This window comes from Rhinolophus sinicus, chromosome 15, assembly GCF_057876585.1.
Source record: "Rhinolophus sinicus isolate RSI-liver-muscle chromosome 15, RSI-T2T, whole genome shotgun sequence".
Classification (NCBI taxonomy): domain Eukaryota; kingdom Metazoa; phylum Chordata; class Mammalia; order Chiroptera; family Rhinolophidae; genus Rhinolophus; species Rhinolophus sinicus.
Genome location: NC_142515.1, coordinates 15,430,336 through 15,574,514, shown reverse-complemented (window position 1 = coordinate 15,574,514; position 144,179 = coordinate 15,430,336).

Genomic DNA, 144,179 nt, shown 5'->3' with positions numbered 1-144,179 from the left:
TGGTGGACACTGAGCAAATGGCAGACATACTTACTCAGACCCACGCACAAATATATGTCCTAGTATGACAAACACAGGTTTGATTTTCAAATATACTGACCGTGAATGCTGAATGGTCATGGGAAAGCATATGCAAACCTGTGGAAGTTGCTTCCTAAGGTGTCGGGCATGTCCAAGACCACTTCGCTCCTGGCTGTCTTTAGGAGACTTTGGAATGCTCCATTAATGCCAAGTACACCGAGACTATGCCATTTGGAAAGTACACATGTAGCAATTTCACTTTCAAATTTTCTTAAACAAGATGGGGAAACAGTTTTTCTGACCAAGAAGAATGTATCTCAAGAGACTTCACATATGTTGATGAAATCCCAAGTCTAGACTTACAGAGCAAGCAATACAGCAGAATTAGCCTGAATTAGCAAAATGAGTCAGAAATAGAGAGAATCTGGTCATTCTGTCAACCATAAGTACAAATAATCCTTCATATAAATACAAATAACCAAGCCAATTCTGAATTAATCATATACCCATATCTGGAAGAGTAGGCCGGATACTCCTTTTATTTTATGATATTGATTCTCAAGATATACAGCAGGACTTCGAACTCTGAGGGAGTAAGAATTATTTTCCCCATACTTGAATCCTCCACAAAGACTAGCTCTAGTGCCAACCAACTATTTAATTAAATAAATGAAGACTAACACATTCTTACATGTTTTCATAGGAAATGAGTTTCCTCTGGTCCTGGGCAGAAGTGCCGGGCTGTCCAGGGATCCTTGGGACAGTGATGTTCAAACCTGATTATAATTAAAAACCCAGAGGGAGCATTTTAAAATTACATCTATCCCTGCCCCTGATCCTAACTTTGTGTTTCTAAAGTGGGGAGCAAAAACATTCTTCCCAGACAATTCTGATACTCAGACTTGGGACTCACTGTCTCAATCCGAATCCTGAAAATCTTCCGTCCCAGGGGTAGGACAGCTAAATGGCCCCTTCAACAGAGAAAGGAGTAGATTTCAAATACTCAGAAGCACCAATAAATCACTAGTCCCCATGCCAAGAGCATGGGTATGAGTTCTTAGACTTCATTAACCATCGTAGGCTTATCTGGTGAACATGTTCAAAGCAATAAAGCATGATGTCCGTTGAGTCACTGGTAAGGCAGATTTTTCTCTGGTGATTTCCATTGCCAAACTCATAAATGGAAAGTGAGACTCATTGAGGTAATTAGAAACCAGACTGGCAGTTGAGATGTTTCTTTCTCAAATTTGCTTAACCAGGAAAGAAAGTTACCAGTAGGGAAGGACAAGGAAGTCGGGAGCTTCTGACATCACGTCCCTACTGAGTAGCAGAGCAGGGGCATGAAAGGCTGTGTGGATCTGCATGTGTGTCTTATCTCACACATTAAGAGGCAATTTGGGTAGAGAAGCAGCTCATGAACATCTCAAGCTCTGATGCTTGTGTTGGGGTGGACACATGGTTGCACTTTCCTCACCTTTACCTAAGGCAGATTCCAGCAGCCCTCCCCAAATTCAGGATGCTTCAGCCAATTGGAAAGAATTCAAATACAGGAGGAAAGAGAGTCAACATCTACTAGAGAATTGCTTACTCAGTGGATGAGCTTGGTTCAAAACTATAGATGGATCAGGTAATCCCATTCACTCTCATTTCTAAAGACCTCTTGGAAAATGACAGCTTAGAAATACAGCCATGGAGAGTTGTCTGGTTGTTAACAATGATGCTTGTTGGGATATCCAATCCAAATGAAATTGGAAGGAGGCAGCGATGCAGGCAGAATGGCAAGGGTACTCAGTGAGAGTCAGCTGACCTGGATTAGAATTAGACTTCATGGATTTTAATTCCTGCTCTGCCCTTGGCTGGCAGGATGAGCCCCGACAAGTGTGTTAACTTTCTGAGTCTTTTCCATCTGAAAAAGGATGGAGTATCTAACTCGTAGCTGTTGTGGAAGTTAAATGAGGTAATTATTATGAAGTATACAGCTAAGTGCTTCCCACCTCTCAGCTCAGATATATGCTCACCGTCTGCTGGGAGCACACCTAAATTGCAAGTCTGTGTTTTGGATACGTAAATAAATGACACTTCTAAAAACTGAGTTACCACTTCACAGGGTAAAAAGATTGCAGTTCTATGCTCCACTCATTCTTTAAAGGCTGAAACGAGGAGCAACGCAGAAAGAGCTGGCTTCATTGAGATCGGCTGACCAACTTTTTTTGGCCCGAGTTTGGTCATTCATTCTCTAGGATCTGTGCCACATAGTTTTGTGAAGTCAGTCATCTGTGGTCCCATAAATCGATATCTAATTTGCATCAAATGTGTCAACAAGTTAATGAAAAGACAGCAAGACTGGTGCTTTTGGCACTTGAAGTCTTTCTGGCAGCTAATTTACAAGCTAAACTGAATCGTCAGCACCCAATTAAATTCCTCCTGCATCATGGCACAAAATGCTTTTTTATTTTCCTGATGAAGGATAAGTGGGGGAGGAAGGAAGAGCCATCACATTCTTAGCCACGTATTTCCTTGAATTAGAATATGTTTAACTCTTGAATTCATCTACTTTCCCAAGTCTAGTGAAGTACGGAAATGTTACAATTATGTTTCCTGGACGTCTACATATTTACCTCCTTTGCTATCATCTCTGTTACTCATTAAACTCCCACTGACTCTATCAAGGTTAAAAAATTTATCTGTGCAGATCCCAATATCCGCTGCAGTCCCCAAGCACCCATGAGCCTGCAGCTTTTGTACTGAACCTCATCCAGAGAGGGGGTTTATCATTCTGGATGGGACCTGCCAATGAAATATTAAAGTCTCTGCAGTCTCAACAGCCTCCACCAGAAATCAACTGTTCTGTCTAGCTGGGACAAAAGGGATAGCTCTTCCTTCTGGAAGGAGATTGCCAAGTAATAAGCCGTACCACCCAGCTGCAGCTTCCAAAATCCTCCTGCTGGCACCACTGGTTGCCTGTCTCCAACCTGCCTGCTATCCCCATTTACCAGCTAGACAATAAAGATGAGTTGGGAGCACCCCCGCCTGTACCTGATCCAATCTCATTTCTGTCTGGATCCTCATTCTTGGCCACAGCCCTTGTTTACAACTTCAGTCTTGCCTTTAGCCTTTAGCCGTGATGTTCAGATGAGCGTCCTCCAGATCTATGCAAAGCCCTTCCCTTAAAGACATGGTTCAGCATTGTACTTCCAACTTTCCCAGTTTGGTCTACCTGCAGGAGGCTTTCGGTTTACATATAGCTGAATCAGACTCTGAGACAAGGATTTGGATATGAGATAATCTCAGAATGCCCTGTGAGGGAAGGGAGGAAGGGTGCATTCATGAATAAGTTACTGTTGCGGACAAATTGTACTCAGCCCCACTAGGCATTGCCCAACAGATGGCATGGAGACGACTTAGCGCTGTCTCAGGGATGAGTGAAGAAGCTAAGGAACTCAGCCACAAACTTCCATCTCTCTTCACTGGTTGAGGGTCCCTTCTGTAGCGTGACTGCCCAGCAGACTACATTCCACACTCAGAGAAAAGCTTCTGACAGGAAGCTCAAGAGACCATGGAGTATCTGTTCACTTCCCAGTAGGCTGAGGGGATACAACCAGGCACCAACAGTTTGCAATAAGGACACTATCCCAGATCAAAATGAGCACAACCTTATCGGTCACCAACTGAAGGGGTCAAAGACCGACTGGAGATAATGTCATAGTGATTTTCATTTTTTTCCAAGAACCCCTCAGACAAGATTAACATAGGTGATATGGTGAACATATGGAACCAAGTGAATGGGCCATGAAGCCACAGTTTTGGGTTGAAGTTTGTCTGCTGTGAGGACAGAAAGTAATGGTTTGAGGACTCCTGTTAAATGCTGAGCAGTGCACAGAACTTGCCTGCATTGTTTATTGTGCATATGTTTACCATAGTATAGGGAATAGGTTATTGTGCTTAACTCTCACAGTGATATTGTGGCTTTTTTTTTTTTTTTTTTTTTTGCATAGACATTTGTATTCTCGTTTTATGGAAGAAACTGCTGACAGTTGGAAAAATTAAGTAATTTAACAAAAGTCACACTGTAAGCCATGAAACAAAGGCTCAGTTTCTCCAAAGTCCTCTTCTTTTTATCTGGCCACATGCTTCTCACTCCCCCTAAGGTAAGATTGGCCTACTGGGGAGGTAGAACAGACAGTCTCCTGTCTGTAGACATTTTAGGGACTCTTATAAGAACACCACCCCCACCACCACACATGCTAAATATCTTCATTTCTGGACTATACCTGATGCCTAAAATTCCACGGTCATCAGTTCACTCTTTTGGGGTAAGCATAACAGGACCACATAACTCTCTCAGGAAGTATAGCAAGTAAATCCTTTAGACTCTCTAATCATCTGGGGCAAGGACCTCATGAACCATTATTTTTCTCTAGTACCTAGCACAGATCTTGGTAGGTTAAAATGTCCTTTGTATTTATCTGTTGAATAAATGAGTAAATCTCAGTGTAAATAAATTTAGGAAATAAATGTATGAAGGCTATAAAGGCTAAATATAAAAATAGAAAATAGTAAACAATTCAGGTAAAGAACTTAGAATTTCCTCCATTTTTCATAAATCCTATTAACCCAGAAACTGGTATATAAACTTCCCTTTTGATTTCTTGATCAGCGTAGTGACACAGGCTGCCTGCTACTTTCCCAAATTCTTCCTGCTTATGTTTACCTTTTAAGGCATTAATAGGGTCCTAGATTCCCCGTCTAGACTCAATACTCAGAAGGGATCCTCCTTATCTGTTTCATATTCCACTATACACTGACTTCCTACTTCGTATTTGTCCAAACACAGAATGGAATGACATGTCCAAGTGGGATATTCAAAATTGAGTTGCTGATCTTCACTCTAAAGAACATTTGAATGGTCAGAAAATGTTAGGAGTTGCTGTTTGCCCCAGAGATCAGAAAGAATATATAACTCTCAAGCAAGATAGACATCAACTCCTACTCTTTGACTCCACATTGCAGAAAATGGGTTTCTGTGGTCTCTCTAAACCTGGGTCAAAATATTCTCCTTCAGTACAAACTTGAAGGTTTCTATAGAGTCTTTGGGGGGATATTATGGGACTAGTATAGTGATAATAAAGTGTCCCAAGTCCTGTTAAAGGAAAATTATTCATGGCCCTTGTTAAACAGAAAGGCAGGCATTATTCAAGACTATCTCAATGGGTAGAGGGACTACTGCAGTGGGGTTTTGCAGGAGGGAAGAGGTTGGGCTTAACTGTCTGAATAACAATAAGGAAAAGTGCAAATTTATAGCGAAGGAGTAGAGTGCTGTGGGAGAGAGTCAGAGGATAAAAAATCACTAAGAGAAAACATCAGGGATAAGCGAGGATTCTGGCTAAACCAAACTAGTAGGACTCTAGCTGAAGGCAGGCCAGGGTGATCAGACATCACCAAGTGAATGGTAGGGGATGAGAAATTTCGTCAGATATCAAGAGTGATAAGATAGTGAGGGTGCGGGATTCTGACTAAGCTGACTTAGCAGGATTCTTGCTAAAACTGGGTTCTTGAGGACATGCCCAAGAATGGGGCCTAGTTGACAAAGAGCTCAGAAGAACCTGACTAGAGTCCGGTCAAGGAAAGAATCTTTGTTATTCCTACCGACCAGACTTGTCTTTGTCTCTTCTAGATTACCCAAAAAGCCTTAGGACCCCACAACTGCTAGGAGGCAAATTCAAACTATGAGAAAAGCATCAGGTTATTTTATTCTATCCCCAAAGTTTCTATTACTCCTTCTAATTCTCAATTACAGCATTACAAACAGTACAGTCAAATAATATTACAACTTGAGAAACTGAACCAACAAATGGCAAAGTAGGGATTTAAATCTGGCAATTGATACTCTGAATTAGTGCTTTTATACTATACCAACTGACAGGAGTGTTAAAGGGTAATTATTTTTAAAAAAGGTAAAATCGTGACTGACATACATATATAAATACAAAAGAACACATGGAAATATTTAAGCCTGGTTAATAATGAGAGAACCAGTAAGATGTTATAACTAATACAAAGGAGAAGGTAAAGAATACATATATAGGTATTCAGGAATGACCAAGTAAATTTTTTAATAGATGCAACAGACCTCTTCCACAGGAATGAAATCAAATGCATCTTCACTAGACAAAATCTACTTGCATTTCTATGATCAGTATCATTTGAATCACCACCGGTCTCCCTAGGTTAACTTCTGTCTCTACAGAATGGCAAAATAATCAAAGACAATAAAAGGCACAGGCCCCTGCATAAGCAGATAACCCTGGAAGGATCCTCAGAGAAAATCTAGGTCCCATCAAAAGGATTGCAAGGTATTTTTGGCCCATTTCAAAGTCTTTCACAATTGTTCCTGTTAGCAGCATCACGTGGGATGAGATGCCTCTGAAGGGCTCAGCTAAAAGAACAATCTCTCTAGAAGCCCTTACAGTCTCTTTCCTAATCATTCTAGTTCATACCCTGTCTTAAAATGAGAACCAGGATCCCATCCCAGGGTCCAGTTCAGGGGACTCTGCCAAAGTAGGAAAGAGATGCTGTGGAGACATCTAGCAACCACGGCAAACTCAAGCTGCAGCAATTTTTAACAGAGGAAACCCACAGTGCTCAGCTTCCCCACTCTCAAAGAGCTATTGACAAGGGCTAATCACTCAGATAGAAAGGACACAAACAACCTCAGCAGGCAGCCTGACTTGCTGGTGACCCTCTCACAGAAGCCGTACTCAAAGAGTGAAAATTAACTTAGAATGATTTTGAATGACAGTCAAGAATTCTGTACTTTTTCTCTTCCCTATACACTTAGATGTGTATATCAAAACTCGATGTGTATTACACACTCCGAGTAGTCCTGGGTGAAGCAGGCATGGCAGGAGTACAGAAGGAGGAACAGGAATGTTTGGGATCTGGCTACATACCTGACAACACGGAGCAAAAGAACTCACTGTTCATCCAAGAATAAAGCTGTAGAAGCACATTTTAGAGGATATGCAAAAAAAATAAAGGAAACAACACAGCATCAGAGAAGACTCAAGGCAGGGAGGAGTAGACACCAGACCTGGGCATTGAAGAACAGGTAAGAGTTAACCAGGTCAAGGAAGGCGGGGAAACAAACAGCACTCGCCTAGGGACAGAGTAGGCAGCTGCAAATAACTTTGAGTTATATGTAGTATGTCAACTCCAGTGAATCTCCCTGGGCCCTGAAGTCATGGTTCAGAAAAACTAGCCCAATTCTCCTTTCTCCCCAATTCTTTCTGTGGACAATCCAGAATGTTGCCCACTGCAGAGGCTGCTGTAACTAAACGTATCAAACTGGATCAGCAAGAGGATTCATGGTGTGCCACCAGCACAGATGCAGGACAGACAGAAAAGGATCCTGGAAAACAACCCATCCTAAATCAGAAAGAGTCAGAGGGTTTCCAGGTCACTGGCACAGAGTCAGAGAGTGCGACTAGTGTGAATATGGGATGAGGCAATACGTACAATCCTTGGTCCAGAACCTCGCACTTAGTTAGTCTTCAGTAATTGCTAACTGCGAGGCTGTCTACCTCACTGCCTCTCTGAGTGCCTCTGGGAAACGTACCCTATCTTATTCAGTATCTATTGGGGGCAATCATAGTATTTGATGTCAATCATTTACTTGGTAGATTTTATTATCTGCACTGCACCATCAAAACGAAAAGAAAAAGAAAAACTTGCATTAGTAAGATGAAATCATTCACTTAAAAACTTATTTTCATCCATCCAGGTCACTAGTTAACAGAATTAATTTCCATATTCTAAAGCCACTACCAGATGCTTTTAAAAACAACAGCTCTATGAGTCTCCCAAGGCCACATAAAGGACTTTTATGAGGCTATTGGCTTTCAGTAAATAATCACGTTAGTGATACATACTAAATATAATTGTCAACACTCAGTGGGGCCATTTAACCGTGATGACACGTGAGCAGGGAAAAGCAGAAAGAATGACAGGCTCCCACAAGAGAAACTGGAAGTTATGAAAATGGGAAAGGCTTTGTCTGTTCATTAAACATGACCAATGGAGTGGTCCACGTGGAGGCAGAGGAGCCCGGTGGTTGAAACGACAGGCTTTGGAACCCACCTCAGACCTCAGATCTTAACCTCTGTGAGACTGTTTCCTTTACAATGGCATGAGGATCACGTGTTAAACACCTCTAAAGATAATTGTGAGAATTTACTTAAGTGAGGACATACATAGAAAGCGCTTGGCACACGATCAACAAATTGTAACTATTTTCATCACGCTCCTCATCCATACAGTATCTGTCAGACGCAGAGACTCTTCGCTGTGGCCCTTCACTGAGATGTTCTTTCTTCTTCCGAAGAATCAGTGTAGTCAGGAGTCTCTCAGTGAAAGCTATGCTCTCGGGCAGATAATCGAGGACTCTAAGTGCAAGCTAAAAGGATTTTTCTCTGAACTCACACAGTTATTTTATTTTAGGTCTGCTTCCATGAGGATTGTGAAAATTAGATTTGCGGCAGGGGGGCTCAGGCATGAGCAAGGAAGCAGAGAGTTCCCTCCAAAAATGTGTTCCCCACACTTATTTCTTAGCACACTATTTGGAGTAAAGTTTGGAAATTTCCACTATGCCACCTGGAATATGTTTTGCCACAAGGGAACAAAAATAAAGCACAGCTTATGTGAGATGATGGTGTATAATCTGTTTATTTCTTTTTATCAAACAGGCTCCAGAGGTGAGTATAACAAAAGACAGCAATCTTTAAAACCAAATTTCAGACACCCCCTTCCAGGATATGTACTGATCTGTACAGATACACACACCTCCACACACACCTGCAGATTACGGCAGCCGTACTTGACATTACACCCAGGAATGAGAGTGTTTGGCTTCTTTAAAGTGATGATGCAGATGAGCTAGCAAAAGGATGTTTGGGAGCAAACAAAAAAGATGAGGTGATTCTCACCCCATCTATATTTCAAAGTAAAACCTCAGGCAAAATGAATCAGCTCTTCAAAGATGTTTTCCATCAAAGAGCATTCTGAGACTCCATGACAGGTTTCACTGTGGAATCCCAAATAGATCAATTAATTACCTTACCAGAAATTTATAGTCAGCTTTCTTCCAATAATTGAGGGTTTACGCCACTGGTAATAAACTTTGAAAATCAGCTTTCTAGTATCGGGCATTCTCAGGCTGAAAATGCCCTTAGAATTTACCTGTCTAGTCCTCCCATTTTACAGATGAGGGACCAAACTCTTATCAGTCAGGATATAAGTGACAGAAATCCCCAGGTCAGACTGGCTTAAAGCCACATGGAAATTTTTATTCAAATAACTAAATAAATCCAGGGGTAGTACAAGCTTTCAACATAGGTAAATCAAAGGGTGTCAGCATCCTCAGCTGGCATATATCTGTCTCAATACTCCATTCCATTTGTCTCTGTATTGCCTTAGTTTTAGATAGACCCTCTATGAAAAAAAATAAAATAAAATGGCTGGCATGACCTCTACCTTACACCTAGAAAGGCTAGAACTTCAATAGGAAGAGAGCTGTCTTCCCCAGAATGCCATTAAAAACCCTAGGGGCTCACTTTGAGCCAAATATCTATGTTCTCATGTACTTGGAGTGGAAGGAACATGCCGGTGTCCAGACCTGACCACAGATCGCCTGCATCATCCAGACTGACTTTGACCCACTAGGGCCCATTATTAAGAGGAACCACAAAATGACCTGGTGTTGAGGCAACAGATTCATATCAGGTTACCTGAACAGTGTATAACTACACATTGTCAACTGAAAAAATACATAATGACAAAAGCTACTTTGAATCCAGCAACACCTTTAACATAATTATTCATCACAAAGACATCTACACACATTTGCAAAATAGCCTTTCAAGTATGTGCCAGACATCCTACTTAGTCTGCAGACAATTCTTGCCCACATGGATTCACAGATCCTTTGTAATAACTATTAAACACCTCGCTGCGTTCACTGCTCAGAGCATCATTGAAAATTGCTGTTCTATTCCTAGCCTTGCCAGAAAAGAAAGCAATGTCTTTGGCAAAACTCAAGTCATAATCACTTTCAAGAGACTCCTCCAAGGAGACAGAACTTGAGTGCTGAGGAAAGAGCATGATTGCAGCACTGAGAGAGGAGAACGCTACCTTCCATTTGGTGGGAACAGCAGGAGAACTGCCTGGGTGGAGTGGAGATGTGGGCTGGAAGACAGTGGTGGGCCAGACTTTGGAGAGCCAGGAAATCAGCTTCTGGCTTCCATTTCCGGTTATCTACCGATTGTATATCTTGATTCAGCGCTCAGTGTAGTGGTGGTTAGAGATTCTTAAATTGGCAGGTATTAGAATAAATAGTCTTGAATTACCAAGAAAATCTTTGACTCTGTTAGGAAAAATTCTCCTGATCTGTAGAGTTTGTAGAATTACAATGAATTAATTTCAGGGTACTAGCCTTAGACTGAAGATAAGCCATTTCACCTCCTCTGACTATCCACTATTTGATGAGCAGGGAAATGGAGGCTCTGAGTGGGAAATGCTGCTCAGAGCAGCAGAAGCTCATACATACTAGTCCTTCTCTTATTCTGCTGAGAACCACTTCCCAGTACTGTATAATTAAGTTAACAATAATTGGTTATTTCATTAGGTGCTCAAATAGTCAAAACTATCACTGACCTCAAGGGGCCTACAAGATGTTGGCATCGTGACTCTTAATAAGACATATGATCACCATAGGTTCTGCTTCTTTTTATCTTGGATATTTGAATGGTCTACCACTGGGCCGTGCACTAGGCTGTTGGTCACGAGCAAAGATAGGGAAAATAAAGTGAAGTCAACCCAAAGATGATGAAGCCAGAGACCATGCTAGGTCCATTCTCGTTCACTTTCTCATTTAACCCTCCCAAACACACTGCATGCTAGATGGTATTGCCTTCTTCTGAACAGAATGAGGCTCAAAAAAGCTAAGCCACTTACTTATTATAAGACACAGTTTGTGTGGCCTGGTTGAGAGCTACATCAAGGTCTGGCTCCAAAGTCCATGTGCTTTCCAATACATTATGCAACTCTGACCAATCAGGACAGAGGTAACAGGCATGACAAAATGGTTTTGTCAGTTATTACTCTATGGCTATTAAAGTGAAAAATACCTGGGACCTGGAATAATCAGAGACCCTTTCTCTGCCCACCTCTCACGTCTTTGACTTATTCCCCCAATTGTAGATAAGCAATCATCAACCCATTTCCACCGGTCGATTTTATTTTGACTTCACCCGTTGAACCCCTATCATATGCTGGCCACTTACTGTACTTAATCACATTTAATTCCCATAAAAACAAAATGAAGTGGGTACAATTTGTCCTTGTTTAACATATGAGACATCCAAGGAATAAAGAAATCCAGTAACTTGCCCAAGGTCACACAACAAGTGACAAAGGTAGAATTCCCACCCAAGTCTGGCTTCTGACTCAAGCTCTCTCCTGAGTGGCAGACACAATGCCATGCCAAGCACTTGATGGCACCCTAACAACCAGCCATTTTTGTCCAAAACCACTTGTCACAGAGCTTTTCAATTAGGCTATGAAGGGCCACTGCCAGCTGAGCATTCAGAAGCCTCCTCATTCAATTATGAGCTTTCCCAAAGGATCAGAAGCTCCAACAGGGTTCCTTCCAGCTCAAGGAACCAGCTGCCAAGCAGCAGTTGGGTGTTCCCTACAAGGCTGAGTGGTGCTGAATTTGCCAGGTGTCATTAAACTGTCAAATTCTTTCCTGGAGCCCCAGCAGACTGACAAACTAATTGTCAGGTATTGAAATCAACAAGTTTCAAAGGGTTTCACAATGAACCTGCTCCCTCTGCCTCTTTTGCAGCACTATTACTCTTCCAGCTCCCCTCACTCTGCTTATACTACTCAAAGTTTTCCAGTGCTACTCACCTTCAAGACCATGGAACCCACACCCATTTTAGCATGGCCACTGCAAAGCATAATCAGGGAGGCAAATCACCTGCAACAGACACGTGCATTGTGCATTCCCAAGACCAAGGCAGTTTTTATTATCTCCTGAGTTATTTGCCATAGAATTATGAACACCATTATTGCCAGAGCACAGAGCAGAAAACAAAAATTAAACTGTAACATACATTCCCAAATATCTACATTCCCTTATTTGAGGCTGAAAGGCCTGGAATGGACACACTCTTCCCCAATTAATTTAAAAAAAAAAACACAAAAAAACCTTAACACTGACAGATACATTTATAACACAAAAAACTGCATTTATTTGAATTATCTAAGTTATAAACCAACCCTGTGAGAAAGAGGAGGTAGTGTTTTTAGCTCAAGGTAATATGAGCAGTGATTATCAGAACGTGAAATAGAAAATTATTTTCTGACTCCTCTGTCAGTCCTCTTTCCTTTGGGAAACACTGCTTTCAATTATTCTCCAGAGAGAGTGGAGGGTGACCGAAGGAAGCTCAGAGAGGGTGCAGGGTGACCATTTGGAGCTCAGGAATTGAAGGGAAGAAGAAATATCTCCAGAGAGAATTCTGACCTCCTAGATCTAGACTCCCTGGCCAATTATGTAACTTTAACAAACGTTTACAGATTATCTATCATGGGCCATGGCAGTCCCAGAGCTAGAAACACAGTTTAACAAAACTGTCTTTGGAAGCCACAAACCAGTTGTTCAACAAAGATCTACAGAAATACTTTCTATTAGAGAAGGATGTGCAATTACTATGGTAAATCAAAGGAGAGATAAGGGGGAAGAAGAAAGTCATCCCAGATAAAGGAAAAGTATGTTCAAAAAGCATGTACATTTGGGGAACTCTACCTTATGTTGTGTGGCTGGAATAAAGCTAGAAATATAGGTGGGTAGAACAAGATCCTGAGGGGTCTTGCATATCATGATAAAGGATTTGCTCATAATTTTGAAGACATGGTCAACAAATGAAGAAATTTTAACCACTGAAGAAGTCTGAAATTATTTAACTCACATTTTTGAAAAGTCCCTCTGTTGACAGTGGGCAGAATGGATTGGGCAACATAAAGGTGGAGAAGCCAGTTAGAAAGTTATTAAAACCATTCAGATTTTTTTTTACTGGTGTGAAACTACAGTATCCACAGGGGGAGACAGAAAGGCAAGGACTGAGTTGAGAGCTGTTTACAAGACTGAATGAAGAGGAATTCATGACAGATCAAAATGTAGGGGGTTGAAAAGACAAAAGGTCAGTGATGATTCTGATTTCTGTGATTAGAAAGAGCAGGATGGAGAGGAAGATGAAAAATGAACTTGTAAATGTGTCTAGTTTGTGAGTCATCCGCTGGAGCTGTTCAAAAGACCTTTGGATAGAGAGGTCTGGACTTCTCGAGGGAGGTGGGGGGATAGAGCTAAGTTCTGCAGCTGCTCCAGAGCCTCACACTCTTAAACCCACAATTTCTTCTTATACCTCCAAAGCTTCCAAAGTCCCAGAATCTCTTGTTTCCTCCTGTGCCTTTAGCCTGTGAACTAGCTGTAGAGGCAGAACTCCCAACAGAGAGAGAGGAAGAGAAAGGAGCTGAATAAGCAAAGACGATGTGCCCTCAAAGGCAGCAGGGACAAGTTCAGCAAAGGCTGGGAAATGCGCATTTTAATAAAGTCTCTCCCTGCTACATACAGCACTTCAAAGTTTCCTAGACACACTCATGTTTGTAGTGGTATATGTTCCTCATACCACTATTTCGATGAGATTGGTGGAACTGATCGCAATATCTCTGGAAACAGTCACGGAGATACCCAATCTTCTATCTCAGTCACACTAGAGCCAAACTACCTTCAGCAAGGTCTCCCCCTCCAGCCCACAAGTGCCACCCCAGCCACCTCACTCCTCCCAAACACCGCATGGCTCAGCCTGAACAGATGCTCCCTAACTGTGCTGTAGCTGATGAGAATGAATGTGAGAGTGACAATCCGTTTATGAAATCCAGCATTTTAAGTGCATTCCATTATAGGGAAAGAAAAATAGTTTTCCCTCTACCCTTTGAGTTCTTAGCCAAGACCCCTATAATTAGAGACAAATTATGAAGAGAAAAACAAACAGACATTTATTAATATGTAACGCGTATCTTTCATGTACACATGAGAGATACCCAGGGAAAAATTAGTGACTCAAAGAAGTAGCTTACAATTCAGACTTAAATATCATCCTAAGAGGGAGAGTATAGCGGGGATATCGACCTCTTAGGGGAGAGTAAATGATTTTAGGAAAGATGAGTCAGCCTTTAAAAGAACACTTGGGCTATATGGTAGTTTGTGACAAGGTGTGTTTGGTGTGGTGTTGACTTCTAGTCTCCTGCCCTGTGATGAGTCACTGTCCCCAGGTGGTGACAGTTTGAGGGAGGAGATATTTGACAATTGAATTCCTTTTGGAGGATCTGTCTTTAGGCAGACAGAAGTTCAGAGAAAGCTTCTCTCTGCCATTTGCTTTATTTCAAGTGCCTACAGCTCAAAAAAGTCAATATGCCAAAGTAGCAAATTTTGGAGTGGCATGTTTTGCGACCCTTCGCAATGCACAAACAAAGAAACTTGAATCCCTGGAAGAATAAGATGGGGAGAAATAAACTCTATTTTCTCACATTTTCACTATATCTATAGCCTAAGAATATCCTATGAACTCCAAACTATGATCTTAAACACACATCATTTCTTTTATGCTTGAATTTTGCATGCCTATAATTTGTTAAAATCATACCAATTCATGCCTCCTGCCTGACAGACAGCTCCTTTCCACCCATCAGCTGCCAGATGCACTAAATTTGGAAGGAAATGCTAGCAACCTAGCACCCCCCTCTTTAAAGATAATTGTGTATGATTTACTACTCAGAATCCTATATTTTGAGCAATTTTGACCACCCTCCACCTTCCCTCATGGTAGTGAGCAAAACTCAGTCTTCTACAGGATATCTTACTTCATTTCTTCCTAACCTTCAAACGACTTTAATTGAAAGATAGGTAAGTCAAGAAAGAAAAAACTAATATGTCATAGATGAAAATCATGTACCTAACATCAGATAGTAGCTTCTGTGTTATTTTACTCAGATGAAATGAGAGAACAGATAGCAATTTTGGAAACCACAGTTCACATAGGACCGTGTTTCCCCGAAAATAAAACTTGGCCGGACAATCAGCTCTAATGTGTCTTTTGGAGCAAAAATTAATATAAGACCCACTATTATACTGTATTATACCCGGTCTCACATTATAGTAAAATAAGACTGGGTCTTATATTAATTTTTGCTCCAAAAGACACATTAGAGCTGATTGGCTAGGTCTTATTTTCAGGGAAACACGGTATTAGGTCGGTGCAAAAGTAATTGCGGTTTTTGCAATTTTTAACCATTTAAACCGCACTGATTTTTGCACCAACCTAATACTTGGGCAGCAACCTGGTCTGCTTTACCACCAAAGCCAAGGACTTAAGTTGAAAATAAGTGTGGAAGCCCGGTTTACTCTACACATCTTGGAGAAATATCACTGCAAAATTAAAAATATTATTGACACCAGGTGCATGCTACACATGTAAGTAGTGCTGTTCATTTACTCTAATTAATTAATTACAGTAATGCCCTGATCTATAGAGAATTTGCCTAGAAAGAGGAAGGGAATGGTAAAAGACAGCTCTAAAGTGGCTTCATCACACACATTGGAAGAAGTTCACCCCAGAAGGACTGCTATGGGAAATCCAGCGCAAGAGAAGAAGCTGAAAGAATCTGCATGCGCACCCCCCCTCTCTACGCCCCCCCCCACACACACACACAGGAAGATTTGTCATCAGCACGTGTGGAGTGCTTGTTAGAATGCATACTGCTGGGCCCTCCTCTCCGAGTTTCTGATTTATATCTAACAAGGTCCCAGGTGACGCTGCCACTGCTGACCCAGGAACCACACTTAAACACTGTGGTCCTAGACCAGTTGGCCCAGAGAGTCGGAGGCAATGTGAGCTCTGGAATCAGCCAGACCTGGGTGTAACTTGCAGCTCAGCTAACAAATTGCAAGCCCCGGCGGAAGTACCTTAACCACTATAACAGACGCGCTACTCATGGGTGGATGGGTGAGAGCAGCTGCCCCAGGGCTGCTGTGCAGAGGGGCATGCAGTCTGACAGGAAGTGTGCCCCTTAGCAGGTGCCACAAGATGGTGGCTGGCAGCAGATGCAGCAAAGGCACATCTTTCCTACGCACTCGGGCAAGAGCTCATCGGTGCAAAACCAGGGAGGGACACAAGTTGACCTGGGCAGTGTCCTCTGTGTGCCCTTTGGGTCTGCATTTTTCAAAAGCTCTGCTCCTAAGTAAAAACCAGCATGACATTCAGGCCTCTTTACAACATCTAACAGGAGTGACAATAAGTGACACCCAATGAGCACTTCCAAGATGCGGAGCCCCAATCCCAGCCACATTCACATTTAAGCCTCCTAACAACCATATGAGGTGGAAGCATCATCATTCCTCCAACAGGGTAACTGAGGGGAAGCCGAGTCTCATACTGGATTGGTAACTTCCCCGGGGTTAGCCCACCAGTAGGTGGCAGAACGGGGATTCGAACCCACGTTCATTGAATTCCCAAGCCCAGGCACTAGCCATTGTGCTGTGGACTCATGGTGATGGTGATACTGGACATTTGCTCAGTGCTTTCCAGCTTACACAGCACTTGCCATTATCGAGGCTGTTCTCCCACTGCCTTATGAGATAAACAAGGTAAGCATTACTCTGTCCACTTGACAGACTCAAGGAGAAAAACAGGTGGCTTCACGTCTGACACTCACTACACACAGACAAGCCCTGCTGCCATTATTTATTATGATTCTCCCTGCTCAGGAAGGGATAGCCAGCTGGTCATCAGCGTAGGTGGAAAATGCTGGTCCCTGTCTCCACGCAAGGAAAAACTGTCTGGGGATCCAGCTTTAGCAGCAGAGTCCACAGGAAAGCTGGACTGGGGATGAAAGACACTGGGTTTGAGTTCGGACTTCTGCTACTTACTTGCTGTGTGCCCATGAAAAAATCATTTAATGTCTCAGAGTAACCTTATAAAGTCCTCAGCAGCTCAGTGATTACTTGTGGGAATAAGAAAAGATATAAGAGAAAAAGGAATGTCAGAAAACAAAACGAGATGCAACCCCACTAACCACCCACTCTTCATGCCAGTTTAAGGCTCTGCCCACATGTGTTACAACAGAGGGGGGTACTTTTTATTCCCTCAGACCAGGGGTAGATTAAAACATGACACAGCTCGGAAGTAGTAACAGTTATTGAGAAGAGATAGAAATAACATTTATGAGAATCTATTGTGTACTGGGCACTCTGATATAGTGCTAAAACTAAATTTGTATATTTAATTTCATCCTTTTAAGGCACTGTGGGAGGATGGGGGAGGATGAAGAGGGTAAAGGGGGTCAAATGTATGGTGATGGAAGGAGGCCAGACTATGGGTGGTCAGCACACAATGCAATATATAGATGATGTATTATGGAATTGTATACTTAAAATGTATATAATGTTATTAACACTGTCATCTCAACAAATTTAATTAAAAAAAAAAAGCCCTGTGGAAGTAGTATACATGTTCTCGTCCTCCAGTTGAGCTTAGAGAAGTCAAGTTACCCAGCTAGACACAGACCTAGAGCTACCTCCTTCCAAAGCCCTCACTCTCCGTGATAAACCCCATACAGGTTGGGAGAGAAAGGAGCCTGGCATTCCCCGCTCCCTGTGGTGTGCTGTAGTGGGCTCCACTGCACTCGAGAGCCAGTTGGATACACCTTTTCCCAATTCTCTTTGCAGTGATTTCATGTTGATGGCCTGAAACCAGCCGTGGTGGGAATATTTACACCATGGAAATCAGCAAATGCTTCAAAACAGGGCTTCCCCACCCCTGTAAGAGAGCCCGTTTACCAGCACATGACCATCCTATTCCCTTCCTCGTCCCATGCACCAAGACAGCCAAAGCTTATATTTCCTTTCAGCCAAGGTTTGTCTCCTACCAGGCATAGAGAAGTTACAAGGTACGAAACCACTACTTAATGTTTCTGGGAGGAAAACTAAAGTTGGTCTGATCAAAAATTGTCTTAACTTCAAAAGAGACTTTGTTCTTTTTCCTTCACTCGATGGATTGCTGTTCATTATCCTCAGAGCTCAAGCAAAACTTGAGTGTTCCGGGGACTTTGTTCCATAGGTTCCATTTGCCCTCTCAGCTCCCACAATGAGAGCTAAGTATCAGCCCAGGTCATAAAAGCATCAGCACCGTCCTCGTCTCTGTCCCAGTCTTGGGACTCAATAAAGTGAGTCCAGGAAAATGTCAAGAAGGAAAGACAAAAAGAGGAGTGGGTACTTACTCTCTAGGATATTCTTTTCTGGGGATTGTAAAGAGTCCCCTCTCTCTGGGCTCATGGAAACAAAGGAATCTTTTCAGTGTTGATACTGAAAGACTTTATATTTCATTCCATGATTGGAAGCAGGAAAATTCCTCAGAGGTGTGTCCCTCTCTCTCTCCTTAGGTCTCCATTTTCCTCTCAGTAGGATGTTTAAATGAATCAAAAGGGGCTTTCACTTTCTCCTGCCCTCAAATTGCCCTTCACACTCTACCCACTGCATGTGCTCATTAGTAGATTCTTATCTGACACCTCTTTCTTAGACCTTCACAGATATTATGATACAATACATTCTGATAACAGCCTCTTTTGCAATTCCACAAGAGCAAAAAACAACTGCCTTTTATGTTTCTTTATTTGATAAAAGGTAAATAAAAATAAAAGCTTAAAAACAACAACAAAACCCTGCAGCTTGTCTGTCCCACCTTTAGGGAGAAGGCACCTGATTCTGGTAGAGAGCCCAGAAGGGCTAGACACATAGATCAATGGAGCAGAATGGAGAACCTAGCAAGCCGTAGACCCACACAAATATCACCAACTGGTTTTTAACAAAGCTGCAAAACTGTCCTCAATGGAAGAAAGCTAACCTTTTGAACAGATGCTTCTGGAGCAACTGGACATATGTAGGCCAAATAAATAAAAAAATAAAAATAAAAAAATAATGAACTCAATTTTAGACTCATACTTTACACAAAATTAACTCAAAATAGATCCTGAACATAAATGTAACATTCTTTTAGGGGGGGAGGGGGAAAACAGTAGAAAGTCTTCAGGATCTAGGGTGAGGCACAGAGTTCTTATACTTGACAACAAAAGCATGATCCACAGAAGGAAAAACTGATAAATTGCACTTCATCAAAACTATTAGGTTGCTGCAAAAGTAATTGCGTTTTTTTGCAATTATTTTTAACCTTTTAAACTGTAATTACTTTTGCACCAACTTAATAAAACTTTTTTGTCCTGTGAGAGACCTCATTAAGATAACATGGAAAGATAATAGAAAGATAAGCTACAGAGTGAGAGAAAATATTTGTAAATGAGATAAAGGACAATAAAGGACAAGCACCTAGAATATGTAAAGAATTCTCAGAATTCAACATCAAAATAGCAAATAATCCAGTTAAAACATAGGCAAGAGACACTAAGAAACTTTTAACTGGAGAAGATATGCCATTGGCAGAGAAGCACAAGCAAGATGTCCAACATCATCAACCACTAGGGAAACGCAAATTAAAACCACAATGAGATGTCACAACACACCTATTGAAAAGGCTGAAAAAAAAATCGTGACAAACCAAATGTTGGCAAGGATGAGAAATACTGGATCACATACATTTCGAGTATAAAACATAAAATGTAGGGAAAAATATATAGAGAGATACACACACACACATACACACACACGCACACACAAAATAAATTTACAACTACCATAAGACCTAGTAACTGCATACCTGGACTTTTGTCCCACAAAAATCAAGATTTATGTTCACACAAACACCTGTACACGAATGTTTATAGAAGCTTTATTCATAATAGCCCCATACTGGAAACAACCTAGATGTCCTTCAACTGACGACTGGTTAAACCATAGGATATCGCCATACCATGGAATACTACTCGGCAGTAAAAAAAAAAAAAAAAGACTTATCAGTACACATAACACAACCACACGTAGTATGCTGAATGAAAAAACAAAGCCATTCCCTTATTACTTATGGAATGTTCTTGAAATGACCATGAAATGGAGAACAGATCAAAGGTTGCCAGGGTTAAGGACTGGGGGCAGGAAGATGTTGGCTGGGACTGTAGATGGGTGACATGAGGGATCTTTGTGATGATGGAAATGTTCTGCATATTGATTGTATCAGTGCCGATCTCCTGATTGTGAAATTGGGCTATAGTTTTGCAACATGTTACCATTTGGGGAACTGGATAAAGGGTACAGGTGATCTCTCTGTATTAATTAATTAATTATCTCTCTGTATTAATCTTAAAACTGCATGTAAATGTATAATTATCTCAAAATAAAAGGTTTAATTAAAAAAAAATCTGGCTTCTTGTTAATATAGAACGTCAACCTCCTTTCTGAAACAACTAAAAAAGAAGAAAATCTAAGAATATAAGAAACAACAGATTTCAAGACACTAGACGTCAGGCAATGTAGGAAAATTGATTCCTGAGTGATGAGCAATGAATGCTGGGAGCCCCCTCCTGTGTCTCCTGGTGGAATGTGGACTGAGAATCGCTGTATTGGACCCCACTTCCAAGAACCAGCATTTCTATGTGACTAAGTCTTTCTCTTTTGCTTTTACCTTCAAGGATTAATAAAACCATTGTCCCAATCTCTTAGAATTATCTTCAGAATATTAGCTACATTGAAAACCACAAAAAGTAGAGAAAGACTAAGTGACATACAGTCGAATGGTGGTAGTGACTGACAATAGCCCAAATGTTTATTATGCAGAAATTCCAATTTCTAGTTAGAAAAACTCAAAGGCCTTCTTTTCATCATCCATCTGACTTTCTTTTAAAAAGTCTCCAGTGGATTTTCTTCCCAGGTCTGGAGCTGTAGGCTTTGTTCCTAATTTTTCTATTTAGGTCATTAAACTCTCTCTATTTAAAATACTTGAGGATTAAGTCAAAACCACTATCACTCTTGCTCCTTTAATTCAGGAAAAGAAAGCTTTTTTAACTCAAGACCCTCTCCTGAAATCAAACGTATGGTTCACAAGTTGGATTTCCCAGAAAGATAAATGATAGAAGAGGTTCTGATATAAGACATACTGGGGTGAAAATATTGTTCACTACCATGGCTACCATAATGTGTTTAAGGAGGAAGAAAAAGTACATGACAGAAAGGGAAACACAACACTGACTTTTATTTTTCTCCAAAGATACACCAAGGGAGGAGCTCGTAAAACAACCCTCAGCTCTGTTCTTCTCCTGGATTCTCATTCTCATGATCTCTAATCTGTCTCTCCATTCCTATCCTCTTGCTCCTGCATCACACAGAAGAAATGTGGAACAGAGGCATGAGCACTGGCCTACGATGGAATATGACATGTGGCTCTGGACTTGTAATGTTTTTAGCATTGACTTTGGATACTTCACTTAACCTTTCTGAGAGCTTCAGTTTCCTCAAATGGGAAGATTATCCATCCTTCCAGATCCCAGTGTTGTATTTCTGTCAGTGCTACAAGGGTTAAAATGTTATCTACCATTGCTGTTTCTTCTTTGCCAGGGCCTTAGGGACTGAGGTTACCTCATCATTTGAATTAACTGTCTGCTCACCGAGGCAGGTCCTCCACGGTGGAGCTCAAGTTAGGACCTCAAAATGATTCAGAGTTTCTCACCCTTCGAAACCATGATGGGTTATTCAAACTACTCATAACTAATAAATCCAACATAAAAATTCCTAATCCTTTAAGACTAAACATCTTGTTGCCAAACATTTCTTATAAGGAGGTTCTGTTGGATTCAGAAGTTCTCAGAAATAAAACTCCCAAGTATGTTCCTCACAAACTAATCTTATTAAATGCTTGGGGTGGGGGAAACAATCCTAATTAAGTCTGGGAATAATCCATACTAATCTCCTCCCTTTGAGACTCACAATAAATATTAGCAAACTAAAGACCCTGAGAAGTAGACATCTGTGTAGCTTTAACCCAATACTTCCCAAATTTCTTTGACTAAAGAAGCCATTTGAAGTATGTCTTAGCATTTTTCCCTGAGAAGTGGAGCTATGGTGAGGATCTGAATGCAGATAGGATAGTTTCTTAAGAAAGTGGGGAAGTAAAACATGATGGAGAAGAAAGCCGATATAGGGTATGTTAAGGAGCTGGTTACAGCTATGGATTCCTCTGGAGAATTCTACATGACAGTGTTAAACATACCTCAGAGCTACCTCACCTAAGAGGCAAAAAAACTGAGGCTTTCTTCGACCAAGTCCCTTCCATCATTGGCCAAAAGCATGTCCCAGGGTTATGAACTCCTCAGCACCTCTATTGTGTCCTGCATGTGGGCTGAGCTCAAAGAAAGTCCTTGGGTAGTGAGTTCCAGGAGCTGGCAGGTGAAACACATTAGAGGCCCTGGAACAATGTGTGCCAAAAAGAGATGAGTGGCTACTGCCAGCATCCCATACATCGTGTGACAAGGTGACCTTGTGGAACTAAAAACCCATGGCCCACACTTTGGAGAACAGATATGGACAATGGTAAATTCTGATGACACCAATCTTGGGGGTTCTTTTTTCTGTTATGTTGAAGGTTAAGGAGAAGAAAAATGATGAAAAGAAGAAACAGAAGGGCCCAAATATGATGGTGCTAACCCTGTTTCTCTTTTGACCTTTGATGTCGCCTAGTGTTATTTCTATCACAAGTTATTGCAATAATTATGACCTTTACTTGTCTGTACGCCTCTCACTCAGCAAACTCTTAAGGAGCATCTACTATGCGCCTTGTTCTGGCTGGTAACATCAAGTTTAATAAGCCAGATTTTATACTCGATATTCCATATTATATAATAGAGAAAGCAAAAGAGAAAGAAGCATTTTTCTTAGCAGAGGCCAAGAAATTGGGTCCCTTAAGACTTCATCCCCAAGGATAATGAGTCATCTTTTAGAGATATGGGTCTCCAAGAAACAACCAGTCTAGAAAATGGCAGCATTCATCCATCCAGAGGAATGATTTCTTACCAAGTCAATATTACCGGGTTTGGGCAGGAACTTAAAAATACCCATGATATTCAAGCCTGCCAGAACTCACAGGGAAGAAGATGGGGAGGGTGGGGCAGAGATAACCCCAGCATGAAAATGTTGCTACCAGGTTTCATGTCCAGCAGTAATTTGCCAAGAATAGATCAATGGTGAGTAACCATTTTAACATCATCTGAACCACAAGGTGACCATTGAATTATGGAAATAAAACCTGGAGGGTTTTCCTTGGATTCTGATGACAATCAGAAGCACTTCAGTTACCCTATTTCTCCACATACATATTCTTTTGATGAAGTTAAATACTGAGATCTGGCTAGGTTAAGAACCATAGCTAGACTTCAAATCAGGCCAGCTTCATCAAAAGGTATCACCACTCTGTACCTACACAACTCAGTGCATTCAGCCATTCATTTTGAAAACATAGGAATGTCTCCTATGTGTCAACACAAGACAAAATCCCTGCTTTCAAGGAGCTTATTTCCCTTGAAAGTAACAAAGAGGCCATTATAAAGGAAATTCTGGATCAGCTGGAAGAGAACAGAAAGCAGGCATCCACCCAATCCTTCGAGGTGAACAAAGATTTCCAAGAGGAGGTATTAGGGTGAGTAGAATTTGGTTGGTCTCTATTTAACAGTGTGAAAATATAGTTGAAGGGGCTCCAATGAAGGCTTTACTCAGTTGAGGCACATCAGAGGATACCTGAGACAGGTAACTGAGTCAGAGCAGGGTTGGAGATCTATAAGGGTGAGTAGAAGACAGGGATATGTGTTTGTGTAGTTGGGCTCAGGTAGCAGTGTTTGTGTTTGCAGCAAAACTTGCAGTTAAAACAGTGGATGACAGTTCTAGTTTTCATGCCTCCTGCTCAGGATTGTCTGTGCAATGCTGTTGTGATCAACTGTCAGAACTTTACTTTCAAGAACTGTTTTAGCAAGTCTTGCAGTTATTTTCACCTAATTAAGGTTCACAGGCAGGGAAGAAAGCCAAAAAACAAACAAACAAACAAAACAAAAAACAAAGAAAGGTGGAAAGGGGAACATTAGAGAAGAATGCAAGAATTGAAGGCAAGAGAAACTGGAGACCCTCTGTCACCTCTGCTTTTATTCTTTTACAAAAAAAAAAAAAAAAATCTCTTATTAATATCATGGACCTCAATTTTTCCACCTTTGAAGAAAAAAGGAAAAACAGGAAGGGAATATTTATGTACATAAAATGCTTAGCTAGGTTTCCAAAGGGTGCAGGAGGGGTTGGTTTCACGTAATTCTCAAGTGTTCAATATTTACATAAAGCCCATGACTGTTAATATGCAAATGTTGAAGGAAAGGTTTTTTAAAAGAATCTGTGACTTTCTGATATTTGTATTTGGTCATGGGCAGCTAATGTTGCCCTCTCCGGACTTCCTTTCTTGAGCTCATTAAGTGTTATATCTAATAGGAAAACAATTGCTAAATATGTTTATAATAAAAAATGAATAAATACATAATACATATTAATATTTTATATATAATCCTTAAGATCTGCTAGAATGAGCATGATGTATGCCAGGTTCTGCCAGCTGAGATAAAAGACTCAAATGTATTTTGATTTTTTCAGAAGAAAGACAGTCTGTACTCAAGCTGTTGTTTCTAAGGCCGTGAATAGTCACAAATATAATTACACATTCTAATGACAAAATTTTTGAGCAAAGAAGGTAGTAAAAAGTACTCACAAGTCAATTGCTTTGCCAGTGTTAGTTTTTTTGTTAGAAGAGATTCAAGAGCAAGATGTTTTCTTGAGCAAAGAGCCTCAATTGCTTCATCTGAGCCATGAGGACATTAAAAGGGATCCTTGGGAAGGGTAGTTCTTTCTTAAACATTTCGACACTGTGTTTGGCTCCTGTGCTAGGTAACTGCGTGGAGGTGGTTTCAGCTCTGGAAGTCCTGGCTCGATTTCACAGACAAATTCTTGACAGCAAATTGAAGTTTTCCTCACTTCATGACATTCAAAGTCCTGCTGAGGGCCAAAAATTGTAATGTAGGGAGGAGAAAAATGGAAAAGGAAAAATGTAACCAATTTCTCATGAATAAGGGGCACTGCTTCCAGACTCAGGGACGTGGGTATCCTTGCATGTCAGAGAAAGGAAGTCTCCATTTTTATTGCTTACAGCAGAATCATGGAGAAGGAAGATGGATTACAATAAAAAGAGATGGTCGAGAAATAAAAAGAAAACTTGACCGGTAGGACTTCGGACTTTTGCAAACAGACCCCACTGTGATTTCCAGCCTGATGGTTCCAGTGAGCATACGAACACCAAGAGTGTTCTAGAGAATTCAAGGGAAAAGGACAAATCAACCCATCGCATCTCAAATGTATTATGGTTCCACCCCTAAAACTATTTGCTAATTTTAAACCATAAATAAATATTATGGTATAAATCTAGTAAGTAGTAGATTTATAGGGATAAACTATGATCTATATACCAATCATTAGAAAACAATTTTAGAGTGATCAGTTGACCGACCATTGTTTCTAACAATTACAAGTGAAATACGTTTTAAATTAAGAGAGTGGTGTGTGTGTGTGTGTGTGTGTGTATGTGTGTGTGTGTGTGTGTGTGTGTGTTGTTGCTGTTGTTGTTATGGTTGTAGGTGGCTTTTTTGGTTAGGTTTGTTTTCTTCTTCTATTCAGTAATTTTTAGCACGTGGTTGCCCTGCAGACACTGACTTTTGTTAGTTAAGTTTCCTAACTATTGCTCATTTCCTTAGCACAAAAGGCCAAATTTTTATGTCTCCCCAAACTCCCCAATAAAAATAATTCTTAGGTTTTCCATAGATTTTATACCCAAGAAGGAACGTAAGTGGAAAGAGATAATCATGGGCTCTGTCTCCCTACACAGATGATCCTGAGTTTTACCTACGTCACTGCCACTCTATCAATTGTTCTGCTCGCCTCCTTCTTGGGCTGCTCTCTGAATTCCCCACTCTCTGAATGTCTGCAGCTCTTCTACTTTTTCCTTCTGAGAACCAAGGTGACCCCATTTACACAGCTTCCTTTGTCTGCATTAACATGACTTTACTATCCCGTTGTTTCCATCAACACAACTTTACCAGGACTCTTGCCCAGGCAGATCACTTGTTTGTTCTAGGAACATCCCAGAACTCAAGAGAAAGGATTAACTAATGGCAATTTTCCCACCAAGACTCTTTGAAAGCCTCACCTTAAAGTCTTAACCTTGCTGCTTCTACCAATCCTAAACTTAATTATATTATTAGCCTCACGTAATTCTAATCAAATTCTACATTGAAACAGCTGCCTAGGTAAAGAGTCCCTTTCATATAACTCTGCATAACTGTCTACTTTATAGATTTTATTTAAACAACTTGCTTTGTGTCACTGGCATGAGGGGCTCTCCCAACTCATAACTTGGTAGAACGAGCACTGGACTAGAAATCAAGAATGTTGAATCTTCACTTTGGCTTTGCTATATAATAAACCTCGTGAACTTGCAGTGGTCTGTCCCCCTCTCTGGGTTTTACTTTTCTCTTGATAATGGTGGGAGTTCAGTTATTCATCATTTACGTACTATAAATGCGTCAGGCATTATGTGATATTCCCAGCTCTAAGGTTCTATCATTTCCATAAACTTCAAAACTTCACAAGGGTCATGACAGAGCCATGGTGGGCAATACTTTGCTTCACTACATCATAAACTCCAATATCTCTCAACATAACATTTCTAAAAGTCACACCCCCACTATGGTTATAATTATAGTTAGTTCCCCCAATTGAATTAATTTGAGGCATTTTGGTTAAGTTCTGGATATTATTTATAGAACATACAGAGCAAAAGAAAAAGAAAATTAAGACTGTCAGATTCCAGCGACCAGCAGGACATGTGTCGTGCGGGGCGGCCTGCGGGGTCTCTGCTCCCGCTCCCCATACAAGAACGCAGGATATGGTGAGGCCAAAAAGGAACACCCACGGAGCCATAGGTAGGGGAGTCATACCACTTTATTCTCTCTGGCGGCACTATACTCTCACTGGAGGCTGGATACACACTGTCCGCAAACCGCCATCCACGCTTGCCAGCCCAGCCGCCGTCTTCTTGCTAGCCCCATTCTTTTTTCTCCTTCTCTTCTTCCCTCCTCTCCGTAGCCACAGCAGTTATATTGTGGCCAATGGCTCACTGGTTACAGCTGACGGCCAACTAGCCACAGCTGATGGCCATGCAATCACAGTTGGCCATTTACTACCTGAGCCAGCACCTGTCTATGTGAGGCCGAGAGCCTGGAAACTACTCTCTGGGGCTCCGCCCCCACACTCCACCCCTACAGGCTCTCGCCTCACAATCTACGCGACAAGCGTCTTCCGCGAGGGGACCTGTGCGAGGAGCCTGGGGGTGAATGCAATATCCTGGACACAGCCAGGCTCTCTGGGCACAGCCAGGGTTTCTCAGGGCACCACCAGTGCTTCTGGGCACAGCCAGACTTCCTGGACTTCTTAGGGTACCACCTGTCTTCCCGGACACAGCCAGGGTTTCTCAGGGCACCACCAGTACTCCTGGGCACTGCCAGACTTCCTGGACTTCTTAGGGTACCACCTGTCTTCCCGGACACAGCCAGGGTTTCTCAGGGCACCACCAGTACTCCTGGGCACAGCCAGACTTCCTGGACTTCTTAGGGTACCACCTGTCTTCCCGGACACAGCCAGGGTTTCTCAGGGCACCACCAGTACTCCTGGGCACAGCCAGACTTCCTGGACTTCTTAGGGTACCACTAGTTTCCCCGGGCACAGCTAGGGTTTCTCAGGGCACCACCAGTACTCCTGGGCACTGCCAGACTTCCTGGACTTCTTAGGGTACCACCTGTCTTCCCGGACACAGCCAGGGTTTCTCAGGGCACCACCAGTACTCCTGGGCACAGCCAGACTTCCTGGACTTCTTAGGGTACCACTAGTTTCCCCGGGCACAGCTAGGATTTCTCAGGGCACTGCCACTTTCTCTGGGAACAGCCCGACTTCCTGGGCACAGCCAGGGTACCTTCAGGGCTCTACTACTCTCTCTGGGAACAGCCCGACTTCCTGGGCACAGCCAGGGTACCTTCAGGGCTCTACTACTCTCTCTGGGAACAGCCCGACTTCCTGGGCACAGCCAGGGTACCTTCAGGGCTCTACTACTCTCTCTGGGAACAGCCCGACTTCCTGGGCACAGCCAGGGTATCTTCAGGGCTCAGCCAGACCTCTCAGCGCACTGCCACTCTCTCTGTGCCTCTCAGGGTACCCTGCTGGAACAACAGCGACTCACAATCAAGGTGCTTACATATTCTCAATGGCGGCCAGTCAAGAGACAAAAGCAAATATCCCCCAGTTCCACTAACAACAGTTCCTAAACAAACAGTCAAGCAGTCCATTAAATTAGGGATGGAAGGCAATTCCCCATAGTCCACAGTCATTCTCCAGGGCTGTCCTGGGGGTGAGGGACGACCTTGACCTCACCCTCATCTCCCGTGGAGGACTCAGCAAGCGTTACCTCCTGGGACTATAAGTCTTGCATCCGGGCTGCCTGAGCAGGAACTTCCCCGGCCCACAGGGCTGCAACGACCTTCGCTTTCTCCGGCCTGTGCTGGTTGGGGAACCGTCCACATCTTTCCACCTCTCCACGGGGCTCCATCTCTGCAGCAGCTGCATGGCTTTTCCTGTGCTGGTGGGAGAAACGTCCACGTCCTCCCACCCCTCCACGGGGGTCCAGCTCTCCGGCAGCTGCTCCTCCTGGTCTTCCTCAGACTGGGTGTTCATGCACACAAACTGCTCCACCGTCCTTTGGAGAGCTTTGGCCGGCACCGTATCCTGCCGACTACGCCATGTGTCGTGCGGGAGACCCTGCTCGCTGCGCCATTTGTCGTGCGGGGCGGCCTGCGGGGTCTCTGCTCCCGCTCCCCATACAAGAACGCAGGATATGGTGAGGCCAAAAAGGAACACCCACGGAGCCATAGGTAGGGGAGTCATACCACTTTATTCTCTCTGGCGGCACTATACTCTCACTGGAGGCTGGATACACACTGTCCGCAAACCGCCATCCACGCTTGCCAGCCCAGCCGCCGTCTTCTTGCTAGCCCCATTCTTTTTTCTCCTTCTCTTCTTCCCTCCTCTCCGTAGCCACAGCAGTTATATTGTGGCCAATGGCTCACTGGTTACAGCTGACGGCCAACTAGCCACAGCTGATGGCCATGCAATCACAGTTGGCCATTTACTACCTGAGCCAGCACCTGTCTATGTGAGGCCGAGAGCCTGGAAACTACTCTCTGGGGCTCCGCCCCCACAACATGTTTTATGCATTATTTTAATAATTTTCCTGTTAATTAATTCTTGTTCTTATCCTTTTAATGAAACAAAGAAGCTCTGGAAATCTTAATTCCTTGCAAAGGAAGTATATCATGTCCTGGAGATTTGGCTGCTGTAGTGCTCTTTCTAAACTTTTTCTCCATGAGTAAAAGGCTTCCAGCATTAAGACTTTTTAAGTCTTTTGGGATAGAAAAAGTAGAACATTCAGACTGAGTAATAAAGGCAAAAATCCAGTTAGACATTTCCCAGGAGAATCAAGACAAATACAAAATGCTTAAGTCTTGCTGTAGAAATTTAAAAATAAGTAAAACCTGCCTAAAATGACCCCGTTAGGTACCTACTCTCCTCAGGGATTTCTTGTTAGTGTTTGACTTCATATCTAATGAAGACAGGGTCGTTAGTTGATACCACGAGTTAAGAGACACAGGTTCAATTCTTTACTCTGATACTATCTCATGGTGTGACTTTGAAAAAACATGCTCCATGAATCTCTGTTTCCTCATTGAAGAAGTAGGAATCCTAAAACTAGTCCAACTTACTAACTGGGAAATGAGGCAATATATAGAGAGTATGCCAAGATTTTAAAATGTCATTTCATTATAAGGAAATACCATGAACTGCCATGCATTCTTGTATAAGCGAATGAGGCAATGTGTCAGAATCAAGTGTGTGCGTAGAAATGTTGGTGTCTGCAGTTGACCTGGTGGTTGACTCCTCGTCCACTTCATAGCAAACAAGTGACCGCAAGCTAATCCAATCACACTGACGCATCCCCCTTGCCAGTGATTGGTTCAGGGATGGGAGGCAGACTGCGAAAACTTGGTCCAAAGAAATATAGGGAGAGGCAGAGGAATAAGAAAAAGGAACTAGCTTCTCTCCCCTATTAGACACATATAAAGAAGTGTGTTGCCATAGCCTCTGTTGGCAGCCATTTAGTTATCATGTCATAAGGTAGAGAAGAGACATTAGATGAAATAAAGAAAGAACAAGGATATCTCGAATTTGTAAGGATCCTGTGGACCTGAGTGCTGCTGAGCTACTAACTCAACCAATCCTGAGACCTGCTCTGCCTGTATATGACATGGGCTCCATAATGTAGTGGCTAGGAAAACTGGCTGAGGAGCTACTTTCTGAGTTCAAATCCTGCCTCTGTCACAATGAATACATATGTGACTGTGGCAACTTATCCCCTCTGGACCCCAATTTCTCTATCTATAGTATGAGAATAACAGTACTTCCCCCAAAGGGTTGTTATGAGGATTAAGTGAGTAAATAATTTTAGGGCTCTTAATGTTTGCCATGTTATAGGTATTATATATAAAATATATAATGAGAGAGGCAAATTCAATCTTATCTTGATTATCAATACTATTCTTACAAATTTTGCCATATTTAGCTATGAGGTCTAGAATAAACATTTTCCCTCTCTGGGTCTCAGTTTCTTGAGAAATGGCTAGAATGATACTCAATAATGCTCAGGGAGCTGAGACTAACCTGGCTTTACCCATGGCAGTGTGTTGCACACAGGGTGTAAAAGGCCACGTGATAATTATAAACCTCCACACTCTCCATGGAGCCTAACTTAAGGCCAGGTCTGCCATTCCTCCTCCATCAGCTTGCTTGTGGGAAAGACTAAGTTCCTAAATACTGTCGTTTGTGGCAGAGACTAGCTAGATGCTCGCTACACCTATTGCCTCTTCTTCCTGGGCACCCAGCTAGACTACATGTTTCAGCTTCCCTTGCTGTCAGGTGGGGATGTGATTAAGTTTTAGCCAATGAGATGTTGGCAGAAATGCAGTGTGCCACTTCCAGGCTTGATTCAGAAAAGCCTCCCCTGTTTGATACCCCATCCTCTTTTTACATCCCCCTTCCAAATGGAGAAGATTCTGAGGCCCTGGAGAGGGTGGAGCCACAGCATGAAAGTAGCATAGGTCCACGACCAGCAGAAGTCTAACTGTCCAGAAACCACTGCCTTAGACAGTGATAGAAATCAGAAATGAACTTGTATTATGCTAACTCCCTAACAATTTGGGGTTTATCTGTTAGAACAGCTCACGTTCCTTTAATGAATAAACAGCAAAAAGAAAAGTGATGGCCCTTAACAAGACACCACTGAATTCAGAAAGAAACTTAATGCTGCTCTCCTTACTCTCACCCGTAGCAAGGATTCCGGGTAATCAGGTGAATTACTGGATTGGCTTGGTTGCTTTCACATGAAACACAGGAACATAACTGAAGAGCCCTGTGCTCCTCTGATGAGAACAAATCACAGCACTCACGCTCACTCCGGCTTTGAGTGGACTGCCCACGAGATCAAGAGAACATGCTCCTTTTCTGCTTTGAAGAGGAAATGCCTTTCGGAGAGTGTGTCAGTGCAATTCAGGCAGTAGTCAAAAAATTTTGCTGTTCTACCTTCAATCTGATTGTTCTTTGTAGTAGGTGATTTCATCTGCCAGAATGACATCATTCTAGAATATTCTCTACTGTGTGTCTCTCTAGTGGTCTCTTTAACTAAATAAGACAGCAACGACAACAGATGTTCTGTCTTTTGTCCTATCTCACACCCTCCTCTCACTTACTTGGGTTTTTGTGACATCAGCTACATTTTATATCATTTTAGGGCATTTTCATTAATATTGCTGCCAAATTCTTAGCTCTATGATATTCTCATCACAACACCAAGGGGCTCAGGGCAGGGTGAGTTTAAGAAAATTTAGACTAAGGTGGGGCTCTGTTTAGGACAACCAAATGTAAAGGTCTCTTTGGAGAAATGGGAAGTGTCCCCCCAGGTAAGCTGAAAACAGCAGATAGCCAAAGGTAGCAAAAAGTCCAATTCAGATCCAACCTCCACTCAACCCTACCCTAACACCTTATTGTATTTTCATTAGAGAGAAAAGGGAGCCTTTGGGGGGGCGGGGGGGGACAGATATTTTGGTAGCTTCTTCTGTTTTGATTAATTAATCCATTCAACAGGCATTTACTGGCTCATAGTATATGCCAGGTACCTACTTCCATCCTCACTGAAAGAAACTACACTGAAAACACTATAATTTTTTAGTTTTTTTCATTGCCAATATATAATATTTAATGTTAAAAAAAAGGCTTTAACTTTAAAAACGTTTAACTTTAAAAGATGGCCTGGGTATCTAATCATTATCCATCCCATTTCTTAGGGAATGATACACTATGAGTTCCAACAACTGCCTTTTATTTGTTTATAATTTCTTCTCCACCTCTTCTTCTCCGAAGGATTTTAGGTGGTTAGTGGAAGACAAATAGGAGAACTCAAAGCCATTTTTAAAAAGGGAAGAGCACACTGTAGCAGAGATACACTATTAAAATGGAGCTCTAAATCAGTTGAATAGTTAACTGAACAAAACTCTTTTCAAGTTCCTACTAGATGCCAGGCTTACAAGCACAAAATACAATGGAAAACTCCCAGCTCTTGTGAAACTAATATTCTAGTGTGTTGGGGCAGAGAGGGTGGTGGAAGGACTCAAACAGTAAACGGGGAACACATATAATATCAAAATAACTCCAGAGAGCAATGGCTGCTGCTGCGAAGGCAACATGAACTATGGTGATCGTTTGGGGTTGACTAGCATACTCCCCAAATGCATGTCCACTGGGACCTCAGAATGTGACCTTATTCGGAACTAGAGTCTATGCAGATGTAATTAGTTAAGTAAAGATGAGATCATCTGAGTTAGGGTGAGCCCTAAATCCAATGACTAGTGTCCTTATAAGAAGGCCATGTGGACACACAGAGGGACACACACAGAGCGAAGATGCCATGTGAAGATGGAGGCAGAAATTGGAGCGATGCAGCTATAAGTCAAGGAAGGCCAAGGATTGTCAGCAACCATTAGAAGCTAGGAAGAGTCAAGGAAGAATTCTTCCCCAGAGCTTTCAGAGGGAGCATGGCCTGGCTGGTACCTTGATTTATGACTTCTATCCTCTAGAACTGTGAGATAATAAATTTATCATGTACCAACCCGCCCAGTGTGTGGTGCTTTGTTACAAAGTCCTAGGAAAATTATACAGTAAGTTAGAGTGACAAAACAGAAGCTACTGTGTTTCCCCGAAAATAAGACCGGGTCTTATACCGTATTTCCCCAAAAATAAGACCGGGTCTCGTATTAATTTTTGCTCCAAAAGACACATTAGGGCATATTTTCAGGGGATGTCTTGTTTAGTCATGTACAACAATCTACATTTATTCAAATACAGTCATGTCATCTTCTTCTGGAACATCGTCATAATGTACTAAATGTGTCCATCTGGTTGACGATTTTAACTGGGGCTTATTTTCGGGGTAGGCCTTATTTTCGGGGAAACACGGTAGCTAACGTTATTCGAGTAGATGGACAGTCACCCTTCTCAAAAAGTGACATGTAAGCTCAGCTCTTCATGACACTAACTTTCATGCTGGGTTCCCCAGCAGACACGGCAAAAATGAGGCACAGGGTTTCTTCCCTGTTAAAATCAAGCACTCAGGTTCATCTGAGGAGACAAACATTTTAATAATTGCCTAGCAAGTGAATTTGGGGGACTAGAACCTATTTTTAGGTTAAGGATTCTTTCTCATAAAGGCCAATCTTGCTTTCTTTCTTCCCAAAAGCTAATTTTTAAAAATCTAAGCCAATGAGTTGGTTATACCACCTCCCTCTTTGCCTGGAACGAGAATGTGTTTAAAGGCAGCAGAACTTAATATGTAGAGTGGAGCTGGCCCCAGCATTCTGCCTGGGTCTCAACTGTCACAAAACAAAATAAACTGTGTTTTGTTTACAGTTTATTTTACATGGCAATGTGTGTCATCTTATTAGGCAATGTGTGTCATCTGCCACTACTGAAAGTTAAATAATTTAGTACAGAAAATAGTGTATGACGTAAATTATAGAAAACAATGCAGAAACGGCATTGTGCTGCATAGAGAATATTTATAGCGTTTAGTCGTGAGCCCACTGGCAGATACAGAGAGATTAAAAGACAAGGCAGAAAAGACAAAGATGGGCTCTGAGATCAGATCCTACAAGATGGAGAGGCAATGAGGTGTGGAGAATTGCAGGAAAGCGGAATAATTAGTCTTTATTCTTGAAGCCATAACACTGATTAAATATCACCACCGGAAAAAAAAAAAAAAAAATGTCAGCTATAGAGCATTCTGTGAACTTTTCAGTGTGTACAGCATTCATTCTGAGTTAAGGCAACATAGCTAGTTCCATCTCTGAATTCTGCAGGTATCTAAAGACTGAGAATTGTGGAAGCTTTGAATAAAAACCTTACCCACTCCCCACCCCAACCTTTTCAATAGATTGGACATGATTTTCAAATGGAGGCCCACTGAGGTCAGGGGCCTCAGCCTTATTTCAAAGAACAGCTTCTCTTATTTGTTTCACAGATGATTTCCCTGTAAGTTCATTTTTTTAAAGGGATCTACTGTTTTACGTGTTTTTTTTTTTCTTTTTAAATAGAAAACCTCTTATTAGTCTCAAAAGAGTAGCAATAAAGCCATAAAGACTCAATTAAACTTTATTGCCAGGAACTGAGCCTCCAGGAAGGGTCATCATTTTATTTTGTAGAAAACGCCACCTTAGAATGGACTTCAAAATCTGGTACAGCTTGAGGAGAACATCGCCCAGCAAGGTCAGGGAGACTCCACTGGCCAGCTGCTCAGAGGACTCTGAAGAAGCCGTTGCCTCAGTGAGTTCCCCTTGGCTCACCTCTGGCACCTGCCTTTGAAGTCTCAGAATCTGGGCTTTGTCAGCACTGCAAGAGTGGACCCAATGATCTGGGGTTGACTCATATTAACCCAAGCTACGAGAGGCTGATGTAAAAGCCAGAAAGCCAAGCAATTTGTTACTATAATTGAAATAGAAATGTCACGTGAACCAGAGCTCTCAAACAGGTGTCCCTAAAGCCTTCTCTGCCTGCAGATAAATCCACATGAAATGCCAAAGGACAGTTCATAGAGGAAAGACTAAGGAACAATTCTCTGTACTAAATGCAGGAAAATAAATGATCACGCATGCTTACTTTTTGTTGCCAATGTCCACTACCCCTGAATGCTAGCCTCCCCATGAGGAAAGATTTAGCACACCAGCAACCCAAGATAATTTCAGCCACCGAACCCCACCCCTGCCCTGTGTTGGTACAGCAGGTAGAGAAAAATAGGAAATTGTGGATCTGGCCATCTTGGCTCCCAGGGGCTAGCCCCACCAGCCAAGGTCTTTAGGCACAATGCTTGGACTGGAGGGAGCCTCTACTGAAGTGACTGTCCCATCTCAGGCAAGTAAAACAACTCCTTTGAGGGAGGTTTGGGGGGCACTGACTTATTTACCCTTTGGGGATGAGGCTGCACCTGGGGCTGCAGAGGAAGCCAATCCCACTTACAGATATAAACACTCCAAGCATTCTTGTTACTTCAAACTTCAACTGCTTCTTGCTAGGGCTCATTTCAAGCAGCCAACCTGCCTTTAGCAATCATTGCATCTTATTAAAAGGAATGCTCTCTTATCAATTAGACTCGTTACCTTGAATATTCAATTTCTGCCAAGGCTGCTGTTGAAATAATCACTTTGGAGAATGTTTTTATGAATATCAGACCTACAGTCATTACCCAGTGCACTCACAATTTTTGGATGTCTTTTCTAAGCTAGTCTGCTCACATAGTCTCTTTCCCAACAGGGCACAATACCGTGGTTAGGTTTCTACTTAATGACTTAGAATTACATGCCGGTCTTGCCTCTCTGAGCATAAACTCAGATGACCTTATATAAAGTTTTGTGCATCGTCAAAGTCTGCAGTGCCAGAGTTAGAGATGGAATCTCAGTTTAATCTTTTTTTTTTAATTAAAGTTTATTGGAGTGACAATTGTTAGTAACGTTACATAAGAAAAAGATGAAATAGTGCCATTTGTAACAACATGGATGGATCTTGAGATTATTATGCTAAGCGAAATAAGTCAGACAGAAAAAGTCGAGAACCATATGATTTCAATGATATGTGGGTCATAAAACTGAAAACAACAAAGGAATAAGACAAACAAATGGAGAAACAAACACTCATAGACACAGACAATAGTGCTTACCAGAGGGTAAAGGGGGAGGCGGATGGTAGATGAGGATAAAAGGGATCAAATACGTGGTGATGGAAGGAGAAATGACTCTGGGTGGTGAACACACAATGTGATACAGTGTTTTCCCAAAAATAAGACCTAGCCAGACCATCAGCTCTAATGCGTCTTTTGGAGCAAAAATTAATATAAGACTGGGCCTAAAACATTTACTATCTAGCCCTCTGTCAGAAAAAAGTTTACCATCCTCTGAGGTAGAGGATCATAAACCCTCACTGCTACCTTCCCAAAGGTGTTTACATCCTACTGACCCCCTTTCCATCCACTCTGTCTCTTTCAGAAGACCTGTAGTTAAACCCAGATGAGACCCTGAGACTGAATGGAGAGCTACACAGTCGGAATGAGGGAGAAAGCCCTCCATTTCACCCAAGAAGAAGTCAGCATGGGTTATTCATGGTAGTAATGATTCCAGGAAAGAAAAAGAGGAGCTCTTTGATCTTTCAAAGGCCATCATCATCTCAATCAGGGAAGAATTTTACAGCCAAGTACAAACATTTTCATCTGCCTCCCAAATACACAGCTTTAATTGGAACCATCCAGCAGCTTTTAATCTTTTTGGCCTCTTAAAGGGGTGGGTAGAAGGTGCAAACCCTCCCTGTTAATGCTCTCCCATTTCCCAGAAGCAGATGAAAATCAGTTTATCATCAAGTTTTTTGTTTGTTTGTTTTGTTGTTTTTTAATTCTGACTATACGTTCAATTTTGGGCTGGCCAATGAGTAGAGAAAACATAGAATATATGGTACCCACCTGTAAGAACCTGAAAACTGTATAGCAAAACAAAATTTGCACCCTTGAAAAACGGGGAACTGCAAAGTGCATGAAAGGACTCATTCATTCGGCAAACAATCTTTAGCTTTAAAGAGAAAAAGATGAGTGTGTGTGTGTGTGTGTGTGTGTATTCACACCTATATCCTCTTACCTCAAAAGAGATACTAATCTAGTATGGCACTGATAAATCATTAGACCAAATCATTATACTATAGTGCTAGAAAAACCACAATTGTTTGGGGACACTTAAGAGTAAGTAACTATCCTAAGAGGATTGGGAAGGATTTGCAGAAAATATATTGAAACTGTCTTAAAGTATCGGGGAGACTGCTGGGGAAAAAGCACCATTCGGGCAGAGGGAAAATTATCACTGTTGTCAGGATGTTCCTTCAGTCACCCCGACAGCCACAGCCTTCCCGAGAAGCCAGACAATGGGAAGAAGGATCAGGTGCTGTGGGCTCACTGACATTTAGGGATGTTTACTGGCCTTAGGGTTTCCGCTGGCATAGCCACAGGAAAAGTGATGCTTAAAATTGGGCCCTAGATAGCTCACTTTGACAAAAATGTACATTGGTCACACCCTTGTTTGGAGTGCAAATCCTTTTGTGGCGATTCATCAGCACTAGCCTCCCTTCCATCTCTGTAACAATCCACACGCTACCTTGCTTCACCAAACATAAGACCTAACTGGAAAATAAGCCCTAGCATGATTTTTCAGGATAACACCCCCTGAACATAAGCCCTACTGCATCTTTTGGAGCAAACCTTAATATAAAATCCAGTCTTATTTTCAGGAAAACATGGTACCACAAGCCCAAAATAAAAACAAAAAACAAAAAACAAATAGCCCCCAAATGACAGTTGAGCCCAGTTTGTGCCCAAGAGGTGTTTGTCATCTCTCATCTTCCCTTCTTGACATGCAGGGGCCACAGCAGTGACTTTCAATGTGCAGCATGAGCATCACCTGGGAACTTAAAAATGCAGCTCCTCAGGCCACCCTCTAGACCTCCTGGATTAGAAACTCTGGGGGTGGGGACCAACCATCTGTGTGTTAACTAACTCTCCAGGGGACTCCAAGGCACACTGAAGTTGGAGAACCACTAAACTCAGTAGTTCTAGATGCCAGGGAATATTGCTTGCTCAGAATCCCAAAGGGTTGGCTCCATCAAAAATGAGAAGAAAGAAAAGAATTCTGGCTCTACTGTTACTACAAAGACAAAAGAGAAGATAGGCATCAATGTACGGCCTAATCTAGAGATTGGGCAAGACAGGATGTAAGAAGACTGTGGAATAGTAGCAAGCAAAACAGAGATGGTAAATGCATATCCCAGCCCAGGCAACTAGGGGAAAATAGCTGTCTATATGTCCAGGTGAGTGTACCCACTCCTTCCTTCAGCTTACTCCAGTGGAGAGCATCGCAAAAGCCCAGAAACTTGGAAGAGCCACAGGTTTGCTGTGGTTCAATTCTATAGTGAAAGTCAGGAAGGACAGAAAAATAGGTCATGTGTGTAGATTGGCGCAAGATCATGAAAGATTGAGCCCTTCTTATGCATTGGGGCTTTTATCCCACAGACAAAAGGAATCCACGGAAGTTGTTTCTTTTGTTTCAGCAGCGTGAAAATGTAAGGAGCCCTAGATTTCAAAATATCACCCTGGTAGGAAGGTTGGAGTACAGGGGAGAAAGATGAAGACTTAAGAACCCAAACCAAACACCCCACAGTAGAGATGGAAAAAAGGAGTCCAATTACAGAGAACTCTCAGGAAGAACTTTTAGGACATGGATGAAAGTATAGACAGGGGTTAGTGAAGGTGACTCCGATTTCTAGTTTGAGTGTGGGATAGATAATGGTATCATTCATCCAGGTAGATAATACACAGGAGAAAGAGGGTTTAGAGGAGAAAAACAAATTTTATTTTGAACAGATAATGTTTATGGAATCTGTGAGAAATTCACAAAGAGGTAGCAAATGCCGTTGAATTTATCTATCCATAAGAGCAGAGTGCATGCGGCAAACTCACCGCGTGGTTTCATCTTCACTACTCACATCAGCCTCCCATGTGTTACCCAGGCGTCTACCAATCTATACTATGGAACAGGGACATTTAATGATCAGTAGAGGGGCTGTTTCAATCTTGGATTCTATATGCAATTCAGGTTTGCAATATGATTTAAAATTGAGCTATACTGGAACACAACTTCCATTTTGTAAGTCTTATTTAGGATATTATTTTCTCAGCAATATTCCTAACCAGCTTTTCAGATCTCAGCTGGCGTGAACTGGAAATTAAGCCAATTTAGAACAAATCCATCATGCTATCTGGCATCTCAGGGTTTTAAAGGATGAGAATTACAAGACATAGCCAGTTGTCTGACAGCATGGGAAATGAAAGGCATGCAAATTAACCAAGAACCCCTTTGCCAAGTTTTAATCAATAGCAATGAATTGAAAAGAAGGTACCAGCCCTGATAGTAATGCTGTTTCCTCAATCTCTCCATACACAATTGACTCTACTTGTCTCCTCAAGCCACTTAAAAAAACAAACAAACAAAAACTAATTCCTGACATTCTTTACCCTTTATGCTCTCTATTAATGGATTAAGGAGGCTGAGGGAAATATGTCCAGTGGAATAACTCAATTTTGAGAACTAGGCCAGAACCCAATTCAGATGGGGGACGGGGAGATTCATCCTCGGTCCCTGAATTTCTTCTTTTTTGTTAAACCTAAAAGTGAGTTAGCAAAACATGAGGGCTGTGTTGGCAGTGGGCCTCTCAAGGCAGTTATTTGCTCTGTTTTATGTTTGCTTCCTGACGCGATTAGCAAGAGAGTATGTTCTAAAAGCATCCTGGCCACCTAGTGAATAATATCTAGCATGAAATATTCGAGAAGTCATTAGTGAGGTAAGCACTAGGCAAAGAGTGATATTATTTGCAGAGAAATTATTTGCATTCAAACAGCCTCACAGCCATTGGTCTAATAGGACTGGATCAAGGTCTATTGAAATTAACTTTTCAGTGGACTAAAAGCTGCTGAGGGAAAAGAGAAAAATAGCCTGTTCAATTTTCTGGGAAAAATTAGAAATACATTCTACTATATGACTATATGAATACTCTAGATAAAGATACAATTGTCTGCAGAGATAATTACTTGGGAAACAGTGTTAGATCAAAAAGGGCATCAGATATTTAATAAGGTGACCAAATACCTCTGAGCATTCCATTAGGACAGCAGAAGGATTCTTTTTTTCTTGTCACTGGGGAAAAATAGAAACTAGCTCATTGTTCTGAGCTGGAGAGTCCTAGAGATCATGGAGAGAAGGGCGCAAGAGCTGCTCCCCTCATGGTTCAGTCTTTCATAGTTGAACTCCTGTCCTGGGACAAAAAGATTGAGGCTGGGGAAGGCAAGAGTGAGGCAAAGTGTTTGTATGTGTGTGTGTGTGCATGTGCAAAATGGATGGACCGTCTGCTTTCCCAGGGGTTTGGGTAAAGCTGCATGCTGACACAGCAAGGAGGAGCGTGTGAAATGAAATGCTGACACTGGATAAAACATTTTACCTTAATGACTAATATAATGAACTTATCAACAAAGCAAACCATTGCAGCAACCAAATTGTGTGCTGCCTGGAGAGGGGTAAGTGCCTAGGATGGTGACCACAATTTCTGCACACACACCCCTCGGGTCTAGCCCTGCACTAGGCAGTAACGGTGTGCAGAGTGACCAGCACAAAGAGCATGCTCTATAGATTGATTGACAGGCAGCCTCCACGTCACCAGCAGCATCACTCCTGCTCTGGTGATCCAGTGGTTACCTACCAGGCAGGAATGACAGTGCGTTGATTCATGGTCCAGACTCTAGCAGCCTAGTATAGCTATGGCCACAGACACAGAAAATCTCCAGGCTCCACCTTCACCCTCAGACCTTAAAATCAGGCATTGGAGACCTAAACCCAAAAAACCAACTGGGAGACCTAAATGTATCAAGAGGGGTAGATGGGGGCTGCAGTGAAGGGAGTGCCTGTCTCTGCTCAGTGCCAGTCAAATGCTGTCAAATGGGAAGGTGGCCATTGTCATGTTGTAAGATCACCCAGCTTCCCAAGAAAAGCTAACACATTTGACTTTCATGTGAAATCTCATGAGGTTCAATATTTCATAGACATTGTTCACACCAAAACAAGCACTGCTCTGGTGGTGCCATCAGGCTATGATGTTTGTTTCACTTCTTAACCAGGCTAGAAATCCTTTCACTGCAGAATCGAAACATAAATTTCCAAGTTAAAGCCTGCAGGAATTGGGGCTCATTGCCCTTTCCTGGGAGGTGGGGAAAGGGAATGTAGAACATGTGTTGGAGATTCTCAAAGAGGGTACTGTAAGTTGCAAGATCCACGAACGTCACGAGTAGGGGCTCACAAAATGCTCTCTGAGAACTTGCCATTTCTCCAAATACCAGTTCGTCACACAAATATTTTGTTGTTATAGCCATTATTTTAGGGTAACCAGTGGATACTACAGCCAAAACCACTCTTATCAAAGGAGTGAGTGTGAGTGTGAGTGTGTGTGTGTGTGTGTGTGTGTGTGTGTGCACGCGCAGATGGGTGGGCAAGAAAAATTCTACTAGGACCCCAGAGGATGCTGCAAAGATCATTCTCTCCCAAATCCGTTTCTTCCCTGTTTTTCACACCTTCTCCATAAATTCAAAGCATGGACCATTGCCATTCGGAGCACAAGGAAAGAATTGAGCTTATTAACAGCATATTAACTGACTTTTTTACTATTTAAAGGAAGCTCAAAGCCTCTTATTCCTATGGCTTAAAAGAATGGAAATTGTCAGGAACAGAATCTGGTGAGCGGGATACAGAAATGAAAGGAGTAGTCTCTGGCTGAAGGCTCTGGGCCCATCCCCCTCGCACAGGGCAGGGGTCCCCAGAGCACTGGCAATCAGGGAAGGTTTACTGAAATCCTACTCCCAAGCCAGAGTCTCCCACTGCAAAAGGGTCTGTTTATTTTTTCATATAGAAGACGGCTTCAAAGGGAACATTTTGCTTTGGTTTTCCTTTGGGCAACATAAAAGGGGAGAACAAAGTGAATTCAGAACCTCTTTTTTTGCCACAGGCAACTCAGTAGACAATCTAAGTTCAGAAGTGCCTGTGAAGTGCTGGTCTGCTTCTGTGCATGCTCAATGCCACTCTTCCTGTCATAGGCAATCCTAACCCTGCTTCTCCAACCAAGACCAGGTGGAATGACAGCCCTTCTCAGGGCCAGGAAGGAGCTTGTCTCAGCAAAATTAAGAAATATATCACAGGTCCCAGAGCAGGTGTCGAAAACAGTAATTCTATCAGGCTTCCCAGTTTCAAATCCTGGATCTGACACTTTTTAGCTGTGTGATCTTGGGCCAGTTACTTAACCTCTCTGTGTCCCTGCTACCTCACCTGTAAAAGTTATAAAAATACTTTCTTTGTAACATTGCCATGAGAATTAAACAAGGTAATGCACATGCCTGCTACATAGTTTTCTTGTTATTACAATATCATAATTATCGTAAAAATCAGCACTTTAACTATATCCTTCCTGATTTGTTCTCTCACTGCTTCACAGGTAATCCACGTTTGGGCAATAGAAATTGTGCCATCTAAAGAGTACTGATTTAGGTAGGGGTCAGAAGACCAAGAGATGGGGGGGAGGGCAACCTTTAAGTGAGGCAGCGGACTAGCCAGATGACTCTGGCCAAGTCACTCTATCTTCTTGAGTCTCAGTCCTGTCATCTGTAAGATGGGAATAATCTTTGCCCTTTAGCCTTATAGGGTTGTTGTTAAGATCCATGTTAGGATTATGTGTCCTGAAACCAAAATGTATTTTATCAATCTTAGTTATTTCTCTTCTCCCTTTCTATTTCACTCTCTCCTTTTCACTTCTCCGCTTCTGCATGGCTGAGATTAATGAAAAGAAGAGAGGAGAGGGGAAGGGAGGGGAAAACAGACAAAGCACTGAATGATTATTCATGTTTCCAAAAAACGGTATGATATTTTTTCATTTTACAAAATTATCCTTAATCTATTTTCCTATATTTTAAAGACCTGGTAGCAATTGGCCTCCCTGAACTTCCCATATTAAAGATATGAGGGTTAAATTGGTGCAGATCTTCTGGAAAACTACATCAGAATGCTTCAGGCCCTATTAAAAAACGTATTCCCCATGACTCTGTAATCCTACTCCTGGAGATTTGTCCTGGAGTATTTAAAAAAAGGGGAGGGGACCATCAGATGAAGTTGCTCACTGCAGTATTATGATAATAAAACATTGACTTGAATGTCCAACCACAGAGGTATGAGCTAGTAAATTAGAGGTCATTAACTTAATGGACTGTATTATAGGCATTGAAAATGAAAGCCAAAACTCTCAGCAGCAGTGTGAAAAGGCATATCAAATTTCATATAGGTCACTATTACTACTATCTAAAAACAAAGCACTTTTATGAGTGTGGTGAAGTTATGGAGGGTTGTTAAAAATTTTAATGTATCTTAAAGTTTAACATTTGTTTTTCAATCACTAAAATTAGAGAAGGGACAGTTTAAAAATATACAGGCATCAGGTTTGTTTTGGCCTGGGGACAAGACGATTGAAGAAAGACAGACATCTTTAAGAACTGACGGATTTCTTAAAGCTGGACTGGCCCTGCAAAATGGCCAAGGATGGCTGCCCAGGGCTATGTCTTTCCGGTGGGGCTTGGTTCACAAAATTCAAGGGCGAATTTATAATGCTTAGTAACTCCAAGAAATAGCTGTATTTTCAAAGGCATCTCCACTACCAAGCTTTTCAGATATTGATTAAATATAGGCTATTGAAGCCAAAACTTAGGGGGAAATGAAAGGAGCTAACGGGTATCGAAATGCTCTTTTCTTGGTCTTATAATCATTTTCATATTTCTCCCCTCATTGACTACTCACAAAAACCTCAAGAGACAGGCAGAGCATCATAAACTGTAAGAATAGCTCAGAAAAGTTATGTTAACAGGCTGCCTGTCATGTAGCTAGAGACTCAAATTCTAATCCAACATAACATTTATACAGACGGTAAAACAACATGGAAAACTGTACTGGGTATAACGTTAACTGAAAGAAAAAAAATGCAAAATCATATCCACACTGTAATTGCTACGGAGTAAAAGCACTCAACTAATTTAGGAGGAAATGGGAAAAATTAAAACAGTTTTGCTGGAGCGCTAAAATTAGGATTTTTTTTTTCCTCTTTCAACTTCCTTTAATATTATTTTTGCAATAAGGAGTCCCACGCTACATCAATTGCACTACACTGCGTGGTGTAACCTCACCTCTTACAGGCCTGGCTTTCCTGGTTTAAGCCGTACTTATATTAAAAATGAAACTAAATAAACGAATAATAACAATAAGAGCTACTGTGAATTAAGTATAATTGTCTTGATGATTAGAGCAGCTATACATAAGAAACCAGTTGTAATTGTAATGGCCATTGTGATAATGAGCTGGAAAACAAGCGCATACAAATGGATCCATGAGGATAGGGGCTGGAGTGTATGGCTGAAGAGTGAGGGTCTGTGTGGGGGGAGATGGAAAATTACAAGAGCATTGCAATAGCCAAGAAAAGATTCCAACAGAAGCACTGACCAGAGGACATTCTCCTATAGAGTGGCTTGGGCTGGCTGTAAAGGACCAGACGAAGCTAAGAAGAGCAAGTATAAGATGCCAGCTGATGTCCTGATGCTTCAAGCATAAAGATGATGGGAGTGGGTTCTTCCAAGTGGGAAGAAAACTACAAGATGGCCCCACAAAGTTGGTGAGGCTATAACTGGACATTCAACCGCAATAAGGGGTATGTGAGGGGTCTGAGAATTCTATGTAAAATAAACTTCACAAATACAACTTTCCTCATGCATTCCACCTACAGAATGAATTCGGATGGACTCTGTACCTGCAGAGACTGATGCTTAGAATGTAAACTTGCCAGTTAATGGCTCACAAATGATGTTTTCTATAAGGACGTGACATGGGCTTTTGCTCCCACACTGATGGTGGTGATTATTAAGAACATGGATTTCGGGGACAGAAGCAAGGGTTCGAGGCTATCACTTATTAGCTGTACTTATCAGACAAGCACTGAGCGTTTCTGGTCTTAGTTTTCTCACCTGTGGAACAGGGACAATAATAGAAGCTACCTAACAGAGCTGTAATGAAAATTAAACGAGATGATACATACCAAGCTCTTCATGCAGAGCTTGGTATACCATGAATGTTCTTGTTACTATGACAACTAATGTTATCAGAGTCAGACTGAATGATGTAGGAATTCGTAAATCAAAAGTTTATGTTTAACTAGTTGCACACCTATAGGAATACGGTCTGTCTTCCAACTTTCTTTCTTAAGAGTTTACTTTAAAAAAATGATCAATCTTAGTGCACTTGAGGCAGGTAACTGGAAGCCAGCCATAGTGTTTACTGAAACATTGACAATGAGTCTATTTTCAAAAGAGATATAATACAAGGAAAGAGATGAAAACAAGAGATTTTTAGAGCAGACAAAAAATCTGGTACCGAAGAGTCTGAGAAAGTTCATTCTCTTGATACGTTTATAGGCTAGGTACTCTTCTATCTTGTATTAGGAAATAAATGATACTAATTAGATGTATGGGTGTTCAACAAAACTTTAAGAGCTATAAAACAAGAATTACGAGTAAATCAACATCCAGGTAAATGCCATATAACAACAGCTAATATTTGAGGGCTTATAGTGTGCCAAGCACAAGTCAAAGCACTTTGTGCATATTAACTCAGTGAGACAGCTCTATGAAGTAGGTGCTTTCTTATCCCCATTTTACAGGAAAGGAAAACTGAGGCAGAGACACTAAGTAATTTGCTCAAGGTTATGATGATGAAGTCAAGATTTAAATGCTAGAAAGCTACTCGAGGATAGTGATCAAGAGACAATTCAAACATACTATTTCTAAATTTCAAAGACAGCTCTACAGAGCAGGTATTTATATCTCTATTTTACTCAGCTGTTCAAATGAGAAAACTTAATCTCAGTGGCAGACCACAGTTGTAAGTAGAGAGGTGTCAATGGGAACAGTTGTCCAGTGGGAAGGAGTATCTCATTACTAACATTGTTTTTGAAAGTTGCCAAAGTATAGTGAAAATAAAAAGCAGACTGACTTGTATTTGCTTTATTTATTACTTTAAATTTTCTACAGACCACGCACCCCTTTATTGCTAACAGCTGGCTCCTCCTCCAATGCCCCATTCTACCCCACACACGCGTTTGGCATGCCCCTGGCTTGAAGAAATTAAATGACTAAAGTCAAACAGCTCTTAAGTGTGAGACCCCAGATCTGAAGCTAGAGAATATACCAGGGGTGCCAAAAAAATGTACACATTTTAAGAGATGTTATCTATGTAGCACTTTACGAAGTTGAATTGAATTACAGTAGCAATGTGTAGTAAGACGTTCTCTCAAAAGATGGCGTTAATCAAATAAATACTAGCATCATTCATTGTATTACAATTTTAATACAGTTTTTTCCTTTCTTAAAATGTATATACATTTTTTTGGCACCCACTGTGTGTGTGTGTGTGTGTGTGTGTGTGTGTGTGTGTGTGTATTAATGCCCAAACCCATCCCACAGACTGATTTAATCAGACAGCCCATGGGTGAGACAATTATTTGCATCAATATTTTAAAGCTCTATATTTATTCTAAAATGCAACTAAATTGAGACCTTTACAAACTATTAGAATTTCAACCTGGAATTCATTTCCTTCTCCTCTAAAACAATCTTTAGGTAAGAGTCCTATTTAGAAACAATCATGAACTAAATTACTTTGCAAGTGTTGTCCTTAAATGCTCAGCCCTGAGATAGTTCTAGGCTGGCCCAAAAAGTTTGAGTAACTGGGAATGGAGTAAGTGAGAGAGCTTTGTGTGCCAAACAACCCTTCTTGGTGGAGAGTCTTCCCAAACTCCTAAAAGCAAATATAAGATTCTGGCGTAGCAAGTAGAAACAGCAGAATGTATACCGGACAGAGAGGTCCTAATTCCAGAGACAACCTAGTGCAGACTGGTATGTTTGCATATCAAACACGGTATAGCAGCAAGTGCCGAAGCAGTCTTCTCACCTATGCAGATGAGGCTATTGGTAAGGTCCTGGGGCCAGAAGTTTCCCTTAGCCTTCCTCCTATATTCACTCCAGACGCTGCTGAGGCAGCCTGGATGCAAGCGTGATCATCACCGACTAGTCTGAGCAATGCAACTCCTGATCACCCATCCAGGCCATCAGAAGTGGTAAGACCGGAGGATGCCAGTCAAGCCCAGACTTCAGCATCATGTAGAAGGTTTTACAAAACATGTATCTTAAATTCCTGGGCTCCTCTTAGGCTGTCTGATTCTGAATCCCCGGAGATAGAGATTTTAAGTTGAAAAAGCTCCCACAAGGGATTCTGATGTGCCTGGTTTGGCCCCCAGTGTGGTAGAGGCCCTGAGCCATGGTGACACTAGAAAAGCATTAGGGGTTTAGGCTCCAAAGAGCTCTCCCACCTCATCACCCAAACACCAAGTGAGCATGACCTGAGAATCCCCACTACATGCAAATGCAATATGGAGTACACCTGAAACTAATGCAATATTATATAATATGTTAGCTTTGTTTTAATAAAAATTATTTTTTAAAAGTAAAAGTCACTTAAAAATGCAATGAGGAGGTCCTAGATGGGGACCCCATATCCCAGTGTAGGTACAGCTGGGGATGAAGCACATGCGGTCAAACTGAGTCAGGAGGCCCTGCTGCACATGGACTTTGGAGGGAGGTCAGTCTGGATTCCATTCCTGCCTCTGCCCCTTCACCAGCCATGAATATCTGAACCATTGACTTACTCTCCCTCAGCCTCTATATCTGTATCTATAAACTAGAGAATAAAAATGACTCCCTCATATGTTTATGGCAATTATATATTGTGCCAGTCCTGGGCCTTTTGGTTTTCAAATCCATTCCTCATCTTTCCATTGATCTACCTTGTTTGAATTCTGGCTGAGTTGGCCAATGGGAGACCCCATGGGAGACTGGAAAGTGGGAGGAAGGGAGAAGCCAGGCATTTTCTCCCGTTCTCTGACTTGATGGCATCACTGCAGTGACGCCTCTGTCATTGCCCTTAATAGGCCCACCATGCTTCTAACTCCTACTACGTAACCCCTATCACACTGGGTAAGTCTCCAGTTACCCCAAATTCTCCTACTGTCCCTCCAGCCCAAGGGAGGAGGCAGCCCTCTGCTATAGTTAACCTCTGTGTTGACTTATATCCCAGACAACTTCGTTATCTCTTTCACCAACTGTGTAACCAATCCCGTGGTTTACATTCCCTCTCTGTTAAATATGAAGTGGTTCTTTTCCATCACCCCCATTAGATCCTTATATTATAACGTTCCAAGTATAGATAGGGCTTAGTAATAGTTACATTTAATAAATTGGAACTATTTTAATCAAGTATATTGTAATAAGTAACTGCTTATTCCCCAGATGCCTCCTGACATTGTCCTCTGTCCTCAGGATGAGTGCTCAGGGACAAGATGGCTGACTATAGCCAAACATGTTTGAGCAGCTCTCCCAAGCTTGAAACAATAGTCACAGTCAACATTGATGGAGCGCTTCCTCTATACAAGCATGGTTTTAATTGCTTTATTTAAATTAAATCACTTAATCTTCACCACAACCCTATGAAGTACACATTATTACTGTTGGAAATGAGGCAGAGAGAGAATAAAAAGAATGACTCGCCCAAGGTCATTGAGCTAAGAGGTTGGTACAGCCGAGATTCAACCCTGGGCAACCTGGCACAAGAAGTTGTTTTTCGTAAGCCCCATCCTCTACCTCCTCTCAAGATAACTGCCTCAGAACCAGGGGAAACAGTGCATTTTCATTCTCAGAGGCCATCGCTACTCAACTCTGAAGGCTCCTGTGTGAAGGGGCCTCTCTCTCTCACACAGTTTCAGAGCTACACAAAAACTTTGATTCCTTGATGGAGCATCCCTGCCTATCCTGGCCCCAGGCAGTCCAGCATCTAGCCCTGGGGTTGCCTGGTACCCACTGATTTTTTTTGTCTGCTTCAATAGACACCTCTCTGGTGGAGTCTGGTGGCACAGGAATCCATAAGCCATTAACTGGAGCTATATTAAAGCCTATAAAAATCAATTGCTAACATTCCAATGACCTTCCTATAAATTAGTGTATCAGATTGTTTTATTCATTCACTAATTAACTGAAGGCAAAGGGAACTAACATTTATTGAGTGTTTACTCTGTCCATTTGTCTGCCAGGAGCTCTACACCTGACATCTCTTTTCCTTTTCACCCTTCAAGCAATCCCATGAGAGGAGAGTATTAGTCCCACCTTACAGATAAGAATACCAAGCTCAGACAGATGGAGTGACTTGTGAGTGATGCCATCATAAAAACCATGTTTTCTCTGAGTCTAATATGTCGCTTCTGAGATTAGGATGGCATCTAAATGAGAATCTTAAAGTGTGGCCACAGAGATATAATTGCAAAGTTTGGAGCTCTTCCCAAGGAGAAGATTCCAGAATAGTTCTAGACTAGTTATGTTCTGTGGCTCACATCCTCCCCTTTTTGAACAGGGATGTCTACAGCAGTCATCCTATGCTGGCCCCACCACTGTATGCTGCGGGAGGGTGAGCAGACAACAGTTTCATTAGTTTCACAGCTCCTCACGTCAAGAGTACCTGCACTCTTGGAGCCTCATCCCACCTGACCCTGATACAGACGATTATGCTCAGAACTTTGAGCTGACGGTGTAAAACATTCGGAGATTTTGGGAAGGTGCTCTTTGCACAGCCACAAACTTCCTCTGTGTCAGGAAGCTAGAACCTGCTACTCATTTGGGAAAAAGGAAATAGAGAAAATTATATCACTATGTGTAAAGATTACCCTGCTAATCGTGGTGGTGGTTTTATGTATTTGTCAAATCTCATTGAATGTACTGCTGTACAATAAGTTTCGCCAATTTTAAGTGCACCATTCAATGCACTTAAAATTGGCGAAACTTATTGTATGCAAATTATGCTCCAATAAAACTGACAAAAAAATTACTCTGCTACATGAATAACACTATATTCAAAGAAATTATGTGGGGAGAAATACCTTGGATGGGAATTTTTTTAATGTGGGTTTTTTTTGTTTTTGTTTTTTACCATTCTAGGTTGTCTTAACACTTTTAATGTCTCTACCATGAGATGGAACCACAGCCTTTAACCATAAATTACCCAGTGACTTGGGTGCTGGGGCATGAGGGTGAGAGGAATGGTTGCTTTTATATGTTATTCAGCAAAGGCGAGCAGACGACAGTTTTCTGTCCCTAAAATTTTGTTTTTAGAAACTGGGATCATGACAAAACAATAATTACAATTTCCATGTGCGCAGTGCTAATTTAGAAGTAGCGATACACCTTTACAGAGTTCCTAATTTGATCACCTCCATGGCCCAATATGACAGTAAGGCAAGCATTGCCCCCACTTGACAGATGAGATGGTCATGTCTAGAGAGAGAAAGTCACTTGCCCAAGATTACAGAGATGAGAAGTCCCATAGCCAGGCCTTGAGTCTGGGTATTTTGTGGCCAAATACAATGTCCCTTTTCTATATAATTGGACACAGTAATCACATTTCCTAGAATTGGCTCTAGAGTTGGCCATGTTCCCCTCCAGGGTCTAGCAGTACACAGTCCTATAATAAAACAGGATTCTGCTGGTCCAAGCCTAGAGCCTGTGCTGGCGTCCCACCGCGAATGCCATATTGTTATCACACTGGCCTCACAGGAACAGATGGGGAGAAAAGGCAGAACGTTCTTCCTCCTGCCCCTGTTGTCCTGATCCACATGAATTGTGGTGCAGCAAAGGGAAAATGAAAAGGTAGCAGTTTGCCTCTAAAGCATCAAATTGCCATCTGGTAGGAAGGAAATTATTATTTAACCATTCCCAGGGAGGATTTAAGGGAGCTCCAAAAAGAGTTTTTGCCTTGAGGAGCTGGACAGTTTCCGAAGGAACTTTTACCGTCTCTTTGCTTCCTGGACCACAGGTAAGGGGTTGCTTCCTGAAATCAGACAACTAATTGATGTGCTCTGTACACGTGGGAGACAGGAGGGATCCCCTGGAATCTCAAGAAAGGAGAAAAATCAAAGGGTGACGGATGAGATTTCCATCTGCAGGAGTGATCCAATTGATCTCTGAAAATGGGAAGCTGAAGAAACCTGGGGACAATCAAGTTTAGTCACTGCGTGTTGGAGACAACCTCCGGGGGTGATGATGGAACATACTAGATCTCAGGATGGTGCAACTGCCTTGCATTAGTTTGCTAGGGCTGCCATAACACAGTACCACAGACTAGGTGGCTATAAAAAGAGAAATTTATTTTCTCATGGTTTCTGGAAACTAGGAGTCCAAGGTCAAGTTGTCAGCAAGGTTGGTTTCTTCTGAGGCCCCTCTTCTTGGCTTGTAGATGGCTGCCTTCCCCTTGTGTTTACATGATCTCCCCCCAGTGCTTGTCTGTGTCTAAATTTCCTCTTTTTATAACGACCTCAGTTATACTGGATTAGGGCTACCCTAATGATTGATTTTTAACTTACTTACCTGTTTCAAGACCCTATCTCCAAATACAGTGGCATTCTGAGATACTGCGGATTAGAACCGCAACATATGAGTTTGGGGGGTGGGGTATGACACAATTCAGCCATAACATTCCTTAATATGCCGTCTCTTGTGCTGGGACATTGCTCTCAGCTCTGTTTCCAGTCTTTACTGGGCTCTGATCGTATGGCAGAAAACTAAATTTCCAAGGCCCCCTTACCACTTGGCTCTGGGTAGGTAGAAGACATTGGAGAAAGACTGAATAATAAAAGAGGGGAGAAGCCATCACATTTCTCCCTCTGCCTCAAGCAACCGCTCTCTAACAATAGAGAAATTCTCCTCCATTGCCCCAGCACCTGGTAGAAAGCTCCTGTCAGACAGTCCTGGCTTCCATCCCGAAGGGTAGAAGCAGCTTTCTGCAGTTTCTAGTTCCTGAGGTGCTTAAACATCCTCTGTTGATTTCTCAGCTCTTCTATCACCTGGCTTACCAGTTTCTCATTAACTTCCCCCCCTTTGAACACTTAGAATGTTTTCTGGTTTCCTTACTAGACCCTCAATGCTACATCCCCATCTGAGAAAGATGATTCTAACAGAAAGCAAAAAAGTAAAGCTCAGCCTAGAATCTTACAACACAAAAAAGAGCCTACTATGTGACAATAATCAAAACCCATATGTTTGCTCTACTTATAGAGTTTCTTTCTAGGTAAGGAGACAGACATTAACAAAGATCTTGCAAGCTCCCAAATTACATGATGCCTATATGCACAGCCAGCAGCCAACCGCCCCTGAGAAAGTCTCGTCTTCAAGGTCGTCCACCTTCATGGAACCCTTCCAAAGCCCAGAGAGAACCTCTGGCTGTGTATTTACACTGTCAAATATTTTTCTTATAAAACTTTCAAAGAAACATATGTTTGTCTTATTTTTCTTACAGCGCGCTTCTACATTTGCATACTTCAAATCCAGAAGAATATTTTTCTGCTCCTGCTGCGATTAATATTTCAGACTAGGCAAGTAGGAGCTCAGCCCTTACAGAAACAGATATTGACATTGAATTTAAGACTTAAGTCTGTTCTTTGGACCCTTGAATCCTGGCATGCTGTCCACGGATTGGAATCAGCTCCTAGCCATAGTTATTCTTATTCCTCAACATTGCACCGAGGCAGCAGGATATAATTAACTACATGCATTTGGGTCAGGCAGCCTGGAAATAACATTAGTGCTTAACTCATAGGATGGCTCTGAGGATATAATGAGATGATCGAGGCAAAGTGTTTAAAGGGTGCCTAGAACTCTTTATGTCGTGTTACATAAATGTTAGTCTTTGTTAATATTGTTCTTAAGGACTTGATCTCAGACTTCCTGTCCCTTAGTCCCTCTGGCCATGTTTCTTTGCCTCGACTCATCCAGCCCCCACTTTGAACAGTTTTGTGTCTCAGAATAGTAAACTAACTGCATCACTTCTGTTGGCTCTGTCCTGGCTGGACCCAGCCTTTGGCTTGGAGCTTGAGCTTAAAAGGGAACTTCCCTAGGAACAGACATTGACAACTTCTTTTGAGCCCATTGGTGCAGAGGCCTCATACTCGTCTCTGGCTTTCTGTTGACCACCCTAAGTCATGTGCAGCAGGGCTCCCACAAGGTAGCAGATCCACCCTTTGTTTTTGGCAGCAGCTTCTTCGATCCAAGCAGCAAAAGACAAAAAAAAAAAATGTCACCAAGGCGACACAGTTAATACCAAGACTTTCTCGCATTTTCTTGTGAACTCGCTTTCTCCATTCCCTACCAGATCTCCAGCGCTCCTGTGATATCTGATATCCAGGGCTTCCATAAGAGACAACCTCCCTTAAGTTCCAACCTCATGTTTTCCACTACTATGAACCCACTCCTGCCAAAATTCCCAATTATTTGTGTTCCATCTTTATTATTATTACTATGAGTAAGATGAGAATTACAGCTCTATTTGCATTTTCATGAAGTTTTCTTCCTTTAAATAAGTACATTAGGTCACAGTTAAGAGGTACATGGGGGTGAAAAATTCAGTGAAGACCTCTATCCAGTGAGTGTTTCATTTAGGACATTGTAATTTACAGTTCTAGAATTTCCTTTGGTTTCATTTTTTACAGTTTCATTTTTATGTCAGTTTCACATCTGTTCAAGAAGTATGACTATCTCTTTTAAATTTTTGAACTTATTTATTTATAATAACTTCTTCAAAGATCTTGTCTGCTAATTTCAAAATCAGGATCATTTTACATCTTTTTCTATTGACTCCTTTTTCTCTTGACTATGGATCACACTGTCCTATTTTCTATTCCACATTTCCTACATGCCCAATATTTTTTTTCAGCATACTAAAGATGGTGCATGATATATTGTTGACTTTGGATTCTGTCATATACTTATGAAAAGTAATAATTTTTGTTCCAAAAGACAGATTCCTGGCTGACATTTTGATCTTACGGAGGCTCGTTTTTATCCTTTGTTTTGGTGGATATGTTTCGATATTGCTCTTTATACTAAGGCAAGTCCCTTAGACCAGAGACATGGTAGGATTTCAATATAAAACTCAAGGTGTTTACCAAGTCCCACTAACTTGGAAGGACTAAAACTCTTAATTCCGTCTCCTTTTCAGTAGGCAGAAGTTGAAAGCTCTGTTTAAATCCTTCAATCTTCCAGCTATTGCTTTCTATTGAACCTCTTGGAATCTCCCCTGAGCACATGCAGTTCAGGGTCAGCCAAGGATTTGAGCAGAGTTTATGTGCATATTTGGGGGCTCTCCTCTTCATTTTGGAACAGCCTCCTTTACTTTTCAGCTTCTTCGGCAGCTCTGAATTCTGCCGTATAACATGTCAAGCCAGTAACGTTGTGACTTTCTGGTTCAATTCTAGTCATCTCATGACATATGGACTAGGCGACCCAAATGGAAAAATATATATAAATGTGTTTTACGTCCAGGGTAGTTTCCTTCTTTTGAAGTATTAAATACCCTCCAGTTTCAGCCTGCTTTGGGTCACTCTCCAGTGCATTCAAGTGTCTTTTGTTTGATGTTTTGTCCAGAGCTTATCATTATTGTTAGTGGAAGCATTAGCTGATAAAGGCTACTTACTCTACCATTACCAGAACTGGATCAGAAGTGACATTTTACCAATGAAAAATATACTTTAAAGGCTCAGGCATCACTTCTCTCTAATCACTTAGGACATTAAGGACACGTTAGAATCGGCCATTCAAGGAAGCCTAGTTGTTTAGTAACCTAGAAACAGTGTCACAAAAATAAAGTTTGTATTTTCCTGATAACTAGGGATTGCTTTGCAGAAGGTAATATGCCTTAGGTACTTCCTGCAGCATCCGTGAAACTCTCCACAATCAAAATATCAGTTCTGATAGGTTATTTTTATAGACTTATTTTATCTTCCATCCAAACATTATGGTCACTATAGGACATATTTCCTAAGTAAAATACCCAGTATAATTCCATTTGGAAGTTTCCAACTCCTCAAGTAAATACAATTTGGCAGTAGGCAAGAAAAGTTCTTTTTCCCATAGTTATGAAAATAAAACGCCAAATGCTCAAATTTACTTCTCACAGGGACCTGGATTTTCCTGCCAGGGTCAGCAGTTAGACAAACATTTATAGAACTCTCTAGGAATCTGACCTAATGTCTCCAGTCCATCCATCACTCTGACCTAATACAGATTCAACTGGGAAAACCCAATATATAATAGAGATGAAAGAAGAACTGCTCTGGCTTGAGTAAATTAGGCCCTAGAACCTTGTCCACTGACACCCGTGCCCCAATGAAAGAGGCTTTGGAGTTCCATTTCAGTGAACAAACAGATCTCTGGAGAATACAGTTTGCAAACAATTCCTGTATTTTTTAAATTAAATTATGGGGGTGACATTGGTTAATAAAATTATATAGGCTTCAAGTGTACAATTCTATAATACACCATCTATGTATTGCATCGTGTTTTTGCCACTCCAATTCTTCTTCCATCACCATGTATTTGACCCCCTTTACCCTCTTCGACCACCTCCCTTCCCCCTTACCCTCTGGTAACCACTACACTGCTGTCTGTGTCTATGAGTTTTTGTTGGTTTGTCTTACAAATGGTTTCTTTAGATAAGGGTTCTTTTTAGGTCTTTAGATATGGTCCTTTTCTGCAAAAGGACCAGATAGTAAATATTTTAGGCTTTGTGAACCATGCAATCTCCATCACAAATCCTCAAATTTGCCATTGGAACACAAAAGCAGCCTTGGATAATAAGTAATGAATGAATATCACTGTGTTCCAATAAATCTTTATTTATAAAAACAGGTAGGAGACTGAATTTGGCCCACAGGCTATCGATTGTTGATCCCTGCTTTAACTGAAAGGAGAAAGGACCCTTAGAAAACCAGGGCAGCTCATAGAAGCCAGCACATACTCTATTTGAAGATCTAAAAGGGCAGGTGCTTGTCCTTTCCTTAAAGAATGCAGTACTGTAAATGATCTTATCATCACTGCTGTTATTGGTTACACTTTGCCTCAACAGTCTGTTAAGTAAATAGGCATTGACATGCTCAGCATCTTTGAAGTGCCCTTGCCAACCTGTAGAAAACATTAACGTAAAGGCAGGACATGGCTGTGACGATTGGTCAGTATCACCATCACTAGCTGTGCAAACTGAGGCAATCTTCACTTCTCTGAACCTTCTTTCGTCATCTATAAAATGGACGTCATAATAGCTACCTGACAGGATTGTCATGAGGACTAAAAAATTGCAGAGTAGGTGTTGAGTAAGTGGCAGGTCCCTTTGCCTTTTTATTAAGCACAGAGGATAAGGATGAATTGCTTCTAAAAAGTGGAATAAAGGGAACGAGATAAAAAGAAATCCAACTTGCCTAGAAAATTATCTTAGTAATTCCTCCCTAACTGTCACTATTATTTTAGAAAACATCAAGTCTTGCCTTACCAATGGAACATGTAATAGACTCATTCTGATACAGTGGGAAAACCTGAAAAGTAGGACAAGGGTCCAAGTTACCCAGGTTTTTCTTCTAGCTGCACCGCTTGACTGTGTAAATCACTCTCTTTATTATCAATTTCCTTAATTTCCCCAATTGTCAAAATGAAGGTGGCTATACTAGATCGGGGGTTCCCAAACTGTCAGAAACCCATCATCAAAGGTTCTTAAACCCATGCAAGCATCAGGTATTATCTGAATAAAAAGCTCTCATGTGAAGGTAAAAAAAAAAAAAAAAAATTACAAGTGATCCTAAAATTCAGAAGTACAAGCAACACTGGGTTAGACGATTCCTCAGTTGCCTGCCAGTTCTAACTGCCCATGTTTCAGCGAAACTGCAGTTCTATTATTTCCATGCACATCGCATGAATATAATTGCCAATATGACACTGTTATTCAGGAGGCATTTCATTAGTCATATTGAGTTCACACTATGAATGCAGGCGAGGGGATATAGATTCTTTCCTTGGCGGTGTGGAAATCAATTGAAGCGGGCTCCACGGGAAGGAGACACGATAACAATGTACACAATCAATCTTCCCTGTTTGAAGAAGTCACGATGCCCAGTGACAAGCAAGCAGGTTACTGTGACGGAGAAACAGATGTGAGACAGGATCTCGGAGGGGCTGCAGTCAAGCAATTTCATTCAGCAAACAGGCAGCTGCTGCTCTAGAACTGGAAGTAAATTATGGGAGCCATAAGTTGTTTTGCTGGCTCAGCATCCATTCCCATTCCTGCTAATCACTTCAGTTTTCCTCAGAAGGGGAGGGAGGGTGAATCGCACTCCGTCTGTATGATTCCGGTGTGGTTGACCCCACACCTGGTGTTTGGAGCGGTCACATGTTCTTGGTCTGGCTGTTCAGAATAATCTATGTCCCTGGATATAGGAATTGACTTAGGGAGGGTTAAACATCTTTTGAACTCATGTCCTTCTTTCCAACCTCATGGCCAGTGCTTCTTTGAGAACTTTCTGAAACCAGAACTATCCAAAATCCTCCAAACAGATTTGCATATAACATGATTATACACCCAAGCCCTGTTCAAGCATTGCCCAGACTCTTCTTCCAGAGCAATGTTTCTAAAGTGTGAATATCATTAAACTTTTGAAAATTCATCAGCCTCTCCAATGCACTCAGTGTAATCCACATTCCATAGCACTATACGCAAGGCTGCTTGTGCTACCATGTCCACACTCTGCATACAGTTGTAGCCTTATCTTTTAATAGCACCCTTCCATCGTCTCATCTCTCTCTTCTCTTCCCTGTCACACACACTATGCTCCTCTGTGCTCAGCTCCTTGCAGCTTTCCAAACAGAACAGACTATATCACACCTCTTTGCTTTGTAGAATTGAACTGACCTTAAGTAGCAGCTTCTCGAGGAATTATACCCTGTTATGTCTCTCATAACAGAATCCCCCACAAGCTCACAAGTTACCAAATATTGTGCTGGCATTCAATTCCACAGGATTTGGGACAACTATACCTTGTTCTGTTATGACTCAGCTGCTGCTACGTCAGATCTCTTAAGATTGTTTCCACATTGCTGTACAGATATTAACCCTAATGATTACAGGTAAAATAGAGAAAGCAAGAAGAATTAGGATCTCCAATTTTTCTGATACCTTTTATAGGAGGTTACTTGCAAATATAGCCATATTTGAGCCTTCACTTCTGGCCAAGATGGAGTAATGGCTTTTTCCTCCATCCTGAAACAACCAAACAACATATATAATCTATGAAACAATGGTGTACAAGACACTGGGTATCAAGCAATAAAAGGTAATAATCCCTGAAAGACAGAAAACAAATAAGGTGAGCCTTATGATTGTCCCAGCTTCCTGCTTTGAGATAATTTCAAAGAACACAGTGAAGGGAGAGGACACCCGTCAGAAACTTGTGGACTGACTGAGCTGATGAGACAGAGCTGAGGGCCTAGGGAGACCAAGGCATTAGTGTTCAAAGGACAGAGTATCAGAGGAAAAAGCTGCATGACAAGAGAATCCCAGAGATCTGCAGAGGTCACCTCAGCATGCAGCTGAGTAGTGACCATCACGAAAAGCTAAACGACTTGGAAAAAGAAAAAGATGAAGGACTAACACTACCCGATTTTCAAGTCTTATTATAAAACTCTAGGCAAGACAGTAAGCAAGACAGTGTGGTATTAGTGTAAAGACAGCAAGTACTTCAATGGAATAAAACAGAATTCAAAAACAGACCCACACATATATGAACAACTGAGGTTTTCACAAAGAAGCAAAGGCAATTCAATGAAGAAAGTATATTTGCAACAAATGGTACTGAAACAATTGGGTATCTATACCTCACACCATATGCAAAAATTAACTCAATATAAATGTACCACCTAAAATAATAAACTTTATAAAATGAAAACTATAATAAACTTCTAAAAGAAAACAGAAGAAAGCCTTAGTGACTCTGGGTTAAGAAAAAGAGTTTTTAGATACAACATCAAAGATATATTTCTATTAGAGTATAAAGAAAATCCACCTTTTGGTGCCCCAAATGTAATCCCAGTTGTTCTTTTCCTTTAAGAGAGAGTAACCAGTCTCCTCAAGGGGATGGGACAGCCACTGGGTCATGTCCACAGAGCCTCATTTTGGATGGGTCTATTTTTGTCATCCTTCCTGAGATGGGATGGGTGACCGGTTCTACTCAGATGCTAGAAATCACTAACAACTAGTAGTTATCTATCAGCCAAGGGCTGGAGAAATAATACAAATGATAGCTAATCAATGTTTAATGGTATTTTGAGCAGAAAATAAAAAAGGACTTAGCTTAACAACCCTCCCGACTTACTGACTTACGGTAGGTCTCTTAATTCCGAACCTTTCACTCACCACCTATCTAAGAGAATCCATTAATTAAACTAGGACTTGGCAAAAAGAAGAATGTCTACTCTAATTCTTAGCCATGCATGCAAGACAGACATCCAGGGGAGATTAGAGACAAATGAAGAGCTTTCCCACCACCCCACCACCCATGTGCTCTCCATGTCCCCTGCTAACACACAGGTGCTTGCCCCTCTAGCACAGGGTTCATGCCACCTTTACCATCTCGCTCCTGCTTCTTCTCTCCCAGGAGCCCTGGACATCCTGTGACTATGGAGATTCTCTCGAGGGAACTCCTCACCAGGAAACCATCCTTCTTCCAAACTGCACCTTCCCCAGATTCCTGGAAAAGCCTTCACCCCATGGAGAAAGGTAACTTTTTAAGCTGGTCACTCCTTTTTTTAAAACAAAAAAACTGTTTTATTCTTTTATTTTTGACTTTTCATCTTGCTGTTTTCCTTTGTCTGCTGTGTGCCTTTCATCATTAAAAGTGCAGTATCACTTAAATAAAGGTGAAGGGTGACATTTCTACAAAAACGCTTGCCGCTCGGGGACAGCACTATTAATTTACAAAGGTTATTGCTTCAAAGAACACCCTTCTAGCATAGGATGTTAAACAGTGTGAAACGTAGCATGTCGACAGGCTGTACGATTTCCCTTTGGTTCTGAGACCTCAAAAAGAATTCCGCGTGCTGGGAGCAGCCTGTCTGCACCACCAGCCGTCTCCATACCAGCACTGCTGAGAGTGGGCTGCAAGCCAGGGCCACCTGCATTAGTGAGCAAAATCGGATGCCCTCACCCTCCAAGTTCCACTGAAAGGGAGCTACAGCTCTTTCTCTCTTTCTCTCTCTCTCTTCCTTTCTTTCTTCCTTTCTTCCTTTCTTGACACACTTTCATCACATGTGTTCCCAACTTCTGGCTCTGCTTTGCTCCAGGCCAAGCCCTGTAACCTTGAAGGAGGAGCAGTGAACTTGGGAACCCTCTGAACATTCAGTCCCCACAAGGCATCAGGGAGATCTCTCCATTACAGCTGGTCTTAGGCCATCTTGGTAGATTAAAGAGCCCATAAATCAAAACCCCAAATGAGCCAGTCATAGCCCAGTTCACTGGCAGACTGTATTCTGTGATTCTCAGATGCACTGGCCTCAGACTGCAGTCAACAGAGAAACATCATTCCTTTGGAGAGATCAGCTTGGCTAAGAGACAAGAATATAGGATATTGTGGTTTGGCACAAGAATGTGCCTTAATTTTATCCATGGTAAAAAATTAACATCACTATGTCACTTAAACACGTAGTAGTTGGAGTAACTAAAATGGACCTGCACATAAAAAGACAAAATAGAAAAAGCTAACAGTTACCAACCCTCCTTTCATTGTTGCACATGCTGCTTAGAGAAAATAGTCTTGCTGGAGCTTGTCTGTTATGCAGCCAATAAAATTCAGAAGGGGTCAGGGTGATGGAGATCAAAGGGTCTTTTCCCAAAGCCCAGGTGCATGCATTCTAAGAGGAGAATCGCTTTGATGATGCATTCCTGGTATGTTCCGCAGCACCACTCTGTACCAACCAGGAAACAACTGTCATCATCATACCTATTGCTAACAAAACCAGACTTCGTCTCAGCTCATTTCATTGTGACCTTGTGGTTTTGCAGCAGAGGCCAACATGAAATCCAAATGCAATACCCGTGGTATAGAAAATAAACGTTCTCTCCAAGGCATATAAAACTTGTCCATAACATTGAAGATCTAAATCCAACCCTTTTTGAAAATGTATCAGGATTCCTCCACTATCGAAGAAATAAAATCTTTTCAAATTCCCTGGAAAGAGCTTGACAAGTGAAGACGTGACAGGTGGACACCCATTCCCTTTAGAATGGACCGTTCAGAGACAAAAATAATAATACTGAGTGTTGTCAAAATAAATGCTGTGAACAGAGTTTAATCACTGGTCTTAATAGTGAATACCACATTATTCAGCCCGCCCCCTTTCTCCTTATGAAATGTGATTTATTATCCGTCCCACAGAACAGGTTGACAATTTCAGTTGCATTAGGGAAGGTTACATCTGCTCAGCACATCAGCCACTTTCTGCAAATGCTCTTCAATCTGAGGGAGTAACTTGAGACTCAGTTACAGCAAAACCAGAAGTCTTTTCAAAGCTCACCTCCAGGGTTGAAGGCTGACACGATGAATGTCTCCGAAGGTGGCTGAACTCACTCTCAGGAAGCAGATTCTGGGGCTCAGGTCCAAGTGCCAGGTTTAAAGCTCGTGTACACACATTTCTTTTTGATTCCCACACATTGATTAGGTCTTAGCTCAGATGAAAGAACTAAAATCAGACGCTGTCAGAACTGGCTGCACACTCTCCCGTGCCCTAATATGACAGCATCTGCTACTCACGTTAGCCATTAAAAGCAAATGCCACCAAATGAATTGTTTAGAGGTCTGTTATTGACCACAGCTATTACTCTGAGCAATTTATATCTTCTCTACATTTAGGTATTTTTCTCTGAGGGGATGAGTTTCAGTTAAACCTGAGACATCTTTCTGGTGTAAGATTGTGTATCTAGGAATTACCAGTGAAAAGGGAAGTAAATGTATATCAGAAGACTAATAATCTGACTTCAACATATTTTGAAATTCCTTTAAATGCTGAGTTGGGTAATAAATGTCTGACTTTAAAAAATAAAAAATAAGGGAAATGCCTGTCTTCGAATGGAGGTAACTCCAAGAAAAGGAGGGCATGGAAGGATAGAGACGAGCCACAGTAACATTATTTGAGCCCCTGGATGCAGCCATTCCTGAAGCAGATGTGTTCCTGGACTTTTCAGTTAGGTGAGCCAATAAATTTCTTTTTATACATAAGTTTGTTTAGGTTGAGTTTCTAGTCACTAAAAAGCAGATGATTCCTGATGAATAGGCAGAATGGGGAATTTTAGGGCTCCTGAAGAGTGTTCATTATTTTAGCTTATCTCTGTACTGATGCCAGATTTAATATACTTCAACCTCAGTAATTGGATCTTTAAAAAAGAAACGGACTTTGTGACCAACCTTCGCATGTGTCCAGATTAGTCTGCAATCCACTAAAGGAAAAAGAAAAATGTAAAAGAAGAATGAGAACTAACTATGGGGATGAATTAGTGACTGTGTAGCCCCTCTCTCTAGAAACCCTGGACAGGCCACGCAGAGGCACCAGCCAAGGCTGCTGAGGCCACATCTGTGTCCTGGGAGCCAGGTAGATGCACAGAATAGCCAAGGTCAGATGGAGACAGAAAACAAGTGCACCCCACATCTCAGAGATTGCCAAATGACAATCTTGGGAAGCCAAAATATACCTGCAGGTCTGGGAATGAGACCAGACTAGAGCCAGAGAAAAATTTAATTCAGCGGGACTGAGTCAAGTCCACCATAATACGAAACAGGACTGGATGCCAGTGGGTTCCAGTGGCATGGTGCATGGGGTCAGCCTGTATAAAGGCTCCGAGTGGACAAAAGCAGCATACCTTTAGGTTTAGGGGAAACAAGGAAGGCAAGGGAGACTGGAAGAGGAAGAAAGAAGATAAAACAGGAGAAACAATAACGCACAGTGATTAAAACCAGAGCCTCCGGAAAAAAAGAGACCTGGGTTTTGATTTGGGTTCCGTACTTCTTCCTATGAGACTTATTTTTTCCTCTGTCTCTCCCTCTCTTCCTTTAATATTCCCTCCCTCCTTCTAGTCTTTCCTTTTTGTTTTCAACAACTTATATTGAGTTACAGTGTACATACAGATGTACATATTTCACGCATACAAACGAGTCTTAGTTAACTTTACCAAATGGTGACGCCTTCACCATAAATCAGTTCCAGAACATTTTCATCCCTCCCATAAGAACCTTCGTGTCCATTTATAGTTAACCCCCATTCCCACTCTCAGCTCCAGGAAAACACTAATCTGTTTCCTCTCTCTCTAAATTTGCCTTTTCTGGAAATTTCACATAAACGGAATCATATGACAAGAAGTCACTTGTATCTGACTTCTTTCATTGAGCAGAATGTTTCCGAGGCTCATCAGTCATCCATGGCACAGCAAATGTCACAAATCTGCCCCTTTTTTTGGTGACTAGTAGTACATTACAGGTATATGAGACTTATTTTCTTAAGCCTCAGTTTTCCCACCTATAAATTAGGGATAAGAATAAGACAACCAATTTGATAGAGTGGTACAGTGATAAATGCAATAGTGAAATTGGCACAGCAGCAGGCACCAGCACAGGCACAGTTAATCTTAAGAAACTGCATTGGTAATATGGAGAGATCATTGCTATTTCAACCCCCTTCCATTCTCTGACTTTATAAATATCACCTTCCTTCTACTCTATTCAGCGAAGAAAAGGACGGTAAGTTTTGCATTTTTATAAAAAGGAAAGATGAACAAAAGCTAAGTGAGTGCCTCGGGCCACGGGAGAACCTCGGGGTGGAGTGCAGAGGAGGGCTTTGGCACAGACAGCCCGAGATTGTAGCATCTCCTAAATAGCATTGCCCCAACTGTCACAGAGCCTATTGCTTCTAAGTGCATCTGGGGGAAGATGGCAGAATTGAGTCCATAATGCACAGATTCACTTTCTAAAAAATGGAATGGTAACAATGTAAAAGAAAGCTTTATGAGTTGGGATAATGGGTGTGAAATTGAGGAAAGGAACAAACACAAGTGAATTGGAAAATGCCATCCAGATCCTAATGTGTATTTGATTGCAAATGCAGCCTCACTGCAGCTAAGCTCAGACAGGACAAAAGAAGGAGGCTACCCATTGTCAAGAAGCATCCTACAGCTTCGACCACGGGTCCAGCCTTTCCTCGCTTTCAAGTAGCTGACTCTGAGAATGCACGTTTTAAATTAAGCTCATGATTTTACATTTTTCAACATTTCTGCCTGCAGAAATGCATTAACCAAATACAGATATGTGCACAGAGAAATGGATCCTAGGGTCCAAAGCAGGGAGACCACAGATACCATTTTCTGCTGCAGGGCTGATGGAAGGAAGGCCCACGGAGACCTATAATTGAAGTATATCGAATGTAGCTGGTACGTTCAGAGGAGGAAATAGCCAGATTATAAAAGGGTGGGATTTTAGGTATGGGAGACTTTTACATACTTAGTAAATGCTGAAAATAGCAAATACCCAAATGAAAATTTGAATTTCAGTCAGACCACAGAGTTACTGGAAAGACTTGTAGAAACCTTTAAGTCAACCCTTCCACTTAATAGCCAGATGGAGGAGAAAAATAGAAACACACACACAAGACCTTGGCAGGATGGATAAGTAGTTCTCATCATTAATTTAGTCTAGGATAAGTTAAATAAATGACTATAATTTTAAAGCTTGCACATTCTTTGCATTGCTAAGGATAGAGGCTCAACAGAGGGCTCTCATGTTTAGTCGAAATAAACACCTCAGTGAAGTTTCTTTAGATCCTCCAAGTCCAGGCAGGAACCTAATATGAGATCAAAGTTAGAAATTAAACTGCTCTACATAACAAACTATCAAGAATTATGTGTGTGTGTGTGTGTGTGTGTGTGTGTGTGTGTGTGACAGAGTAAGGAGTCTAGGGCCTCAGTAATGAAAAAGAGCGACATAGGGGGAGATAGTTCTAGAATAGTAGATCTCAGCCAGCTGTGATCTGACTCTGGGGGACATTTGGCAATAGCTGGAGTCATCTTCAGTTGGAGGGAGAGGTGTAACTGGCACCTCGTGGTTAGAGGCGAGGGATGTTAAACACCCTGCCATGCACAGATGACAGGGAACTATCCTGCCCGACGTATCAATAGGGCTGAGTTTAAGAAACCTGTTCTAGAAGACAAGAAAGACAGGAATGTATCAATACCTGGAAAAGTCAGGGATTAAATAGAAAACAATCGGGGAGAAATTCCCTGGGACCAGGGATGGACCAGAAAGCTTAATGATATCCATTGAATTTTAAGTTCAGTTGTTTTGTGTGCTTGAAAGTACCAAGGTCCCTCTTTCCGATTTCCCAAGTTAAATTCTATTACACAGCAGCTTGTGGTAGTGATGCTTTGGAGAATGAAAAAGACAAGCTGCAGTCATCTAAAGGTACAAACTTCCAGTTACAAAATAAATAAGGCATCGGGACGTAAGAGACAGCCAGGTGATTATAGTTAATAATACTGTGTTGTATCGTTCAAAATTGCTAAGAGAATAAATCTTAAAAGTTCTTATCACAAGAAAAAAATGTTAACTATGTGTAGGAATAGAGGTTAACTAGAATTATTGTGGTGATCATTTCACAATATACATAAATATTGAATCATTATGTTGCACTTGAAATTTATAAGTGTTACATGTCAATTACATTTCAATTTTTAAAAGGGCTTATACAGTAGCATCTTTGCCATGAGACCAATTTTTTAAAAACATCTAAGACAGAAGATGAAAATAAGACATGCCAAACTTTGAGTGACATTTTTTTAAATACCATTCTGTATTTTTTAAAATACCATTCTGTATTTTTTAAAATTTCTACAAAATCTATACCTTGCATTTATAATCATAAACAAATTGAAAAACTAAAAGACCCAGATATTGCAGTAAATTACAAAAAGAATTTTATAAACAATGATGGGATTGGGTGATAGTAAATTGGACAAGAAATGAAGGCCTTGGACAAAGGAGTTTTTTATTCTGTAAAAAAATTCCATAATAATGGCCCCCAAAACCAGCATCATCTGTGGGGTACCAGAGATGCACAAAAGACACAGGGCTTTCACTGAGAGAGCATGCAGGGGAGAGCATAAGAGGAGATCCTGAAAAAAAAAGGACACAGCTCACAAATAAAAGTGAAATTAGGTGAGAGCTAACCAAGGGAGAAGCCTAGCTGATATTGGACAGCGTTAAACATTCCTAAAACAGAAGAAAGTCTTTCTTGCCCTCAGGCAGACTAGATTATAGCAATCTCTGATAATTTTAATCAAAATAAGAAGCAGCCCCTTGACATTTCTATAATAAAGTGCTCCCTGCTCCTATATGGTGCAGACAAGCAACGGCGCGGTAAGCAAACTCTTTAAGGGGCCAGACAGTAAATATGTATTATGGGTCAAATGCTACAACTCTGCCATTGTAGTGTGAGAGCAGACAGGCCGTACATACATCAGTGGGTGGAGCTGCTTTCCAATAAAAATTGACAAAAACATGCACTGGGTGAGAATGGCCTGATGGCCAAGTTGGCTGATTCCTGAAGATGTGAAGAATGGCCATCACAGTAGCTTGCTTGTGGCTTTTCCCATCAGTCACCCTCCCTGCTGTTCAGGCACCAGAGTTTGAATTTGGTAACTTATTATTTGGGGAAAGAGTTGAGTGGATTTTAGATGAACCAGGAAATGTGCTCATTTGACAACATTTGGGGAATCGAATGGATGGTGTTAAGCCTCCTCAAGGTACTTCCAAATCTAGTGGGTAACACAAGGCTATCAGTACACAATCTCTGACTCCAGCAATGTCAAGTTCATTGGCTACACTAGTGGCAGTGAACTTCATGGACTGGTGGGAAGAGAAGCCAGAGGTCGGTGATCCAGGAGCAACCAGAAGGGGAGGATGTGCCAACAGACAGCTGTACATTCTTTGAACAGAGTCCCGGATTGACTTTTTTAGGCTAAAACTCCCAAATCACAGAATGTGCTTTGACAAGTCACATATCATTCACTTCATTTCTCACTTGGGAAAAAAATCCAAAGGCCTGATCAATGTTGAATGTTAACTGAGCCCTGTGATGCTGCAAAACAGTGAAGGTTAAGAAATGGACTGACCCTTTGTGTTCCAGAAAACAGCTGACTGCAAACAACTGCCCTTCCGTTATAACTTAGATAAGACTCTACAGTACTCCCCACCCCTTATTTACCTATGTCAAGGCCAGGCACAGACCCTCCAAATTTCTATTCTTTGCCTCATAAATGATTAACTACACTGCTTATACCCACTGATCAATCAGAGCAAAAATTCTTGTTAACCAAGCTTTGGTTATACTTCTCTTGCTCCTCCAGACCCTTGAACTCAGCACATAGGCCCTCGTGAGAACAGGTAAAACATTCTCTGATCTCTGAATCTGCTGTCCGCTCACGCTACCCTGGCATCCCATTTCCCCATACCTGGCGCATCCTAGCCCTGCTTACTCCTCTTTACAGGAAAACCCCTTTGCCTAACTCGAGACACACTTGCAGTTTTTATACTTGCAACATTCTCCCTATTGCAACAGTCCCCTTCCCCTCTTGTAATAATTCTCTTGAATAACTCTCTCCTTACTAAGTTCAGATTTGTTTTGCTTTGACAGGTCCTAGATGATGTGGTTGATATTGTCCCCTGCCGTATCTATCTATCTATCATCTATCTATCTATTAATCTATCATCTACATATCTATCATCTATCAATCTATCATCTATCTGTCTATCTGTCTATCTGTCTATCTATCGGTCTATCTATCTATCTATCATCTACCTATCTATCAATCTATCATCTACATATCTATCATCTATCAATCTATCATCTACCTATCAATCAATCTGCCTATCTATCATCTATCTAATCTACCTCTCCCTCCCTCGTTCCCTCCCTGTCTCTGTCTTTGTCTCTCCACATCTGCCCTCTCCCACTCCAGCCCAGCCATAGTACGCTCCTTGCTATTCCTCTAACTCCAAGCATGTTACCCCTGCAGGGTCTTTGCCCTTGTGATTACCTCTACCTGAAGCTTACATAACCCTACACCCACCTGGGTACTCCTTCACTTCATTCTAATATTAGTCCACATACTAGCCTCTCCCAGAAGCCTTCCCTGAGAGCTCTCGATGAAATACCAACTCCATCGCTGTCCTCTGTCCCTGTTCCTTACCCCAGGTTTTCTGTCTTTGGTGTTTACCACCACCCGACACATACTTGTTTATTGTCCCTCTCACAGCACGTAGGCTATAAACTCCGCAAGATCAGGGACTTCGCCATTTTTGTTCACTGCTGTATCTTTAGTGCCTAGAACATTGCCTGGGATGGGACAATGTCAGCTTGCAATAAATATTTGGCCAAGTAAAGTGACAGGGCTAAATAAACTAAAATGCAAACGACTAGCTACACTTACTGTATGCATCCTTGGCATCAGCACTCTGCTGTGATTTCTCCAAATTATCTGGCAGGGGAGGGATTATCACCTCTTGACAGATGAAGACCCCGAGGAGTAAAGGTCCACTAAAATGCCCAAATTTTTACAGTTATGATGTGCTCAGGCGAGGGCTCAAATTGAGTCCAAAACCTTCATCATTTTTACTATAACATCTTTTTTACTATAACAGCAAGCTACCTCCTAAACCTTTATAGTTACTGCAATGCAATTGCCTGCAAAAAAAAAAAAGCAAATGTGAGGCCCAAGGCACCACCTCTCTGCACACCGGAGCAAGGGTCTGCAGAAGAACTTGCAGGCACCAATGAGATAAAGCAACCCTCTGGTGGTCCCCAACCCTTCAGCTGTCCCTAGGAGTGAAAATGGCAGTGCCCACAACAGTGGGGGTCTACAAGAGCAGGAAGCTGGCTGGTCCAGCTCATCACCTTTGCCTCAACAGCCAGAAGGGCCTGACACATAGTAGGGGCTAGACATGCGTTGAATGAAAGCACCATAGCGGGCGTGGAGGAAATGCAAGGGCCCAAAGGACAAAGAGGTTGAACCTGGGAAGAATCTGAGAGGCCTTATGCTTAGACATGGCACTTAAAGGTGCCCTCGATGGATGGGTAGAATTTGCATTTCTACAAGCATGAGGAAGAAAGGCCTCCAAGTGTGGGACTTACGCAGGCCTCAAGGCCCCTTGCCCACTTCATTTCACTGTCTGACCCAAAGAACACTCACTCCTCCAGCAGCAGCTTTCCAATGTCATCTGCTATTTCACAGAGTCACAAAAATCGAGCTAGAGGTGGAATCTGGGATTAACTTATTTTTCTCAAGACCAACCCGAAATCTTCAAGGTAAAAAGAGCAGGCATGCAATACTCTTACCATTTCCCCATGTATACAATAAGTGCTTAAATAGATCTATTTATTTTTTGGCTGGAAATATTTGTGAAACATAGTAATGACTTAGCTTTTATTGAGCTCCTAATAGGCCTTGAGTACTGTGTTAGGCTGTCATGTGTGCCGATGCATCTACTTCTGACAAGAACCTGTGAGATAGTAATTATGCCCATTTTCCTGAGAGAAGACTGAAGCTCAGAGAGGTCCAAAGTCACTCAGTTATAACATCAGCATGCAAACGCATAGTCCAGGTGACTCTAATACCCTTACTCGGGTGACGGTATTATTTTGCCTTTCAAGACATGAAAGTTTTACTAACCAACTTCTTCATATTTTGCTAACTTCAGCACCCACACAGAAACAGGGCTCTTTCCCAGAAAAACTTAGTTCCCTTTGGCATAGTAATTGCTGCATAAAATTGCAGGTGTGCTCCTACTTCATGAATGCTGAAAATGAGAAAACAAACTGAGCAATCAGATAAATTAAGGGCAACTATTTACTTCTCAAAAAGATTCTGCCTTTTACAAAGGATTGGAATCAGTGGCCTAATGTATTTCATTGTTGCTAATAAAGAATTTATCAGCCTACTAGGCAAATGATAACCAATTTGCCTGTCATGCAATTTCATGTACTAGTACAATCCACCCACTTCTCAGCCTAAGCAAAGGAAACCCTCAGTGCCATGTGACCTAGGCCCTGGTCATAGCTGACTGTCATGAAGGACAGTCTGACCCAAGCTGGGCTGATTAGATTTTCTCCTAAGATGGTTGTGGAGCCCAGGGGCTGAGTTTGACCGGGTTGGACACTGTATTAAGAATACATGGAGTCAAGGCAGCTATTCTCCATAGTAATCCCACAATGCAAACAAACCAAGGTTCCTGAGAAGCAAGAAGAGAGAGAAATCAATATAAGAATTAGAGATGGGAAATGGTACACAGCAGACACAAAATACCAGGCCATTCCAAAGAGCCAGAGAGTGTGAACTGACTGACTTTGCAGAGGAATCACTCCATTTCTGGGGAGACTGACTATTTCCCAAAATTAGGTCCTATGAGATTCCCCTGATTTCTTACAGTAAATTTATCTTTCCGTAAGCAGTTCTCAGAGGTGTATTAGTCATCTATTGCTGTGTAACAAAATTCCCCAAAGTGTAGCATGTTAAAACAATAATATGTATTATCTCATGCAGTTTCTGAGGGCCAGGAATGCAGGGCTTGTATAGCTGGGTGGTTCTGACGTAGGATGTCCCACAAGACTGCAGACTTCCAGCAATATCGTTCATCCAAAATCCAGGAAGAAATTTAAACAGAAATAGAAAAAGGTTCCTAAGCACTAACAAATTCCAAAAAAGCCTGGGACTTACATGGCTACTCAGATCCTCTCTTGGACCCTTTTCAATTTCCACGTAAAACCAACAGGCAGATTCAAAGCACTAAAAGAGAACACTCATTGAATGACGTATGACATGAGAAGAAGACAGAAGAATCACTAAGCTGAGGTGTTTGCGTCAATGTAGTGTTGAAGCCAAAGCCCAGAAGGTGTATCAATCAGGAAAGGCAACGTAATGCACAATAACAAAGACGCAAACAGAAAGCTCCATAGTTTGAAACAACTCCCATGGCCTGTTCATCCTGAGCCCGCTGCATTTTGCTCATTGTTATTGTCATTCTTATTCCAGGATCAGGCCTCAGGGAGCAGCCTTAGTCTGGAATATTCTCAGTTGCTGTGGCAAAGGGAAAAAAAGACATGACAAAGTGTGCACTGTATAAACCAAACTTTGTATCGATGAAATTTGCCTGTTTTGTAAGAGAGCAGATAGGATGAATAAAACCCAAACTGACAAGAGTCATGAGTTTTTGCCGCCACGTATAAGTGATGCCATATATATTTTACCAGGGACACAAGAGGAGATTACACAACTATTCAGGAAAGAGAAGGCTTTCCGCGGATGTGTGTCGCTATGTCTGGAGAGTGGAGAGAGGCAGTCTAGCATAATGGTAAAGAACGCGCTGAAAGCCAGACCCACTGGCTTCCTGTTCTGGCTTCACTCTCACCAGCTGTGTGACCGGGAAGTCACGGAACCGCTGGATCTTGGTTCCCTCATTAGTAGAAAGGGCTGGCAACAAAAGCAACGACCTCTTAGAATTGATGAGAGGTTGCAACTTAGTATAAAGACCAGCCATGTGTTTAGAACAGGCTCAGGCACATAATCAGTGCTTGACAAATGTTAGGTGTTACTATTGTTCCCTGCGTCTGCCATTCAATAGGCAACTTACCTCTCCTGCCAGACCTCCCTGAATCACAGCGCTAGCTGGAGTCTGTCCTTCCTCTCCCCAAAATGAAAGTGAGGAACAAAGGGATGAAGATATAGTAAATAGGGTTTCTCAACCAGCGAGGGCCATACCGAGTAGGGGACCAGGAAAGGTTGCTGTTGATTCTTCATCTGTACAGAGAAAATTCAGTTTCCTCATGTTCTACAGGATGCCCACTCCTTCACTGCCATTATACAAACCTTCACATTGCTCTTTAATAGAATGCAAGATTCTCAGACTAGTGTTTCAGGACTTGCACAAATTGGGCCCAGACTACCTTTTTCAGCCTTACAGGCCATTATTTCTTACACCTACGACAATTAAGTTCGTGAACTTGTTGCAACGATATTGCTAACATTTTTTGACATCAGAGGGATTATTCATTATGAATTTGTACCACCTGGAGAGTTAACCAAGTTTACTATTTGGAAGTGCTGAAAAGGCTGCGAGAAAAAGTTAAGACGACTTTTCACCAATTCATGGCTCTTGGGATGATGTAGATGCCTGTTCACTGTACACCTGAAGCTGAAGCTGAACGATAGTGAATGTCAACTACAATTATATATATATTTACAAGAAATGGAGTACAGAATTAGGAATAGAGACAGTGGAAATATAATGGCTGTGTGCGATGTCAGAGGGGTAGTAGGTAGGGGGAGGGGGATTATCACTGTGTGAGGGATATAAATGATAAATGTCTATTACATTGTTTTGTGCACCTGAAACTAATAAAAAAAAAATTCTTGCCTCTTGCATCACTGACAAAGCACTAGCTCACACGGCACTATCTGTGAGGGAGTTTTCAGCCAGTAAACAAATAACCATATTGGAACGCCCTCCCTGCTCTCCTGATCTGGCCCCCAGTGACTTCTTTCTTTACCTGAAGAGAAAGGACTATTGAAAAGAAGACATTTTGGTGACATTCAGGACATCAAGGGTAATACAATGACAGCTCTGATGGCCATTCCAGAAAAACATTTCCCACATTATTGTGAAGGGTGTATTAGGCGCTGACATCAGTGCATAGCTTCCCAAGGGGAGCACTTCGAAGGTGACCATAGTGATATTCAGCAATGAGGTAGGTAGCACTTTTTCTAGGATGAGTTCGTGAACTTAATTGTCTGACCTCATGTTAACTGCTTCAGAGATGACCTCCTTGATGTATTCTGAGCTCACGGTGGGTTGTCTGCATCTTTTCTCTTGCCACTCCTCTTCTCCCCTCGCCTCTTTAATCTTTCCAAATCACACTTATGTTTCCACTCCATCTGCTCCATGTAGCTTTCTCAAACTATGTACTCATATGTGGTTGCTCCTGCTTCTGAATCCCTGCTATTTATTTTGTTTGTTCACGCAATTAGATTATTACTTACAATTTTTTTTCCATTTGATAAAAGTTAGAATTGGGCACTATACACAAAAATAAATTCTTGATGGATGAAAAATCTAAGTAGAGTGAATAGACAATTCTACAGAAACAGAAAATGAATTAGTGGTTCTCAGGGGCTGGGGGGTTGGTGGAAAATATGGAGTAACTGCTAAGGGGTCTGGGGTTTCTCTTTAGGATGATGAAAATGTTCTGGAATTGATTATAGTGATGGTTACATCCCTATAAATATATTAAACCACTGAATGGTACACTTTAATGGGTAAATTGTGTGGTATGTATATATACCTTTGTTAAATATATAATACTTTAGAAGGTATTTTTTAAAAACTTCTGAAAAAAGCTAACTGGAAATAATTCATAGAGTTTGCACTTATGATACGTGCATTTTTTTCTGTCTGTGTGCTACCTATCAATAAGAAGATAATTTTTAAAAATCTACCCGGATAAAGGGAGATCTATAAAATCCTAGGAGACACTACAGAAAAATGATTTTTATCATACTTGGATGGGGAGGATCTTCTTCAACATGACAAAGCACTGAAGGCCATACGAGAAAAAAAATTTCTGTCAGCAAATGACAGATAATGCAAAAGGTCAAAAGAGAATATTTACTACACATATATGAAGGCTTTACTACACATAACTATGAAGGATTTAATAGTCCTAACACAAAAAGAGCTCTTACAAATTAATAAAAATTATAAACAACCAAATGTAAAATAAAGCAGGCAAAGATATGAATGAGAAATACAAATGGCTGCTACCAAGACAAAGTGCCAGCAGCAGCTGATGGGGAGGGACTCTATTCCGGATGAGTCCTCCTCACTCACCCCTCAGTAACTAATAGAGTACCTTGTACGTAGTGAGATTAGTATATGTTTATCAAGGGCGACATTCTTATCTTGTGTTCCCTGAGTTTCAGTTTGCCGATGTAAAATTTTACATTCCCCATCTCCCCTTTTGCAATAGCAAATGTTCCTGTCTTAGTTCTATTTAAAAGCAAAAGCATGTAGGGTGTGATTTTTTCACCTTGCTATTTCATACTTACCTTTTCTAATGAAAGATGATTGTTTGTTCTTTTGTTTGTGTTGCTGCAGCCCAAACTAATTCCCTTACCTTCCGCAGTGTAATATATGGTCTGTTGAGAACGAGTGACTAACATTTCAATGGGGATGGGCCGGGTACTTGGCATTTTCATCAGGAATTCCATCCTGATGTCACACACAAAACGACTATGGTTTTAAGAACTTAAAATAATTGTCTCAGGCAAGAAGTAGAGCTTCCCAGTTGCCAGTGAAAATACTAAAGAGTTCTAAGGGACGAAACGGGCTTCAGTGCCGTGTTTCCCTCGTAAATGGCATTTGAAAAAAAATTCATGCAGGTGGATAGAAGTAAAAGAAAAGTCTGTTTTGGATTAGCCACAGTAGCAAGATGAGAGCTTATAAAGTACTCTGTGGTGAATTATTCTTTCTCTTGTGCTGAGGAACTCAATGGAGAAAACAAAAGAAAATTCTCTCAGGAAATGGATTTCTCACTCTTAATTTCCTCACTAGCAACTGAGTTTGAGAGCCATAGAAGTGAAAACATTGAACCCTTAATTACCATCCCTCCCCCACATGCCACCGCCTCCATTTGAAGGTCTATTTAGAAACCAATTGAAAGTCCTACAGGTACTTCAAATACCACAGGTCTGAAGGCCTTCAAGAAGCTGTTCTTCTTGCTGTGCTCCCTACACAAGCCCTGTCACCCAAGCTGAACACTGGTCCCTGAGACTCTTCCCTCTCCTCTCCCTCACCACCCAACCAACCATACACTGAGCCCTGAAGAAAGTTGCAAGAAATTCCTGAAACCCCTTCAAACTGTCTGTTCTCACCACCAGAGCTCTGGGTCAGCTCCTCATCACTTCTCACCTGGACTTTTGCATGTGTTTTCTCACCAGTCTTTCTGCTTCCCCCTCTCAAATCCCTCCTTACCTAGCTCCACATCCCATCCATCTGAAATGCAAATCTCACCATAGCATTCTAGTCAATAAAACTGTTCAATAACTTCCTATTGGCTAAGGATCCTATTGCTGAGGTGCAATCTAAGCTCTGGGCACGACAATCGTCGCCCACCACAACCTGCGCCCACACCCCTCTGCAGCCTCATCTCTCTCCAACTGCCTCCTCACAATGTACACTCCAGCTTTGCTAGGTACCTGCCTTTGACAATGGAGAAACGGGTGCTCAGAGCACATCCTCTCACCTCATCCTATTTATCCTTCAATGCTCCCCAAGCCGAACCTCCAGACTTAGTTAAGTTCTCCTCTTGCCCCACCCTTACCTCTCTTATAGCACCTACGACACATTGAAATGGCTTGTTCATCTGCCTGCTTCCTTCACTAGAATATTAACTACTCAGGCAAAGGAACCTGTCTGTGTTATCCCTGAATTGCCAACAGCTGACAAAAATATCTTCTCCATAGGAGATTGGCAACAATTATATATTATTATATATTAAACATAACTGAACTGGGCTGGCAGCCTCTTCCTCAGCAAATATTTATCAGATACTTTTTTGAGTATGGAGAAGTTCTTCCTTCCCAGAAAGTAGAGCTCCCCACATACTGTCAACGCAGTCCTGTCCCACACCGCCCCACCCCCCACCCACCCCCGGCCAAGAGACATTTTCCTTCTAAGCTAATATATGAGATCTGATCTTTATTATTGATTTTCCAACCTGGATGCACATTAGATTACCTGGAGGGCTTTTAAAATATTTGATTCCCAGCCCTCATCGATGCCAGATCAATGGTATCAGAAACTCTAGGGGTAGTTCCCTAATTTTAACAGGCTTCCCAGGTGACAGTGATATGTAGTCAGGGCTGAGATCCTCCGGTCTACATATGTATAAGTGAAATAGTGAAGGGCTGAGACAGCTCTTCAGACAGAACTACTTAGGTTGCCAAGCAAGGAGTGTACCCAGGAGCCCCACACTTGGGAGTCTCTTCCTCAAAAATATCTAAGCCCCATTCAGAAGCCTGAAATTAGCATGGACTCACAAAGCCTGCCCAGGCAAAGTACCCTGATCCCAAACTGGGATCCATGAGCTCAAACCAAGATCCACAAGTCAGCCCCCTTCTCAACCCTCTTGGACTCTTAACCCTTACGGTACCTGGTGGGGATCACCAGGTACCATAAGGATCTACGTAATTCACACCTGTAGATTCAACCTAGGGTCAAGGGCTGGGGTCCAGTTATAGGAGGGAGGCCTGGAAAGCAAATCAGTCCTGCTGGTTGGCATGATAGTTTTGTGTTGTTGTTGTTTTCATAGTAAAATGTAAGATTGGGAGACTAAAATTATGCTGACATGCTGACTTGGGGTGACTCACTCACATCAAACAAAGGATAACTTTAGGGCTCTGGGCTACCTGATGATTCTCTGTAACTCCTAAGCTCAAGCTAGGTATATGGGCCCAGTGTGTGTTGGCTATGACTGTCCTAACAGAGGTGCCAGTCTATACCACCCAAGGGTGGCAGGCATCCTTTACCATTAGTACCCCTTACTGCTGGTACCCAGGGCAGTCACCATACCTCTTCTGCAGGCTCCATGCCACGTGACAGGCAGACTACCAGGAATAGCGAAGCCTATTCCTTCTGAGGGCTTTGGGAACTATTACTCCACAAATTCTCTATTGATGTTCTCTTTTGCCTCAGATGGATGGAGTGATGTTTTATACTCTCTGATCAGTGTGAAGTCTTGTCAAACAAGGAATGGTTATTTGTTGCAACAATGGAACCATTTCTTTCAGTCCACCAATGGTCCCTCACCTACTCCCTCCACTGGTGGAAGTATGTGGAAAGTTGGGACATGGTCAGCACTGAAAGAGATCACATACTAGGAATGCAGTAATTATAGTCGAAAAAGTTCAAGAGAAGACTGAATTACAAGTTGTATCGTTCTGTGTGTATGCTCTAGTAATTCTGAAAAGTGTGCTTAACACGACTAGAAAACGAATTATTATTCCCACTTTCCTGGACACTCTAGGTAAGACTTGCATTTGTGGCCATCAACAATAAACACAACAACAACCTCTAAGACAATCACTGGGAGCCAATATTCGCAGTCAACATCATGGATGATGCAGTGTCATGAGTGAAGATCTAACTAATGTCAAATAAGTAGAATTAGGGAGCTGCATAGGACAGAAGGTCCGTATTGTTTCAATACAATCAGGTTTTAAAGAACCATGGCCTTGTAATAACCACATCGAATTTTTTCTTTCAGTGGAAATTATAAAATTTGCCAGGAATGGTTCATTTGGCAGTCAAGAACATGAAGTTTACAGACCTGAATAATTTATAGACCTGAATATGAAATGATTGTATCTGGATACTATGAAAAATCTCCATGCATTGATTGGGCAATGAACTAATATATAAGTCCCTCTTTTCTACCCATCACTCTAAATCTTTATCAGTAAATCATTGTACTGTACATGGGCCCATGAATTTTGTGATACATTTGTATTTGACCCTGCTGTCCTCAGATTATTCAAAGGGTGAGGGGAGCTCAATTTAAGGAATCTGTATTTTCACATATCTTATTATATTTTGCTTAAACTTTATTTACTACCTGAAATGTACTTTCTCCAATTGACTAAGGTCCTGGAATTCAGTGAATGGGAAAAAGTGGACAGATTATTCCCTCATTTTTGTATTGGCAGGAAAAGAGAGAGATACATAACAGGAGTTCACAGAGGTGTTTCTGAATGAATAATAACCTTAATTGTACCATGGATTTTGTCCTCACCAAAATAAAAGTCAAAGATATCCCTCTTGCTTGCATTCATGAGACTTCTCTGAATGTTTTTGATCACCAACTACAGTATAGACTTTCTGGTTTACAAAGCACCCTGGGATGAATCACGTCATCAGCTAGAAAACATATCCTAAGTGCTACTATATGTCAGGCTCTGGAGAAAAAGGATGAAGAGAAAAGTCACTGCTCTCAAGGATCTTAAAATTCAGCATAAGAAGGAGTCAGACATAATATCCCAAGGCAGCATTATTAAGTGCTGTGTGGTACCTAATTTTTTGCATCAACTTGACTGAGCTAAGGGATACCCATTAGATGGTAAGACATTATTTCTGGGTGTGTCTGTGAGGGTGTTTCTGAAAGAGATTGGCATTTGAATTGGTAGATTAAGTAAAGAAGGACACCTTCACAATGTGGTAGGTATCACCCTATCCATTTAGGGCCCAAATAGAACAAAAAGAAAGATGAAGGGTAAATTTCCACTCTCTGCCTAAGCTGGGACATTGATTTTCTGCTTGGGACACTGGCACTCCTGGTTTTCAGGTTCAGACTCAGACTGAATTCTACCACTGGTTTTCTGGTTCTCCAGCTTACAGGTAAATCATAAGACTGCTCAGTCTTCATAATTACATGAGCCAATTCTTATCATAGGATAACCTATTTGTCCTATTTCTCTGGAGAACCCTGACTAATCCAGTCTACAACAGAGGTTTGAACAAAATCTTACGGGAGTCTGAGAGGAGATCAGTGAGAGCTGAGAGAAGTGAATTCTAAAGATGGACTTGAAAGACAAGTGTGATCTCACCAGGAAGAAACAAGAGAGAAAGGAGATCTTTCTAGAACTTAAATCACAGTACCTAATTCCCCTCATGAGACTTCCCATTATTTTCATGATAACAATTAAATATTTGCCATCACCTCCAACATCCTACGTGATCCGGCTCCTGCCTGCCTCTTCAACCTCATCTCCCATCACTTTCTGTATCACACATATATCCGTCACATTGTTCATCTTGATGGTTCTCTGACACACCAAGTTTTGTCCTATCTTACAGCCTTTACATGTGCTGTTCTGTCTTCCTGGAACACTACCCCAGATCTTCATGTAGCTGTCCTTTTTGTATGATTTAGGCCTCTCTTGAGTATTGATTATTGGAGCAAACTGTATGCAAGAAGTAGTCAAAAAATGGAATTAGGAGGTGAAAGGACTAAGAAGGAGTGGCCAAGGAAGAAGAAACAAGAGCTCCTGGTCTTGAGAGTCAAGTGATGAAGGGGTTAGATCTACTTCATCTTCTCAACCACCCTTTCGAAGGGCAAAAGGCAGGTGCTTTTACCTCCACTTCACGAATGTGAAAATGAACTCTCAGAGGAGCTTAGAGACCTGGCCCAGGCCATGCGGGGAGCAAGGAGCAGAGGCAAGACAAATCCACGTCTTCTCACTGCAAGTTCAAAGCTCTTGAACCAGGCATGGGTCCTAAAGGTAAGGGAAGAGCTGTGTGAAGTGCAGTGATTTGAGGGGGTCCCAGATGGCTCAAATTGAACAGGCTTATTTACTTCACTAACTTTCCACACTGCCTGAAATTTTCATCACCAACACCACTCTTCGGGGTAAAGGAATTTTCAGAAGGCCTTTAAAATTGCACATTTGCAGGGAGGACTTTAACACATAAACACATTAGCAGCTCTTAACGTGATTTTCCTCTCAGGATAGCCCTGCTCACAACTCCTTTTTCATCAAATTTCCAAAGAAATGACAAGTCATGAAGGCAGCCAGAATGAGAGGACATGAGAAGAAAATGTCTGTTGTAGGCTGAAAAAGCTTAGTGGCTACCAATTAAGAGTGCTCCAACCAAAGCAAATGGGGTAATGGAAGGAACCCAGGAGTCGAATACTGCAGCCAGGATGGCAGCTGGGAGATCTAGATTAGATTTAGGGTTAGAATTGGATCAGAGAACCCCTATGTGAGACAACACAAGCACTGAGAATCAGAGGGCAAGGTAAGTAGGAGATTTCCCAGACCATAAAGGATGCCCTAAATATCAGAGGCAAGACTGGGGCAGAGAGATTCTAGAACCAGATAGAGATGGGAACAGATGTGAGAAGGTCAGGAATTGGTCAGAGAGGCTGAGGGAATGGTAAGGAGGGGAGGAAGGGGAATATGACCCACAAACAACCAGCAATATTTATGACATGTTCACGAGTCATTGGGTGGAAGCATTGGTGAGGAATGAACCCAGAATCATGACATCTAGCTGTGTGACTTTGGGAAAGTGACTTTGCCTTTCTGGGTCTCATTTTGATCATCTATAAAAGTAAATTTCATTAAATTATTTTTAAAACCTTCTCCAGGTCTAAAATCAAATGAATTTTCTTCTTTATTGTTGAGATCAGAGCTACCCTATACCTTTAACTCAAACTGAAAAGTAAAATCACACTCAAAAGTCTTCCTAAAAAAAAAATCCATTTCTTATCTACATTAAGGAAACTGTCAGATGCTTAAGAAATCACCCATTGATTTATTTCTTACCTTCTAAACAGCTATTCCTTTTAGCAAGAATAAAAGTGAAACAACCAAGGGGTGGAAACAAGAGGGCATTTTAAATCTCTAAATTGAAACAGAAAAGGAAGAAAGGTGTAGAGGTAACATAATAATGGCTTTTCTGTTTTCCTACTAAGAGCTTTTTATCTAAAAGGTTCACCCAGAATGCTAAGAAAACAAAGTTTCAGAAATGCATCAAATGATACCATTTCCATTTCCAATGGCACTAATCTTCTCTGTGGTCCCAGCAGGATTAAAAGGAACCCTTAAGGCATTAGCATCCCCGAGATACTTTCCAAGTACACCTGTCCAGGTCCGCTTAGGCAAGGGCATCAGCCTGATACACCCCTCATTCCTGCAGCAGTTCCATGAACGTCTTCTTGTGCATGTCATTCCCTGAAGTCACCTGCTTGCCGCAAAGGGTACCAAGAGATCAATTGGATGGGAGCTTTCCTTACACTGGAGATAGCTCACTCACCTTGGAGGATGCCGTTTCTAGGACAACCGATAGATAGGTCATATCATTTATGCTGATGACATTCTCCTATTCAGAAACACAACATGCAATCTCCCATTTAAATAAAAATGTGAGATTGGGTAAATTCTACCTTCTGTGTGATTTTTTTCATTAGTTCATTTATTCTGTAGATTCCCAGTAGGCTGGCAGCATTTGCCACTAAAGTCCGTCTACTTTAGTACTGGTCAGTTAACATTTTTTACCATATACCAAAAATGCAGCTCTCCCATGCTTTTAAAATATGAAAAATGCAAGTAAAGAAGCATGTTGTGAGCAATATCCTAATTCTCCAGCAGTCTCCTCTTTGAACCAATGCAGCACCAGCAATGTTAAATTCGACTGCTGCTTGATAAAGACCTTGGGTTAATCCAAGCTGCTTTACTCCCTCTGACTTCTGTTTCCACTCCGGCTTGGAAACTTAGTCAGGTTTCTACCACGAGAGTCCAGTATGTATAGGCTAAGCAACATTGGAATCTCATCAGAATCATCTTGTCAATGGCACTCCAAAAAAGCTGTAATTTTCAGCTCCAGAATACTTAGTAATTAAAGATGCTACATATCAGGAGAAAAATCACAAAGTTGATTTGCCATTTCTACTGAAAAAAGGCACTGGCACCGAGGAATCAGTCTCCAAATGTGTTAATTGTACGGAAGATGTTTTGGTAGTTGGTGGTAATCTGAAAGATGAATGGTAGTTGGTGGTAATCGTTAATGCTGAAAATAATGTTTTCTTTCTATCAGTTATGCCAATTCCACTCAGGCCCCCAGAAGTTTCAACTTCTCTGTAACGTCGTCTCAGATAATGATTTTTTTTTTCATGGAATATAATAGAAAAGTACGGGCATACCTCATTTATTGCACTTTGCTTTGTTGTGATTCACAAGAGTTGCATTTTTTACAAATTGAAGGTGAGACCCTCCACAAGCAAAAAGATTATGACTCATTTTATTGCAACACTCTTTATTGCAATACTCACTTTATTACCGTTGTGTGGAACCAAATCCACAATATCTGCAAGGTATATCTGTGTACTAATTAAATGTCCGGATGACCTCAAGCTATTGGGCATTACTATATCAAGGAGGCTAGACCTAAAGTTCAAATTGGTATCAACAGGTTGTATTGGCTGTCAAAATCCAAGCCACTGCCTGCAAGGAGCACACATAAGAGAGTCGCTCAGGAACGGAGACCAACTAGAGTTATCTTAACCACTATGCCCTGCAATAGTCAATAAGACTTACAGGCTCAGAAAGTTCCAGAGTTACTCATAACCAATGAAGAGCAAAGTCAGAGCACAGAAGGTGAAACAAACATTCCTTTTCTGCTCCTTCCAGGTATCCACTGGTCAGGGCTGGAGAGTCTGCCCAGATAAGTGACCTGAAAATCTTTCTCCTGATTTTTCCCTCATCTTCCTTTCCCTACTAGTCCCCTCAAGGGTCATATTGAGTTTCCCCTGTGTTGAAGGCTCTTAGCTCCCTTCTTTCATTCAGTTGCCTTTTGACTCTTCATTTGTAGGTCTTATTTCTCACTGACACTCTAAGAATCAGTCTTGGAAATCACAGTTGGGTCTGGGATAGTCACATCCGTTAGTGTAGCATCTATAAAGAAATCTTTTTTCTAATCAAAATCCCCTCTCATTGCATATTGATGTATTATCTTACTAACTGATCCTCTGCCCACCTTGGCTGAAGATGGGACGGGGTAAAGGGAGGACCCTGTCCTACCACATACACAAACTTTACTAAGGTCCGGAACTACCACTCCTGGTTATGTGAGTTTAGGTGATACACTTCTGTTTCCTTATCTGTACAATAAATAGTTAAGACTCTGAGATCACCAGATTCCCTTCCAGCACTAACATTCCCAGAGTCTTGTCCATCGATCAGTTTTGTTCTTCTGCCCTTGGCCCACTCCATACTCTTTAGCCCTTGAGAGAGGCATTCTCAGGCTGTCTACTGTATTAGTATCATCTTCCTACTTTACAAAATCATGGCTTCATCGCAGCTTAGAGCAGGAAGGGATCCCAGGTAAGTTCTAATCAGCCTCAGAGAGGAGGAACGGCCAACTCCAACTCACAGTCATTGTAACCTATACCCCACATTGTTCCAAAGAAGATTTATGACCACTGGGTAAGAAACATTATAAAATGTAAGACAGGATACAATGATAGGAGAAAAGATAGAAAGAAAAGCATGGGTCGAGACATAGATGGAGCTTGATATGCCTCTCGAGAAACAAATAATAAAAGCCCTCTTTGACCACCTGTGGGCAAAGCCAACTGGGAGCCACATATTTGGCTCTGAGCTCCCCAGCAGCCAAAGAGAAAAGGAAGTCAGTTGAAAAGCCTCCCTCTTCTCTCCAACACTCTTTCTCCTGTTCCACGCTGCCTTTTGGCTGACCTAACACAGTGCTCAGAGCTACCAGGCATTTCCTGAAGGGTTATTGATGGATGAAGGTGGAGCTCTTCAGTCTTTGCTAACTCACACCTCAGGAAGGAAACAGAAGCCATCACCTAGGAGGCTAACCCTGTTTCTTATCAGACATGGGTTGTTCGATGCTGCTCCTTCCTTGAATACTTGCCAGCAAAAACCATAGGGAAATGTCGGTCCATTGCAATGTTTTCAGGTTTTCTTGTAATATCTTAAGCACTAGCACAAGAATTGAAAGCTGATTACTGAAAACATATTTCTTGGGCTGCCTTTTTATAATACAAAAGCCTTTGTGTGCTTCAAAAAGCATCTTTGATGTGTCATTAAGTAAACACCTGGCTTTCTGAAGAGAGACATCTTTCTCAGCAGAGCAAACACTATTTCCAAACAGTTCCATTCTAAATCATCAGAAAGAACAAGTTTTATCTTCTCCACAAGAGCAACCACAAAGGGGAACGTTATCGGGATGAGAAACCTGGCAGAGGGAGTATATTCAGAAGTCTGGGAGGCAGTGTAGTACTGTGGAAATCAATCCTTAGGTATCCTTACACAGTAAGTCCTCATTTACCATTGTCAATAGGTTCTGTGACTTTAAGCAAAATGACTTCTAAATAAACTAATTTTACCATAGGCTAATTGACATAAACAAGAGTTAAGTTCCTATGGCAGGCATCTCATCGATGTTACGAGGTGTGATCAAATAATACGGTGAACATTTAAATTAAAAGAAATTCGTTATAGTAAAAGACAGTGTCATTAACCCCCTTCAAAATACTCCCCTTCACTTCACACATATTTATCCCATCATTTTTGCCATTTTCTGAAGCAGTTCTGGAAAACCTCTTTTGTGAGTGTCTTTAATTGTTCTGTTGTGGCTGCCTCGATGTCCTGAATCATTTTGACTCTGGGGAAGAGGCAGAAGTCACACAGTGCCAGCTCTGGTGAATAAAGTGGATGAGGACACACTGTAATGTTTTTATTTGACAGAAATTGCCTACTTGAAGCCATATGTAACATGGAGCATTGTTGTGATGGAGGATGATTTACAGCACACTTTAAAACACACCTTCTCTCAACCGTAACTCCCATCTGATTGGCTGCACCAAACAAGTCGAAACTTGTCACACACTGTTACTAAGGTTCGACGTATCATTTCCCGTATTAAAGATCCCTGTCTTTCGATTGGATGGCACTTGGCAGCAGCAGTCACCGTATTTTGTGATCACAATGGAAAGGCCCCATGTCACACATCGCTTCTGGTATAGCAATTTTTGTCAAATAAAAATATTACGGTGTGTCCTCATCCACCTTATTCACCAGACCTGGCACTGTTCAACTTCTGCCTCTTCCCCAAAGTCAAAATGACCATGAAAGATAAATATTTTGAATTGATTCAGGACATTGAGGCAGCCATGACAGCACAACTAAAGACACTCATGAAAGAGGACTTTCAGAACCGCTTCAGAAAGTGGCAAGAATGATGCAATAAGTGTGTTTGAAACGAAGGGGAGTAATTTGAGAGGGATTAATGTCAATGTGTCTTTTACTGTAATATTTTTTTTAATTTAAACATTCACTGTATTTTTTGATCACACACATATAACAAAACAACATTGCACAAAACGACATTATTCAAGGACCTGTTGTATTTAAATCATGGCTTACAGTTTCCAAAGTCTCTGCATGCCTTCCATCTGTCCTAGTGAGGTAAGTAAAATGAGGTAGGGGACACATCAGCGTCTGTGTCCCCTTCTCACATTTGCTCTGCCCAGCATTTATAGGAGGGGAGAGACAACTCATTTATCTAAAAGGTGATAACGTGGGCCAGTTCAGTCCTGGCTTGCCTCTGTAATCCACAAAAGACAGTTGGGTTATAAGTACAAAACGGTAGGAGTATTTTGCCTTTATAAAAGTAAACTTTTCATCTACTTAAGTTTCATCCTTTGCACATGAACATGATACTGATGCCTCAGCTGCTCCAACAGATTCCCTGTCACTTAAAGTAGAAAACCCTGGTGAGCAGTCCTTACCATAACTATTTGTGAACGAAAAGCAATTGCCTTTATTATGTCATTCAAACTTCTTTCCAATTTAGAAAAACCAGAACAGCTCCCTCCCCACCCCCGAAAGGAATTACAAATGAGAACAGCTTTACCCTGTAGGCAACCTACAACCTGCACCCCCAGCCCCAAACCAGCAGAGCTGGGTCTCCACTCCCTAATCTCCTGCCCACAGGGCTCTATTGCAGGCACTGTACCTGGTGATGACCGCTGTTCTTAAAACGCGCTTAATCTGCTAGAGAAGGTCTCTGGATGTTCCCATTGACACAGTAAGAAGGAGCCAGAAAGGAGTATGTATCCCACAGCCCCTAATCCAGCACGGGCCAGTTTAGAATTCTTTGTCAGAAAGGGTTCCATTTCTACTTCCTGACTATATTTCCATTATGGCCCAGTTCAGTGTTTCCCTATAAATGAAACATGTTTTCATCTGTTCTCCTTAAAAGCTGCCGTTGTATACAATGATACTCTCCCCTGAATTAAGTGGAGCCAGTCTTAGATGAGAACTGTGAACTGCCCTTCTTCCTTGCATTGGCTACTCAGAAATGCCATTGACAAACTATAGAGTAAGACCTTCAAATCCATTATAACCACTATGGCTTCCTATAGTCATATGGACTTTAAACTCAGGAAACAATAAATTTCAACCTAATTCATGCTCCTGTAAAGGACACAGCTATCACAAATACCTTTGGGATATGTTACTAGCGTTCCAAGGGGTAAGCACTTTTGTTGCATTATGGCAATGATTCCGTTCTTCCTGGTGAAACAATAATGTGTACATAATACTGCCAATCATGTACCATCATTGAGGCAGGCAACCCTACCATCTCCTACAGCAAGAGTGTAGCTACAAATGTGTGTGTATGTGTGTGTATTCAAAATTTGTCCACTGTCAATGTGACTCCACAACCAAATGAGCTGTCTACCAGACTACCCTCAGCACCCACACGTTTATACTTTACTATTATGACAGCAGAAGCTGCTGGTGCCTTAGCCACGTCCCCTTTATAGCGGGTACACTCATCCTCATCCCAGCCCACAAATGTGAGTGTTTGCTGCCAATGACAACTGCCACCTTCCCCTTAAGACTGATCCTCATCAACTGGAATCGTGTTCCCAGAAATGCCTTGGAGGTTACTCAAGGCATGGTCCCACAGGGAGAAGAAAGAGAAGCCTGCAGCCAGACTGAATAATAGTGGACATTAAAGACTAGCCCCCTGACCTTCCCCCGGGGGCAACTCTGGGGTATTACTCATGCTCCAGAGCCCCTATACCACCATACTGAAGCTAGACTCCCACATCCTTGCCCACGTTCTTCTGCAGTCCTCTCCTGCTGCCCCTGCCCCTTTAAATACCACACCTGAGAGAACTCACTCAAGAAACCACTTACACGGCAATTGTGTCTCCCACCGTGCTTCTAGAAATCCCAACCTAAGGCACTGAATAAGGAGCAGGCCTAAGCATAGGAAATCACAGCTGGACATCAATTATGGTAGTACCTTCCTTCATAGGTGCGTATCTCTGATTTTTATTCCACGGTGCTGTTTCAGCGTCAAAGAACAGGAACCTCCCTGGACTTCAAAGGCTCGGTGTGCCTTGGTAGACACATAGACCAAATCTCACATAACCAGCAGGGATCATGCTCTAAAAAACGACTTCCATGGCAAATATGCCTTAGGAGTGTGTGTTTTTATACAGTTTTTAGGAAGGCACTGCTGATTTCTAATTAAAGACAAACTTCAATCATTTAATTGAGGGTAGGATGGAGCTAAGATTAGAACAGATGTCACTATTAGCACTCCTATTCAACAGAGTACTAGAAGTTCTAACTAGAGCAAACAGGCAAGAAAAAAAGTAAAAGATAATCAGAATTGAAAGAAGTAAAATTGTCTCTATTTGCAGATGACATGCTTTATATATGCAGAAAATCCTAAAGTCTCAGTCATAAAAACTGCTAGACCTAATCAGTAAATGTAGTAAAGTTGCAGTATACAAAATTAACATACAAAAATTAGTAGTGTTTCTATACACCATCAACTAATTTTCTGGGGGGAAAAAGAAATTGATCCCATTTACGACACTGAAAATAAAATACTTAGGAATAAATTTAACCAAGGAAATGAAAGCTCTCTAAAAAGTACAAGATATTGATGAAATAAATAAAAGACACAAATAAATGGAAAGGGATCCCATGTTCATGGACTGGAAAAATTAATATTGTTATAACGTGAATACTACCAAAAGCTATCTATAGATTCAATGCAATCCCTATCCAGATTCCAAAGGCATTTTTTTTATGGTAGGAAAAAAACACCCCTAAAATTTATATGGAACCACAAAAGACCCCAAAGAGCCTGAGAAATCCTGAGAAAGAAAAAGAAAGCAGAAGCATCACACTTCCTGATTTCAAGCTATACTATAAAGCTACAGTAATTAAAACAGCATGGTATGGCATAAAAACAAACAAATAGACCAGTGAAAAAGAATGAGAGTCCAGAAATAAACCCAAGCATATATGGTCAATTAATATTTGACAAGGGAGCCAAGAATATTCAATAAAGAGTCTCTTCAATAAATGATGCTGGGATAATGGATACTCACATGTAAAATAATGAAACTGGACCCCTATCTTACATCACTCACAAAAACGAACCCAAAATGCATTAAAGACTTAAATGTAAGACCTGAAACCATGACACTCCTAGAAGAAAACAGGAATAAAGCTCCGTGACATGGATCTTGATAATCATTTTTTTGGATATGACACCTAAAGCACAAGCAACAAAATAAAAAATAAACAAGTGGGACTATGTCAAACTAAAAAGCTTCTGCATAGAAAAGGAAAGCATCAACAAAGTAAAAAGTCAAATACAGAATGGGAAAAAATATTTGCAAACCATCTATCTGATAATGGGTTAATATACAAACTATATAAAGAACTCATACAACTCAATAACAACAACAAAAAATTAAAAATGGGAAAAGGACCCAAATAGACATTTATCCAAAGAAGATATATGAAAGGCCAACAGGTACATGAAAAGATGTTCATCACTAGTCACTAGGGAAATGCAACTTAAAACCACAATGAGATACCACCTCATGCCTGTTAGAATGGCTAACATTAAAATGACAAGAGATAACAAATGCTGGTGTGAAATTGGAGAAAAGTGAACCCTTGCACAGCGTTAGTGGGATCGTAAATTGGTACAGCCACTAGGGACAACAGCTAGAGGATCCTCGAAAAGTTAACAATAGAACTACCATATGATCCAACAATTCCACTTCTGGGAATATATCCAAAGGAAATGAAAACACAAACTCTAAATGATATATACACCCCCATGTTCATAGCAGTGACCTTTATAAGCGCCAAGACATGGATACACTAGAATATTATTCATCCACAAAAAAATGAGGAAATCCTACCATGTGCAACAACATGGATGGACCTTGAAGGCATTAAGCTAAGTGAAGTAAGTCAGACAGAGAAAGACAAATGCTGTTTTAATACTCACTTATATGTGGAATCTATAAAAAAAAAAAAAAAAAACTCATAGAAAAAAAAAAAAAGATCAGATTTGTCATTACCAGAATCAGAGGGGTGGGAGAAAGGGGAATTGGAGGAAGTTGGTCAAAAGGCACAAACTTCCAGTTATAAGATAAATAAGTACTAGGAATGTAATGTACAACATGACACTATAGCTAATACTGATGTATGATATATAGGAAAGTTGTTAAGAGTAAACCCTAAAAGTTCTCATCACTAGGAAAAGTTTCCTTTTTCCTTTCTTCTTTTCTTTTCATTCTATCTATATGAGAGGAGGGATGTTAGCTGAACCTAATGTGGTAATCATTTCACAATATATGTAAATCAACTGTCATGCTGTCCCCCTTAACTTATACAGTGAGGTATGTCAAATTTCTCAAAGAAACTAAAAAAAAATAATGTGGGGATTAGGGCAGATGTATTTTCACTAGTATTTTAATTATTGGGAAAACTGTATTTAAACTTGGTCAAACATTTATTGAGTCCCTGATGCCAAGTTTTATACTAAGAGCCTTGCATTTGAACAGTCTGTGAAAGTAGATTTTCATGTCTGAATTCTATTCAGGAATATGAATGAAATGCATGTGGATTATTTTTGTAGTAAAGCCTGTAAATGGTTTAATTATTGCACCAGACTGTGAGCTCCTTGAAGACTGAGATTGTTTTCAGATACATGTGTCAATACCCTTGAAATAGGAACCTATGATTTTTTGCCTGTCAGGAATCTCTTCCACCTTTTAGTAGCAGCACCTTTGTGAACTCCAGTCCATCAGCTCTGGTGGAGTCAGTCCTGTCCCTCAGATCCAGGGGTGACTTCCACATCCCCTGGTGACAATGATTGGTTCAGGGGACAGACCCATGAGCCAAGCCTGGCCAATTAGAGCCTATGAAAGTCAGTCTGAGACAGGTGCTGGAACAATTAGGGTTTTTTTGTTTGTTTGTTTTTTGTTTTTTTGTCCCGAGTGAAGCTCACAGAACACAGGCCTAGGGCCGCTGGTGCCATCTTTCCATAATAAGGAGACACCCTTCAGGAGAATAAAGCCAACACCGAAGCAAGAGCTGAGAGATGAAAAACAAACTTTTTTTTTCCAACATGTTTCTGGTCTTTCCATTACCAAGAGCAATAAATTTTTCAAAGTTCAAGTCATTTTGAATTGAATTTTCATCAGTCTCCATCAAATGCCACAACGAAGTCCTACGCCCATGATAAGTATTCTGTATACATTTTAGGTATAAATGTATTCATCTGAATGTTTTGATACCTTCCTAGCAAGTAGAAAAATACATTTAATCTACAGCAATTATATCTGATTTAACAAATATATATTGATCACTTTCTCTGGGCCAGATATTGGGCTGGGACCTAAGGATTCTAAGAGGATTAAGACATGACTTCTGTCCCTTAAAACATTTATAATACTTTTAGCTCTGAGAGAAACCCATTAGATTTTAATGGTACTAGGCTGTATTCAACTCCATTGGAAATAACACATGGATACCAATTTGAAAAAAGTTTATATTGAGAAATGTTTTATTAAAAACCCAATGGAGAAATAGGTGAGTCAAGTTGTCTCCTGCATGGAAACCACAAATTGGTGTACCAAGCCATAGTTGATGACTCCATTGGAACATAGACATGTATTTTTAAACTTTTGAGATTGGAGAGTTGTTTGAATAGAACAGCCAAAAGGAATATCCTGTCTTGTTGAATGACTCATGAGGAATTTCCATTTTCATGCCATTTCAAAGCAGAATTTTCAGAATTAAAATTTGGATTGCCTTAAAAGTAGATGTATTTGGATCATCACTTTCTTTTGATGAAATGTCGTGTCATCATACCATAGATAACACGGCTTCTGTTTTTAATCTACCTTTTTTGGTAATCATTAAATTCAATAGTTTCTCTGAGATTTGGATACACTTATGAGCAACAAGCTACTACGTAGTAGCAATATCCTTCTTTACATAGCACTTTCCAGTTTATAAAAGCATTTTCACGTACATTATTTCCTAGGAAGTTGGGAGAGTCAACTACTTAGTATATCTAAAAAGTTGCTTATCTTTTTATAAGATATTATTTAGTTTAATCATTTTTGTTTCCGTTTCTCCATTTCTATTACCCTAAGAGAAGTTTTCTTTATCTGTCACCTGGATTTTTGCACTAGCCTTATAACTAGTCCCCATTTCTTAGCTTTTATTCTCAATACATGAGGAATTCATACATAGCTCAGACCACTTAATTTCCTAACTCATTGGTGCTCCATGCTTAGCAGAAAAAATCCAGACATCTTAGCTGGTCATTCAATGATCCATCTTACCTTTCCAATACCAGATCCTACCCGTCCTTCACCCTGACAAGTTTCATAGAGGACGAGAAATTGGTGCGATACTGAAAGGTGGAAAGGATTTGAATAGGAAGAGAAAAGTAGAAGCTGATTCCTGAAAGAAGAAATGAAATGGGCAAAATCACATGACTAGAAAGGCTCAAGGTGCAAGAGGGAATGTTAAGGAGGCTGATTTTCATGGAACAAGGCCCTGGGGAGGAGATATCACCCACAGATCTTGTCAGCTCTAAAATTCCGCCATTCTACTCCATAGACTGGGGATATTCATTCTAAACACTGACTGCCTCTGACAGGGACAAAAACATAAAAGGAGCAGGAAGGGGATAGGGATATATCTGTAAGTACAGTCAGGGACCAAGAGCTTTAGCCCTCAAAACCAGAAAAGGCAGCTCAAAGAAAGGGAGAGCCCTCGCCAGAGCACAAATGTTCATAAGAGCCGAGACCTGTGGGGGAGCCCAGAGCACAGCTTTGTCTCTCAAGACTGCATGAGCTTTTCCATAGAGGGCTGTGGTCAGACCAAGGTGATGTTAATATCTAACAGGGGACTCAATGTCTGGGTAGGTCCCAGAGTTCTGGAATCATGTCAGTCACATGCACTGTGGCCTGCCACTAACAACTATTATAGGAGAACAGCAGCCTGGGAATGTTTTAAGATATATAGAAACAGAGCAGACTCTATTTCAAACAATACATATAAAATGTAGTGCCACAGTGGGTGGCTTGGAGAAGCTTAAGTGACTCCTGTGAAAGGTGCCTGAGAGATGGCTGTTCAGCTCAGGTGGGCCCACACTCGTGCTGGGCTGTCTGCTCCGCAACACCTGAGGAGCTGGTTGAACATACACATTTCCAGGACCTCGCTTCAGAGATTCACATTTGGTAAATCCAGGATTATGCTCTGAATGCCAAATTTTTAACAAGCTCCCAGGTGATTTGGATACCTGGCCAGCTTCGGGAATATAGGATGGGCGTCCTCTACAAGTCACCCCTCAGAGGATGCTACATTCTTCCTCAACCTGAGTTTCAAGCTAATTGGGCTGTTGATGAGTCTAGTAGGTATCAGCCATTTATTTTATCAGTTCCACCAGAGCAGTGGGTCCCAACTTGTGGGCACGTTAGAATCACCTGGAGTCTTAAAAGTGTCCAAGTCTAGGCCACACCCAGCCCATTTATCACAACCTCTAGGGCAGGGGTGTCCAAACTTCTTTTAACGTTTTTCACCAAGGGCCATATGCGGTAAAATAACACAAAAAGCCGGGCCACTCACTCGAGGTGAAATATGTATTGCCTCACCTGGTTTATTTAAGTAAACTAAATATATTTTTGGAATTTGCTGCGGGCCAATTAACAATGGATCATGGGCTGCAGTTGGCCCGCAGGCCACAGTTTGGACACCCCTGCTCTAGGGAGGTGGACAGAGACATCAACACTTAAGCTCCCCGGATGCTTCCAAGGCACAGACAGGTTTGGAAATCACTGTTTTATACTCTTACGACTGTGTTTCCCTGAAAATAAGACCAGGTCTTATATTAATTGTTGCTCCAAAAGATGCAGTAGGGCATATTTTCAGGGGAAGTCTTATTTTTTCATGTACAACAGTCTACATTTATGCAAATACAGTCATGTCATCTTCTTCTGGAACATCCTCACAATGTACTAACTGTGTCCATCTGGCTAACGATCTTAACTGGGGCTTATTTTCCGGGTAGGTCTTCTTTTCAGGGAAACATGGTACTCAAATAGTGGTCCCCAGACCATTAGCATTACCTGAGATTTTCTTAGAAATGCAGAATCTTGGGTCCCTTCCCAGAACTGAATAAACATCTGTATCTTAACAAATCTCTGTGTAATGTGAATGCACATTCCAGTTTGAAAAGCCCAGTTCCACTGATTTTAATCTCTCCGTTTGTTTGTGGGTATCAAGGTCAATTCTGCAAAATTGGAAAGGGAAAAGAACCATAACGCTCACTAGTAGCTAACCAAGTTCACACGAACCAACCAAAAAGAAATTGTTTTTCAATGCCTAATGACTGCCACCCCAACCTGCCACCCCAGTTATTCAGCACTTACAGATACCACATATTCATTCTGACATTTCCATTTGGTAACTACGAAAGCTAAAAGAGCCCTGAATAAGTTGATTAATGTGCGGGACGTATCCTCAGCCCAACTGGGTCTGAATGGAGCCATGCCCACCCAGATCCTACCGCCGGGGTACTGTGGAAGACACACCTGCCTAGGTGGCAGACACACCTGCCTAGGTGGCAGCTCCCCCCGCTGAGCTGGCTGAGGAAGAGTGAAACACAGCTGGCAAATTGCCCAGCAAATCTCCTCGGAGAAAGAGGAGAGGTTCACGGAGACCCTACGTGCAACACCTGACTCCCGGACTCAGGAGAAGGTGACCTCCCGTAGAAATCTCTTAACAAGTACTGGCTCAGCAACAAAAGTCCAGAGCAGAATGATTTCTGCTGTAATTGCCAATTTGTCCTTGTCAGCTCAACAACCACATTTAACCTACTATGCATAAGCAGCTGTGCTGGTGGCAGGAGGTGAAAACCTGGCAGATTCCACCAGCCAATGAGAAGGACCCTCCCAAGAGCCACCCATGGGTCAGGCTTGGCCAAAGGATGGGTTTATCCTGCAGCAGATTTTCTCTCTCTCCCCACACAGGGTAGCATGCGGACTAAGCAAGATTGTCTTTTTAAGACGCTTTAGCCAGGACAGTTTTAGTATCTGATTTATCAGGATATTTGTTTAGGGAAACAAGGAATGATCCTTATTGTTTTATACTCCCTGTTTGCAACTCACAGAGGAATACGTTAAACGTGTTTGTCCTGTTTCTTCCCTCTCTGTTTTGCCCACTCTAGAAACTTTATAGATCTTATATGGATCTGCAGGAGCTAGAAACTTCTGAAGATTGTCCAGAGAAATCAAGAACTGTGACTAATGAATTGTGTACCAGTGACAAGTTGGGGAGCCATGGACGCCCAGGCTGAGCAGATAAAGAGTCACAATGCACCCCTCTTTAGCAGCTCTTTCCAGAGGCTCCACTGAGTTGGACCAGTGGTTCTGGGCCTTGAGCAGATAATAGAATCCCCTGGAGTGTGTGCTAACTGGTTCTGAATTGGTAGGTCTGCACTGGAGCACAGGAATTTGCATTTCTATTAAGGCTCTAGCGGTGATGCTGCTGCTGCTGGCCCTATGGCCAAACTTTGAGAACCAATAAGCTAGGGTTACCCAAGAACAGCAGCGGGGTTCAGAATGTGGAGCTAAACATTACTAGGTAGTGCACCCCATCTTCACTGGGTGAACAGCACATGTTTGTTCCACACTTTGAATAGTTTCTTAAAGATTGATTCCCAGAAGTGGGATTTATTGACCCAAAGGGTATAAACATCTTTATGACTCTTGAAAATTATTTCTAAATTGCTTTCCTAAAGGTTTGGGCCAATTTAAGATAGCATTTTCATGTGTGACTACTGAATATCAGTATTTTCATGACCAGGACTGAACAGTATCATCCTTTTGACGTATTTCATAGGCAAAATAGCAACGGTGATAATGATCATGTAATTTAAAAACATAGCCACTTCTTTGGTTACTCTGTACAGTGGAATAGTGTTCCATGTATATATCATCATCTTAATCTGAATATTAAAATTAGTTCAGAAGACGAAGGAAACCCATAACCCTCTCCACGTCCTTTTAGTCCCACTTCCCACCTTGGTCAAAGCTCCATGACACAGGACTCTGGCTGGTTCTCCACGGCATTCTAGGCACCTAATCCTGCCATATAGGAGGTGCTCAATAAATATTTGCTAAAGGAATAAATTATCACTTTTCTTGCTTTGCTGGAGAAAACTTATACACAGTTGCTGCTTTAAAATATACTTTTCACTCCCCATCCCTTCTGCGCTGTTTGTTCAAAGGAATAAAAGTTTGATAGTGTCTTAAATTGACAATGTTTGGAATTGCTAATACTAGGTCTGCACTAATGCCCCTGTGTTTTTCCAATCAGCTAACAAGCATCCCTGAGCATTCATACCATAGTAAGCAGGGAAGCAGGAGAGATGCAAGCACAATGTCACCAGAAGTCACACCACAGGGGTTCTCTCGCTCTCCCACCTGATTCTCTATGATGTTTGTTTTCAGCATTGTCACAGCATGCCCCAACCCCACTCCATCAGATTAAAAGAGGATAAAAAAAAAAAAAGGATCAGAGCCTCCCCTGTGACACCCTTCGCCAACTTGCAGCCAAGCAGCAGTGAGTGGAGATGTAAGCCAACTTTGTCCCTTTCTCTCCTGGGCTACAAGAAGCACAAAACTTGCTAGAGCCCTGGGCCCCTGGAACGCAGCAGCTCCCAAGCAGCTGGGCTCATTACCAACACTTCAGTTACTCTGATTCAAACTCAGAAGCAGGCCCTCTGTCGGGCTTCTCCTAGAGATTGATGGCTTTAATTTGATCTGAGTAATTCATACATGGGCCCCAGGGTCCTTATTAGCACTGTCACTTGGTAGGGAGTCACAAAAATTAAAGGCAAGCCTCAGAGATGTCTGATTGCCCGGGTGGGGTTCTCAGCTCTGGGTGCCATTAGTTAGGGAGGCTCTGAATTCATCTTCTTGCTCTCAATTGAAAACAAAGAATGTGCAGTGATTCCCTCTGCCCCTAGCCAAAAACAAGCTGCCCTATTTAAAATGACCCCAATATACTTTTCTAAGTTCGGTTGTTATTACTCCCTGGGGTTGGGGTGAAGCCCATACATACCTTTCCTGCTTCCACACCTTTGTACACACCCTATTTTCCATTCCTGCTTCCTCAGACTGAGCTGGGCAGGCCCTTCACCTCTCATCTTTTGAATCTGAACCACCAACCAAGTCCATTTTGGGCCCCTCTTCACTCTCCTCGCAACTAAAACTGTGTCTGCAACACTCAGTTTGTTTCTTAAATACATATCCAGTTAACACCACCACGCTGAACATTTCACATCTTGTTTCCCCAGCTAGACATCAGGATTCAAGGCTCAAATATCTTTATGTCCCTCCCAGAGCCTTAACTGCAGTAGATACCCAATAGCTGCTGAGAAAGAGTTTTAAATGAGAAGCGGTTTGGCAGGCATCCTGTTATAATTTAACCTTTATGTCCCCACCAATCTGCAAACCAAAAAACCATAATTAGGTACAAACCTAATCTGACCCGAACTAACCCCAAAGTACTGAGCATGGCGTATGAGTGCACACAAGTGTGTGGACACACTAATCTCAACATTGATGGCACCTTCAAAATCTGAATACAAAGGCCAGGGCCACGCTGGTAAAGACATCTCAGCATTTCCTTTGAAACAAACATCCTGGACTTTGGAAAACCACCTCATATCACTTTGATTTTTCCCATATAAAACCCCTTCGCAAAGATTCTCGGGAAATCCGTTTCTTGTCTGGCTCCTATGCATACATACATGTCAGGAACAAAGTTTTAACAAGCACTTAATCCAGTTGCTGCTTTTATCTGTAACACCATACACCGTTGCTTTCATCCTGTCACTCTGAAATACCCACTGTCCATTAAATCTCTCCCACCCTACAATATTGCATACTGCTACTACAGTAGCATAGTTTTCAATCAACCTGTTTTACACATTAGAGGCATACACTGGAGATATCGTGGGTTTGGTTCCTACCACAGCAATAAAGTAAGTCATAATCTTCTTGCTGGTGGAGGGTCTTGCCTTCAGTTCGTAAAAACACAACATCTGTGAACTGCAACAAAGCGAGGTATGCCTGTGTTGACTTTTATTCACTCGACGAGAGGGGCTGATAGATGCACATTTAACACATATGCAGCTGAACATGTATCTTACATCAGAGCTGCAGTCTAAAAACTGCTTAAGGCTATCAAGAATTGCCTCATTAACAAATGTTACCAGCAGTAGGCGGAGTGGCTTCTTTATTTACTCAATGGCTAGTTTAATCTTCATAGGTTTGTAGAAAAAGCAATGCTTGTGGAGTCAGATAAAACGTAGATTATGCTCTATTTTCTCTTTTGTTCCTGAGGCTAATATTTATATTTCTTTATCTTTCGTACGTCTACAATTTTTTTCAAACAAACATGGATGCATTTTACATAAACACATGATTCTCGAACTTTTTTTTAAAGAAAGATAAAGAACAAAAAATAAGATAGTAAGATGAGACCAGGTGTGACAAATTGGATGCAGCAATATCTCCCACCTCGTAAGTTCTTCTGCAATGGGGTCTCGACATTCCCTGCATCAAAAGGTACGGTCCCCCTTTCCTTGTTCACGGGCTCGTGACTCCCTTTAACCAAGCGAGTGTGGCAGAAGTGAAAAGGCAATTCAGCTTCTGCCTTATCCAGTGAAATCCCTGCACTTGCAGCCCTCAGCTACTATGTAAGAAAACCACACAGAGGCAGCCATGATGCGAGGAAGCCCAAGCCACATATAAGACCAGCAGTACCGGTCTTCCTCCTCAGACACACAACTGTGTTCTCCGGTCATCCTAGACTCCGGCAGTGGAGTTATCCCCAGCCTTCACGTCTCCCCAGGAGAGGCCCCAGACATCATGGAGCAGATTCAAGCCGATCCCCACTGTGTGCCCTTTTGGGATTTCTGACCCACAGAATCCACAAGCTTAATAAAATGGTTGTTCTCTTACTCCACTAAATGTGAAGTGGTTTTCTCGGCCGGCAGTAATAACCAGAGTACCTAGTAATAGTAATTCATAGACTTGCTTAACATCAAGAGTCTCAAGGTTAACACGAGAGGTAATTAGAATCCTTTGATAGTCTAAGGGCCTCAGTAAAAACAACCATCTTACAGCAGCAGAATCACCTTGCTGAACCCAGAAGTAAAAAGCACGCTGTCTGAATTCCAGCCCTGTCACTAAAGAGATGAGTGACTTCAGAAACAATATCTGCATCATGCTTTACCTTCTACAAACATCCGCTCATACTTATAACTTTATTTGTTCTTCCCTAAATCCCTGTGAAGTAGAGCAAGGTTTCCTCTTTCTCAACTCTCAACCTCAGTTTCCACACTGCAAAACAAAGACAATGTCTGTTCTCACCACTTCATAAGGCTTTTGTAATTCAAATGGGGTATTATAAGTGAGCATACATTTGAAGGTGCACATTTCACACAAAAATAAGAATTTGCCAATTAAAGAGCCAGCAATGTCAACACAGGCACAATATGTTGATCTTTGTTAGCTGTACCGATTCAACAGTTACACAAGCACACGTGTTCTACCACAGACTTCATACTCTTGCCATCCCATAATACATAAATGTGATTTAAAGCAGCTCAAACCTGAGAGGAGATGCTTCCTTTTCCTGTCACGGAAACTGCTGGATTCAGTCCATCCCTCCTCACTCGACCCACCGGGATCCTTTCACATGAATCCCAGGTGGACCCTACGTCTCAGCTCTCAGCGTACGGCAGGCATCTTGACGACATTCACATGGGCCACGTCACAGACACCCTGGAGTGCAGAAACCATGGCACCTGGCAACACCCACATAAGCAGGGAGGGGAAGAGAACAAAAGTAAATGAGCAGGAGAAAACAAACCCCACCTGCACCTTTTGCTTCACCTCCCAGGGAGCCTCTTTTTCGAACAAAGCTAAAGAACTGAGAGGTGTCATGTAACAAAGGGACTGATCTCAAGACTGAGCAGGGAGTATCAAAAGGAGGAATGTGAATGGTCTGTGAGTATTTATGTGGGTCCATAGCCTGACTTGGGGGGGGGGGGGCAAAGAACATGTGCCAGGAGTCTGAAGACCTGGGTTATTATTCTACATGTGCCACTGTCTATTCTGGGTAAGCTGCTACTGCACACAGGCTCCTGAGAGCAGATCTGTGTCTCGCACATCTGTATATCCTAGCATTAGCATGTCTGGCATATAAGAACTGTTTATTCAATTAATGAATGAGTTTTGTTAATGTCGTATCTTAGGATTGTGTGTTCTGCAATCAGACTAAATTGCACTTCCATCATTTGCTCTTAGTGACTCAGCTTTTCTCTCTCTCTGTTTCCATAGCCTGGAAAACAGGGATAAGAACATCATCACCTTTCTCTGGCAGGTGCTACTGATGTCCTGTCTGTCCTGCCTGTCCCTCTTGGAGCCCCCTACTTCTCCTGGATACAGCGGAATTTCAGCTGAAGTTGACAGCTTCCCACCTTAAACATGTGTATCTCTTTCTTCTCTGCGAAGGGCCTTCTCTTGCACCAAAAGAGTCTGCTCTCCAGAGGCAGACAGAATCCCCAAATGCCAGGGAGTTATGCCCAATGCAGAGTCTATGGATAAATATTGGGCGGTTCTGATGCATGCTCCCCATGGGACTGAGGCCCAGTAAACTACTCTTTAGCACACTCTTTAATGGGTTTTCTACATGTCTCACTTTCCCCTAAATAAACTCAATTGTGCTTCCCAAATGAACTACGTGTACCAAGTCCTTGCCTCAGAATCTTCTTTAGCGGTGTTGTAGACTGAATTGTGTCCTCCTAAAATTCATATGTTGAAACTGTAAGCCCCAGGACCTCAGAACATATTAATATTTGGGGATAGGTCCTTTATTGAAAGAGGAGATTAAGTAAAAATGAGACCATAGGGTGGGCCTCTATCCAATTAGCCTAGTGTCGTTACAAGAAGAGGAAATTTAAACAAATAAAGAGATATTAGGGACGTGCATATACAGCGAGAAGGTAGCCTAGGAGAGAGGCCCCAGGAGAAACCAAACCTGTCAACAACTTGATCTTGGACCTCCAGCCTCCAGCACTGTGAGAAAATAAATTTCTGTTGTTTAAGCCCCCCACCCAGTCTGCAATATTTTGTTATGGCTGCCCTAGCAGACAAATACAGGGGAAACCCAAATAAGATATGACCTCATGAAGTTATTGTGAAGAATAAATAAGACAGTATGTCTAAAATACTAAGCATGTGGCTGGAGTAACTCTCAATCTGTCAGTTGTTACTGTGAGAAGTCACAGTAGTAGTGAAGGTATTACCATCGTCACCACCACCTGTAAAATAGTCATTGATCTGCTATCATTCCTGAAAGGGTAGTGGTGAAGAGCAAAGAAGAGAGAACACGTGCAAAGGTGTTAAGTGTTTACCATTCACTCACTCTTTTGTTCAGCAAACTTTTATTAGCACCAATCCCAGACACCGGGCAAGGCGCTGGAACTATAGGACACTGAGCTGTCTGGTACTATTGGCACTAGGCCTGCGTGGCTCTTTCAATTATTTAAAATAAAATAAAATTTAAAATTCAGTTTCTCAGTCACACTCGTCACATTTATTCAAGTATTCAAGAGCCACAGATACCTACCATTTATCCATAGACTCTGCATTGGGCATAACTCCCTGGCATTTGGGGATTCTGTCTGCCTCTGGAGAGCAGGTTCTTTTGGTACTGGAAAGCAGAGAAAACATTTGCAAAAATGTAGAATGTGCTATTGGATAGCTCTGGTCAAGAGGGAAACAATTAATCTCTACTCATCTGATCATGATGATATCTCTGGAAAACGTACTCAAAAGTCCATGTTGTGGGGGGAGGGGGTCAGTCTTTTCTTCTGAAGGACAGTACAGTGATTCCAGACATCCAAGTCATGAGAATAGGCAGCTGCCACTCAAATCACTGCCAATAACAGCAAGGACGTTCTTTCATTTGTATGACAGTTGGATGCCTACGCTGTGAAAGTCACGCTGCTGGGTGCAGCAGGGCACACAAAGATGGAAAAGCCATAGGTTTGGGCCTTAAGAAGCTTACAGTTTCCTTGGAGGGATAATAGATAGACACAGTATATAGAAGATTGAGAGCTGTCTATCGTGAGAAGTGATGGTCCTAACAGTAGCTAGGATGCATTGAGCCCTTAGCATGTGCCAGCGTAGAGCCACAAGCTTTATAGACATGCCCTCATTGAATTGTAGTAATAGCCCTAGTAGGAATGTGCTGTTCTCATCTTCATGTTACAGAAGAAGAAAATGAAGCACAAACAGATTAGGGACCAGGGTCCCACAGCTCGTAAGCAGTGAACCCAGGCAGCCAGCCACAGGGCCGGTGCTCTAAATCCCCCTGAGTTAGGATGGCAACAGTGTGGCTCATGGTGAAATATGAACAAGCCTGAAATCATGGGAAAAACAAAGCTTATGCCTCCCACCCCCCACACACAGCTGTCTTACTTTGGGGTTCCTCCAAAACAGAGTGAGAGCCCAGGACTAGACTGCAAGCATTTTTATTTGGCAGATGATCTCAGGGAGCAGGAGTGAGGGCAGAGGGAGAACGGGACCAGGATGGAGGAAAAACCAATGTCAGGGTACATTACCGAGGTCCTGCCGAGAGCATTTGGGAATCACCTCCACGCAGACAGGATGCCTCCCACAGTAGTCCTGTTAAAAGACAGGAGAATTTCTCCACCAACATTGATCCGCCAGCTCCCAGCCCTCACTGGCCGAGAGCTCCCCACAGGAGTGTTGACCCCACTTCAAGTCTGTCCTACACAGCCATGCAAACCTTTGTGAGTGCAGAGAGGACCCGAGGCAGAATACAGGAAGATAGACTTCCCAGCCTTGCAGTCTGTGCAGCACAGGGTTAGTCTCAAACTGCCCATGTGGCTGTAGTGATGGGACAGGAAAATGGGCATAAGAGGCGTATGCTGTATCCCTCAGATTTCTCCCCTTTGGACTCATTCAGTTGATTTTACCAAGCACGGATTTTTGACCTAGGCATTAGGGATGCCCTAGCCCACACAGGACACCAGCTCTATCCTCAGGGATCTTCCAGTTCAGTGGAATTCATCTCTGAACAGTTTTCAAACAGGAATCTTTCCACCCTAGTGCTGGGACCTACGCTCAAGAACCACCCGCTGCTGTCCAAGCCACCACGTTCCTTTTCCAGTTACACAACTGCTTTCCCACGAACTGGCAGTGTCCCAACAGCTACTAAGCATTTTCCTCCTAAACTTTAGTTGGCAGAATTTCATTATTTTAACCTCATTTCAGCTACTGGAAAACATCGTGTCCTTTTCCACTGGGCCCAAAACATTACTCAGAAAGAAACGAACACGAGGGAGAGAGGGGAAAACCCACGGAAGCAATACCATGAGGATTGTCTGTTATGTTGCCAGGCTGCCTCCATTGTCACTTTGTCTTTGGGCATATTTACCCCACACCCACAAGTCCCACTTTGAGTTCCAAAGTTTGTAGTTTTCTTGAGGGAAAAGAAGGAAGATGAGAAAAATCCATTTCATTAAAATCTAAGGTTTTCACTTGAAGTTTGGCAACTTCTTCATATCACTGAACTGCAGGGGTGAGATTTCTCTTCCAAAATACATTTTTTAAAGGGAGGAAGGGGAGACTCTAAACAAGGCGTAAAATTAAAGCACTAAATTAGTATCCAGCTTCTGTTGAGTCACTTTGAAATCTCTTTCCAAAGGGAGCTGCAATTGGGAGTTTTTTTGCAGAAGGTAATTAGTGACCACTGAAATGCAAGGAGGTATGACATGCAGTGTCCCTCAAACGTCTCATGAAAAAAGATGTTGAAGGTGGTCATGTCCACACTCAAGAATTTCCAACCTTCATTATATTGATTTCTATATATCTGACAGGTCCCCCCTGATCAGCTTTCACTCCTACCCCTGCACTGTAAGCCTGGTTAAATCCGTAATTCGGAGATTTGTGCTTAAGAGACCAAAGTTTGTAGATTAGCTGGGTAGCCATTCAGTTCATTTTGTTCTATCGTTAAGACTGTCAGCCTTCGATGTTACCTTACAATATAGGCCACTGATCACAACAGGAGATGAAGAGGGTAGATGAATGAGTGAAACCAGTCCTCAGTGCTGCAAAAACATAGGTCTTCCCAAGTCAGCCAGGAGTACGGTACATTGTCACCTTCAGAGGTGTAAATGATGAAGTTGGGTTAGGTCTCTCTGGGTGTGATCCACTGAGAGCGTGAGTTTAGGTCTGGAAACCACCCTTCTAACCACAACTCTAAGACAACCACTTGCCACAGGACAAAGCTTGTAGAAAGCCTACCTCCACATTCGTAAGCACCGCCTAATTTTTTGGTTAGTGGGTTTTGTAGACATAACTTTTAGCTAGCTCTTCAATTTGAAGAACATTCCAATTTATTTATTTTTTTTCATTACCTCTCACTTGGAATCTAGCCACATTTGCTTTCCTCCAATCACCAATTTCTCATGACAGACGTAACTAGTCCTGACACATAGCATGAAATAGAAGTAAACCTATATTCTCCAGACCATTCTTGAGATATCTCACCTCTAAGGTTAAATGGTGTAAAGAATTGGTCAAAATCAGGTAAATAATATCACAAATGCAATAAAAAAAGAAACGCAATATAAAAAAAAAAGAAATGCAATATAAACATTAGAAAGGAAAAGCTAAAGCTATCATTGTTTACAAACGATCTGATAATTTAACTAGAAAATCTAAGAGGATTTATAAGTAGTTTCAGCAAAGTGATCAAAAGGAAGATTAGGGCTCAAAAATCAGCAGCTTTCCTATAGATCAAAGCTATCCCATTATAAAATATAATAGAATAATAAATTCTGTTCACAATAGAAATAAAATTATGAAACTAGCTAAGAATAGCACTCGCAAAAATTTCTAAAACTTTTATGAAGAAAATAAAAAACTTTACTTACAGGTACAAAATAAGATTTAATGAAAGAACCAGCAATTCCATTGCAAGGTATTTGTCTTAGAGAAAAACAAATATCTGTATATAACAGCTCACATTTTATGATGTTCATTGTAATACAAGAAAAATTAAAAACAACCTAAGGCACTATTACTAGATGATTAACTAAATAAGCTATGGAACAATGATGCTAAAAAAAAAAAAAAGATTGAGTGCTTGCATGGAAAGATCTATAAAATATATAGTTAAGAAGGAAAAGAAAGCAGCAAGACAAGTTAAATACAGAATCATTTTATTTGTTAAAGTATATATACAAAACACAAAGGTATTTTTTCTTTATGAATATATAGAATGTATAGAATATACAGAGGGTGCCAAAAAATGTATACACATTTTAAGAAAGGAGAAAACTATTAAAATTGTGATACTCAATATATACTGATAACAAAAGATGAATACAAGTCACCTCTGACTTCTGCAGTGACAAGAGGTGCTCAAAGTGGTTACCATCAGCATCCAGACACCATTTCTGATTACAGCAAACTACTGCTTGAGCAACGCTGACCAAAGCGTCCACTTGTATACATTTTTTTGGCACCCCTGGTATATAAGTGTGCGTGTGTGTGTGTGTGTGTGTGTGTGTGTGTGTTTAAATGAATAGAAGCATCTGGACCAATACACACTAAGCTGATAACAGCAGTGATGTTCAGACAGAGGAGTGGTACTTTTATTTTGTTGTTTACTTGAATGTTTTCACACTTAAGACCATGTGCATGTATTGCTTAACTAAAAACAACGTATTCATAAAAGGAAAAGGAAGACAAGGAAAAACAAAGTACCGCTTGGGCTCCTTGGGTGTCCTCTCAGTTCCATTCTCCCTTCTTTTTATTCATGGTCAGTGTCTCACCTGGGCTTAGTCCTGGAGTGAATGAAATGCCACACCATGGAGCATGGGATACGGTTGCTTAATGGCTGCTGAGGGACCAGTTGCCAAAACTCTAAGAGGGTGAAGGAGGTGGCTCCTGGTGAACTGAAGTTTGATCAACACAAAATAGGACTTAGACTAGGAAAAAATATCCCTGGATTTTGATCAACACAAAATAGAGAGATTAGGTGTCACCTCAGGTGTTTATCAGCCTTTTCTCCTGCTTGGAATGTCCTCTTCCCCATGAAGTTATCAACTACCAGATACTTCCTGAGCACTTATTATGTGAAAACATTGTGCTAGAGGCCTTGGGGGAATCCAAAGAGGCATTAGAGCTTAAGTCCTTGTTTTCATGGTATCTACTACCACGATTGCTGGAGAGAACAGAGGGAAAGTCCCACAAAGCAAGAGTTAACCAAGACACAAGATCCGGAAACAGGAGTGCTGGAGCAGAGAAGGATCAACTACTCTCGCCTGTGCTTTCAGGACTAGCTCACAGAACCTTTTTGGCTTGCCCCATCTGAACTCCCGCCACCTATGATAAAATCCCCTTAACTCATATTTTCATTTTTAATAGGAAGAACCAACATTTTATAAGGCCAGTCATGGTGCTCTGAACGTCTTTGCATTATCTCATTAAGTCTTCACAACAACCCTGTGATGTGAATACAATTATTTTCCCCATGTCATAAATAAGGCAACTGAGTCCACCGTGGTTAGGTTACCTGCCCGAGGCCACACAGCCGCACAGGCTTAGTAAGTATGGATAAACTGCTCCATATACATATGAGGACAAGGGAAACGACTGTGGTCTCAGAGAAACCAAGAAAGGGGGAGCCGAAGGGAGGCATACAATAACAAAGGGGAAAAAAAAACCTTGGGAAAGAACAGAAATTGCTGCTGGTCCTGAAAAAAGAGGACTCAATGACCTAATGACTTGCTATTTCCAGTTATTAAAACTGTCCAGCTACCATAGCAACCAGTGCAGTGAGTGCTTACACCCTCCCAAGACAGAATAGTTATGACTCTATTAAAAATACACACTCAGTGACTCATGTAAATAATGGCAGGTGTTTCCCTGTCTCCCTGAGAAAGGGTGTCCCTGTTCTCCTTGTCCCTTTAAGTGCACAGTTCCCATTTATTCTTCTCTTTTGGGTTGGGAGGGGGAGAAGGGATGGGGAGGAAGATGAGCTGAAGTTGGTAAGATCCAGGGGAACCTTTTGGTCTAGAGTTTGAAGGTACTACTCCAGCGAAGCTCAGACTATACTGAGTGCTTTCTCCCGGGGCCCTCTATCCCTCCCTCTTTCTCATCCTCTTGTGTCACTCCACTACGACCACTACGTTCAGCACCTTCCCTTGCCAAATGACGGCTCTGTAGACTGTGATGGCGTTGTCTACTGTGAAATGTGCATAATTCTGTGTGTCTGTGTGTGTCGGGGCGAGGAGCTGTGTCTAGAGCTGGAGTCCCCAGACTTCCATCATACAGCACCAGCAGAAAAGTCTGCTAAGGCAATTAGCTCAACAACGTGGCTTTATTTACCCCATTGGGATTCTGAATCCGAGCACCTGAAGTGGGAAACATCACATGGAATGGAGAACAGTTAAAAATTATCTTGGTCTGGGATTTGGGATGGAGAGAAGGAACTGGAATTGGATACAAGTGACAGGAAAGAACAGCACACACTGATCTAGAATGAGCAAGGTTTGGAGGCAGCCGTGGAGAGCTGAAGGTCAACTCAAATCGAAGCCCTCGGACCAGGCCAGGCTGTCAGTATGTGGGGCATGTTTTCCAGGCCCCTCTGCATGGCGGACTGATGTGCGGCTGGAGATCATGACCAAGTCCATGTACGACGAAGAGGCTGACTCTCAGCCACCAGGGCCATGTCTGCCAATCAAGTCTCATTCTAGTCCTACAGGGAAAAGGCCAAGGAAAAGTATGAGTGTTTTCGAGATTAGTTAGAAGAAGTATAAGAGAAATGTATTTATTTGTCTTATGATGGCCTCCTGTTAATTTTTCCACCCTGGAATTCTTTCCTTTTTGTTTTGGGAACAAACCTTGGTGTTTGCTGCGGGAACATGTGCACACACACAGTCCAGATTCATTGATTTCAGGTCAGCCTGACCTCACAACTCGAGAGATGAGCATGGACCCAGATCTGACCAATCACACACGATTTTTCCCTGGCCATGGGGATTGATTCAGAAAAGGACATTAGATGTGTATCTTCCATTTAACCCCAGAATTCACTCTCCATCCCTCTCTACCCTGCTCTGCGCACCGCAGAGGTTGACCAGTATGGACTTTATCAATGAGTTCCCTTAACTTCTGGCTTTTAGTTAGATTTTGCTGTTGCCAAACACTGGCAAGAGAGCAGAGGGAGGATGGCGATCCAGAGTGAGCTAAGTATTCACCCTGGGCTCACTGCAACTCTCAACCAAAGGTCACAGCTCCTGGCAGACAGCTCTTTCCATTTCCAAGCCTGGAGTAATAACCAGTGCTATCCTTCAGCTCCCTGTGATTTCCCTACACACTGCCCATATATTTGAGAATAGTTCCTTAATTAAACTCTCCCAAGTCATCCAATATGTGTAAAATATTTCCTGTTATGTCTCTGACTGATATAGAGTATGTCACAAAAGCGGAAATGAGAACCTACTCAAGATTTTTGCGCAACTTTTGGGAACTATTGGGCAGGAGAATATCTCTTTCTATTGAGGGTATAGTGCAAGTTGAAGCTGGCATGGGGAAAGCTGCCTGAGGATGCAGCCAGTGTGGAAGAGAACTAAGCCAAGAGGCAAGGAAAAGAGGAGACGGACCCATTCTTTACATCATTCTTTGAGCACCTGGATCTGGTCACGCAGAAAAACTGTCTACTGCCTGGACTTCCAGCTACACCAACCTGGTTTTGCTTAAGCCACTCTGAGTATATCCCTTCACTCACAAATCAAATAGTCATGATTTATCCATTGTCCTCATGTCCATCCTGTGGTCCAGCCTGGACAGAGGGGCACATTTATCCTCAGCATGTGACAAGTCAGTGATTGAACTTGTACTCAGACATCCTTGGAGAGGCATAAGCAGGACAATGGGAAAAATTAGACAGGAAGATTGATGAAAGCTGTGAGTACCCCATGATTTCTAGAAATAGAGCCTGGATATCAGAATTATCTATGAAGTTCAATTGCTTTCAATTACTAAACAGGTAAGTGAGGTCAAGAGGAATGAAGTGACAAAGCCAGAGTTAGAGCTAGGGTTTCTGCCACCCAGAGCCACGTGGAATGGAAATTATCTTCCTCTGAGCCCAAGCGTCAGACATGAACAACTCACATAAGAAAGTATTTGTGGTTTGGACCCACCAGGAGAGTTAAGTCTTTGTCCTTAAAACTTCTTAAAAGCACAATTTTTCAGAGACAGGTTGGCCCCATATTATAGAGTTGAAGGCATCAGGGGAAGAGACGTGGACTCCGACATATCAGATCTGTTATTGATTTCTGAGGATGAATGGCTTCTGGTCTGCAGGGGGCTTTCAAGAGGCTCGGAGGATGTCAGGAGACGAAACCAAGCACAGTCTAAGTTCATCATGATATCTATAATCCTGTCCTTGCTACAAACAGCTCAAAGAGGAGGGGAAAGTTTGTTTTTCTGCTTTTGTTTTTTCCAACTGGACATACAAAAATAAATAAGACCTGGTTGCTAGGGTGAAATGTTACTTAAAACCATGTGGAGTTCAGAGTGTAAGTCCACAAAAGTTTTAGTCTTTTTCTCATTTACAGCATTCTAATAAAATAATGGGAAATGTGTATTTAAAGTGAACAAATATTTTACTTCTTAATAAGCATCCTCACTGGGAACCCCAAATCCTAATTGTCAATCTCTAATTAGAACTGGAAAAGGCCTTGAGGACCAAAAATCTGTTCGAATTTTCTGGATTTGAGGCTCTAGTTCTATAGCCTATACAGACATATAGATGAATACATGGAAAAAAATCATACAAAGCATTCACAAAATTCAACACTAATATATATTTAGAGAAGAATCCCAGCAAAATTAGAATAGGAGTCTTCTTAGATGTGATAGCTAATCTCCAAAAGCCCTATATCATATATCATACTCCATGGTGAAACTTTTAAAAACATTTAAAGTTAGAAAATATAAAAGGGTATCCATTATTATGGTTTTCATTTTACATTACTTTGCAGGGATTAAGTAATAAGACAAAAAAAGGGAAAGAGAGGGACAAAGATTGAAAAAGAGGTGATAGAACTATCATAATTTGCAGTCAACATGATCGTGCTGAAAGAAAACTGGTAAAATTGTTAGAACTAACGATAGAGTAATCCTTAAAATCAGCAATTACTGAATTAAAATAGAAGAAAACATCACGATAACTATATGAGTGTGTGAATATCAGCACAGTGTGTGGGTGTGAAGCCAACGCTCCCTGTTACTAGCTGTGGGTAACTGGATACAACACTGAACCTCTCGGATCCCTACTTACCTCATCTGTAAAACATTTTTTCAAATACTGAGCTCTCATATTTGTGAGTTCATAAACTTACATATATAGGGCACTGAGCACATTGTCTGAAATACAGTAAATACTCAACAAATACGACCTGCCTCCTCCTTGAGGACCATTGGCCATATGGCTCTTCATGATAAGTAAATAGAACTGATTATTTGCATTTAATCTCTGAATAATATATTCTGTTCAACTACCAGAGTAACTACTTACCTCATCCCTTCTTGAAACCACAACCTAATTGCTACCAAGATGGAAGAGAGAGATGTAAGTCAGTTGGAGCTTCGTCTATGGCCAAAATGGGCAGAGTCAAGGCCATCAGACCTCTAGTTCATGTTCCTTTTGATGGCAGTGAAACTTCTCTTTAAAGGACTTGCCTACTGAGCAATGAAGATACATGTTTTGCTCTCTCTATTTGGCCCATGGCATTTGAAGTTCTGCACCTAATAACTAGGGATTTTTCACTGGCCTATGAAACCTTTGAGGGCTGGGAAAATATTGTCTTTAATATACATAAGAAAACTGAAAATTTATATTTAACCAATAATTATCTATATAATCTAATATTATCCCATTTTTTTATACAGCTAGATCTAATTTCATTTTTTTAAAGTTCATATTATTTAAAAATAATATTTTGGTTAGATTTTTCAGACTATATGAGTATGAATACATACTCAGGAATTCTTGCAATGATTGCTGATAAATTATAAGCAACAGTAAATGGAATTACAAGTACCCACATTGTTTTAAAGGCAAAAATGATACCATCCTTTCAAAAATGTTTCAGCAGAGACTGATATTGAATGTAAAATGTGATGCTTTTTAATTGGTCTGATAAGGATAATCATAAAAGGAAGAGTTGGCCCAGGGTTTATGAAAGTGTAAAACACCTCCTAGTAGATCACATTCCTTACACTGAAAGATATGCTGGAAAGATCAGAGTATTCCAGGAAATGGTGGGCAGAAGGCCCAGTACGTACATCAGTATTGCCACGTACCTAATCATCTACATGTTCATTCAGGAACCAGCGGCATTGTCAATGCATCAGTTCTGTAGCTTCTGCTGTTTTGTTTGCTTCTCTCATGCCCATCCTACCTGCCAAGTAAGACAGTAAAATCTCCAAGGTCAGGATTCATAACCACAGTCTCTTTTTATCTCATTTTAAGACATGTAATAATCACTCAGTATTTACTTTTAAAACTGTAAATTAAAAGAAGCAAGCACTTTTGAACACATGTAAAAAAAAAAGAGTCTTCCAAGTTTGTTACTAGCAACGTATGAAAAGAATATGAAACTTGAATTGGAAAACGCTGCCGCGAAACTACATTTACAGGAACATCTATTGTTTCTTTGTTCCTTGCCTAAACATATGTTTCTCCCTGGGATATTAGCATATAACAAATAAATCCTAAATTACCTTATATTCCCTCCCAAATGCAATAGTTAACTCTGGTTGATTTCTTAGCTAAAATTATTTACAGAAAGAAACATTGCCTAAGTGTCTTGATTATTACAGAATATTTGAGCCCTCATCAAGCAGTGCCAATCATGTTACACACACACACACACACACACACACACACCTTAAACGGTATTATATTTAAATATGATGATGCTTCACAGTTTGTTTTTGATGGAGAAAATGAGAATTATTATTACTTATGTGGATTCCCTCCTAAGGATTACCCTTGCTCTCTGAATTTCACAAGTGTGGCATTATAACTGTGCTTTTCATAATGAAGGGAAAATCCAGCACCAAGTAAGTAATTTGCAATGTTTTACATACCTGTGGGAAAGAAGGAAAGTCAACTATTCAAGCTAGGATTTTCCAAGCTTTTTGTTTCCTAAGGAGACATTTACCTGCACTCCTATAGAGAAGAGCCATAATGCCCCAAACCATGATTGCAATTGTAGCAACATTTCATTTATTTTTTTGCTATTTCTTTGTTATCAAATGGAGTCAAGAACAGTCTCAGATTTCTGCTAGAGAACAGGAAAGACCCAACTGGACCAGGTGTAGCTCCACTCACCCTCTCCCCGTCATCAAACCTCACCAAACAGCACACTGCCAACCAGAAAGGGAATTTTCATGAAATATGGAGAACTGGGTACTATTAAGTGGGTCACTGGAGTCTTCTTAAAACCCTGAACAAAAGAGAGGTTTGTTCTTCCAGCTAAATTATTCCTCCTGGGTTCATTTTCTTAAGAACAGCCTCTGTTCCTCGGCTTCAAATAAACTCAAAGATCTCTCAGCCCAAACTCACACTTACGACCCCTCTGAGGTCAGTGGCTTCCAATCAATTCACCACCACAGGGATTTCTCATTCTCATCCACCTTGCACACTACCAACATTCCAAAGATTGTGTTTATTTAAAAAGCAGCACTGATTACATCTGATTAATTTTCTACTTCTAATGAAGCAGACACAGATAACCACCAAGCAGCACGTTAGCGCAGCATGAGATAACCAGGATTACCCTATTACCATACTGAGTTGGTTGAACTACAACCTAAAATAAACAATCCTGAGGTTTTTAGCAAACAATTTTGCTGTTTCAAGGTGGCTAACTGTACGATTCTCACTAGGTTTTCTGTAATACAGAGAATAACCTAAGAATTTTGAGCCTAGGAGCACTGCTTCACAGACCACATATAAGACAGTTCTTCATCCTGTAGGACTCACGTGACTGTTACCCCTCCACATGGCAGTGGGTATTCCAGTGGATAAACCTGTATGGATGCCAAGATTTTACTGAATATTACATCTTGTACCAGATGGTTTACAAACACTATTTGAAATAATAATCATAGTAACCCTGTGAAGTAGGTATTCAGTCATTCCTTCATCCGTTCATTTAATAAAGATTTATAGAGGCCTTACAATGTACAAAATACCATCTGGGCTGTTGGAGTACAGCATTAAAAAACACAAATGAAGTCCTTTCTTGCAGGGATTATACATTCTAGTCTGGAGATACAGAAAACAAATCTGTTAAAAAGTAATTGTGCAAGGAAATAAACAGAATGATACAATAGACGGTGAAGGAAGGCCCTGCTTAGGTCATGTGCTCAGGAAAGTTGTCCCTGAAGCCCTAACTTTTGATCTGAGACCTTAAAGTATTAAACCTGCTTTGCCAAGTAGGAAATTGAGGTTCGGAAAAGTTCAGCAAAGAGCCCGATATCATATATTTACTGAGACCAAATTAAATCCAACCTACAGTGGTAAATCTCCAACCTGCCTGCTTTCCACTATATCCTGTTGCCTTCCAAGAGAACCTGATAAATACCCAAATGCTGCTCTACATCAGGGGCTGTTGTAGCAGAGATTTCAGCCTCATTAGGCTTATAGAGAGGAGGATGTTGCCAAAAAGAGAAATGAAAACAAAGAAATAAAATTCATCACCATCCTCATTTATATGATTGGATAACCATACCCAGTGGGAAGGGATCCATATTTAATTTTGTGGTGTTTTTTTTTTTATTTCCTTAATTCCTCCATTTTTCACCGAAACCAAAATGTTCATTTTTTTTTTTTTTAGAATGGTAATAGATGGGGTCCTAATTTAATCTCTAGACACCATAGATTTTCAGAGTCTATTTTTTCAAGACATGAAAGGTACATGAACACATATATCGTCATCAAAGTCCAGCTCTCCATCCCCCCATCTCCATAAAGAAGTAGAGATTAGTTTAAAAAGAAAAGAACTCAAGGGAAAAAAACGTGTCCTTGTTGGCTGATTGGGCAACACAGAAAACTGTCTTGATTGCAAGTGACATTTAAAGAGGCCATTTTCTCTCAAAATTAACTGAACAGAAGATAAGGTGTTCATTCAGGATGCTTCCAAGAACAGTTTTATTGAACCCACGTTTTACTGAAGCTGACGTAGCCAACTGTCTTTGAGCCCCACAAAAAAAAAATAACTCTTCTTTCAGAAAATGCAGGGCTGTTAGCTGAGGAAGAAGAGCAATTGAGACACTGCGTCTGAGGGAAGAACAAAGCCTCAAGCACTGAGTGCAAAGGAAGGAATAGGGCTCGATTTAAGAGGGCAGTTCTGATAGAGAAACTTAATGAAGACAAAGAGGAAGAACTATCAGGAAAGCTTGATTGTGGCCACTCCTATTTCTCTCCTTTTTAAAAGTATCTTTCTTTTTTTTTTTTTTAGTTAATTGACATTCAATATTATTTTATGTTTCAGGTGTACAGCATAGTGATTAGACATTTATATCATTTATGCAGTGATACCCCCGATGAGTCTAGTGTCCACCTGGCACTATACATAGTGGTTGCAACATTGTTGGCTACTATTTCTCTTTAAAAATGGAACAGCTATTAATCTCTCTGATGTACAAGTAGAAAAGCAACCCATTCAATTACACAATAGCCTAATACCAAAAAGGACCAGAAACCCATGACTCCTGAAAGAAAAGAGCACTCCTGCATGACTCCTCCATGGTGGCCTGAAATGATCTCACCATTTATGGTACCTCCTTATAGGTATATTATGGTTCGTGACGTAAGTATGGTTGGTGGTAGAGTTCACAGAAGTCTAGAACTTGGGCTTTGAACTCAGACTGATGGGTCTTGGCTCTATCACTTTACAGCTGTGACATGGGATGTTCATGAAAGAAGTGTGGTTCTGTCGTTTCCCCAAAACCTTGGAAACGTCTATACAATCTAGCCTTCTCCATCTATGAACAAACAAATAAACAAATACAAAAGAGCATTTATTTTTTAAAATGGTAGCTAAGATTGTGAAATCAGAGAGACATAAACAAAGAGAAGAAGAGGAAAAAGAGAAGAACAGAAGAGAAAAGAAAGAAGAGAGGAAAAAATGAGAATAAATCCAGAATTGCAAGAATTGCAAAGGAGATGTGGCTTGGCACTCGTCTTAGCATCAGTGGCATCAGAATTTTGCACCGATATTCAGCAAGTCGGAATAGCTGAGATAACATGAGTTTTTTTCATTTTGTATAAACCACAGAGCTTATAAATCTAAAAGGCATCCCTTTAAAGGTCCTATTGCTGATCTCAGTTGGCTTGCTTTTATTTATTTGTTTATTTAATGATGGTCTGTCAATAAGGTCTGTCAAATTAATTTTTCATTAATGTTTAATTTTTATTAAATTTATTGGGGTGACCTTGGTTAGTAAAATTATATAGGTTTTAAGTGTACAATTCTATAATACATCATCTATATATCGCACTGTGTGTTCACCACCCGGAGTCAGTTCTCCTTCTATCACCATATATTTGACCCCCTTTACCCTCTCCTACCTCCAGCCCTCCTACTTTACCCTCTGGCAACCACCGAATTGTTTCCTGTGTCTATGAGTTTTGTTTGTTTGTCTTGTTCATTTGTTGCTTTCAGTTTTATATCCCACATATGAGTGAAATCATGTTTCTCGACTATTTCTGTCTGACTTATTTCGCTGAGCGTGATAATCTCAAGACCTATCCATGTTGTCGCAAATGGCAGTATTTCATCTTTTCGTATGGCGGAGTAATATTCCATTGTATATATGTAAGCTTGCTATTAAAAGCACATACTAGACATTATGGCTGACTTTCCAGTAACCAGTCCCAGCAGGCAGATAGCAGGTCATGGCAAATCCATCCCCATAGCCAGTGAATTTGAGTTGAGACTACAGGAGAGAGTGGCTCAGGGCTTGTGGGCAAAAGAGTTTGTTCCACACACTGGACTGTGAATGAGGAAGCATAGCCCCAGCTGCTGCTGCTAGGAAAGAGTGGAGCTAGCCTGTGAACAGAGCCAACACTTGGAGAGTTGAAGCCAATTGAACCTCAGAGAAAGGGGACCCCAAGCCCATCTACACCTGGACTTCTTGTTATGTGATATAATGTATGTCTCACTGTCAGATAAATTCAGTGAATGCTCCATACTATATTTTGCCTTGCAAATCCTGTGGTAAATAAACCCGTCTAATCCTGCATTTTGCTAACCTATCTTTCCCGAGAAGCCCTTCTTTTCACAGTACTTGTTAACATACCACAGCACACATGCCATTTGAGACACATTACTGTAGAGTTTAATGACTTTAGCCTGGATCACCAGCCCTTCCTCAAAACAATCTCTTTATCTCTGGCTATCTCTATTACCAAATTGGAAAAATCTTCGGTCTTGTATTTTATCTGCTGTCTCTTATATGTTCTTTTGTCTTTAATTTTTCACAGGCTTTTTCTTTCACTCACATTTGTACATCACTGAGGGCGTTCAGGGGCACTCACTGACAAGATTTGTATTAGTACTTAGATTTGTATTAGTCTTAGGCAACTTGTATGCCTGCCTTCCACTTTCTACTCTACCCCTCTTCTTTCCTATACTTTTTTTTCTTCTACATTTCACTATACTCTTTGGCATACATGCTAGTCTGAATTCTCTTATTTGCCAACTTGCTACTTCCGCAGTTGTATGGCTTTCTGTTTTTAGTAAGTGTCACGGGTACTGACTGCTTTGTCTGTCCAGCACTGTTTCCCACCTCCCCACATGGCTGTAGTAGAAGCTGCCATATCCTTACATAACTCCATTCTCACCACTGCAGTTCTTAGTCTTCAGCCAACCACAGTACTTCCCTGAGATCATTCTTCTCTCTCTCTCTCTCTCTCTCTCTCTCTCTCTCTCTCTCTCTCTCTCTCTCTCTCCTCTCTCTCTCCTTGCAGGATATGAGCTGTTGGCAGCTGAGAGCCAGCTATAAGAGAAAACCAATCTGCGCTGAGAATGGATGAAACTTAGACGAAGACAACAGAGGCAGAGAAAGCTACAAGGTTCTGCATGTGTCCAGGTCCTAAGCCTAGCTGTATTTCAGTCTCTTTTTGAAATTTGGTATTGAATTATCTAAAATGATGGTCTGTCAATAAGGGCCCATGAACCAAATCCAGCTGCAGTCTATGCTTGTAAATGAAATTTTCTTGGGACGTAGAATATGCATTTGTCTGTGTATAAATTCTCAATGGCTATTTCATGCTACAACAGCAGAGATGAGTCATTGCAACAGAGATCACATGGCCCACAAAGCTGAAAATATTCGTTATCTAGATCTTTACAGAAAAAGTTTGCTGACCCCTGATCTAAAACAAGTGAGTAATCTTCTAACAGTTTCTCCTTTTTGCCTAAAGTAGTTCAAACTGGTTTCTGTCACTCCCCTCCAAAAATCATAAAGTGGTCTTCAATTTCTACATGCCATGCACAGTTTACATGCTGTCCAGCCCTGAGTTAAAACCTTTTGCCAATTTCTGTGCCTATCTGCTCTTTCTGGTCATTTCTTTTTGTGTAGAGGTTATGTCATTCTGTATTGTAGTTAATCAGGGATTTACATATATGCTTCCCCTCTTTCTTTTCTGTCCACTTCAGGATATTATAAATTTTTGTCTGGGTAGAAGCTATTTCTCATTCAGCTTTGGTTTTCCCCTCCCTTGGTGCCTAGTAAAAAGTAGACACTCAAACAACACACACACATTATATGTTGAATTAATTTCTCCTCCCACCATGTATACTTCGTTAAATCTCTCTGTTAAGAGAAGCTGTTTTTTCAAATACTCCTTCATGTTGCAAAAGAAGACCAGCTTCCAGGCCAAATGTTAACAGGAGGACCATGACCTCCAGAAACAAATCGGCATTCTCTGATCATTTTTGTTAGCATCCGTTTAAAGAAGTCATTTTCAAAGCATGGTCTCTGAGCAGCTGCAGCAGCCTCACCCAGGAACTCATTAGAAACAGAAATTCTCAAGGCTCCACTCCAGACCTTCTGAACCAGAAAGCCGTGGGTGGAGCCCAACAATCTGTGTTTTAGCAAATCTTCCAAGTCATTCTGATGTTTGCTAACGTTTGATGTTCTAAAGCAAATGCAAGAGGTCAGCAAACTTTTCTATAAAAGCAAGATGGTAAATATTTAGACTTTGAGTGCCAAAAAAAATCAAAGATATTTTATAGTATTTACATAACAAGAGAGAACAGAAACTACCAGAATATTTTTGATGAAATTCAAATATGATAACATATTCTATATAAAAATAATAGAAGAATTTTTTTATGAAACAGGTCTACTAATGAGACGAACGAAAGATTTTTTTTTTTCAGAATAACATTTCGCTCAACTGGGGTTGAAAGTTAATGCTCCCGATCACCAAATCAATTGCAAATGTTCATCTATAAAACTGATTCTTAACTTGAAGGAACAGGCCATGGGCCACATGTGGCCATAGGACGTCTTACCAACACTTGGTCTAAAGCATCAATACCCACAATTAAGAAAAGGACCAAACATTCATTGCAGGGTTAGCAGAAGACCTTTGTATATATCAGCAGTTTTCAACTGCAGAGGGGATGACTTTACCTCCAGGGAACATTTGGCAATGGTTGGAGACATTTTTGGTTGTCACAACTGGGGTCAAGGGGCTTTTACTGTGCCTTGGAACAGGAGACCCCTGGTTGTTACTAGTTAATGGGTAAAAGCCAGGAATGCTACTAAACATTCTACAATGCACAGGACAACCCCCAACAGCAAAGAATTAATGAGCCCAAAATGTCAATGGTGCTGATGTTGAGAAACCCTCACATCGATAACCTTTTGCAGCTCACTGCAGACCTGTGGACCTCCTGTCATCTTCCTAAGCCATGCAGGCAGATGCCCAGTCTTATTCCTATGGTTATTTTTCAATTCAGACTTAAACAAGATACCTTTAAATGTCTGTGCAAGATATTTGCAAGATGCAAGGCTTCTCTTTCTGGACTTTTCAAATTTTGATTGCTCAGATAAAGTTCATGTCAATAGTAATACTATTTAATTTCAAAGCCGTCCTTACAGAGGAAGGCTAGAGTCTGTTTTCTCCCAGGTATAACCTCATGCAGTCAGTTACTTGAGGAGGAAAATACAGAACAAGCTATGCAAAAGGATCTTTAGCAGAAGAAAATGTCCTAAGGTGCTGAGAATTCTAAATGATAACATTGGGGAATCATGAAGACTTTTGGTTTAGAAAACTTTGACTGATTCCAGTTGTAAAAAGGAAGCAATAATTGATGGTATCGCCCTCCCATTCTTCCCTTTAAAAATGATGCAACAGAAGCTAAGATGTTCATAGAGGCCCTTAAAGATAAAGATACCTGCCCTTCTCCATGGTGTGATCCAGTTTCATGATTCAATTATAAAATCAGATTTGCTGAATCAGATAATGTTTGGCATGCCTGGAAATCATTTGAAGTTAGGTAGCCATTGTTGGGAACCAAGGAGAAGAAAATAGGAGAATATTGTTTCATCCTAGGGAAATGGTAGCTAGTCTTTAATGAAGTTTTATTCCATGCCAGGCACTCTCCAGGTGTTTTGGTATATTATGTTATTTCATCCTTACAGCAAGCCTTTGGGACAGGTGCCATTATCCTCATTTTACAGATGCGGAGACTGAGGCTCAAAGAGGTGAATTAACTTAAAAGAGCCAGTATTAGAATCCAGGGATTTCTGACCTCCAACTTGAATTCTTAAACATTATCAAGCCACTATAGCTATGTAGATACACATGGAACCACATCATTTGGAATAAAAAAAAAAAAGAAAAACCTCATAGCAAGACACTATCTTCTAATATCCAGTAGTTCGTGATGATCTAGTTCACAGAACACCCAGAAGTGGGTACAACTTCTCCTGATAGGCAGTGACCCATGATGCTGGAGAGTTTGGGAGAATTGATTTTGTGTGTGAGGTTCTACTCCATTTTCAAAGATAGCCTCACCCACCCACCTAGGTAAGCCTCAATGGACAGAGCAGGTGAGGAGGCTGCCTCCAAGAGTAATACTTGAGTCTGGGGAATTTTTTCAGGTTTGAAAAGCATATATTCATGTTATCACATAATTTCATATTTTACAAAATGAAAAAAATACAACTTATTCTTTTTTATAATGCAAACCATCGCAAGTATAATCTTCTTTGTTAGAGAATATAGTCAGAAGATAGAATAGTGACTCTCAACGGAGCAAAAAAGTTCTGGGCTATAGTCAAAAAAGATGTTGGTTATAAAATGGGGAGAAATCCTTGTGCTGTTACTCTACCCTCTATTGGGTCTCAAACTGGTCCCCTTACACGGAGGGCAGAGAGAGACCAAGAAAATAAGTAGGCCACTCCAGATGGGTAGACGTCAGGTTTAACATGCAAGGAAGTGACATAAAAGGCTTATCTTGGGCCGCTGCCAGATGAGTACATCTACACACCCACACGCCCAAGTCTTAAAAGTTTATACTGAGGCTTTAGCTGGGTAACTGGGCTCAGTGACTGTACACAGTCCGGATGGTCTCGACGATACACACTCTCTCAAGGCTGAATCCTTGAAAACGGCTGCTAGCACAGGAATCATACGCAAAACACATTCCAAGGACAGACGTGACGATGAGGCACCTCCCATTGCCCGGGGTCACATTCACGGTTAACCAGAAGTCACATCCTCTCGATGACCTTCTCCAACACCCTTGTAGGCCAAACCCTTTCCTCTGATTAGTGCAAATCTTATGAAGAGACGTAAAGGAGAGAGGGAAGAAAGGTAGGCAGGAGCGGTGAAGAAGAAAGGGGAGAGGGAAGAAGGAGCAAAACGAAAAGATTCTCGAAATATTTCCTTCTCAGAGGAAACTCACACATTTTCCTAGGCACAATTCAGAACAAACTCCATTTGGTCAAAGGAGAGATGCACTTTAAGTCTAGTCAAAATAATCATGCTTCAAGCTCCATCAGAAGGCTGGCAGAACAGCTAAGCCCTGCAACAGAGCTTTGCTCCCCCTGCCTGGTGCTCAGAGCTTTGATGCTTCCTCTCCTGCTGACTGATCAATCAGTCAATCAATCAACAGACCAACCCCCATCTTTCCTCTTCCGCACTCAACTCCAACACTCACAAGTACATACATATTCCGGGGTAACCCAGAGGTATGAGTAAATCCTGAGCAGTTTCCAAGGAGTTTTATCTTTCCCACATTCTGTGTTCAGAGAACAATGTCACATATGTAGGGGAAAAAATACACATATATATGTATATATAAACCTATACACATGTCAATCCTACTACAACAGACTTGAATGAACAGTCGGAATGTGTTTGTTGTATTGAATATTGGGGCCATTGGGTAGTTTTTTATTATTCCAACTATAACGTATTTTGTTCAAACAGGATTTGACCAATAATAAAAATAACTGTTATTTCTTTTAACTGAGTAGGATCATATCTACTAGATAAGCCCTCAGCATTCAATGTCTTAATTTAATCCTTACAACAATCTAGTGAAGTATTAGCATTCTCATTTTTAAGAATGAAAAGGAAGGAAGGAAGGAAGGAAGGAAGGAAGGAAGGAAGGAAGGAAGGAAGGAAGTGAGTGAGAGAGGAGAGAGAAAAAAAACCTGAGGTTCAGTGAGCGTAAGTAGTTTGAACCCAGGAATAGGGAGGCTAAATTAAACACCTTACTTTATTTGAGGCAAAACTCCCTGAAAATGAGACTCATCTCATTCTGGCAACGCATTACAATGTAAAGAAAATTCCTTCAGGCATCCAGCTTTAGAACAAAATGACACATAAATATACAAAAATCCTCAAAAATTCACTCTGCAATAAGAAGTAATAAAAGACAACAAAGCAATAATTAGTTTAAAGAAGGAAAATTGTAAATGATGATCACACACTTTTATTCCCTTCTTTTCACATATAAAGCTGGCAGGGGGAAAGCCCTAAAAATGTACCAGCCATTTATCTTTGTATAAAAGGCTGTTTGAAGGTGTACCTCAGATTACCAAGAGTAAAGTCCAAATTAAAATAGCAATAATGATATCAGTCAGGGTATAAATGACCTGGTCTACTGGTTAGTAGGGCTCCCAACAAGCATAATACCCAATTTATCACAAGAGTCCTGAGGAGAATTCTCCCCTAAGTAATCACATTTGATTCTACTGACAACACTAATGAGTCTGGGGAAAAAATATGAAAAACTAATACATTCAATTATAACGATGTCTAGTGAAGACTAATAGCAAAAACATGTCTTATATTGTTACAAGGAAAGCCTCATAATGAGGCATGAGATATTTCTCTGGAAAAGACCTCTCCTCAGGTAGGCTTTCCCTCAAATTCAGAAATCCAATGAAATATTTTAACAAACATGAGAAAAAGAAGAAAATACACAAATATAACCAGGTATTCATTTTTGAGTTAAAGGATAATCAGGATATGCATTTTTTTTTCATGTTTCTGCATTTTCCAAATTTTCTTTAACAAACATGCACTATTTTGATGAAAAAAATATACTTTTAAATGATTTAAATACAAATCAAATAAAGATTTCGATTCTGAGATTCAGTTTACATTCTGCAATTTGAATGTACGAGTTTCAAAAAATAAAGTGGTCTCTCTAAAAAGCAGTACGGTATTCGCTTTAATAAGTGGTCTTGAATCATAAATCTCAAAGCATAGCTGACCTTAATTTCATTTCATTCCATGCGCAAAGATAAAATAGCATACCTTTAGGGGAAAACTTTTATTTAAACATGTTTCAACTATCAGTGATAATAGAAAAGGAAATATTTATGAGTCTGAGTAAAAGAAAGAATTCTTTCAAGTTCTTAATGAAAGATACTTTTTGTGGGGGAGAATTAGCTAAAGGGAAAATCGCATAAAGAGTTGAAGAGAAAAATAAATTATTTATCAGCTCTCCTAGAGTGCCTTCTAAACTTTAGATATGCATCAAAAGATGTCTAAAGTGAGCTAATTTCCGTAGCACATTTCCGTTTAGAATTACATTGTAGGTTTCCAAATGCCCTTGTTCTATGTGCACGTTATATGTGTGAAAAGCTAGTCAGGTACAATGCTAACCTTAATCACATAACCAGCGCCCTCTTTATGGGGTACATGTGTTCCTGGAAAGATGTATGCAAATCAAATTATACTTAAAATGCACTTGGGAATTCATGCTACAGTGAATCCTTTGGGAAACCAAGAATCCTTGGATAATATGGAAAAAAAGAAAACACTAAATTATTCATCTGGCAAGCTTAAATGTTTTTCATATTTGCTTTCTTCCAAAGGGCCATGTTTGGACAATATGCACAGAAACCCCTGACAAATTCTATTCCTTATAATGAAGGTTAGAATTTTCAATTTAAGAACAAAGGACATTTGAGGAGTTAGAACAATTTGAGTAGAACGAAAACAAAACATATACCCCATCCCAATAGAGAGGTAAGCAATATGTAAATCTGTTTCCTATACTAAGAATTTTCAGCATACAACTAATTTAAATCTGGATTTTCCCCTTGTTTTAATTGATGGCATCTGTAAGCCAGTTGGCACTAAGAAGAGTTGTCTGAGTTCCAGATAGCTTTAAAAGGGTAATTATTTCCAGACCACTCACATGTTTTTAAATATTTAATCTAGAATTCAGAATATAATGTGCCTTGTATGTTTGACATTTTGTGAGGGAAAATACAAGTGCTTCAAAACAATGATAGTATCAACTATGATTACAGCAAATTAGAATCACATCCTTGGTCTCCTCCCCTGGGGTGGTTTTGGGACCAAGACAAACACAGCTCAAGAAATGAATTTCAGTAACTAATTTGCCTTGACATTGAGCAAGAAAAAGTGGGAGGCAAAGTTACCCCGGGGTTACCTGAATGAGGAGGGCTGTTTCCCCAGTTCAGCTGAGGATTGTCACCCTGCTGGGGGAAGCTGTGGGGTGCAAAAATCCTGAGGCTACAGCTCTTGGATTGAATAGACCACTCCCCAATACTACAAATCTACACCTGAAATATCCATTGAGCCTTAAGGGTAGAAACTTTTTGGGGGGCAGATAACATGACATAATGTATTAGTGGGGAAAGAATGCCAATCTTGTAATAATACCAACAGCTATTATTTATTACGCCCCTCTATTGGGGGTCCTCATGGGCTAGGCTTTCTATATATTTTACCTCATTCATTAATCATAACATTCTGAGGAGGGTATTACTAGCTCCATTTTACCCATAAGAAAATAAGAGCTAATTTAAAGTGATTCACCCAAGGTCACACAAGTAGTGAATGGCAGAGGGAGTTTTTCTCAGTCCATGTCTGAGTCTTTTTTCTAATGTGCCAAGCTTCCAATGAATAATCAAGAATTTGTGCCAATTGTGGTAGCCAGCCTCTAAGATGGCCCCAGTGATCCCAACGTCCTGTCTCCTCTCACACTACACCACGGTTGATCTCTGCGACCAATCACATATGGCAGAAATGATGGCATATCGCTTTTGAGGTTAGGTTATAAAAGCCTGCGGCTTGCCCCTGAGGTTCTCTCTCTCGGTCTCTCGTTTTGCTCTTGGAGAAGCAAGCTGCCCACTGGTGAGGAACTGAAGCCTCTGGCCAACAATCAGTGAGGAACTACAGTGTGCCAACAACCACGTGAGTGAGCTTGGAAGCAGCCTCAATCAATCCTTGAGGTCACTGCTGCCCTGAACAATTTGACTGCAACTTCAGGAAAGACTCTGAGACAGAACCAACCAGCTAATAAGCTGCTCCCACATTCTTGACCTTCAGCAGCTGTGTGACATGTTTGTTCTTTAGCTGATAAGTTTGGGGGTAATTTATTGCATACATAACTGATACACCAATATGCAGGAACTTTCATAAAAATGATACAATATATAACTGGTTTCATAGTGTACTATATACGCAAAGCCTTGTGCTAAATACCATAAAAGAAATTAAAAAGCATAAGAATAACATGTCCCCAGGACTCAAGTAACTTCGAGCTAGAAGGAAAGAGAAAAACATATATGTAGGCAAATCACGAATATTTTTTTTTAATATTTCTGTGATTTTCTCCTGGGTTTTTCTGTATACAGTATCTTTTCCCTAGTTAGCCCAAATTATCTAACCAGATGCTCTGGGGATATTAGGATTATTACAGAAGCGCTACAAAGAAAAAGGAAGGGTTATAATTAAGCTTCTTAAATTCAAAATAGCATTTTCTTACAAGATAATTGGTTATAAGCCAGACATTGTTGAGAATGAAACAATTTTCTAAATTCTTTTAGCTCCCATTTAACATATGAAGAGCTAGTCCTGGCATATGAAATCACAGACTTTTTCCTACAATGTAGACGATATAGCTTTCTATCTATGATGGCTGCCCCAGAACAAAAGGGCGATAGGACAGAGAAGAAGTAAAGGAAACTCAATCTGTGGTGGACACAGTGGTCCCATAGACCGCTTTGGGGTGTCAGCCTTCTTCAGAAAATGCCTCTGCTAAAAAGTCACCTTTCCCAAGCTGTGCCCTCTCAGCAGGGCAACATCCACCCAATAACTGGTAGATGCAGGGCAGGAAAAGGCTTGGTCTTCTGGCCCCAACTCAGGACAACTCTGAAGGGCCATTCCCAGCTCCCCAGGGGGCTGGCTGGGGCCACTGCGACGGCATCACTGCCCAACTTCTCCCTCTGCCAATCAGGCTTCAGTCCTTTGCCTGCCACAAGTGAGGATCCCTAGGGGTCCTTAAGAAACCTGAAAGCTAATCTGTATCTTGGCATCTGCTTTCCAGAGAACCCAACCTGTGACATGGTCCCTTTGGGTCCAGTGGAATATGGGGAGAAGGAAAAGGGTAAATCTGCAGGATCAGACATGTGCTCTGAACCACAAAGCCCTGGAGAGGAAGGAACTGGTGGACACAGTATTGGCAGATGGCCTCTTAACCAGATCATAGTTGGGGACCTGGGAGATCACCCTGCAGCTGGACTGTACCAATACAGTGAGCTCCAACCCAGCTAGGTTGATAGACAGAGTGGGGGTGCCAGGCAAAGAGAAGATCAAGGTTGTTCTCCTGAGTCTTCCTGGATTTCAATACAGGGGAATTGCTACACTGAGGGCCAACAGACCAGCCATGGAGCCTGTCAAGGTCAGGGCTAGGGGTGTAGGAAGAGAATGCTCAGACGAGGGGCCAGTTAATGGATATGCAAAGTTTCAGAGGGCTCTCCTATCCTTGGATGCCAAGGGGGAAGCTAGGGAAGCAGGGAAAGGAGACAAGATCCAGGCTGAGCTGAGAAAGATTAGATATAGATTCAGCAGCAGGAAAGATAGCAGCAGCCTGTAGCCATGGATTGGAGCAGAAAGGCCAGGTGAGGTACCAGGTCAGCAAACCCAAAAGGTCTGCCCAAGGCCAAGAGCCCTCTTTTATCTCCATCCTCTAAGGTCACATAAACCTCCTTCCCTGTATTCTTTGCCACAACACCAGAAAGGAGGAGAGAAGGGAGCATGAAACTCTACAGACGGATATATTTTGCTGAGTCATCCAAGGAGGGAGACCCGTCAGCCAGAGTAAAGGTGATGTGACTTCAATGGTAGTTGGAATGTTCCCAAGAGACACTGTAAATGAAAGGGTTATAAAATAGCAAAGCACATTACAAATATATATTTGTATACTTCATTAGGTTATCAAGACACCTAACCTCTTTGATGCTTCTGTTTTTGTAAAGCCTTTGTTTTCAAGTGTATGAAATGATTTTGGGGTGTTGGATACGTATCAAATTAGATGAAACCTGCATGTTTAAGCATTTCTACTGCATTGTATAAACTGACAGCCAGCAGACCTGCCATGGTACCCCAACCAAGTGGAGCATAGATGTAGAGTGACTGTCCACATGAGAGCTCAGCTGAAGACCCAAGAGACATAAAGAAGGATCTGTAGATGTCAAGAGTGAGGGCGGTGCCAAGTCAGCTGCCCCTTGGCGTTCAGAGTCTCTGAAAGAGTGTATGTAAAAACTTAGGGTAACCGCACATCCCATTTTTCTTGGAGGATACCTGGTTTACACAAAACATCCTCATGTTCCATCAGGTTAATACCCCTGTTCATTCTCAAAAATTTCCCAGTTTAGATGAGAAATTACATGGTTACCTTAATTAAAAGACAATTAGTCAGAAGGAAATAATTATATACTTGAGAGGAAATTTCTCTCTTTAAATAATCTTATAATGAATCCTTTGATTAAGCTAAAAACCATTAAACATCCCCCCTCCCCCATTAAAAGGGAGAACGCGATTGATTGATTCTTGGATGGACAGTGATTATCCGATATTTTGCTTTGTTTTGCTATGGGGGTCAGAAGATCAGATTATCCACAGACACCATGAAGAGACCCCATTTCCTTTGCACATCTCAATTCTCTGGGACTAAAGTTGAAGAGTTAACCATCTTGGGCAGCCAATTAAATGCCAAACAAGTGACACAGGGAATAATGGTTGCTGACCTTCAGAGGAGGAGACCACTTGCAACTCTGTTTGTTCTCAGAGCTTTGTTTAAGAAATGTAGCTAGATCTTGAGCTCAAGAGAGAGAGAAGAGAAGCATCCTCGTGGGCAAAACCAAGCCTCTGCAGTACTGCTGCCAGCAGAGGTGGGTGGACTGGGAGAAAGAGGCAGAGACAGGTTTGCCTGAGGCACAGGGTTGCTGCAAGGGTCACAGACATACACCTGGAAGAATGGTGAGCACTGCATTAGGAAGGGGCCCAGGCTGGGGAAACCTTGCTAGATTTGGGGAAGACATAAATCCTCTGGGATTATCCATAGGCGAGATGTTGAAATCCTGGAGTTAGAGACAAAGGTACTGACTGATATGAAAGTAGTTGTCAAGATGGCTGGCTCTGCTGTTGTCATAATTTAATATTTTGAATACGTGACATTTGTACGGTCAAAATTTCAAAATTATATGCAGTTAATAAACTTCGCTGCTCTCCATCCCAGCCACTCCTATTTCCTCTCCCTCTTTTTGTCCTGTCTTTTCAGAGATATTCTGTATCATCTAAGCCAATAATACTCTCATCAGCCTCTCCTGTTTGGTTTACATTAATGGTAGCATATTGTCTAAGTAATTCTGACCTGGCTTTTTTCATTGAAAAATATTATCTTGAAGATTGTTCTATATCAGAATATTAAAAGTTCTCAGATATTCTATGGCCTTACAGTAAGTAGTCCACCATACGGATGTATCGTGGTTTAAATCACCTATTAACGGAAATCCCAATCTTTTGTTATTAATCACAATGCTACCATTTTTGCCCTTACACATTCACCACTGCGTACCTCTAAGTACATTTGTAGGATGTTTCTAGAAGGGGAACTGCTGAGGCAAAGGATACCTGCTTTTGTAATTTTGAAATATTTTGTGTCATTGCCCTTGGAGAAAGTTGCACTGATTGGCATTGTCACCAGAGGATCTGTTTCCTCAGAGATCAGTGACCTCAGGAGGCTGTCAAAATTTTTGATTTTGCACCAGTATTGGGCAGTGGAGATGAAGCTGAAAAACACTGTATTTCCTGACAAGTAAGGGGATCCCCATGGCTCTCTCTACCTGTGTACTCAATTCTGCTCCCAGGAAGGGAAAATCACTTCCCAGATTAGTAAATTTAGGAAGCATAAACTAGTCATGTTCCTCTTTGCTTCTGTTCCCTGACACATGTTGCCCCAGAAAAAGAATTTTTTTCTTTCCTCCATGAAGTGTGGAAAGGTCTGCCTCAGCCCACAGCAGCCGAGGACAGGCTGCCACATTCTGGGGGTTAGTTTATGACCTATTTGACTCTCACACTGAACCTTGTCTTACAAATGAGCTCTTATCAGTAATGAGGAGGATATTTCAGCCCCCATCTGCTATTCCCTTGTTTTATATCTCAACTTCTTCACACCTCAGTCAGGGAAGAAGGTCAGAGACTCAGGCAGGCAGCTCACAGTTAAAGAGAGATCCGCTCACCAATTTATTTTGATTTATCAATTTCAGATTTTGTGAAATTTGTGAATTTCAAATGTTTCTGAAAAAAAAGACAGTGGCAGAAATAAAGTAGTTTCTTCCGAAAAAAAAAAATAGTAATAAAATAAAGAGATATCTTACCATTTCCTAGAAGTTTACTTCTCAACTAGGAAAAACTACCAAAGAATTCCATTCCAAGTAGTATTTCTGCAAGTGAGGTCATGTGCCTCTCAATCACTGGGGATGTGGGAGTGGGGCAAATATTTAAAATGCAGATGCTGAGCCCAACCCAGAATTTCTGAACTGGAATTACTGGGGGCAAGGGAGAGTGGGGGGAGGAGGTGAGGCCCAGGGATTTGCATTTTAGAACAAGTTTCCCTAGGTAACTTTAAAGCACAGGTAAAGTTTAGAAAGCATTACACTAGAGAGTCGTTACCAGTCCTAAGAAAATCCTAAGTAACCTATATGTTTATGGTGAGCGAAATCAACACACCGAGAGAAAGAGGACCCTAAAGAAACTATGAGTCTGGAGAGAAAACTGGAAAACTGGTAAGTGCTACTATAGCAAGGAATAACAGGGAAGAAATATTCATGAGGCTATTAAAGAAGTAGATAAATAGCTTTCTCCTATTAAGGATGGTACTTCAAAGGTGAGTGGCATCAAAGAAGAGAGATGAATAGGACAAATGAAAGCTGTGGGCTTCAATTATTTATCGGTATGGTGACAAACGAAATTTGGGGGATTCAGAGCCTTCCACATATTGTAAATAAACTGCCCAGCTAGATTAATTATGCATAGTACATTAAAAGACGGCTCTACCTACCCACAATACAGCTGAGGGGTGATTATCTCCTACTTGTTAATTGACTATTAACAGCGGGAAGTAATTGCCTTGGAAATTATTCCCTGGAAAGTGCTTAAGGTCTAATGTTGAGAAATATATCTGTACACATGTTTGCGTAAGAGCCAGGCAAGTACCCAGCATGCTGACGCTTCCTCACACAGCCAGCGTTACAAAGGAGGCTTCAGTCTTTCTCATCTAATTGTTCATATCCATTCTTCCAACACCAGGTAGGGCCAGAGAGGCTTCCTTAGGCAGGGCCAAGCAATATTAACAAACATAATTTGACAAATTATTATATGAAATGTGTCAATATTGAGAAGATGTGCCTATCTAAAAAAAAACAATATTTTCCAAATGACCAACGATGCTACAAATGCAGGCATGATTTGAAATAAAAACAAAAATTCACTCAAAGTACAAGACAGACCAATAGATTTTAATCTAAAAGAATACCAAAAAAATGAAGAGCAGATATGTGAATATAGCTGTATTCTATTAAGCCAGACATTGCTTAATTTAATCATCATTGGCACTTATATTTCATGTCATGCTTCTTCGGCCTCAAAGCTTCTCTCTGTGATCAGACATTGGCAGCATCCATCACCGAATACTATGGAAAAGAAGCATTCTGAGTGCAGGCAATTGGATCAGAGATACATCATGAGAGCACACGGATGCAATTGTCAAAAATACTTGATTGAATGCAAAATTAAAATATTGAATACCTTTTCAAATTGCCAGAGGTTTTTCTTATTATTCATGAAATCATATCCAACCTGGGCAGAAATACTTTCTTGCATACTGCTCATGGGAGCATGAATTAGTACAGACTTTATGGAAGACCGGCAGCTACAGATTTTAAAATCTAAAAACAATGCTACAAGACTGTGGGATTTGCACAATTCCAGAGGGTGCTATTTATATGGAGTTGACATCTATGGGACTTAACACAACATAGGCTGTGATCCTATATGTGTACCCTTGGATTCAGATATTCTACTTACAAGAACTTGTTCTAAGTAAATGATTAAAAATGTGTGCAAAAACTAAAGTTCTCATCACAATGTAATCTACAACGGTGCAAAATGAGGAAGAACACAAGATTCAGTCATACATGAAATAAACTGGTATATCTACCCTCTGCAGCCATTAAGAATTAAGGGATAGGTATCTGAAGAAATCCAAAACATTAATTTGAAAATATATATGTACACCTATGTTCAGTGCAGCATTATTTATAATAGCCAAGATATGGAAGCAACCTAAGTGTTCATCAATAGATGACTGGGTAAATAAAATGTGGTACATATACACAATGGAATACTACTTGGCCATAAAAAAGAATGAAATCTTACCATTTGTGACAATATGGATGGACCTAGAGGGTATTATGCTAATGAAATAAGTCCAACAGAGAAAGACAAATACCATATGATTTTACTTATACGTGGAATCTAAGGAACAAAATAAATGAATAAACAAAGCAGAAATAGACTCATAGATACAGAGAACAAACTGATGGTTGGCAAATGGGAAAGGGTTTGGCAGGCTGGGTGATAAACGTGAAGGGATTAAGAAGTACAAATTGATAGTTACAAAATAGTCACAAGGATGAAAAGTATAGCATAGAAAATGTAGTCAATGATCTTGTAATAATTATGTGTATTGCCAGGTGGGTACTAGACTAATCGAGGGGATCGCTTTGTAAATTATATATAAATGTCTAACCACTGTGATGTGGTTAAAACTAATATATAATTCAGTGTATAAAACTAATATATGCTGAAAACTAATATAAAATAATATTGCATGTCAACTGTAATTGAAAAATTAAAATAATAATAATAAAAGGAAAGGTAGAGAGAGAAAAAAATGTAGAACGTAAAGAATTAAAGGATAGGTGTACATTCAGTGACATTTCATGACGTAGCACTAACATATCATGTAGCTAAACAGTATTATGGGATGACACCTAGCAGTAAAGGACACAGCCCTGCAATCAGATTACCTAGTTCAAATTCAGGCTTTGACACTTATTAAACCAGGGGGCTTGGGTGGTGCTTTGCCTAGTGGGGATTTGAAATACGGTTACTACTTATAGTCATGAGCATCTAGAGAGAGTAGAGGTACATAAGGAAGGGCTTCATCCTTCTCCTCCCACAGGAGGCTCACAGGAGCACTGTTTCTCCCAAGTCTTTCCCGAGGCCTCCTGGCTGGCCCCTTCCAGGACTGCTCTTAACAGCTCTCCCAGCTGCCTTCTGTGAAAATGCCCAGTCCATGTTGTTGAAGTTTATTTCCTACTGGAAATTTGACTTCTTTGAAGGTTAGCGTTTGTTTTAGATCGACTTTATTTATTTATTTATCTATCTATCTGCATTTGGAACAAAATACCTAATTATAGATGCAAAAACATTTCAGCAACTGTTATCAGCTTGTTTTCCTTAGCACAGAAGTAACTGCCTACAACAGGCTCATGACAGTTTGATAACATCAAACATACCAAGACCAGCAAGTTGTCTATAAAAAGACTCCCTAGCCAAATACGCCAGCTTCCTCACTCTGTAGCCCCTCTCCTGTGCTGGGGTACCCTGAGTACAGACCCTAAGTTTTGTAGTCTATAAAGAAAATACAGGATTCTCCCACTATCCAAAAGGAGAGCATCGCTATGAAATCTTTCCTAAGCAGAAATAGCAGAAAGCGAAGCGTATCTTCCAGTTTCTGAAAGTTCATGTCACATTAGTTCTACCTACATTAGCACAGTAAGTCCTCACTTAACATCATGAATAGGAGGTTCTGTGACTTTAAGCAAAACAACGTATAATAAAATCAATTTTACCATAGGCTAATTGATATAAACAAGAGTTAGGTTTCTATGGCATCTCATTATTGTTATTACAAAATAACGTTGGAAAAAAAAAAAAAAGTCATTCAAGGACCTGCTCTACCTGTTTTCCCAAAAGAATCCAAAGAGGATTTTCACTTTTAACAAAAAAATCCGTTACCATACTCATATAGGTCTTTGGTAAAAACGAAGTAGCACAATAAGAACTTTGGAAAAGAGAAGGATACCCGTAGTGACAGAGCTGGAAACCCTCCTCCACCATAGCTGCTGGCTCCCTGTCCCTGACCTTTCCACTGGCAGTGACTGTCACCCGCATCAGTCTGCACATTCTCCTTTTGGGCATGTGGGGGGATGCACTTCTCTGGCCACTGGAGGTCAGATGGGGCCATATCATTTGCTTTGACCGATGAAATCAGAGAGGAAGGAACAGGTGTCATTCTGGGTGGAAGTTCTGAGAATCCAGTGTGAGATTCCCCAGGGCTCCCTTCACTGTACCACTATAACCCTCCATGTTCCACATGGTGGAGCCACCATTGATCAGGGTCCTTGAATGAGGATGACACAGAACAGACTCTTGGAATGGGGAAAGATAAACCATTGTTGTTTAAAGTCAGCATACTTTTCGTGTAAATGGCTGGAGAGTAAATGTCTTGAACTTTGTGGGCCATATGATTTCTAGCACAAGCGCTCAACTCTGCCATACGTCATGTGAAAGCAGCCCTAGATGATATGAAAATGCATGGACATGGCTGTATTCCAATTAAACTTTATTTATAAACACAGGCAATGGGCCAGATTTGACCCTGGGCCATAGCTCACCTACTTCTGTTTGTGTTTTTGTTTTGATAGCAATAACTTTTTTTTTAAGTAGAGAATTTCTTTTATGTTTTCCAGGTTTATTGAGGTACATTTGACAAATACAATTCCACATTTTAAAGGTGTTCAACATGATTATTTGATATATAGATACAATGTGAAATGATTACCACAATTAACTAACACATCCATCATTTCATGTCGTTACCTTGCCTGTTTGCATGGGTGTGTATGTGTGTGTGTGGTGAGGACACGCCTACCACATCTGTTTTAAGCCATTAAAATATGAGCCTTGTTTGTTACCACAGTACAACCTAGCCTTGACTGATCAATAAAGCAATAATAGGTCTGTTAGAGTAGAACCCCTGAAAAACATGTCACAGGTGGCGGCACAACTTGTCACAGTGACGTAGATCATGGTAAAGTCTTTGAAGTAACAGTCCTTCGAAGCCAAGGTACCTGGCCAACGCAAAAGCATTTTTGGGATGTTGATGAGATGTGGGGAGAATATAGAGGGGTATTTCTAAAGGAGAAATAAGACCTGTACTAATTGTTGAAGACAGATGGTTAAATCCCCTTAGGAGATACTGGTGCATTTCAGAACCATGAAGAACACATTCCCCAATGCATTGCCACGAGGCTAGACCTAACACCTGCCACATACAAAGTCCTTTCCAAGAGAAAACCTCTATAGCATTGCTTCTTAAACTTCAGCCTGAATCAAGATACCTGAGGATTGGTCAAAGACCGAGATTGGTAGAGGGCTGCTTCCCTAGAGTTTCTATTTCAGGGGGGATGAGGTGGGGTTTGGTAATTTGCATATATAATGGGTTCCATGTAACGGAACTTCCCGCTGGTCCTTGAGAACCACTATTTTACAGAGTCATTACAAGACCTATAGTGGGGAAAAACAGAAAAGGACCTTCAAATTCAAAAACCTCCTGTATCCTCAGAAGGGTATTTTACGCATGGTTAAGAGTGATGGCTTCGAGGTTAGAGTGGCATAGAGTCAAATCCTGTAACTCCCAGTTACTTGCTGCATGACGTTGGACAAATTACTTCTCTGAGCTTCTGGTCCCTCTTCAGGAAAGATGTGGTAAGAATGTCTGCCCACAGAGATGCTGAGAGTGAATGAGGTAACACTTACAAGGCTTCTAGAATGATGCCTTGCCCTGGGTAGGTGACATCCATAAGTTGCTAAGCACACTGCAAGTGTAGACAAGGTCTGAACGCTCAGGAACGAAACTTGCATCCAGGGCACCTATCTTTTAGGTCATGCATCCTCAAAAGGGATGATATCACCCCCAAAAATCTTACACTTTTAAGCAGACGTACAATGTAACTTTAGTATTAAAATGTCATGGGGGTACAAAAAAGATGTCAAAAGGGGCGCAATCATAAAAAATTGAGAAATACTGTTTTAGATGATGTGTCATGGGGTTGAGGAACTGGCTCACACAGGTATAAGGTGGCAGTGCCAGGATCTGAAAGCAGGTCTTTAACTCAAAACTCAGTGTTCTCATCTCAACACAGTTTAATCATTTATAAACAGCTCCTTAATATAATACAAAAAATAAAGGAGGCAAAGAAAACGAAATAAATCTCCCCTCCCTCCTAAATAAGATAGCATGACATCATTGTCACTTGACTTTATGTAACTTAGCTTACAGCAAGAACATTTTGTTTTAATTTCCCTGGGTCTGCACCTTTGAAGTAAGAATTGATCTAAGAGTCAGTGTGTCAGAATGCAAAACATGGGAATCATACATACCTGAATTTGAGTCCCAGCCCCCACCACTTACTGGCTGGGTGATTTTGGCCAAATTAGTCCACCCCAGGAGATGTCATCTGTAATAGGGGTCAGCAGACTTTTCTGTAAACGGACAGATAATAAATGTTTTAGCCTTTACAGGCCATTTGGTCTCTGTTGCAACTACTCAACTTTGCTGTGTATCATGAAAGCAGCCACAGACAATATATAAATGAGTAAGCGTGGCTGTGTTTCGATAAAACTTAATTTACAAAACAAGATGACAGGCTGAATTTGGCCCAATAGCTTTAGTTTGCCCACCTCTGATCTATAACATAGGGGTAAAGGTATCAACAATTTTTTATATCTATTGCTGCTTAATAAAATACCCCCAAACTGAATGGCTTAAAACAATAGTAAATTATTTCTCACAATCCTGTGGGCTAAGAATTCAAGCAGGGTTCAGATGGGCAGTTGTGCTCCAGGTGGCATCAGCTGATCCAGCTGTAGGTAGAGCAGGGTGGAAATCTAAGCTTCTCCCCTCTTTGTGGTGCGCCCCCATGTGGCCTCCCTCTCCCCCTACTGGCATCTCATCCTTCAGTACTCCAGCGTGAGCTTCTTTACGTGGTGACTGGCTCCCCCTGAGAAAACATGGAAGCTGCCCAGCTTCTGAAAGAACAGGCCTGGAAATGGCACAGCATTGTTTCTGCCACATTCTCTTAGCCAAAGCAAGTCACAAAGGCACTCCACATTCAAGAGCAGGGCAAAGAGACTCTTGATGGGAAGGGGCCACATGAGTGTGAGAAATGGAGAATTTCTAGCAGCCATCTTTCGACTATGAACCTGGTTGAGAGGGTAAAAGGAGCTAACAGGGGCCAAATGTTTAGCACATAGATTGGGCCAGTCCTACTCCACGAACACTGGAGAGTCCCGGTGTTGGACAAGCCCTGAATCTTGCCAAGAGGACAGTAGCAACCTCCTTCCCGGTATCCCTGCTTCTACTTTGTTTCTACTCTCCCCACTGTGTCTTTTTAAAAAGCAAGTCAGGTGCTGTCACATCCTTGCTTCAAACCTTCTAATGGCCTCCTGTGATACCTAAAATAAAGAGCAAACTCTTTACCCTGGTCTTGATTTCACCATGGTGAGCTCTACAACCTCATTTCCCCCACTCTTCCCATCACTCACCCCGTCACTCTGGCTGCACTTGTCTTTTTGCAGTCCCTCGAAATGACAAGCACGCTCCTGCCTCAGGGCCTTTGCACTTGCTGTGCCCCTTTTGTGGCGTACCCTTTCTTCACAAATCCAGGTGGTTTCATCCCTTAATTCTCTTAGTATCTGCTCAAATAGTATCTCATCATAGAGGCCTTCATGGCCTATTCTTATCTAAAAAGGGATGTGCCATCACTCTCCAGCCACTTACCTCACGTACTTTTTCATCATAGTTATTATCACCACTTGGCCTATTACATATGTATTAATTTATTTGTTATTATCTTTCCCACTTGCAATAGCCCTGTGTGGGCAGAGATTCTGCCCACAGCACCTAGTGATTAGCATGTAGTGTGAGCTTAACAAATGTTTGAGTCAGGAAATAAAGGAAGGAAAGCGGGAAGGAGTCTTTGAACGTGAGACCACCACCTTAGGTTCAACATCAGGTGACTGCATGTATTTCTAGAGAATGGACTACAGAATGCGGTGATTTTCCCCTGGCCGTTTCCCCCATCTCCATGCACGGCATGATGCTTTTATAGGCATCTTCTTTATCGGGTTGCAGATTGGTTTCACTTTGACCCCAGGCAGGCTTGTGAGAACTGAATGTATTCTTAAAAGCTACTCTGTGCCAGTTTCACCAAACGCAGCGTTTCAAAGAGTATTTCTGGCCACTTGTCTTGTTTCCCCTTTTCTAGGATTAGTTATGGTCAAGATGAAAGCAATCTGCTAATAAATCTTTTCAAAGGCACTTTAATTGAGATGCTCATGTTCAGAATTTTTAGCCTCAAAACAAAATGCTCAAGGGAAGTCATGCTAGATGAGCTGAAAAGATCTAGGGCTTTGTTTTTAACAAACACTCTGCTAACTGCCAAGGAGTGGGGAAATGAAGACTTTTTAAGCAAAGTAGAAGATATAGAGAGAAAGCTGAAGCCTGAATTGCGTGTCCGGCAGAATTCTGGCTCCAGAACTTCCAAGGTCTGTGGCCTTGGAAATGCTGCTTGAGCTCCGCTTTCTCACATGTAAAATAGGAATCATACATGTCTACCTTATAGGATCATTTTCAGGAATAGACAAGTTCATGAATATGAAATGCTTAGCACAGGGTCTGACAGTACTAAGGGTCCAGTTAACATAGGCCCCCATTGATATTATTAAAACAGGACCATCTAAAACCCTAAAGTGATGGTCTCTAATACTTTCCATGCCCCACATTTAGGATAAGAGAGCTGCTTTCCTATCAACGGATGAATGAGAAGACAACACATGGGAAAGCTGCTGGGACCATCAGAAATTGGAGGAATGCGTAAGTATAAATGAAATCATTGTGGAAAGAACCAGCTCCTCCACCAGCAGAGCACTGTATTGCTACCATGAAAAGCAGTGGCAGACTGGGTAAAACAAGGATTTGGGGAAAGGACCTTTGACAGAGGGTATAACAGAGGTTCCTAGAAACTGAGACCTGCCAGAGACCATACCATTCCCAACCTATCCAGGAACCATGACCATCTCCCATGCAAAGCATTTTAAATAGAGAAGAAACTCAACAGACAAAGCTGAAGATAGGAAATCTTAGCTCTCTGTGAACTTGGGCCAAGCTTGAACTTTCAAAGGGAACCCTACATCTCAGCTCCTAGGAAATATTGGGTCGATGACCTACTCTACAGAAACTGGCCCAAGATGAGAGGAAACAAAGTGTTCTCTCTTTCTTGAAACTAAAACAAGCCTCTTTATGTTTCAAAACAAAATCTTATGTAAGATGATGGTACAAGAAGCTGGCAATGGTACCTGAGGCCTTCTCTTTTACACCAGTAGTTTTGAGTTTTCCAGTGAGGCTCTCTCCCTCCCCAAAGTGCAAGAGGAAAACCTCCCGTTTTCTTTGAATCTGAGAGTGAAGCAAAGCTGTAGAGTCAGATTCTGCCTTCTCTTTTAAGCTGTTGATTCACTGTAATGATGAGTTCAGACACCCTGGGGCAAACAGGAAATGAGGAAATATTGCCAGGGTTTTAGATTGTGATTTGTCCCCCTAAAGCAATGTGTAGATAGGGAGGGACTCCAGTGAAGCAAGAACACAGCAAAATACTTTAAACCCAGAGTCAGAAAACACCCTTTATTCTCTAGCACGGTCATAACTGAGCCTCAGAAAGTACATCGCCCTAAATCTTCTAGAACAATTCCAATTCATTTTTTTATATTTTTCAATAAAAATTATTTTTAAAGTGACTGCTAAACATAGAATTTGGTACCTTTTACATAAATAGGAATGTAAAAAGCGGTCTTTTGTAAAGACTACATCACCAAATAAAGGCTAGGGTCAGCTCACTTCCCAAGACAAGGGACAATAGGTCAGAAAATAGTTTTTAGAGGAAATGACTGAGCCAGGCCTGAAAACATGGTCAGACTGTCTCTTGGTAGAGGTGGTTATCCCAGGCTGAAAACCAGGGGCTGCAACCAGGGCTTGGTGTGTGGTTCACCATCATTAAAGCACAATATATGCGGCTAGAAAGGTGGGCGCGGGCTAGATTATAGATGGCTGAAGACTTGACTGCCAGGCCAAGGAGTCTGAGCTGGCCAACAACGGGTGTTTCTGAAGGACGTGAAGAGGAGAGTGATCACAAGACCACTAGGTCAATATCCACACCGATTGCTGCCATTGATGAGCCCTTATTCTTTACCAGCCCCATGCTGATCTCCTTAGCTACGTCATGTCACCGAACCCTACAGCAGCCTTCTGAGTTGGGTGCTCTCGTTGTCCCCATTTTAAAGAAGAAAAAACTAAATTGTGCAGTTTGCTTGAGGTCACACGACTGAAGCGATGGTACACTCTGGGCACACATCTCTCTGCCTCCTGTCCCAGGTCCTTAACCACACATCCATCATGGGGCACGGGCACAAGTCTATCGGCCAGAAGTCCAGGATGGATGAGGAGCAGATGCTGAGGGGGAGGAGGTCTGAGGAGTCTACTCCAGGAGTTCTCTGGACAGGACTTAGGGTTGGACCGAGAGCAGGAAAGAACAGAGTCAGGAGCCAAGCTGGAGTTGGAATTGACAGAAGCCAGGACCAAGGAGCCTTGGAGGAGAGCAGGAGAGGAGGGAGAAGAGAACCAGAGCTGCGCCTGGAGGGAGTGGGAAAGGCTGGATTGAGGGAGAAGAGCAGTTACTCAAGGAAAGAGTGTGTCTACAGATGAGATTTCCATGATCATGTGCTCTCTTCAAAGGCAAGATGCATGATAGAAACAGGACACACTCTGGAGTCCAAAGACTCTGACTTGAACTCACAGTCCATCATTCACCACCCAATGTCACCTGGAGTATCCTTACATTCCTGAGACTCACGTCCTCATCTGTGAACCAGCGTGATGACACCCCCACCCCACCCCCCCACACACAGGGCTTTTATGAGCATTAAATAAAATGCTTCATAAAAAGCACTAGGCCAGGGGCAGATTTTAATAAGTTCTCAGGAAGTATTCATCTCTTTCTTTCCTCCTTCTTAAATTAAGAAATTAGAATGCTTTAATGATGTCGGGGTGGGGATGTGCTATTTTAAAAGTCGATGGCAGAATTCCTATAAGGGAGAAAACTATTATTTAGGAAAACTTCTTGAGCGGCCGTTCTGGTTGTGAAAAGATGGGTGCTAGCCATGACATGGAAGATGGAGGAGATAAAATGTAGATAGATCAGCAGAGTCAAGTGAAATGTACTTAACATTCCAGGAGAAAGGAGAAAGTGCCCAGGTGAAAATTGACATCAATTGGTCCTCAAAAAAAGGAAGAAGGGCCCAGCAAAACGGAGGGAGACTAGAGCTCAAGCAGAGAAGACAGCCAGTGAGATGTTCCTAGAAGTGGGAAAAAGCCGAGGGAGACTTATAGCCAGAAAAGTCTAGTAAGTGATTCAGTGCTGTGACTCCTCCTCAACATCCACTGTCTTGGGTTGGATGCATTCAGAAAATTTTTAAAAACAGTTTGTGGCACAAAGAGGTGAACATGGGGTAAAACCGAAAGAATAGTCAGAGCAGGTGAACCTAGGTCAAGATAAAAACATATTCAGTGACAAGAAATTGAAGAGAGAGGTGAGAAAGAAAATGTAAGCTTCTAGGCATTCGTGAAGATAGTAAGATTGGGCCTGGACTTCCACTGTATGTGAGACCCGGAACGCAGCTTTTTTTTTTTTTAATCTGCTTTTAAATATTAAAAGGCAGGATGACCCCATCAGTTCTCCAGAGGTACATTCCTAGACAGCTAATACTTGCATTATTTGTGTAACCCAGATAGCAACCGCGCACCTTGTCCCTCAGTGATAAAGCTGAACTTGGCTTGAACCCTACCTCCTTAGCATGAGGATTCCAAAAGTATCTGCTACCCCCTCTCTGGGAATTCCCAGGCTCACTTCCTCATGGTCCCTCCACCCCTGATCTTTCGCCAGCACCTAGCATCTCCATGCTGCCTCCGACCAATTCCCACAAAAACCCACTGGAGCCGAGCATCTCTGTCTAACCACTTCACAGTGTCTGCCACATGTTCCCACCTTACCCAGCCCACCGCCCCCAAATGCCCTTCCTCCCGTCTCCACCCTGAGGTATGTGGCCACCCCGCCCCTCCATGGGGAGCAGGTTCCCCAGCCTGTCCACCTCAACCGTTCTAAGCAAGCACTGAGACATTTGGGACACCCTGTAAGCCCTGTATAAACATTTAAGAGTAAGGTTTTATTTGGACTTTTCTTTCTTTTTCTTTCTTTCTTCCTTTCTTTCTTCTTCCTTCCTTCCTTCCTTCCTTCCTTCCTTCCTTCCTTCCTTCCTTCCTTCCTCTCTCTCTCTCCCTCTCCCTCACACACACACACACACACACACACACGCACACACACGCACACCAGTCTGTCCCTGACTGAACCGCAGGACAGACAAGGCCACTGGATGTGCGGCACTCTGACCAATGGCACCTGCCCAAGCTGTCCAGTTATGTGGTTAGCAGAGGAAAGCTCAGGAGGGTCTCCATGTCTCCTTCCCTCTGCTCAAGGTCACCGTTATCCCCTATTCTGCGCTGCTATGTGCTTAGCCAGCCCTTGTCCTGACATAATTCAAAAGGTTACCTGTTGCCTGTAGAGTGAGTGGGACATGAAGGAACTCAGAGTCTGCCTCTTCCCACTTCGTCTCAATTGCATAGAATCTGTAATCTGCTTCAGCCTCTTTCGGGCATCGTGATCTTGGGTAAGCCTTGCTTTCTGAGTGTGTTTTCTCATCAATAAAAGCCAGCAGTTGGTAGGAGATACCTCTGGTTCATCCCAGTTTTAACATCCTAGGACCAGGACCTCAATATTTATGAACCAAACATTGAAATGTCTTTGCCTGCAGATGGGAGGAAGCTCTCTGATGTGATTACAATTGCTTATTAATTTGTCTAGAAAGCTCTCAAAGGCATTGAGTTCTTCTTTTCTCAAACATTCCCAACTCAAATGCATATGTGTGCCCTGGCACGCATCCCCCTTCCCTTTGGGACTCAGTTTTGCATTTAAAATATGTACACTTTTGAAGTTCGTAAGGTTTCGTCTACACACACACACACACACACACACACACACACACACACCCCACAAGGCCTGACAATTAAGTTCACAAACGTGTTGCAACGATGTTGCTAACCTTTTCTGATGTCAGAGGAATTATTCATTATGAATTTGTACCCAACAGGCAAACAGTTAACCAAGTTTACTATTTGGAAGTGCTGAAAAGGCTGCATGAAAAAGTTAGATGACCTGAACTTTTCACCAACAATTCATGGCTCTTGCATCACAACAATGCACCAGCTCACAGGGCGCTGTCTGTGAGGGAGTTTTTAGCCAGTAAACAAATAACTGCATTGGATCACCCTCTCTAACCACCTGATCTGGCCCCCAGTGACTTCTTTCTTTACCCAAAGATAAAGGAAATATTGAAAGGAAGACATTTTGATGACATTCAGGACATCAAGGGTAATACAACGACAGCTCTGATGGCCATTCCAGAAAGAGTTCCAAAATTGCTTTGAAGGGTGGACTAGGCGCTGGTGTCGGTGCATAGATTCCCAAGGGGAGAACATTGAAGGTGACCGTAGTGATATTCAGCAATGAGGTACGTAGCACTTTTTCTAGGATGAGTTCGCGAACTTAATTGTCTGAGCTTCGTATGTGACATTCCTCAGCCTCTGAGATAACACAACACTTATGTAGCACTTTCTATGTGCCAGCAGGCACCATCCTACATGTTTTTCTAACAACAGAACTTGACGAAGATGTCTCCCAAAATGGACTCTGACAGAAGGCTTGACGGACAACTGCGAAGGACAGAGAAGCCCTTAGCCATGCTGCAGAGAGTCCCCTGTCTCCGTGCTACCTGTTGGGGTGTCTTCTCTGGAAAAGAGAGGCAGGGAGGGGAACGCAGGCTCTACACCCGCACAGCCCACTGCTCCCCACACTGCCGTCCACGTCTGTCCTCTAACATCTCAGGCTCCCCGTTCACTTCCTGTGTAACTGCAGATGCAGCTTCCTCTGAGCCACTTTGTCCTCGGGGCACATGGCATTCTGTTACAAAGACTGGGACCAGGGCTCAGGGGATTGCTAACAGAAAGCTGGACTTCATGGGCTATCCTAGGAAAAGAACACACAGAGATCACTGAGACCAGATGCCTAGGTTAGAAGAGACTGAAAGAATAAAACTGTCATTTAAAATCTCCACATACTTCCCTAACAATGGCTCTTTCCATTCCCTTTATTCTAAATAAGCTTATTAAAAATTGTATCTGTTTCCACTGCCTTAATCCTTTTCATCTCTTCTATCCCATCTTCCCAAACTTTCCATAGGAAGAAAGAGTATCTTCATTGTTTTTCTTAGAATAAATAAATCCCTCCATCGAGGTGACTAGTTCTCATCATGGTTAGAAGCATTTCTTAAGTGCCTAGTTATTTGCCCCCAATATTAAGAGAATTCTAGAACCCAGACTACTGACTCCTGCAACCAGTTGGCATTTACAGATAGAATGAAGTGTGTGTGTGTGTGTGTGTGTGTGTGTGTGTGTGTGTGTTCCTATCAACCTGACATGATCATGATTATTCCAGAGAGAAAGTAGAAGCCACCTCCCTCCTCTGGGACACTTTTTCCAAACTTCCTCCCTTTTTCTCAGAAGATTTACTCCTTCTCTCTGGTACATAACCCCATTCTTTTACAGCAGATATTCCTTTGCTTGTCTGTTTCCCCTCCAGCTAGAGTTTCCAGTGGCGGGAACTATTTGTAAGATATATCTTTGAAATCCCAGGCCCTCGCACAGTTGTTGGCACATAGAAAGTACTCAGTAAATGCCTTTTGAATGACTGAATGAATGAACAAATGAATATCCATTCTTCACATAATCCTAGACATGTTATCTGAACAAAAGTGTCTGAACAAATTCCATTGTTCCAACACTAGTGTATCCCCTCCCCTGTCTCACAGATTTAGGGAGCTTTGCTTTTCTTCTAAGGCCACTTTTAGTGTATGCGCAATGTCTTACTTTTCACCATGATTGACAATGGTTTCTTAGAGCGCTTATCCTGCTGATAATGAAGTCATCGACTGCCTGCCTAGCATAGTTTTAGAGCTGGCTCAAAGTATCCCCCCTTCACAGGTGAGCCTGCCCAGTCACCAAAATACCTCTCCAACTGAGTTGGAACTGACAGCATAAGAATTCCCACGACAAATGTTCCAGAGGACCACTCTTGTAATATTTGGATGGTAAGACCAGAAGTCACTTGCATGAGAGTCACCCCTGGTTAGCATGAATTAAATGTGCAGAAAGGTTTGTAGACCTTGGCAAACAGAGACCCACTGTGGACGAATGGTGAACCCAAAGAGTCTTTTATCAGGAGAAACAAGGCCCCGGTCTTGGAAGTGACGCTGACCCTGGCCCAGGGACATTTTGGCAGGCACAGGTCTCAAAGTACAGCTTGCAAACCAGTTCTCTGTATCTAAGGCTTCCCACCTGCATA